This window comes from Lacerta agilis, chromosome 2, assembly GCF_009819535.1.
Source record: "Lacerta agilis isolate rLacAgi1 chromosome 2, rLacAgi1.pri, whole genome shotgun sequence".
In the NCBI taxonomy this organism is placed as follows: domain Eukaryota; kingdom Metazoa; phylum Chordata; class Lepidosauria; order Squamata; family Lacertidae; genus Lacerta; species Lacerta agilis.
Window position 1 is genome coordinate 6,935,231 of NC_046313.1, and position 122,722 is coordinate 7,057,952.

Here is a 122,722-nt window from a genome sequence, read left to right on the forward strand (position 1 = left end):
TCGGCAAGCCCTAGGCTCTGTGGTTTAGGCCACAGTTCCACCCACGTCCTGATATCACTCTACACCCAATTTATTTTGGCTCATATACTGTATACATTTTTTTACTGGACAAATGACTCCTGTTCATCTCCATCCAGGATGGTGGTTCTGCTTCTTGACTGAGCAATGGCTGTAAAGAGACTGCAGTACATCAATGTGCTAATCATGAACCAAACACAGCCAGACTTAGACAGCAGGTGGCACCAGATGTGGCTGCAGTGAATTGTGCCACTGCAGGAAGTCATTGCAGGTGCATTGTGATTCAGCGCACCAGACAATGCATCCAGAATCTTAGAGCAGGAGGCAATTTGAGAGGGCTTATTCTATTCTATTTTTTATTAAAAGTGCTTGGCAGTGGCAAGCTGGGAAACAAACGCCGCACTCTCGATCTCCCATTCTTTCTCCAATGAGCTCAGGGAAGGAACATGGTGTTCTCTTCCTATCTAATTTTCATTCAACCCTTCTTTCAAAAGGTTCAGGGCAGCACACATGGCTCCAGTCGTAAATCCTCACAATGACTCTGTGACTGGTGATTGACACAAGAAAACCTGGTGACTGAATGGGGATATGAATCCAAGTCTCCCTGGTTGAAGACCAACACGCTAACACAGGCATGGGCAACCTTCGGCCATAGCTGTCAAGTCTCCCTTTTTTAGCGGGGAAACTCCCATATTTCAAGCCGTTTACCAGAGCTATCCCTTATTGTTGATATCCCTTAAATTTCCCTTATTTCCGGGAAGGAGCGTTGGAGTCCGGGGACTCCTTGGGTCCCTGCCTTTCTCAGCCCTGCCTGCCTGCCTGCCTGCCTCACAGGACTGTTGTGGGGATTAAATGAGGACTAGGACCAGGGAGCTCCTTGGAGAAAAAGGTGGAATATAAATACCTAATAACAAACAGACAGACAGATATATAAAGAAGATAAAATAGGCGAATGTTTCTCGGCAACAAGTGCTCAGATTCAGCATTGCTGCCCCTAACTGGAAACAGAGCAGAGCCAACCTGGCCAGAAGCCACCTCCTCCTGCATGAATTTGCCTAATCATTTTCTAAAGCCATCCAAGTTGGTGGCCGTCGCTGCTCCCTGTGGCAGGGAGTTCCAGAGGTTAACCGTGTGCTGCGTGAATAAGTGCTTTCTTTTCTCTGCCCTGATTTCTCTTTCCTGGGAGCTCTTTCCTGGTGTAAATTAATTTGTAGCCTGGGGGGGGATTACCGTGGCGTGGACTGTCCCTGAGAACCGTAGACTGTCCCCGGTACGGGTGAGGGTGCTGATCCCTTATTTTCAAATCTGAAACTTGACAGCTATGCCTTCGGCCCTCCAGATGTTTTGGCCTACAACTCCCATGATCCCTAGCTAAGAGGACCAGTGGTCAGGGATAATGGGTATTGTAGTCCAAAACATCTGGAGGGCCGAAGGTTGCCTATGCCTGCTCTAACAAGTGCACTACACTGGCTTTCTAATGGCTGCTTGTTCTGGTTAAAGTGGGTTGTCCCACTTTATTCTCACAACAAGAGAGAGGCTCTTCTGAAGTCACCCTGTGGACTTCAGGGCTCCGTGGGGATTTAAACTGAGCTCTCCTCAGCCTTCGTCCAACATTCTGACAACTACATCTCCCTGATAATAGTCTCACATCCTGGTCCACGTAGTTAATCCAATGTAAGTCCCTTTAGCCATGGAAAAGTAGTCACCAGTATACCATTTCATCAGGCTGCTTCGGTGGGAGAGACAGGAAGCAGGGTTCATTGCCTCCGCTTTGCTGTAGGACCAGCTCCATCAGGGACCTCCTGCGTCTGAACTCTGCCAACTGTGCCCACAATAGAATTGTGGAGTTGGGAGGGACCGTGAAGGTCATCAAGTCCAACCCCCTGCAATGTAGGAATCAATTTAAGAACTGTCTAGAAATTGGTTCCTGAGTTTTGAGCTTTATTTTCACCTTCCCTCCTTGTCCCCTTTCCCTTAAGTGTATTATTATTATATTTATTTATTTATTTATTTATTTATTTATTTATTTATTTGATTATAAGCCTGCAGGTATGAAGTGCCTTGTTTTGATTTCATGTAAGCCACTCGTGAAGCCTCTTTGGCTAAAGAGCAGGGTAAGGTAAAGGTAAAGGGACCCCTGACCATTAGGTCCAGTTGCGGACGACTCTGTGGTTGCGGCGCTCATCTCACTTTATTGGCCGAGGGAGACGGCGTACAGCTTCTGGGTCATGTGGCCAGCATGACTAAGCCGCTTCTGGCGAACCAGGGCAGCACACGGAAACGCTGTTTACCTTCCCGCCGGAGCGGTACCTATTTATCTACTTGCACTTGGACGTGCTTTCGAACTGCTAGGTTGGCAGGAGCAGGGACCGAGCAACGGGAGCTCACCCCGTCGTGGGGATTCGAAATGCCGACCTTCTGATCAGCAAGCCCTAGGCTCTGTGGTTTAACCCACAACCAGGGGCGTAGCAAGGGGGCGGGGGAGGGCTGCCCCGAGTTCCAGGGGAGGGGGGTGACACTTTGGCCGGTCCCCCTCACCCTGCCCCGCTGGGCAGGCCCCGAACGGGGGCATGTCGCCTTTCCCCCCTTCCAGCGGCTATTTTTCAGCGCGAGGGGCGGGCCAGCGAGGAGGGGATGTGACACCCCCTCCTCGCTGACCCACCCCCCGCCAAAAAAAAAACGCTGGGAGGGGGGAAAGCGAAGCAGAGCAGGCACATTCAAGTGCCTGCTCTGCTTCTCTTTTCCCCCTTTCCGCCGCTTTTTTTTGGCGGGGGGGCAGGCCAGCGAGGAGGGGGCGTCATGCCAGCGACAAGCGTGATGCCCCCTCCTCGCTGGCCTGCCCCCCCGCCGAAAAAAGCCGCGGAAAGGGGGGAATTCGCCCTTTCAGCAGCATCCACATGCGTCGTGACGTCGCGACGACGTCACGACACACATGTTGTGCCCCTCCCCCAGGGGAGTGCCTCTGCACCCCCTCCGCCCCCAGCAGCGCAGAGACTTGCTACGCCCCTGCCCACAGCGCCACCCCTGTCCCTGAAGAGCAGGGTACAACTTCTCTAAATAAATAATAATACATCAATACTCCAAAATCCCAGGGTGGACCAACCAAAACATCAGAAAAGTGTAGCAAGCTTTAAAGTTCTCCAGATCTCTTCATCAGGCAAGAAGTCACACAAAGCAGGGGGTGAGGTGAAACATCTTGTGTAACAGCTTGCCTGATGAAGAGTTCAAGCTGGCACTCCTATACATACTTAGCTGAACAATGGTGCTCACTTACGAGTAGTCATGCATAGGATTCCACTCTTAACTTATTTATTTAATATAAATTGGATTTTTAAGATGCAGGTGGCCCATGATTCCTCAGTGACCACTGAATGATGTTCCATTCAAAACCAAGTAGTTATGTCTACTGCTGTATCAACAGTTTTGTACTTCGCAAACATAAAACCACAACCTCATTCTTGGCAATGTGCTATGTGCTAGGTAGCTGAGAGGCCAGTAAAACAGCCCGAGGAGTGTCCGTGATGCAGAAGCAGCATCTTCAGTTTTCAGTTGATGGATGGGAAAGATGAAAGTGGTACCAGAACCTATATCTTAGCAATACAAAATCAACAGAATAATAATAATATTATTTATTATTTATTATTTATTATTTATTATTTATTATTTATTATTTATTATTTATTATTTATTATTTATTATTTATTATTTATTATTTATTATTTATTATTTATTATTTATTATTTATTATTTATTATTTATTATTTATTATTTATTATTTATTATTTATTATTTCCCCAGCCACTCTGGGCGGCTTCCAACAAAAATCAAATACATTAAAATATCACACATTGAAAGCTGCCCTAAACAGGGCTGCCTTCAGATGTCCTCTAAATGTCTGGAAGTTGTCTATCTCTTTGACATCTGAAGGGAGGGAGTTCCAAAGGGCAGGCGCCACTACCGAGAAGGCCCTCTGCCTGGTTCCCTGTAGCTTTGCTTCTCGCAGTGAGGGAACCGCCAGAAGGCCCTCGGCGCTGGATCTCAGTGTCCGGGCTGAACGATGGGGGTGGAGACACTCCTTCAGGTATGCATTATATACAAGTATAATACTTCTAGCACAATAAAAAATTCTTTCCAGTAGCACCTTAGAGACCAACTAAGTTTGTTCTTGGTATGAGCTTTCGTGTGCATGCACACTTCTTCAGATACAGCCATTAAGAGTCGTCAACAGGTTTTCCACACCTATCAGCTGATCACCTATTCCCACCACCCTTCTGAGTAATACCCCTCCCCACTCCCTCACTATATTTAAGGATCTGGTGACTTCTGTTTCAGTGTATCTGAAGAAGTGTGCATGCACACGAAAGCTCATACCAAGAACAAACTTAGTTGGTCTCTAAGGTGCTACTGGAAAGAATTTTTTATTTTGTTTTGACTATGGCAGACCAACACGGCTACCCACCTGTAACTAATACTTCTAGCATTGTTGTTTAGGGACATGTGCCTCTGCCTTAGGCTCTATTGACATCGCATGACAACCAACCACAATGTGAAAACCTTGTATGAATGAAAGCAGGGGTTGGCCAGGATTTACCTGCCTGGGCCGGTCAAGTCCCGCAGAGATCTCTCCTTGGGCTGGATGGATCCCGCACCCGCATGAGCAATTTCTGGCATCTTGGGCGTGCGCAGACGCGATTTCCAGTGCCATGGAAGCGAGTCCCCATGCCGTGCTGGTTTAGCACAGCGTGCGGGGACTCGTCGAGCAGACGGCTCAGTTCAGGGGCAGCTCGTGGGCCGGTTAAACTGCCCCTGTGGGCCGCTTGTGGCCCATGGGCCACAGGTTGCCGACCACTGAATTAAAGCAAACCAAGTAAATACAAAGGACCCACGAAAGATGTCAGATGCTTATCACATCACATGGGTGCTCTCCTTCCAAATAAATTGAGACTTTTCAGTTCCACTGTGGTCCTTATCCACACATGTAGGGGGTATGGGGCCAGCCCCACCCCAAACAGTTATATATGTACTGGCCCCACCCTCTGAAGGAGCCTGTCTACCTGTATTCACTTGAATACAATCAGAGCCTTTCACAGAAATTGGGCCCTTGATAAAGGCTTCTATTTGCGTTCAAGCTAACATGGGAATAAATCCCCTTTAGAAATCGTTGAAAGCAGAACATAAGAAAGTTGTGGTCTGAGTCGTTAGTTACTGGGATGTTACAGGAACGTGAGTATGCATGGATTTTAATTACTGTTCTGGCATAACATCTGAACAGGGCCTGTTGGATCTCTGCAATGCACAAATAATGACCTCATATTTTTGGTCTGTGTGCAGTGCAGCAAGTTTCAAGATGGATACCTTGAAACATATGATCTGCAAGCGGGTACAACCCAGAGCCTCATAAATATGTATCTATGTATTCTCATAAACCAGACACTTTTCAGAGACCTATTCACTGTAATGTTAAGCAACTGTTCATAGTATCTGCTATAAGACCATGTCAGGAAAAAAAGCCACAATGAAGTATATCGTTAGCAAACAAGGTGATGTCATGTTGGCAAGATGAATCCCAAGTTCAGTTACATCACGTGAAACCGGCGGGTGTAGGAGAGTGTAGATGTTTTGAGGTTCGGCCAGATTCAATATAGGATTCTTCCAAGAGAGACACGGTGGGGGTAGGGAGGACTGTGATTCATTAGTCATGTTTAATTGCCTATGAGCAATGCAGGTTGGATGCTTGAGTAGCTTAAGAAAATGAAGTCAAACAGATTTAAAAGAAGCAACGCTTGATCCCGTGCATTATGATTTGGAAGCAAGTCACCCTGAATTCAATGGGACAAAGGCCAATAATAGGCATTACATGAACTTTGGGGCTGCTGATACAAGTAGCAGCCTCCCCACGCCTCTTTCTGGTAGCATATAGTAAAATGAATTATATGGCATGTGACATGATGACATCACCACATTTTGAGTTCCCCCACCTCCTCCGCAGCAACCAAGGAAGTGATGAAAGAGAAACTCGAACATGCAATGATGTCACCATTAATTATTATTATTATTATTATTATTATTATTATTATTATTATTATACATGTCAATTCTACGTTGTTGTTGTTGTTCAGTCGTTCAGTCATGTCCAACTCTTCGTGACCCCATGGACCAGAGCACACTAGGCACCCCTATCCTCCACTGCCTCCCGCAGTTTGGCCAAATCGCTTTGAGAACACTGTCCAACCATCTCGTCCTCTGTCGTCCCCTTTGAGAACACTGTCCAACCATCTCATCCTCTGTCGTCCCCTTCTCCTTGTGGCCTCCATCTTTCCCAACATCAGGGTCTTTTCCAGGGAGTCTTCTCTTCTCATGAGGTGGCCAAAGTATTGGAGCCTCAACTCTATACCACTTTATATTTTTAAGGAAAAAATCTCAACACAACACAATAAAACATCAAATAACGCAATCCAGAATAAAAGATTACCGAAGACAGCCAAATATAAAGTATACATTCAAAGCAACCTAATTAACAGGAAACTAAAATGGGTTAAACCACAGAGCCTAGGACTTGTTGATCAGAAGGTCGGTGGTTCGAATCCCCGCAACGGGGTGAGCTCAACTGGACCTAATGGTCAGGGGTCCCTTTACCTTTACTAAAATATTATCTTAAATATTTCAAAAGGAAACATTACAAAGGAGGTCAACCACAGAATGCACATTTAAAACTGCACCATTTAAACCATTAGTTGAGGTTGACGGAAGTCCTGGGCTGTGATAGCCGAAGGTTTGTTATATTGTATAAGATGGAATGTTATGTTTGGAAAACATGTGCAAAAAACAATAAAAATTATATATTAGAAAATCCTTATCACACATGCAGTCCACAAGGTAATTATTATTCACTTGCAACTGGCTTGTAAAGGTAAAGGGACCCCTGACCATTAGGTCCAGTTGTGTCCGACTCTGGGGTTGCGGCGCTCATCTCGCTTTACTGGCTGAGGGAGCCGGCATACAGCTTCCGGGTCATGTGGCCAGCATGACTAAGCCACTTCTGGTGAACCAGAGCAGCGCACGGAAACGCTGTTTACCTTTCCGCTGGAGCATCACCTATTTATCTACTTGCACTTTGACGTGCTTTCGAACTGCTAGGTGGGCAGGAGCTGGGACCGAGCAACGGGAGCAATTGGCTTGTAGCTGACTTTAAATCACCTTCTTTATTTTTGCTTGCAAACCTTTTAGGCTTGTGTTATTAAAGATCTCTATTAAACCATTATATATACTTCCAAGAGGATGTCTTAGTGGTTTCAAAGCATTGATCTGACTCTCCCATCTTATTTTGTTATGCCTAGGTCTGATACATCACGAGTTAGAATTTTCCAATGTTGAGTTGATGCCGATAAATAATTATTGATCTGTTAACCTAACTGAAGAAACTAGTTGCTTCCTCTGTGTGTTTTCCAGAAATATCTCCAAACAAGTTCAAATCCTCCCGGAATGTGAAACCTGCCACCAGCAATAGAATCCAATAATGGAGCACAACAATGTGAGAAAATTATCTTTAAACACAGATGGACTGCCTTTGGTGACAGGTTTCATATTCTGGGAGGATTTCAACTTGTTTGTGGTAGTTTAGCCCATATAATCTCCCAAAGAAATTGGAAAGCAATAATGACACTAATTAAACAGGGATGAAATATTTAATCTCATCAGTCTATTCACATTCATAATATATTGCATTTTTGCATGTTATTTCCACTGCAGTTTAATGCACATTTTCCTCACAATACCTGCATGTTTTGTTTTGGTTGAAGAACCACATTGCAGAAATCAGAGAAGGAAGGATTTTGAAGGACAGCTGCATTTTGGTTCATGTGGGTTAAACCACAGAGCCTCGGGCTTGCTGATCAGAAGGTCGGGGGTTCGAATCCCCGTGACGGGGCTAGCTCCCATTGCTCAGTCCCTGCTCCTGCCCACCTAGCAGTTCGAAAGCACGTCAAAGTGCAAGTAGATAAATAGGTACCGCTCCAGTGGGAAGGTAAATGGCGTTTCTGTGCACTGCTCTGGTTCACCAGAAGTGGCTTAGTCATGCTGGCCACATGACCCAGAAGCTGTATGCCAGCTCCCTCGGCCAGTAACGCGAGATGAGCGCCGCAACCCCAGAGTCGGACACGACTGAACCTAATGGTCAGGGGTCCCTTTGCCTTTACCTATTGATCTCAGGAGTGTGAATTAAAATATTTTTCTCTTTAAAATTCAAACAAAAATGAATTTCTTCCCCATTCTCATTAACCACGTTATCTCGGTTGCACCGAGGGGTATTTGAAGAATTTGATCTTTGTGAATTGCAATGCATTCCAGATCTGTTATTGAGAGGGAAATATGATCCAGCTATAAATATTATTGTGAACTGCTTTGAGAACCACTGTGGTTGAAAAGCAGTATATAAGCAAAATACCAATAAATTCCTTTAAAAAAAAGAAAAGAAAAGCAGTATATAAATCATATTGAGATACACACACACACACACACAAACACACATTGCACAATAGTTCTGAGACAGCTCCATTTCAGTCAGGGCACTTAGGTTCCCTGGTTGTTTTAGATGGTGGTTCCAGATTTCCACACACAATGACGCTATGCCAGTTTTCCTTCCTGGCTTCTGACTCTCCCATCCTTTTACCAAATGTTGCCAATTAGGGCTAGGACATTCATGCCTTTGCAAATTGCACTGAATATCTGACACAGATAGATAGGGGTGGCAGTGTAAACAGGAAAGGTGGGGGAAACACCCTTTTAAGAAGTTATCACTCCCAAAGCATCAGGGCTGAAAACAATTTAAAACAAAACAAAACAGGAAATTCCACGTCTCTAACATATTGCCCTGCCTTTCCCCCTACCACAAAACACCTTGATAAGTTATAGGACAGGCTAGGTTTGCCATAAGGTATGAGTCAATATCTTCCTGCCATAAAACATTTTCTGAAATTTGAAGTACAGCCCAGCCTTGGAGAGAGAATGGGAAGGCTTGAAGGGAACTCAAGGGAAACTGAAGACAGTAAGAGAAAATGTTGCAGAAAATCATGCATATATCTGGAGCAATTTGAATGAATGAATGAATGAATGAATTAAATTTTAAAAACAGAGACTTCATGGGAATTTGGACCTACATAGGATTGCTCCTACTTACCAAGGGTAGCCCCAATATTTTGATAATTGTGCTTGTAATCATTACAGTGTGTTTATGGTGGTGTTCACACATTATATCCGGTGAGTATACACTCTGCGTACCTGTGAACACAAATAGCTGAGGTGTATACTCAAAGTTGTCTTTGTCCATGGAGTTTTCTTGGCAAGGATACTGGAGTGGCTTGCCAGTTCCTTCTCCAGGAAGTTGGGAAAGATGCAGGGCACAAGGAGAAGGGGACAACAAAGTATAGAGTATAGAGTATTGGCAGCAACAATGAATCTTATGGAAATGGAGCAAGTTGAGAAAAGACCTATGGGAGCCATCTTGGTTACCCTACGTACAAGGATCCTAGAATGAAAAGCCTAACATCATTCCTATCTCAATATTATATGCTGAGGGTAACAAACCTCACCCTGATCATTATGACCAGGAATGAAATGAGAAGAGCACCATGAGAACATTTCAAAAGAACGAGAGAAATGACAAGTATTTTTAATGCCCCCATCCACAAAGCAAGAGACAAAGAGAAAACTCACATATGAGGTTCATGCATTGAAGAAGGATCAGGTCAGAGGCAAAGGAGCTAATGGAGACTTGAAAGATTTGTTGTAGAAGTTGGAAAGGAGTAAATTTACCCCATGTTGGTTCCCTACAGAAAGCCCCTTCTGCCCAGAGGAGAAGCTAAAAGAGAATGAGAATTTTGGAGTGTGGGAACTGATAAGAGAAACGGAGAGATTGAGACTAAGAAGAAAAATCCCAAAAGGTGCAGACAACGGAATGAAGCAGGTAACAGTGGCATTCTTACCCACCTCCAACCAGCCTAGCCTCCAGGGGTAGCTCATCCTGTTTTGCCACCTGAGGCGAAACAGGAACATGCTGCCTCCTGCCCCACCATGCCCCACCATCCCCTTCTGCTACTGCTGGAAGGCCCCGGTTCTTGCCCAAACGTGATGAGAGCCAGGGCATTCTGCAAGGCATTGCCGCTCGTTGGAATGCCTTCCTCTTGGAAGTAGTGGATCAGGCTGGGCCCCACCTCTTGCACTTCTACTGCCTCACCCCACCTCACCCCAGGTGCCTCACCCCACCTCATGGTTGGGCAGGCTCTGCTGGCATCTCAATACTGGTGACTCCCCACTTGCACGGGTGTTATGTTCCAGGAACCCACACAGATTAGTGAATGTCAGGATCCTTCCAGGGGTTGCTCATGAGTAACGACAGAGCCTTCAGTTGCTAAGACTATTTGTTGTGCATTCCTATTTACAGTGTAGAGCTAGTTCAAAACATGACCGCTCAGTCACTTGAAGAATCCGGAAGTGCCGCTCTTCTGTTTCCCGCCCACCACCAAAGTCTCGGCACCCTAAAACGACGTCTGCAAAAATGACAGCAGCAATTAGAAATATTTCGAAACAAAAAATGATAGGAGAATGGAAATATGTGGAGGAATATTTGAAGAAAGAAGGAGTGGAAACAAAATTGGTGATCTGCTTGGAATGACTGACATACAGGGAAAGGTCATTATGGATAACGAGGGATAAGTATATAAAGATATTTTGTAACAAACTTGATTTATTAACTAAAGCATGGACAAGAACTTTAGTAGGAGACACGAAGACCAACTTTAGGAAGTCATTTTATTTTAACTTTTTTTCTATTTTCCCTCTGTATTTTTTTGAGTTCTATTTTTACTTGATTGTGTAATTGTATGTAATGATGTGGTTGTGTAATTGTATTTTGTAATTGTGTAGACTGTGTTTGTATTATTATTTGTATTATCTTAAAGAAATTTCAATAAAAACTTGTTTTTAAAAAATTTTAAAAAGCAAAAAAAAATTAAAAATAAAAATAAAACGACATCCGCGTTGCCTCCTGACCCCCCGATGCTGTGCTGGCACCAGAAGCGGCATCTCTTCCTCAAATCCACTCTGGCTGGCGTTGCTGGGTCCTTGCCCAGTGTCTCCAACCCTCTGCACCTCCAACTCCCTTAGAGAGACCTCAGGGGAAATGCTGGAGGAGGAGGAGTCCATTGACCGAAGTGGCTGTGGTTTCCTGTAACTTAGTGAGACTTCCTCTCGCGGAGGGCTGCTCTCCCAGTCCTCCCCCTAAGGAGGACCTCTTTCCCTGCCTTCCTCGCGAGTAGGACCTCCTCCTAGCCCTTCCCCTCGAGTAGTCCTCCTGTTCCACTCCTCCTCGGGAGGAGGACCTCTCTCCCCTCGTTCCTCCCAAGGTATACCTCTGCCCCGGCTCTCCTCCCGAGTAGGACCTCCCCTCGCCCTCTCCTCACGAGGAGCCTGACAGTGAAATGGGCATAAGTGGGGAGTCCTCAGGCTCACAAAGAGACCCTTCCCAGAGCCCAAAGAGGACATCCTCTTCAGACTCCAGGAAAGGTCTCCTTGTGAGCTGGAGGGGCAGTGGGGCTTTCTTGAGGAAAAACCAAAAATCAATATTGTTTATTAACATATTGTTGGAGCTATCAGTTTGAAGGACCCATTATGGGACAAGAGGCCTCACCACTTTGGCCTACTGACCTTGTTTCATAAGTGCTGATGTGCAGGGCTTCTGCTGGTGCCAAGCCACAAATGGCTAACCATGCTTGCCTTTGGAAAGCTATTGGCCTGCCAAACTTAATTCAGATCTTTACAACGAGTATTAATTATAATTGGTTCAAGACAGCTTTGGGCCATAGTTTTGCAAAAAGAGAGATAATCCCCTCCTTTCTCTGCGAGTTCAAACTGGCAAGACAAAAAAACAACAACAATGTGCCCAGTTTTGCAGTTGAGAGAAACAGAGGGCGTTTTCACAGGGAAGAGTTTCTTTTCCTTCTCATTCTACTTTAATCAGAATCTGGGATAGGGGGACAGCTACCACGCTCTTCTGAATTTTATGGGAGGAATTCAATGTGGTTCTATGGTGGAATCATCAGCACAATAATTTCCACTTGCCAGAAGGAATGAAGAAGAAGAAGAGTTTGGATTTGATATCCTGTTTTATCACTACCCGAAGGAGTCTCAAAGCGGCTAACACTCTCCTTCCCCTTCCTCCCCCACAACAAACACTCTGTGAGGTGAGTGGGGCTGAGAGACTTCAGAGAAGTGTGACTAGCCCAAGGTCACCCAGCAGCTGCATGTGGAGGAGCGGAGATGCGAACCCGGTTCCCCAGATTACGAGTCTACCACTCTTAACCACTACACCACACTGAATGCCCCTCTCCTCTCCCTGCACACTGTTTTGTTGGTTCTCCAGACACAAACCCCAAGCCAGTTTGGGGAAATATGTGAAGGCCATGGGGGAAAGGGGGAGGAGCCTGGCTGTGCTATCGGAAGTCCTTGTGCTAGCTTCCACCACTATGACCCATTAGTTGAATTTGGCCCTAAGGATTAACATCCTCTGTATCTCATTCAGACCAGTGGGTGGTAAATAACTGAAATGTGCTTACTTTGTATAATCGAAGACCTTTCCATTTCTCCACCTGCTTCACCTCACTGAGCATGCACAGAAATCACAAAGTGTGACAGTTACAGGTAGGTAGCCGTGTTGGTCTGCCACAGTCAAAACAAAACAAAACAAAAATTCCTTCCAGTAGCACCTTAGAGACCAACTAAGTTTGTTCTTGGTATGAGCTTTCGTGTGCATGCACACTTCTTCAGATACCAGTGTGGCAGGACTTCTGGAATTGTACACCCACAGAAAATGTATGTGTCCGCATGTCTAATTCCTGCAGCACCTGTGGATGGTGGGATGACAGCACCTGAAATTTTGTTTTCATAGTGCAACAGGGCTTGTGCTCCTTAAAAAAAGCTGGTATACATCTATGTACAGATCTGCTGCACAAGAACTCGCGCAGAACTTCACTTGAGGGTTGTATTCAAAGTAGTGCAAGTACTGGACTGGATGGCCCTTGTGGTCTCTTCCAACTCTATGATTCTTTAATTCTACCCTGTTCTGTTAGTGCAAGGATTTCTGCTTGCCCAATGGAACTAACCCACCTCCCCCAATGTGCTCCCTAAATCTATTCTCAGGGTTCCCCCAAGCTTCCAGAGTCGATGTGGGGAGGGTGTGGGGCAGGTGTGGGGCGGGAGAAGAAAAGAGGGCACGTTCTGTTGTACAAATAGAAATCCTTGCACTGATAGGATGTGTTGGTGGTGGTGGTGGTGGTGGTTGTTATGTCATAGTAGAAAAGGCAATAATATTGAAAACTGGTAAGATTGGTTTTTCAGTTGTGTGGGAGACCTGGCTTGCTAGTAAGATTTTTTAAAAAGAAGCTTTGGTAACTGTGAGGCTTTGCCAACACAATAAACAAAGATTAGGGGAGCAACACTGAAATCTGAAAGGATCAGCTTTTCAGTCGTGCAGGAGACCTGCACACACACACACACACACACTGGTGTAGTGGTTAAGAGTGGTAGTCTCGTAATCTGGTTTGTGTCTCTGCTCCTCCACAGCCAGCTGCTGGGTGACCTTGGGCTTGTCACACTTCTTTGAAGTCTCTCAGCCCCACTCACCTCACAGAGTGTTTGTTGTGGGGGAGGAAGGGAAAGGAGAATGTTAACCGCTTTGAGACTCCTTCGGGTAGTGATAAAGCGGGATATCAAATCCAAACTCTTCTTCTTCTTCTTCTTCTTCTTCTTCTTCTTCTTCTTCTTCTTCTTCTTCTTCTTCCTCTCTCTCTCTATATATATACTGTGTGTGTGTGTGTGTGTGTGTGTGTGTGTGTAGTAGTAACTGAGGATCGAGCTGGACTGTGCCTGTCAGGGAAAGAGGGACTACTCAGGAGGAGCAGGGAGAGAGAGAGGAGCAAGCTAGAGCTGGGAGAGAAGATAGCGATGCATCCAGGGAAGGGGGGTCACTGGGTTATTTATAGAGAACAGGCACCCATAATCTCTACAGATTCATCCTCCTCCTCCAGTCCCCATCAGGAAATGTCTCCGGAAGAGAGGGAGATGCCAGGCTTGGGGATGACAGAACAGAGGCCCAGCACCCTCAGTCACAGACAGGAAGATGAGTCGGGGGGGAGGAGGAGACGCAGACGTCATTTTAGGGTGCCGAGCCGTTGGTTGTGTTGGCGGGCGAGAGGAAGCCCGCCACTCCGAGAAACTGAAACTGACTGAGCAGTCATGGCTGCACCGACTCTGTAATTCCATTATGGACAATAAATAGTTTTAGCTTACCTAAAGGCTTGTCGTTACTCATGAGCAACATCCAAGGGAAGGAGTAAATCCCTGACAGTGCCCTTCTGTAGACATCTCTTGATGCTCAAAAACAATCAAATACTTATGTGGCTACTTCAAAGCTGTTCATGAATTTTTCTGTCATTCCCCCCACCATGACCAAGAAATCAAAGATCTCTTATTGTTGCCATGATGCAGCAGTATTTTCAGTGCCCATTGGTCTAAAGTGAAAGCAAAAAAAGGCAACTTGCTATGGCTGCCCGTGAAAATAAAATGGCGATGAACCAAACTGGGGCAAAGGGAGGCATGATAGTAAACCACTCTGCCAAGAACCATCACATAAGATGTCAAAAAAAGAGAACCCCTTACTGATAAGTTTTGCTTTGAATCAGATTTGAAACAGCCAATTTTTGTGACCATACTGGTCATTACTATACTTTCCCCCGACTTTAGGGGAAACTCATATAATGCTAGGCATTGGGATATGTTCAATTCCAGCAGGATGTTGTGATGGTACAAAAAAAAAAAAAATCAATAGGAGTATAGCGTCTAGATCAAGGGAGGTAATAGTACCACTGTATTCTGCTCTGGTCAGACCTCACCTGGAATACTGTGTCCAGTTCTGGGCACTACAGTTCAAGGATACTGACAAGCTGGAACGTGTCCAGAGGAGGGCAACCAAAATGGTCAAAGGCCTGGAAACGATGCCTTATGAGGAACGGCTTAGGGAGCTGGGTATGTTTAGCCTGGAGAAGAGAAGGTTAAGGGGTGATATGATAGCCATGTTCAAATATATAAAAGGATGTCATATAGAGGAGGGTGAAAGGTTGTTTTCTGCTGCTCCAGAGAAGCGGACACGGGGCAATGGATTCAAACTACAAGAAAGAAGATTCCACCTAAACATTAGGAAGAACTTCCTGACAGTAAGAGCTGTCCGACAGTGGAATTTGCTGCCAAGGAGTGTGGTGGAGTCTCCTTCTTTGGAGGTCTTTAAGCAGAGGCTTGACAGCCATCTGTCAGGAATGCTTTGATGGTGTTTCCTGCTTGGCAGGGGGTTGGACTGGATGGCCCTTGTGGTCTCTTCCAATTCTATGATTCTATGATTCTATGAATGCCTAAAACACTGCAAATATGAAATAAATGGCTGGAATGGCAGTGCCCAGAGGAATAAGCAGTGCAAATAATATTTGTCCTATGTCATAAGAATTTACCAAACTAATTTGGAACATCCCAAACTGAGGCATCTGATACCAGTCCAACTGAGGAACCAGTTCACACTCCTCCTCAGCAATGTGCCTAATAGTTGTTTTCCTTTTAAATGTTTCCTAGCCACTTCATAAGTGTTGGCAGACATTTCCCCTTAAATACCACAGCAGTGAAGTGAATGCAAACAGATAATTACATATATTTCTTATACTACAAAGGGCTAGACGGAACGAGATTAGCTACTCCAACCAAGTGTAGCTCTGGTTCTGCCTACCCTACATGTAATTGACAGCCCCCCCTTAATTGTAATTGACCCTACATGTAATTGACAGCCCCTCCAAGCACTTAACAGACCATCCAAGTGTCTCTATTTTCCAGGGACAATGCTGGATTTACAGAATCTGTCCTGGTTTCTAGTTTAATCCCAGAATGTCCCACTTTCCCCCTATTCTCATCTGAGAAATGTTGGAGGGTGTGGAATAGGATTTCTCCAGGGCTCTTTTTTCCATCTGGAACTCACAGAAACTCATTTCTGGGACCTCTCAGGTGGGTGGCATTTCCATTGTAAAAGAACAAGGGAGGTGTTTGCGGTGAGTTCCAGCAGCTCTTTTTCTAGAAAAATAGCACTGGGTGCTCCTACTTTCTTTCGTTCTTTTTAAAGAATTTATTGATTTTCCACATTAAACAACAAATAAACCATACAAATACACATATAACAACACTACAATTACAATAACAAAAACAAAAGAAAAAGAAAAAAGAACTTATACATACCTAACACACGAACACTGCAATAATTATTATTTAAATCTAATTTCAAATCTTAGTTGGGGACTTCCCCCGTTCTCTCATCTGCGTTCAGTTCTAATTTACTTTAGTAACTTTGTAACTATTTTATCATTCATTCACCATTATTCTTAATCCAAATCAAATAACATCTTAACTTATCTCGATTAACTTATTACTAACCATAATAATATAAAAATTTCATATACAGTACTTCTATACTATTTTAATCTAACTTTGTATAACTAAAGCCACATATATTCACTGATTCTGCTTCAAATGTCCAATTTTTCACGATGTTTTAAATATTCTTTAAATTTCTTCCAATCTTCTTGCACCTTCTCCTCCCTGGGTGTTCCTACTTTCATTAAAGAAATGTTGGAGGCTACGACTTAATTGTTTATGGTCACAAACTCAGTGCAGAGTGAGACCCACTTAAACCACCTAATTTCAACAGGAAGAGATGTGGGCATAGACGTGCGCCAGATTGTGGCCACTGAAATCACATGCATGTGATTGAAACGGCATCTTCATCCAGAAAAAAATCAGAACCTTCTAACTGCGGCAAGTGCGCCACACAAGTCAAAGTATTACATAGTGCTGGGGTGCGTAGCTGTCAACTTTTCCCTTTTTTTAAAGGGAAATTCCCTTATTCCAAATAGGATTCCTCGCAAGAAAACGGAAAAGTTGACAGCTATGCAGTGGTGGGCTACACTACAATATGTACTCTTGGTTTGCCTTTCCATTTTGCTATGTGCATTTTATATCTATATCTATATCTAATCTATATTTCTCACAGTTAAAATGCCTTTTGACACTTTAATTGAACCAAAAATGCATCACAATATTTGGAAAAGTGCAAAATCTGCACATTAGTCCAAGAGGTTCGACTCAGGCCAGTTTGTACTGGCATTTGCAAAGAGTGAATTCCTCAAGCACCCCTCATGTATGTTGGCTAATAATAATAATAATAATAATAATAATAATAATAATAATAATAATAATAATTTATTTATACCCCACCCATCTGGCTGGGTTTCCCCAGCCACTCTGGGCGGCTTCCAAAAGAATATTAAAATGCCATAATCTATTAAACATTAAAAGCTTCCCTAAACAGGGCTGCCTTCAGATGTCTTCTAAAAGTCTGGTAGTTGTTTTTCTCTTTGACATCTGGTGGGAGGGCGTTCCACAGGGCGGGTGCCACTACCGAGAAGGCCCTCTGCCTGGTTCCCTGTAACTTGGCTTCTCGCAGCAAGGGAACCGACAGAAGGCCCTCGGCGCTGGACCTCAGTGTCCGGGCAGAACAATGGGGGTGGAGACGCTCCTTCAGGTATACTGGACCAAGGCCATTTAGGGCTTTAAAGGTCAACACCAACACTTTGAATTGTGCTCGGAAACGTACTGGGAGCCAATGTAGGCTTGTGGCTGTGTGCTAGTACCAGTGCTTTAAAAATATATATATATGGGGTACTCTCATTTTACTACTCATAATGAAATACTGCCCCTCAATGAAGACAAACTTAGATTCACAAAATGTTTAGGGGTATGTGTAACTCTGTGTCCCCCCCCCCTGGAAAAAAGAAGAAGCACTGGCTAGTACCCCTACCCTTGCATGGAATGATTCTGTACTTTTCCTTTGCTGCATTTAAAACGAACTCACAACCGCCTTGGTTTAACTACTAGACCAAAGGAGATACAAGGCCCTTGTGATATCTCTTAGCATTCAAACAGCCTGAAAAGGAATGAACTGGAAATGCTAAATCATTCCTTAATCAGTGTATGGTTTTGCCACATGTTTCTTTTGATTCACTTGGTTTGGCTCATTATTGAGAAAACACCCTGGCATGTCCTGCTCTCGGCCGGTTGCTCTTGTGTGATCTTTCACTCAACCTTTCCAAGCTCTCTTTTGCCATTTAAAGCTGACGGGAAGCCTCTCCACCCTCACTGTGTTTGCATCTAGATGGCTGTAAAGTGAGTAATTTTTGCTTTGAGTTGTTGGTTGTTTTTTTCCCCCCTTTTCAACTACAAGTGCCTGTGCATGTGCGCTCACCTCACAAACAAAACTACAAAAGGCAGGCGGGAAGGAGGAAGGGAGGGGGAGAGAGAAAGCCAACAGGTTGATCAGGATTACATCAACAGTCACACCCTCCTTACTTTATGAACATAGCAGAACAGGTGTTTGTAATTCATTAGCTAAACTGAGCTCGGCACAGACAGGAATTGAAATCTACTCTGCTCCCTGGTGTGCTTCTTCTCTTTCTCAGTGGTACCTACTGCTTCATCCGGCCTCCTCGTAGCCACAATGACTAGCCACTCGAGGGACTTCCGGAGCCGTAGCAACAGCAGCTCTTTCGCTTCGCCAGGAGGCTCTTTTAGCATGCGGAGAGAGCGTTCGTGCTCCCCTTCTTCAAGGTATGGGGCCTGCAGCAGCCCCACCATGGGTGTGAGCACCAGCAGGAACAACTTCAGCTCTTCCAGCTTCACCGGACACAGCCGCTGCTCTTACCCAAAGGTTTCGGTCAACAAACGGCTCCTGACTCCGCTAAACCTGGATATAGACCCCTCCTTGCAGGAGATAAAGACCAAGGAGAAAGATGAGATCAGGACACTCAATAACCAATTCGCCGCCTTAATCGGAAAGGTAAGATTGTATACCATTATTTGAATGGGAAGGTAAGGTGACACCTCTCTTTGTATTGACTAATGTGCAAAACAGTGTGAGAGAGCTGCTTTGGGTGGTTGATTCAGGTGGCTACTTCATGTGGCAGCTTTAGGGTACCACTGGAGGATGCAAGGTATCACCTGCGTATGTTGCTGTCAGTTGCTGTAATTTCAGTTCTCTGCTTCAGGTACCAGGACGGCTCTGGCGCAGTCCAAAGGCTATCAATATCTAATGCCACACAATATAAGTTCCAAGATTTTATTTCTAGTCTGACTAGTCCAAAGCCAACAGCAGTTGTGAAGTACTGTTGTCAGTCCTCAAGTGTAATAGGTGGGGTATAGCCTTGGTCTGTGTGTTTATGGGTGTGTGTGGATGCTGGCCATTTACAGGTTTTTTAATAAATGAAATAAGAACAAATAGGTTCTCTAGCTTAGGAGACTAAAAGCGTATAGCTTCAAAGGGATATAATTAGGTTTGCAATAATGGTAGCCATCAATAAGAGCCCTTGTTAGTAAATGCACCAATTAAAAACAGACCAAGAACTCAGGCCAATATAAGTTTCAATAGTGACAGTAATCCCTACTCACAAGTCAAATGTGAATTGCAGCAAGAATACATATAGTTATACAGAAATTGTATGAGTCTCAATCATTGATCAGAAGTCAGACTAAGATCTTTACATCAAACACGACACGAATATATTCCGATTATGGGCTAGCATGAATTTGACTCAATTTAAAGACTCTTATATCCAGTGCTGTAAGATTATTGTTTTGCATATACCCTTGTGACTTTGAGTTTACAATTTCTGCATAACTGTATGTGTTATTGTTGCGATTCACATTTGACTTGTGAGTAGGGATTACTCTCACTATTGAAACTTATATTGGCCTGAGTTCTTGGTCTGTTTTTTATTGGTGCATCAATAAGAGCCCGGCTGGTTCAGGCCAAAGGCCCATCTAGTCTAGCATCCTGTTCTCAAAGTAGCCAATCAGAGGCCTGTGGGAGACCCATAAGCAGAACATGAGTGCAATAGTACCCTGCTTGCTTGTGATGATCCCCGGCAACGTAGAACATAACCAACATAAGCAGCCACTGATAGCCTTTTTCTCCACGCCTTTGATTTCCTTACATTCCTCTTCCGAAGCTGTCAAAGTCGCTGGCCTTTGACACATCATGTGGCAGTGGGTTCCATCGTTTAACTGTAGACTCTGTGCATAAGTAATTCCCTTTTCCTCTGCTCCCACCATTGACCTTCACCGGATGGCTCTAATGTTATGAGAGAGGGGTGAAAGACTTCTCTCTATCCACTTCCTTCATAGCATGCATAATTTGTATGAAAACGTGCTCCTTGACCTACCTTTCCTCCACCCCACCCCCTGCCCCCCCAGAACTAAGGAAGCCCAAGCATCAAAACCTTTCCTCATAGGGGAGTTGCTCCAATCCCTCGATACCCTTAAAAGTTGCCCACAATTTTTAAAAGAGCTACATAAACACACCCACAGTGGGATGGTACAGAAGAGGAAGCATGGGGGGGGGGTATTTGCACACAGAACAGAAGGTCACAAACCTGCAGACACATGGGGAGAGTGGCCATGTCACTCACTATTCACAAGTAACACTGCAGGCGTTGTGTAATACGTGACCATAGTCACATGCACATTGAAAGCACATTTATACCATGGCTTTCCATCAAAGAATCCCGAGAGCTGTGTTTTCCCCTTTAAATATATGTTTTGGATATGATTCATGTTGCACAGGGTAAAGTTTCAGTCTGAGCGGAGGTGAAATGTGATGCAACCACCATTTTCCTTAAAAGGAGATGACTAGGTGTTGTGCGACGAATGATAACAATCTATTAGTGCATTCAAAATAGTCGCATGAAAGGCCCCCAGGGTGACAAAAAATGCACCTCTGAAGATCTCTGTTGAGAAGCTTCCCAGGGAATTATGGGGGTTGTAGTTTCAGGAGAATTCTGTTAAAGACCACAACCATCCCGCTCACAGAGCCGCAGCAATGACATACCCTTCAACATGCAGCTGTACAGCTATGGGATCTTGGGGAAGGTAATGTCTATTAAACAAGTTTTCAGTCAGCAGGATAGGTTCAGCCTCATAGTTTGTACCTTGTCATCTGCTCTATTAGCATCTGAACAATTTGAAGAGAAGAGCCAAGAGGACTCAAAAGTTGCCATTCAGTCATCCCTTCCTGCCCTCTAACTAGCCCTTCATTCCTTACTGTTGCCACTGAAAAATAAAAGAAGCATGAAGATAGAGGCATGAAGATATAGGATAGCAGAATTATGGACTGCACCACTTCAGAATGTGGTGGGGTGCCATAATCTCAAATGCGTTCCAAAGTTAAAAGTTCCAAACATGTAATAAACTAACACATCCTAGGGAATATTCCTGACGTCCTAGTTTACTTCTGTCTGAAGTGGATTTAAGGAAAGGTTTCATTCATTCATTCATTCATCATGCTTTTCTGCAGACGGTTCTAGGCGCCTTAAAAAATTGTCAGGGCTATAATAATTATAATACTACAAACATGATACAAACAGGAGAAGCAGAAAATTAATAAAGTCCATGCACTAATAATGCAAAAAAGGCAGTGGGTGAATAAAACCCATGAGCTCCCAAAAAACCATTCAGTCAAAACGCTTAATATTTATTTATTGCATGTACATTTCCATCTTCCCTCCAAGAAGCACAAGGGTGGCATACATAGGTCCCACCCCCCTCACAACAGCCAGTCTAACAGCTGATAGCTGGCCCAAGGTCACCTTAGAAGCTTCATGGCTGAATGCAGATCTAGTGCTGGAGAGATTGGAGCAGCCATTATCTGATGCCAAAATATAGTAAGTACCTAGGGAAGGAGTTCCACAATATTGGTGCGATCACCAAGAAGGCACCTCCTCTCTCTGTTAGCCATGAGTTGCCTAATGTCAAGAGGACAACAGCATCTGGAACAGAAGGGCCTGTGGCAATCTTTGTTGAGGAGCAGCTTCATGTAGGTGAAGACGGTATTTCAGATACTCAAACCTATGCCATTTCAGGCTTTAAAGGCCCAAACCAGGACCTTAGCTTGGGATGGAAATGAACTGGCAAGCGCAGAAGGTCTTTTGATGCAAACACCTCTGTCTTCCAGCACATTCTGCTCAATGTGTACAATAGGTATAAGGCCTTACCTCTGATGACAGGAAGGTCCTTTGCCAGGCACCACACATAGCCTTATGAAGTTAGACGAACACCAAGTGATTTTCCTTCGTACTTTAAGCAGGGGAAAGCACATGGATGCTTTTCATAGATCACTGGAGACGTCCTTTAGATTTGAACAGAATGAAAGCCTTCAGAAGTTTGAAGAAGAAATGTCACTGCATCAGCATACAGTTATCTCCCCACCGCCTCTCTCCTGTGGTGTACTAAGACCTCATAGGGAAGGCAGAAGGTTGTTTTCAAAGTGAAACAGTTGAACTACCCAAGGCAGGTTCCTGCAAAGCCCTCATGTTCTGTAAACAGATGGTAATCTCCTCAAGGATTGCTTCACTGAAGTGTCTAACGTAGGCAGCAAGTGCCAATCTCAAAACCAAAAAATACACACACACACACACACACACACACACTGGCACCACTGTGATTTAATTTTAAGAGACACTGTTTATTCCTCAGTTATGTGAATACTACACCCAGTGTTTATGACATGCAAATGGATAAATGTGCAGGCATGTTCTCTGTTGTGTGAGCTACTGGAGACAAATGCAACTGAACTTTGATCTGGCTTTTTGACCATATATGGATTTTTAAAATCATTCCTGAAGAAACGGGAGGCACACTGGGAGCCAAAGTGATCGTACTTAATGGTGTCAAACTGTATCGAGAAACACTCTGGTCCTTGGTTCCATGGAGATGTATCTGGGATTACTCCATGAAAAATGAACAATGGTTGACAGCTGTCCTTGAAAGGCAGCTTGCCCACCACTGCAGATCTTTCCCTGGAATATAAAGCTACAAGGGAGGGTGCTGGGAATGTTTTAGGGTACAATCGCAGCTCATCAGGGGCAGGTCTGGACACCGGCCTGCATGTACAACCCTCACCGGAACCCTCTGCAACACAGATTGTTTTTGCGTGTCGAGGTCCCCAAACACCCCTCAAGTAAAACACACTTCACACCATATATAAGTTTAAGGTTTTTGGCATTAATTTGGCCACAACTTTATTGAATACAAAATAAGTGAGTGGTTGCTTAGGCATTGGTTAAGACTATCTGTCCCGCTGGGGTCAGAACTGACATCCACCCGCCTGTGGAGTCAGTATAGGGGAAAACGCTTTGGGGAGAGAATGTGCGCCCGTTCTCCCCAAATGCTCCCAGGGGCTCTTGCGTGGGCCCTGTCCCCCGACCGGGGGGAAACGGACAAGCATGGTGAGCCCCTGGATTCCTTTAACGGAATTCCCCTTGCAGCAGCAGCATTGGAGGGGCAGACACAGCCAACCTGCCCCTCCTAAACCAATTTATAAACAATGCCTAACCGCCAACCTTACAACTTGTGACTAATTGCTACGCAGTAGGCGAAAACCAGATGGCACCAGCCAATCAGCCAAATGGAAAAATTCCTACCAGGCCCCTGCTGCAACGCAGACGACCCCATGACAGGCATAGCAAGGTCAATGCAGAGGCCTAATAACAGGGTGGGAGGGCGGGCGATCCGATGCACGAAGCCAGGAGGGCTCCGACACTGAGTGCAGGGTCATTTATAGGCTCTGGACTGTCCATCAACAAGTTGCAACATAGAAATCTCCCCAACGACAGCCAGAGCCCAATCGCAGTAGTGGCCATCCATACAAACCCGCCCAGCAGCAGAGGGGTGACTTGCTAGCCCCCACCGCAACACGTGCTCTCCATGAAGGAGAACACACTTTGTAGGTCTGGAAGTCAAAGTACATGTTAATAAGGACTGTAAGGCAGCTGCCAATCAAAGTCTTTCCTCCTGTGCCTCTCTACTACAGCTTTTGTTAACCTGGTGCCCTCCAGATGTTTTGGGCTAAGGCTGATGGGAGTTCTAACCCAAAATTTCTGGAGGGAAACCATGCTGGAAAAGGGTGATCTGCTGTAATCTTTAGAAAATGCATAACACAACAGATGATGCTCAGAGTTTCCATGCCATAGCATCCCTTCATCAGCTGCTGCCTTTTTTGCAGGGGGGTGGGGTGGATAGGAAAACTGAGCATGACATCATCGAGTCAGGCATCTTCTTTAAATGTTACGGGAAGTATAAGAGGAAAGAGATGTGTAGCTGCAGCTCTCACGGGCAAAAGATGCACATTCTGCCTAACATGTAGTTTGGGGTCCTTAAGTTCAGATTGTAGCAGCTGTTCCTATATTAATTTCTTGCGCACAAGTGCTCAAATGGAGAACAGAAACAAATCAACTGAACCAGCCAATCTCTGATTTAGTGGACAGCTATTTCTATGCTTGGAGAAGCCACCTTGCCCACCTTCCACCCCTTGTGATTAGGATATCTGAGATCAGCCAGTTCAAACGTCTATGCAAAAGTGCCTGGCTAGAATCCATTAAGTTTCGGGAAGTGGGAGGAATGAGCCCTGGGTTATTTTGGCAAGCCAGTCTTTCTCAATCTCTGTTCGCCATGTATAAAACAAGTATACCTGCCACCAGGAGATGCTGTAGGAGATAAAAGAATTGTAACACATTTTGCACATTTAAATAACCATAGAAACTATTCGCTCTTATATTGCCCCCCCCCTCGCCAAATGGGCATGATACAAATACTTTGTAATCCGACGCTCAGCACTGCTGCACCAGCAAAACTGTACATGATGCCCTCAGCTACATTGCAGTATCACAGTGCTAGGCAGAATCGGGAATTGGGGTTGGCACTTAAGCCCAGTCTCAGCATGTCAGTGTTGAAAAAATTCTCCTGTCTCCTGTGTGGCATCAAGCAACTTCACTTCTGCAGCCATACCAGGGCTGGGCACTAGCTATGCTATGAGATAGTCCAGCTTCATAGGAAAGAAATGGTTGGTGAAATTCTGCCAGCCTCATGTAACAGAGAGCCAGTGTGGTGTAGTGGTTAAGAGTGGCAGACTCGTAATCTGGGGAACCGGGTTCGTGTCTCTGCTCCTCCACATGCAGCTGCTGGGTGACCTTGGGCTAGTCACACTTCTCTGAAGTCTCTCAGCCCCACTCCCCTCACAGAGTGTTTGTTGTGGGGGAGGAAGGGAAAGGAGAATTTTAGCCGCTTTGAGACTCCTTCGGGTAGTGAAAAGCGGGATATCAAATCCAAACTCTTCTTCTTCTAGCAGGGTTGTAAGTATAGAGGCAAATTTACAAATAATTACTTTTCAGAAAAAGTAAGCCGATTACTATCCCAGCTAACTCTCCCCAAATAAATTCTCCCGTTAATTTCCTTTTCCAGATTACCCAAATCTCCTTTAATTAATTAAAATCCCAGTTAGTTCCCCGCCCTGCTCCTGCTCCAAAATCACTTTCCATTTTACTTTGTACACCTATCCATTGCCATTCATCTCACCGTTATCCCTTCTGCTGCTTTAAAAATTGAATTAAGAAGAAATAGGCTGCATGGTTCCTTTCAGGTGAAGGGAGGAATCGTACTATGAGACAAGTTGGCTGGTGGGTGTCTGTCTATCTTTTTAAACTTAATTAAGCTAAAGGAAAGCCTTCAGCCAGGGACCAGCCTACCATTAAACAGAGTGAAGGAGTTGTCTCAGGTAGCAGGTGCTGGAGAACAGGGAGCACCAGGGAACTGCTAAAGACCAGAAACATGTAGGTCAAGTAGTCTGTAAGATAAGCTGCTTCTCGCAGGAACAGACTGCCCTGCCCTGTTGCCAGTGTTGAAATGGGATTCAGGTGGTAGCCCTATTGGTTTTTGTATGTGGAGTAGAGAGTGTGTGGGGCTTCTTGTTCTTTTGCCAAGAGCATCAAAATGTATTGGGGCAGCACGACCACTGCCAGCTTGCCACTGCACCGTGTGAATTGCCGTAGAATTGTAGAGTTAGAAGACGACCCCGAGGGTCATCTGGTCCAACCCCCTGCAATGCGGGATTCTTAGCTAAAGGATCCATGACAGACGGCCATCCAACCTCTGCCTACAAACCTCCAATGAAAGGGAGCCCAGCACCTTCTGAGGGAGTCGGTTCCATTGTCTAGCAGCTCTTACCGATGGGAAATTCTTCCTTTCAGATTGAAACCTCAAAGGTGGAAACTCCTTTCTGATTGAAACCTCAAATGCTCCCCCAAAAACAAGGCTGCTTCCTTCCATTGACCCTGGAAATGAAACTGAAATGGGGCTGTTTCCCACCCAGTGCCCTTTGAGGCTTCATTTGTGGCTTGCCTTTAAATTAAGGTGACCACTTATCTGGTCCCCTTTTCTCATCCTGTATTTCCAGTATCTTCAAGATCAAGAAGAACAAGAAGATACTGGAAATACAGGATGAGAAAAGGGGACCAGATAAGTGGTCACCTTAATTTAAAGGCAAGCCACAAATGAAGCCTCAAAGGGCACTGGGTGGGAAACAGCCCCATTTCAGTTTCATTTCCAGGGTCAAGATCAAACCTATCCATTTCCAGAAGATCAAAACTATCCATTCTTAAAGAAATCAGCCCTGAGTGCTCACTAGAAGGACAGATCCTGAAGTTGAGGCTCCAGTACTTTGGCCACCTCATGAGAAGGGAAGACTCCCTGGAAAAGACCCTGATGTTGGGAAAGATGGAGGGCACAAGGAGAAGGGGACGGCAGAGGATGAGATGGTTGGACAGTGTTCTCGAAGCTACTAACATGAGTTTGGCCAATCTGCGAGAGGCAGTGAAGGATAGGCGTGCCTGGCGTGCTCTGGTCCATGGGGTCACGAAGAGTCGGACACGACTGAACGACTGAACAACAACAATTTCCAGTATTGGCCACATGGAAAGAGGGCATCTCCCTGGGTATCCCTCGAAATAGAGGGCTGTCTGGTATGAAAAGAGACTGCTTGGCCATACTGGGTGGCAACACTCAAAGCATCCTTCTCTGAAGTGCTGGAGAGCCTTGTAGATCTACTACCAGCAGGTTAGACAGACCAGCAGCCTGAGTCATACAAGGCAGCTATGTCTATTCAGAGAAGCATTTGGGGAGAGTTTTTCATGCCAGAATCAGGCATATATTAAGGCTGTTAAACCCAAAGCATAACAGATCAAAGATGCATCAAGTTTGGGCAAGGGTTAGAATGTCACACTGCCTAAGTAAGGGCATGTCACTTCTCAGTCATCACAGAATGCACTACTCTTTGGCTAGAAACTCCGAAAATCTGAATTTTATCTTCTATAAATCAGCTAGCTGTATGATAATGATCATAGGCTGGATTCACTAAAGCAGAGATTAATTAACTCTGGAATTGAAGGTGTCTCCTTTTTCTTTCTCTTGGTCTATGTGTGTACGCCATTTCCTTCCAAGTTTGTGTCTCTCTTTAACCGGAGCTGTTTTTGAACCTGTGCTCTTTTGTGCCTTTACAAGAAATTGCTCCATAGGACAACCATCTTCTTTGGAGCCTCTAGGTGCTGTATAATAATGCTATCAGACATCTCTCCTTGGTTGTTCATTGGCAGTTCCAAGCAAACATTGGAAGCAGGAACCGATGGTGGTAATTAAGTAAGGAAGAGGTTGCCAAAAGAGGGGGTGGATTCTCTATCGTGCAATCTTTGGATAAAGAGCAGGAGATGCTCTTTAGAAAGATAATGCTCTCTAAACACAGGTTGACAGGCTTGTTATCACAGCAGCTTGAGCTAAAGCCAATAATCAAGAAATGTGGACATGTTTTGATGAAAACTTAACATGCGAGGCTTGCACTGAAGTTTATAGGGGCTGCCATGTTTGTTCTTGACTCATTGTAAACTTTACAAATCATTGTAAAAGATCAAACTTATCCATCCTCAAAGAAATCAGGCCTGAGTGCTCACTGGAAGGACAGATCCTGAAGTTGAGGCTCCAGTACTTTGGCCACCTCATGAGAAGAGAAGACTCCCTGGAAAAGACCCTGATGCTGGGAAAGATGGAGGGGACAAGGAGAAGGGGACAACAGAGGATGAGATGGTTGGACAGTGTTCTCGAAGCGACTGGCATGAGTTTGGCCAAACTGCGGGAGGCAGTGGAGGATAGGGGTGCCTGGCATGCTCTGGTCCATGGGGTCACGAAGAGTCGGACACAACTGAACGACTGAACAACAACAACATTGTAAACTTGTTGAAATCTTCATCTGTTGAACTCAATGCAAGAACCGTCAGTGGGCTGTTATTTATAGAGGCTTGTTCAGCACATTTTTATTGTTTGCTGTGTAGCAATATGTTCACAAACTAGGGTCTTCGCTTTCTCCCTGGAGAAGAAAGGAGGGAACTAGGAGGAGGACGTTTGACGGAGTAGAACTGCAGCTCCTTTGAGGAGGCCCAGTGAATGGATTTTGATTTAGCTATGCACAGCCATGGCCACCTAAGCCCACGTCACCTCTGTTGATTTCCTTTCACTTCAGTTTGTGGAGAGGAGTCACTGATACAGATGGGGAGAAAATAGTTTGAGTTTGCATGTGAGTCCACCTAATTGAAACTTCCTGAACTGAAATAAAGCAAAATAGAAAATTCTTTCCAGTAGCACCTTAGAGACCAACTGAGTTTGTTCTTGGTATGAGCTTTCGTGTGCATGCACACTTCTTCAGATACCAGTGCACACGAAAGCTCATACCAAGAACAAACTCAGTTGGTCTCTAAGGTGCTACTGGAAAGAATTTTCTATTTTATTTCGACTATGGCAGACCAGCACAGCTACCCACCTGTAACTGAAATAAAGCAATCCTTTGAATTCTCACTTTTCTGAATTTTACGACTTAGTTCTCCAACTGAGAAATGTATACATTTTTTCTGGATTAGGTGAAAATGTGTATACAGAAATGGATTATATTGGGGGGAAATTACATGTAAAAATGTGTATATTAGAAGAAATGCACTCTAAAACGCTGACAAAATTTTCACGAAGATGTTTCATTTTTTAAAAAAATCAAATTGATGTGGAAATGTGGGGAACTGAACTGAAGACTGGATACATGAGAAACTGAGATAAACCAACATTGACAGATCCACCCACAGCTAGCCACTGTTCTATGCTGAAATCAGACTGGATTCTGGTTACCTAATGCTACCGAATGAACCCCATTTAGGTTGTTTTGCAGTGGTGGATTTCAAAATCTGAACCCAGACTAAGAAATACTATAGACTGAAGCAGCTGTAAAACATCAGCATGGGATTACTGAAAACCACAGTTGTGTGATAGTGGTAAGAAAACTTGCACAGCTGGAATGGAATTGTGCCCCCACCCCCAAGCACAGTGAATCTGGAAGAGAGGCATCTTATTTGGATAAGATAAGATGCAGAAAGTGAAGCTCCTGCTGTACCTTATCTGATACACGCAAGAGATAAACACTCTTACCTCTCCACCAAGCCCTTTGCACAGAGGTTTGGATGAGGAAGAAACAGCAAGTGTTCCTCAGCCTCGTGCCAATTCCTTATCTTATCCAAAGCTGGGTGTAAGACTCTTCTTCCTGCTCAAGCTTTGAGCAAGTACAGAGGGAACGCTAAGTTGTCCTTCCCTTAAAATGCAATTGGGAGAAAGGAAGAAAGAGCAAGACAAAAACCTGTATCGTTTTCTTCCCTTCAACAAGCAGTCTTTGGGAGGCTGCTGGGTGTTGTTCCTCCTCACCAGAGACCAAGGGGCACTCACCTCTGGTCAGGGGTAAATTGGAACCCGGGGGCAAAAAAAATTCTGTCAACCCCCTCCCCCAGGCATGGGAAGGTCAGGTGGTACCAGGTGCAGAAAATTTCTTGTCAACCCCCCCCCCCCCATTGATTCCCACCCCACCCACCCCCCGGCAAAAATGGTTTTACGTTATTTCATATTTTCTTACAAAGGAATAATAACAAGTAATAATAATTAAAAAAACTTTTTTTTATATCCCGCCCTCCCCGGCCGAAGTCGGGCTCAGGGTGGCTAACATCAGATACATAACATTGGTATAAAATCAAACAATAATTAAATTACCTCCTAAAAACATCTCAAAATCAAATTGAAGTCTAATTAGATGGCTTTCCACAGGGTTAGGGTTGGGAACAGTAAGTGTTCTCTGAACTGAAATTTCAGCCTTCATGACATAGGAAAACAGCCAAGTGAACAGCTATTTTGGTGGAGGAGGGTCAAGATATTAACCGATATGCATGAAATTTCACATATAGCTATATAATCCCTAGTATAGTAAGATAAGACCTTCCGGTCAGGCATTTTCAAAAAAAAATCAAAAACTTTTTTTCAAAAGGGTAAGAATCCAATGTCTTATCTCATTATATATGAGAAAGCTATCTTTAGCCATCTCACCCCTTGCCTTTTTCCTTTAAGACCAATTGCAGTCGTTAACAGTCATCAACAGGTTTTCCACACCCATCAGCCAATCACCCATTCCCACCTCCCTTCTGAGTAATACCCCTCCTCACTCTCTCACTATATATAAGGGTCTGTTTCAGTGTACCTGAAGAAGTGTGCATGCACACGAAAGCTCATACCAAGAACAAACTTAGTTGGTCTCCAAGGTGCTACTGGAAGGATTTTTTTTAAAAAAATTATTTTGTTTTGACTATGGCAGACCAACACGGCTACCTACCTGTATCCATTATTTTGTATTTCAGGATTCAAATCATTATCATTATGCATTTTGGAAGGGCCTAGGACACCTATTTGTGGTGTGGCAGTCACGTAAAAACTCATTGTAGGTTGTCTACAGTCACCTATAATACCCTGTTGTAACCATCACGGTTACTACACATTTCAGCTTGGTTGCAAGGTACAGTAAAGTTCAGGTGGCTGTGTGGCCAGAGGCCTGAAGTGACTGGCTCTCTCACACAAATGATCAACTGGATTGATCTTTGGTCTCTCCTCCTTTCTGGTTCCTTTCCGTTCTCTACAGTTCTAGAATGAGATGAGGTTAAAAAAACAAAACACAAGAGAAAGGGCTTTGGCTCTTGGCATAGTTCTTATACCTGTGGAGGAAAGTGTGCCCACAGCTTCAAAAGATATCGATCCAGAAACTTGCCCAGAGGCTTCTGCTACTACCCTCTTGGGTAAGATACTCGCTTATACCTTTTGAAACAAAACCTCAGTGATGGAGGCTTTGACAGTTCTCGGTTGCAGGATTTGTGCGGAGAGAGCTGTATTGCGGGTCGATGGCCCGCCACCCGCGTGGGGTAAATAAAACACACGGACGCAATATTTTAGGTTATTGGGCAAAATAAGGCCACAACTTTATCGGTTACGGCGTGTGAGTGGTATTGGCTTAGGCATTGGGCAAGAGGGTTAACAACCAGTGGGAGGGGCTTGTTGATGCAAATTCAACTGGAAGCTTCCCCTGACGTCACCGGGGGTCGTGCCATGGCCCTAGCCACTAGCAGGGCATCGGACAGGATCCACGACCGCCGGATCCCTTTAAAGGGATACCCCTAGGAGGTAGGTGATGGGCACAACCTGACCTCCAACACACAACACACATTACATCACCTATTGAATATTCAAATGCCTAACCGCCAATACCGTAAAGTTGTGACGGGTTGCTACGAGGTAGGCGAAAGACCAAGAGGCCGGTGCTAATTTGCCAAATGGATAAAAATTCCTACCAGGCCCCTGGGCAACCAAGGCGACCAACCGAAGTCCATAGCAAGGTCAGAAGTATAGCAAGACCTAAAGGGAGGGAGGGAGGGAGATCCAATGCATACTGGGGGCAGAATGAGTAGAAATGGCGCTTCCCTGGCTGTTTGAATCCAGACCCCGCCCCCCGGCCAGCCCTATTGGCAGGCTATGGGGCTTGGCGTGGCAGGAAGGAGGGGACAAGGCAGGGGGCCGAACACGCCCCCCTGCCAGCGTGGGAAACGGCCTCCGCCCGCAACTCCTCCCCTCTGGAATGAGGAGAGGTCCTATGGAAGGAGAAGCTGTTAATTAGTGCTTTTGAAAAATCTGAAAAATGCTCTGAAGGTTTTTGGAAGTGTTTCATGAAACACAAAGCCAAGCTGCCTTTATCTTTACTTCAAAGAGTATTTGGTGCAAACATTGAAGAGGCAAGTAACACTGTACCGAAACAGACAAATGGTCCTGGAAATATTCACAGTGTGGTGTGCTAGGCAGAGATCTAAGTAAATACACAAATGTTAATCAGTCTGAGTGTTCCGTATCTTGAATATTGTCAGGTGTGGGAGGGAGGGAGGGAGGTATCAGATCCTCGAGGCCTTGGAAGTGGCTGAAAGTGATTGGATCTGTAAGGGATTGGAGAGTGGAAAGCACACCTTGCAGTTCCTAAGCAACTCTGAAAGCTGCTATCTTCATTTCTCCTCATCTCTGCACCCCCGAAAGGGTTTCGAACAGATGGCTTTGCATTCAAGGGCAACTGCAGCCAATATGAAGGCACACAGTGGCAGCACATATAGCTCTATTTGCAGGTTAGGGCCATGCCTCCATTTTGTCTGACGGGTGAGCCATACCAAGATTGGGGCAAATAAAACAAAAAATGAAAATACCATGCTATTCTGTAATGGACATACATTACGTGTACGCAGTGGGGGGTTTTCTAGAAAAATCGGTGCCACACTTTTTAACAAATCGGGTCCTCCATTAAAAGAGGGCACATGTTGCGGTGTGACCTTCAATCCGACCCAGTGTTGTGGGTGTAATTGGAAATCAAGGCCACAACCCCTGATAGATCAGTCCCATGTTGCTGGGGTGAAATCTGGCCAATGGGGCATCGTAAAATGCAGCAACGCGGGACCTATTTAAGCCCATGCAAAGCTGCTGAGCTTCCTCTTTGGAGCCTAACGCATCGGAACACCCGCCCACCTCTCCCTATATTTAGCTTGACCTTGCTATGCCATTGTGTGTCATCTGCTGTTGGGACAGGGGCACGGCAGGAATTTTCCCCACTTGGCTGATTGGCTGGTGCCATTTGGGTTTCGCCTGCCGCGTAGCAATTAGCCACAACTTGTAACGTGGGCGGATAGGCTCTGGTTCAGGTGATAGGCGTGGCATGTGATGTGGCCACACCTATGCAAATGCAGGATATTCTGGTACAGGAATCCAGGGACTCAATGGTTGTCGGTCCCCACAAGGGGTCCGGCCAGTGCCCGAGTCCCGGGGACATCAGGACGGCTGATAGGTACCCCTACCAGCAGCTGTCCCTGGTGTTCATCCTTGTCTGTCCCACGAACGTGGCTCTGAGACAGGGCTGCCTGCAAGGGTGCAGGGAGATAGTCGAAACAGAACCTATGCAACCACTCACTTGGTTGTAATCAATAAAGTGGTGGCCTAAATTCTGCCAAAAACCAAACCAAATATCTGAGTCATGTGTGAATTTACTTTGCGGAAGGTTAAAGATATAAACACGCAACAACAACACACACACACATCAAAAAAGTGCCAGTGCTGCGTACCCTTGAGTACCCCCTGAAAAGAAAAGGGAAAAACCACTGCCTGTACAGTACAATGCAATATACTTAAATGAAATGACTATGTTACAAGTAGGAGACTATTTGGTCCAGGATGGCATCCAAAAGTTTACACATAAACAAACCCACACAATAAAAGGGTGTTAATTTCAGGTGTCTTCATATGTTTGTTACTGATATAATTTGGGGTAATGGTTTTGCAGTGTGCAACAAAACTTAGGTGTAATGTGGGTTGGGGGGGTTGCTGTTGCTGCTTTATCAAAAGGCTGGATAAGAATTTTGAGGACTTATTTTGGATGTAGTAACTCCTGTATTAGAGATGATAGGTAGACAAGTGGATCCCTGTAGTCTAATCTTTCTGTTTATTGACAACCTCACAGGTCCAGAGCCTAGAACAGCACAACCAAGTCCTTCTCACGAGGTGGAACTTTTTGAAAGAACAAGACAACTCCCTTTCTGAGTTGGATATCAAACTCCTCTACGACCAGTACATGAACAGGCTGAACCTAGAGGTTCGATCAATTGATGCAGAAAAAGAACAGCTGGATTCAGAACTTGATGAAGTGCTGGATGCCATGGATGCCTTCCGTAACAAGTAAGTCTTCTCTTCTTTCTCTGGTATCGGGAACTTGTGGCCCTCCAGATATTGCTGGACTACAACTCCCATCATCCCTGTCCATGGGCCACAATCAGTTTCCCACTCCTGTTCTAGGTCTTTCAGGTGTTCGGTGAACATATTTATAAAGCATTTCTCTACTCCTTGTCTCTTAATTCATATCTTTCTGCATATTCTGTGCACCCCTCAAAGATTGCACCTTCATACTTCATATCTGTATCCACGCCAGATATAATCTCAATACAGGACAATGTCATGAGAGAGAGAGAGAGAGAGAGAGAGAGAGAGATCGTTTCTAGAGGGCTTATAAAATGAAAGGTACCGGTAACTATTCTGTCCTGTGCTGGAGATACAAGGATTCTCCAACAGACCTTTGGTTGCCATACAGAAGACTGCTTCCACCACTGCCCCCTAATACATATTTTTATTTTCTAAAGTAAAACCATGCACTTGCATGGTTGCACAACATAGGAGTTTAGGAGAAATTGTGGTGAGAGTTCAGCACAGCCAGTGTTGCTGAAGCACTGCAGAAGACTTCTTCCTCCTCTTCTTCCTCTCCTTCTTCTTCTCCGATCCCTCCTAGCCAAGTAAGATTGTCTTCCATGAACATGGCCTTAAAAGTGAGTCTGTAAGTGACCATAGAGGCCAATTCTGGATCCACACGTCCTTACACAGTGGGGACATAGGTTTTCGAACAGGTGTTGATCATGCAGAGGGTTTGCCAAATGTGCCTTCCTCTTAGCACATTTCTCCCTTTCCTCCTGAGTTTGAGCGTCTTCAAAGTCCATGACACCTTTTCCAAAGGCTGTTCTCCAACTGGAGCGCTCGCAGGCCAGTGTTTCCCAATTGTTGGTGTTTATACTACATTTTTTTAGATTTGTCTTAAACCTATTTTGTTGATCACCATCTTTACGCTTTCCATTTTTAAGTTCAGATTAGAGTAGTTGCTTTGGAAGATGATAATCAGGCATCCAAACAACGTGACAAGTCCAACAAAGTGGATGTTGAAGTACCATTGCTTCAGCTCTGGTGATCTTTGCTTCTTCCAGTACACTGGCATGAGTTCACCTGTCTTCCCAAGTGATATGTTAACAGTTTTAGAGACACCATTGATGGAATCTTTTGAGGAGTTGGAGATGGTGTTTATAAGTGGTCCATGTTTCACAAGCATACAGTAAGGTTGGTAGTACAATAGCTTTGTAGACAAGGCATAGTAGGTTCCTAGCACCACAGCAATGGCCACAAGCGCATTGGACGAGCATTGAGCCTCCTCTTTTGTTGGGATCTGCTCAGCTGGGCACCGAGTATCAGATTGCCAATGCATGAAGGGATTTGTTCTCTTTTGAGAAACAAATAAAACCCCTAATTTTAGACTTGGTTTTGTGAACCGTATTTTAATGTCCTGTTCCAATTGTTGGCTTGATTGCTAGATAATGCATGTTGGCTGAATGTGCAAAGTTCAGCCAAATGGAAAGGAAACATGAGAAGCAAAGGGAGCTTAATGTGTAATTAATTATGTGTAAATGTAGTCTACTTACCCTTCAGTCTCACTCCTCCTACAACATTCAGCTATTCTTTCTCTCTGTTCCTTCCTGGAGTTTGCACTCTTCTAATACCTGATTAGCACTTGTATTTCCTGCCTACATTCCTTTTCCTTGGCAGCTTCCTGGTTCTCTGAAACCCCACCCCCACCCCACAGTCAGTTTTTCCTCTTCTATTAGTATATTCACAAGTGACTTAAGGACGCACTTATTTGGTCAGTCATTGTTTTACTTTCATTTCATTTTATTTTATTTCCCTCCTTATCTTGTCCTGTTATAATTAGATTGTAAGGCTTCAGGCAGGGTTTGAGATAGATGACAGACAGACAGACAGACAGACAGAGATAGATAGATAGATAGATAGATAGATAGATAGATAGATAGACAGACAGACAGACAGACAGACAGACAGACAGATATAGATAGATAGACAGACAGACAGATAGATATAGATAGATAGACAGATAGATATGAGAGAGAGAGAGAGAGAGAGAGAGAGAGAGAGAGAGAGACCAGCGTGGTGTAGTGGTTAAGAGTGGTAGACTCATAATCTGGGGAACCGGGTTCGTGTCTCCACTCCTCCACATGCAGCTGCTGGGTGACCTTGGGCCAGTCACACTTCTCTGAAGTCTCTCAGCCCCACTCACCTCACAGAGTGTTTGTTGTGGGGGAGGAAGAGAAAGGAGATTGTGAGCCGCTTTGAGACTCCTTCGGGTAGTGAAAAGCGGGATATCAAATCCAAACTCTTCTTCTTCTTCTTCTTCTTCTTCTTCTTCTTCTTCTTCCTCTGTTCTTCACCTAGCAGTTATAGGAGTTGTAAATAAAAATGGATAAATAATACTATACCTACCTGTGCATAGTCTTAAAAATAAAAAAAGATGCATAGATGCAGCCATATCTGTCATAAGCCCTATTTTCAAACACGGTAAGTATTCTCAAGGTCACACCAACCCAGATAAAAGAGGAATTGGATTGCCAGATGGAATAGTGGATGATCTGGTGCTGGAGAACGAGGCAGGTTGGATTTTTGACACCATATCTCTCACATCCATTTGACAGAGCAGACACAAACTGTGGAACAAAGATCTTGAGAATGGGGGGTGTAGATCTGGGAGATCATCCAGGTGACCCTATGATCCCAACAATCCAGATGTTCAGGGTCATTTAGGTTAAACCATTGGTATGAGAAGGCATTCCCAGTTCCTAAAAATAAAGCAATCTGGATGTTTCCCTAGATCTGCTTTCCCGCTCCTGAGAACTTTATTTTTATTACTCTTGAGTAGGTTTGAAGTTTTTTTTTTTATTTTTTTTTACTTTTATTTCTTTCACTGAAGCAAGAGAAACATGCCAGGATCCAGTTTGAGAACTTTGAAAAGATATCCCTTGACACCATCAGTCATTAAGCAAAGTAATGGGTCTGTCGTTATTACACAATGGCAAGGTTTTCCAAGGGAAACAACAACCGCTCACGTGCAAAAACAGAATTATGCCAGCAACATATTTTAACTGCCGAGTTAAAACCTGTGAAATTTCCTTTTAAAGATATTACGTTGTTCTTTTCATAACAGCATCTGAGAGTTAATTAAATGTTTCTGTCCAAGGGCCATGCATTTCAAATGGATTCTTAGGGCTTCTGATCACTTTTCCAATTGACTAAAGGTTTCTCCCAGTTTTGGACCAGCAAGTTTTATTTAGAGAAGTCATGAAATTCATGATTTTCTGCTCGGAAAATATTATAGGTAGAAAATATGTGGGTGCGGGCAGCGGGCTGGGACTAGATGTATAAAGTTTTGCACGATTAAACCAGTTGCCAATAATATGCATGCAAGAACCATTTTCAGGGAGTCCTCTCCTCTTTTCTGCTTCTTTTCTTCCTTTGTTCCTTGCATAATATTGATTCCGAGCTGCATTACATATAGGGCTGCACAAATTATGCTCCTGTATTGCTTTTTGGTCTAGAAATAGTGATTTCAGTAGAAATATCCCCCCCACCTAAACACTTTACTTGTAAGAAATATAGGTAAAGGTAAAGGGACCCCCTGACCATCAGGTCCAGTCGTGTCCGACTCTGGGGTTGTGGCACCCATCTCACTCTATAGTCTGAGGGAGCCAGTGTTTATCTGCAGACAGCTTCCGGGTCATGTGGCCAGCATGACTAAGCCACTTCTGGCCAACCAGAGCAGCGCACGGAAACGCCATTTACCTTCCCCCTGGAGCTGTCCCTATTTATCTACTTGCACTTTGATGTGCTTTCGAACTGCTAGGTGAGCAGGAGCTGGGACCGAGAAGAAGAGTTTGGATTTGATATCCCGCTTTATCACTACCCGAAGGAGTCTCAAAGCGGCTGACATTCTCCTTTCCCTTCCTCCCCCACAACAAACACTCTGAGGTGAGTGGGGCTGAGAGACTTCAGAGAAGTGTGACTAGCCCAAGGTCACCCAGCAGCTGCATGTGGAGGAGCGGAGACACGAACCTGGTTCCCCAGATTACGAGTCTACCACTCTTGACCACTACACCGCACTGGCTCTCTCCGAGCAACGGGAGCTCACCCTGTGGTAGGGATTCGAACCGCCAACCTTCTGATCAGCAAGCCCTATACTCTGTGGTTTAATCCACAGTGCCACCTGGGTCCCCTGTAAGAAATATACACCTATTCTAAACAGAATATACACCTATTCTAAACAGCGCTGAACCAGAACGGAGGGGTTTTGTGGAAAAAGACTTGGGAAATGTGCACTTTCCCATTTTGGCAATTGTTCAGCCCTGTGAAATGGATTTAAACTGTTCATCTCAGAGGGAGGGCAGGAAGCTTTCCTCTTGCTCTGATTTGGCTTCTTGCATGGAGCCAGATTTTGTTGGCTTTGGTATCATCTGGAAGCCTGTAAGTAACAAGAGATGCCACTGTAGGTAGATATCTGTTGGATCAGTCTCCAGCTATTGCAATTGGTGCCAACATATTCCAAGTGTACCAAACCCATATACAGTGGTACCTTGGTTCTCAAACTTAATCCGTTCCAGAAGTCCATTCCAAAAACCAAGGCGTTCCAAAACCAAGGCACGCTTTCCCATAGAAAGTAATGCAAAATGGGATCCATTCCAGACTTTTAAAAACAACCTCAAACAGCAATTTAACATGAATTTTACTATCTAACAAGACCATTGAAGCAGAAAATTAAACCACTAAACAATGTACTGCAGTCACTCTATCTATCTATCTATCTATCTATCTATCTATCTATCAGTAGCTGAACTGGGTTCCACAAAGTCACAAAAACAAAAAAGAGCCACAAAAACACAAAATAAATAGCAAAAACAGAAGACAGACCTCAGTGTAACACTCAAAACAGAAGTGTGTCACTCAAATCGGAAGCTTAACACTCAAAATGGAGCACATTCAGCTTCTGAAAAAAGTTTGCAAACCGGAACACTTACTTCCTGGTTTGCAGTGTTTGGGTTCCAAGTTGTTTGAGTACCAAGGCTTTTGGGAACCAAGGTACCGCTGTTTTCAAATATAACGTGTAAACTCTGAAAGCTGTGCTTTTGCTTTTACATATTTATTAATGTTGTTGTAAAAAATTAACTCAAAAACCCGAAGCCATGCTAAAGGGACTTTCTCCTAATATAGCACTGCACTTCAGCTCAAACCAGCTTAACTTGTTACTGGATTGTTCAAAAGCCCCAGTGTACTGTCACAAAAAAAGCATATCCTGAGTCTCCATTGTAAACTGGATACCATTTTAGATTTTAATAAAGTGGGTCCGATTTCTGTAGCAGAGCAATATTTTATCATGGTCTCCTTATTGCAGTCAAAGGTAGATTGCAACCAGTCATTGTGTAGGCCTATTTCAGGGTGGATTTGGTTTAAATCAAACTGATTTAAATCACGATTTAAATCACTAGTCAGTAAGGCTCAGGGCCGATTTAAATTTTTTTTAAAAATCCAATTTAATTTTTTTTAAAATCCGATTTTTTTATTTATTTAAATCGGCCCTGAGCCTTACTGACTAGTGATTTAAATCAGTTTGATTTAAATCAAATCCATCCTGGTGTATTGTAAGTACATTTGTTAAGATTCCCGCCACCCCCACCCCCCAATAACTAGCAGTGATATCAGTTCAGATGAAACTGCCCTGCTTTTTTGAAGCAAAGGATATTTCAGACCCTCCAAGAGTCCCTATTTTCCAGGGACAGTCCTGGATTTACAGAAGGTGTCCTGGTTTTTTATATAATCCCAGAATGTCCCGCTTTTCCTTAAGAAGCTCCTATTTTCATCAGGGAAATGCTGGAGGGTATGGAGTTATCCAACTCTCCAGCCATCTGAAAGTAGTCCTGTATAGGGAAGGTTTTTTTCAATATTTATTGTTTTGTTATGTTCAATAATAATAATAATAATTTATTTGTACCCCGCCCATCTGGGTGGGTTTCCCCAGCAACTCTGGGCGGCTTCCAACAAATATTAAAATACATTAAAATGTCACAGATTAAAAACTCCCCTAAACAGGGCTGCCTTCAGGTATTTTCTAAATGTCAGGTAGTTGATTATCTCTTTGAATTCTGATGGGAGGGCGTTCCACAGGGCGGGCGCCACTACCGAGAAGGCCCTCTGCCTGCTTCCCTGTAGCTTTGCTTCTTGCAGCGAGGGAACCGCCAGAAGGCCCTCAGCGCTGGATCTCAGTGTCTGGGCTGAACGATGGGGGTGGAGACACTCCTTCAAGTATACAGGACCGAGGCCGTTCAGGGCTTTAAAGGTCAGCACCAACACTTTTATTTGTGCTCGGAAACGTACTAGGAGCCAATGCAGATCTCTCAGGACCGGTGTTATGTGGTCCCGGCAGCCACTCCCAGTCACCAGTCTAGCTGCCGCGTTCTGGATTAATTGCAGTTTCTGGGTCACCTTCAAAGATAGCCCCACGTAGAGCGCATTGCAGTAGTCCATAGCAAGAGATAACTAGAGCATGCACCACTCTGGTGAGACAGTGTGCGGGCAGGTAGGGTCTCAGCCTGCATACCAGATGGAGCTGGTAGACAGCTGCCCTGGACACAGAATTAACCTGTGCCTCCATGGACAGTTGTGAGTCCAAAATGACTCCCAGGCTGCACACCTGGTCCTTCAGGGGCACAGTTATCCCATTCAGGACCAGGAAGTCCCCCCACCCACCCGCCCCCTGTCCCCCAAAAACAGTACTTCTGTTTTGTCAGGATTCAACCTCAATATGTTAGCCGCCATCCATCCTCCAACTGCCTCCAGGCACTCACACGGGACATTCACTGCCTTCACTGGTTCTGATTTAAAAGAGAGGTAGAGCTGGGTGTCATCCTCATACTGATGAACACCCAGCCCAAACCCCCTGATGATCTCTCCCAGCGGCTTCATATAGATATTAAAAAGCAGGTTCAAAACCCCACTCAGCCATAAAACTCACTCAGCGATCTTGGGCTGGTTACTGTCTCTAAGCCTAAGTTACCCCACAAAGTTGTTGTTAGCATGAAATGAGGTGCGGAAGAACCATATATGCTGCCGTGAATCCTTTGGATGAAAGATGGGATTGTTGTTGTTCAGTTGTGTCCGACTCTTCGTGACTCCATGGACCAGAGCACGCCAGGCACCCCTATCCTCCACTGCCTCTTGCAGTTTGGCCAAACTCATGCTAGTCGCTTCAAGAACACTGTCCAACCATCTCGTCCTCTGTCGTCCCCTTCTCCTTGTCCCCTCCATCTTTCCCAACATCAGGGTCTTTTCCAGGGAGTCTTCCCTTCTCATGAGGTGGCCAAAGTACTGGAGCCTCAACTTCAGGATCTGTCCTTCTAGTGAGCACTCAGGGCTGATTTCTTTAAGAATGGATAGGTTTGATCTTCTTGCAGTCCATGGGACTCTCAAGAGTCTCCTCCAGCACCATAATTCAAAAGCATCAATTCTTCGGCGATCAGCCTTCTTTATGGTCCAGCTCTCACTTCCATACATTACTACTGGGAAAACCATAGCTTTAACTATATGGACCTTTGTAGAAGGGATAGAAATGTAATAACAAATAAAATAAAATATTTTAAAATAAGGTATACAATATGGGTTTTTACCTTGTGGGCACTTTACAATTATTCCCCACCATCCTTGCCCTGCACTTGTGATTCTCGGTTAGGATCTCCAACTTTTGTAGTTGGGAAGGAAACTTCCACGTCCGTATGAGTCAAGTCCTTGATACTAGGGACTCCTACGCAATCAGCCCTGGTTAAAGGAACGTGGATGGTTTGGCAGGCTTTGTTTGATCAGGTTGCTCTGCAACCCCATCAAGACCGACGTGCTTCCTGTTTGCTCCTCTCCTACCTCCCACAGGTAAAGTATGTCAGGGCCTTGCAATACATGAAGCCTTCTCTCAGGGTGGGCTGAAGTCAGGAGGTATCAGAAGCGAGTTGCTAAAGAGAATGAAGAGGGACCAGGGTTGCATGCGTGAGGCAGGCTGTAATTAAGCGTAGCGTGTGTGCTCTGGCAACAAGTCAAGCATTCCAGCCAAAGGGCAGAAGAACCAGAAAAACCAACATTTCTGCCACTATCCTTGTAATGGGGCTTATGAAAGAGGTAGCTCCCAGGGTGGGGAGGAGGTTCTGTCATCACCCATTCTCAATTGGAAGAGCTCTCTTCCCTCAGCCTCGGGCTGTTTCTGTTCGTTGGGGCTTTTTCATGCAGAGTCATGGTGTCTGCCCTGCTGGTTCAGGGGCTTCAGGTTTGTCTTAGCCCAGCAGGTCACCTTGGTCTACGCATGTTCAGCTCCCACTTCAAGTACAGTAGAGTTGTGGAACTTGTGACCACCAAATGTTCTTGGACTCCAGCTCCCATCAACCCCAGCCTGCCTGGCCAGTGGTCAGTAATGAAGGGAGCTCTGGTCCAAGAACATCTGCAGGGCCACAGTTTCCCCATCTCTGGAACAGAGGTTTGCAAGACCAGCTTCTATTATGGCTAGCCGTATGAAGCTTCTGGAATGGCCAGGCCTGTTCTTCTGTCTTGCCTGGATTTCTGCTTGTTGAATTTGTTCCCTTGCCCCTGCTTGAAGGCTCCAATGCCAGATCTGAAAACTGGGCGAACAATTCCATGGCCCCAGCTTAATTCTGTCAAAGCACTTCATTGTGAAATACAGTGGTACCTTGGGTTACAAACACCTTGGGTTACAAACACTTCGGGTTACAGACTCCGCTAACCTGGAAGTAGTACCTCAGGTTAATAACTTTACCTCAGGATGAGAACAGAAATCGTGAACCTGAGGCGTGGCAGTAGCAAGAAGCCCCATTAGCTAAAGTGGTACCTCAGGTTAAGAACGGTTTCAGGTGAAGAACGGACCTCCAGAATGAATTAAGTTCGTAATCAGAGGTACCACTGTAATGAGTAGTGAAGATCGTTGTGAAATAGTAATTACTTCTGTGGTGATAGGCTCTGATATGTCACTGCCAGGGCTCCCCCCCCCCCCCGCCAGCCAGATTTCACTGGAGCTCAGCTCTGGCACCTCTTAGATGGGAGCACCATTGCCATTCTAAGAGAACAAGGGAGATGTTTGTACCAAGCTCCAGCACCTCTTCTAGAAAAATAGCACTGGTCACTGCACACGTTAGAAAAAACCCCTTTTAATGAAGGGCACGAAAGAACCGCTAAGGTGACTAACCCTGTGGAGATTGTTTCATTACCCTACCCAAATTTTCTGTTTTCTGCAAGAAATGAGAGGAGCATGAGGAAAACCGAAGAATGCAATAGTGTGACATTGATGGTGTCCTGCAAATGCCCTGGGAAAAGTCAGTGAACAAAGTGTGGCAATTACATAGTAAATGCCTAGTGTAGAAGTTATAGATTGCTTTAAAAGAGTATTAGAAAGTCTGGTGGAGAATAAAGCTATCAGTGGCTACTAGTCAAGAGCCTGCATGCCTCTGAATACCAGTTTCTGGGGAACAACAGCAGAAGAAAACTCTTGTCATTCTGTCCAACTTCTGGGTTTCCCCATAGGCATCTGGTTGGAAACAGGATGCAGAAGGGGACAGACCAGTCAATCTCAGCAGAGCTCTTCTTATTTGTGTTCATGTTCGGCCCCCACTTTGCCCCCAGTCTGGCACATTTAAAGAGAGAGACTTATTCTCCAGGTTGCAGCCTGGGAACCCTACTGTGAGGCACTGTGCAATGCTAAGGCACAAGGTGCAAACTGAAACCAACATCTTAAGGTAATTTAAAGAGCTTTCTACCTGGCAGAGTAAAGGGACGCAGGTGGCGCTGTGGTCTAAACCACAGAGCCTAGGGCTTGCTGATCAAAAGGTTGGTGGTTCGAATCCCTGTGATGGGGTGAGCTCGCGTTGTTCGGTCCCAGCTCCTGCCCACCTAGCAGTTCAAAAGCACATCAAAGTGCAAGTAGATAAATAGGTACTGCTCTGGCGGGAAGGTAAACGCCGTTTCTGTGTGCTGCTCTGGTTCACCAGAAGTGGCTTAGTCATGCTGGCCACATGACCCGGAAGCTGTCTGCAGACAAATGCCAGCTCCCTTGGCCTACAGAGCAAGATGAGTGCGCAACCCCAGAGTTGTCCGCGACTGAACCTAATGGTCAGGGGTACCTTTAGAAAAGAATTAAATGCAGTTTCCTGGTCCTGCCCAGAAACCTAAAGGCATGGGGCAGGAGTAAAATGTATGCCAGTCATATTGATAATACGCAACATCTGCAGCCCTCCAGCCATGCCTCAACAGCACTCTCATTTGATCTCAGGAAAGGCATGCTTTTTATTACTTAGACAATAACAAGTTATTGCATTACTGAAGAGAACGCATTCTAAGTTGTTTGGGGATATTAATGCAGTCCATTGTGTTCAACGCTTGCCTCAGGGGACGCTGTGGGACCTGCATGCCACCCAAGGCTACATCCCATTACTTCCTGTTGAGAAGAAAATGGATCACAATTGTCTTTATGACTGCAGGCTGCCAGCATCAGAAAATGGAGTTGCCTCACTCCCATCCCATCTTCTTTAGCTCCTTAACAAACCTGTTTAAAACACCTACAGTGATGGGGCCTCTTCTGGGAACTTAGATGCAAGGGGGCACCACCCTGCCCATCCAGTTCTGTTAAGCCTGGAGATGCTGGCATTGTCAGCCGTTGGCAAGGCTGTATGTAAGTTGAGCAGATGAAATTGAAGATATAGGGCTTTGAGACCTTAGTCATTGTAGTTCTAATGTTTGCTGCTGCACACTGTAGAAATGATGGAAGCAGCAAGGGGTGGCGAGCATCAGTCAACACAATGCAACTCTTCCAATCTCAGACATATACGGTAAAATGGCAGGAGCTGCCCTAGGTGTCTGCTCTGTATTTGGTCTTCTCTAGAAATGGTTCCATTAGCTGAGCACCTTGGTTCACATTTTGAGACACTATAATTATTGTTCCATGCGGGGGGGGGGCAGATGCTATTTCTAATACCATTATTGTTGTTGTTCAGTCGTTCAGTCGTGTCCGACTCTTCGTGACCCCATGGACCAGAGCATGCCAGGCACTCCTGTCTTTCACTGCCTCCCACAGTTTGGCCAAACTCATGCCAGTCGCTTCGAGAACACTGTCCAACCATCTCATCCTCTGTCGTCCCCTTCTCCTTGTGCCCTCCATCTTTCCCAACATCAGGGTCTTTTCCAGGGAGTCTTCTCTTCTCATGAGGTGGCCAAAGTACTGGAGCCTCAGCTTCAGGATCTGTCCTTCCAGTGAGCACTTAGGGATGATTTCTTTAAGGATGGATAAGTTTGATCTTTTTGCAGTCCATGGGACTCTCAAGAGTCTCCTCCAGCACCATAATTCAAAAGCACAAATTCTTTGGCGATCAGCCTTCTTTATGGTCCAGCTCTCACTTCCATACATCACTACTGGGAAAACCATAGCTTTAACTATATGGACCTTTGTCAGCAAGGTGATGTCTCTGCTTTTTAAGATGCTGTCTAGGTTTGTCATTGCTTTCCTCCCAAGAAGCAGGCGTTCTTATGCCATAGGATATAATATAAGCATTCTTGATGCAGATAAGGTAAGAGAGAAGCACTGTCATGGGAAGTAACCATATTAAATGGGCATTTGATTCAGAGTTCCCCAAACTTGGGTCTCCAGCTGTTTTTGGACTACAATTCCCATCCTCCTTGACCATTGGTCCTGCTAGCTTTGGATGATGGGAGTTGTAGTCCAGAAGCAGCTGAAGACCCAAGTTTGGGAAACCCTGATCTGATGTGATAAGGAACTGTGGTGTGGTGTTGGAGAGGACCACCATGCCACAATCGTTTTGCACTGTGCTTGGGAAGAAGGAAATGGGGTGGTGCAGATGAAGGAAATCTCTTTTGTTCTTTGAGGCAGTGGGATGATGTGATTAGCCACACACTAATTAGAGATTATTTTCCATATCTTCTGCACTTACCTAGTGCCCTTATTTCATCTGCTATTATTTCTCATGTTAGTTCTCCTCCCAAACATTTTCTAGTCATTCTACAAACTCTTTAGGGTAGGAGCAATCTCTTATTGCAGCATTATCTGTACAGGATCCAGCAGAATGGGCCCATAATTCAAAATTATGTCTCTAAGAGGTATGATAATTCACAAGTTAATGAGATGATAGCTCAGACGTGACTTTTTTGTGGCTTGTGAGTGGGATGGGATGGATGTGGGGAAAACACCGATTCTGTTTCCTAAACAGAAAATGGAAATAACTCTAGAGAAGCTAAATTATATGCACTGTTTAAATTATACCTTCTGCCATTCCGTTCATACCATTCATCCCTCTTTTCCTTTAGATATGAGGAAGTAACAAACAAACAGCTTGAGTGCCTAAATTATATACACTGCTTAAATTATACCTTTTGCCATTTCATTCATACCAGCCATCCTTCCTTTCCTTTAGATATGAGGAAGAAATAAACAAACGCACTGGGATGGAATTCACCTTCATGACACTCAAAAAGGTAAAGTAGACCCAAAACTCTTCAGTTTCACATCCATGCAGTGGTAGTGCTGGTCCCTATGCCCACCTCCCTCGATGACAGCTGCATCACTGGCAGGTTTACATAAAATCTCATATGAAAGAGAGAGAGAACTTTTAAAGGCTTTTTCATGGGGGGAGGCACTTCTTTTGTTTAAACCAGGAACCCCAAGATTGTCCCTTGATGGGATTGTCTGCTTTGGAATGGACACAGATAGGCATGGGAGAGAGACAAAAAGAGAGAAAATGGACTGGTTTTGAATGGGGTGGTTATGGTCTCAAAGAGGAAGAAAAATGGAAATAGTGTGGTTAGACCTGACTAATTTGTGTCGGTCCGAAAAGGATGATCATAGGTCCACTTGGACCACTAGGAATAAATGAAAAGCAAACAAAGTGCTTATTTAAACCAAAAGGGTTGAAGTTCGAAAAGGTGTCAACCCTCTCTTTTTTAATATAGTTTATACGCTGAAAAAAATATTACTGAAATGAATAAAGTGAACGAGGGGTTGAAAATTAATTGAGTTCTCAAAAGTAGACATTTTGGCTTTTTAATTTTTAAAATTGATTTACACTTGGGTGGCGCTGTGGGTTAAACCACAGAGCCTAGGGCTTGCTGATCAGAAGGTCGGTGGTTTGAATTCCCGTGACGGGGTGAGCTCCCGTTACTCGGTCCCAGCTGCTCCTGCCCACCTAGCAGTTCGAAAGCACATCAAAGTGCAAGTAGATAAATAGGTACCACTCTGGCGGGAAGGTAAACAGCGTTTCCGTGTACTGCTCTGATTCGCCAGAAGCGGCTTAGTCATGCTGGCCACATGACCCGGAAGCTGTACGCCGGCTCCCTCGGCCAATAAAGCGAGATGAGCACCGTAACCCCAGAGTCATCCACGACTGGACCTAATGGTCAGGGGTCCCTTAACTTGTTAGTTTTGTCAATGTCCTGGCTGCCCCTTACAGAAGCAAAATTTGGACTGTGATAATTGTCAAATCCTTACAGCATTTGTTATTTCTAGATACTGCTGCAAATGAATCATGATTTTGGTCAGCAGCCATATTATTGTATCGAATAATTTTGGCCTCTGATCTTGATTATAATTATTCTTCTGAAAAGGAGGTTTTAAAAACATTGGAACCAAGACAATCTGTAATTGTTCATTGTCATCTGGCACTCTGAGAAGCATGTATGGGACAAACCTGTATGATTATAAGAAACTTGTTCAAGATTTCAATGATGTTTTTAGTGCAAACAGAAATTTCCAGCCTTTCCTGTTCTTAAGGCATAATGACGCTCTTGTGTTACTTCTAACTTGCCTCACTCCACCTCTTGATGGACAGCCTTGAATCTGAAGGTGATTGCTGTGGGGACCTTCAAGTACGAAACAAAGTTGGGCGTCAAAAATATTCCCTGTGATATACTGCTGCTGCTGCTATGAATTACAAATTCCTTTTAAATGTGTTCATCCTGCATTGAAACCAGCTTGCAAGTGCCTTTCTGTTTACTCTGCTGGTGCTATTCAACACTATTTTTTTCTTCTAATTAAAAGAGTAATTTGTGGACCAGCCCAGCTTCCTTACCTCTGTGGTCCACCTAATTTCCAACTGAATGAAGAGTTATATACAACAGTGTCATACCATTTGGGCCACAGAACTTTCCCTCCCTCTCCTTCCCCCATCCCTCCCAAATCTGTTATGGGGTTTCCCCTAACCAGAGGCGCCATCTTTGCAAGTTGATTGAGGGGCCTGCCTGATCAACATCCTGATGTCACATGTGCAATGTCCTGAAGAGTCGGGGGCAGAGCCGAATGTCCTCTGAACATTGAGTGGGTCTGGTCCCATCAAAAAATACATTGAGGGGGAACTGCCTTAACCTCTAGGAGTTGTTGTGTATGCCTCTACCCTCCAGAGCAAATGGCAGCATGAGGAAAAGGGAGAGGGAAGGGAAGTTTGTTGCAGAAGCCCTTGCACAAATGGAACAACTTTGTTGCATGCAACCCTAAAGCAGTGATAAAATCTTACCTATATTGTGGGGCATGGAGCAAAAGGGAAGTGTATAACCCAAACCCTAAATGAGGGCAAGTGCACATACCAGAACTCCCTCAATGTGATTTTGGTTCCAAACAGAAAGTGACCATTCCCCACATCAAATGGGGTGCGCATTTTGCGTGGTCGCGCGCAGCCCCCTTAGATCCCACAGCAGCACCTGGCAGTTCGGACTGGCACCACCTTCCCGGGCAAGATACCTGTGGTCTCCGCCTACCCCAGTCAGCCGCCAATCCCGCCTGGGGAGGTGTTGCCAGGGGGATTGGCCAGGTGGGAGGAGGGACCACACAGTACACAATAGAGGGTGTAGCTTACCTGAGAAGCAGCAGTTGGCTCCAGAGCTTCCCCCACCCTCCACTCCCTCAATTAACGATGACTTTACAGGTTAACCTCTTTTCCACAGGCACACAAGCATGCAGGCGCTGCTATGTCAAGGCCGCTGTTGAAGGGCCGGAAAGGAATTTCCCTGCATAGGCAGGTTTCGCCTTTCCCGTAGCAATTCATCACAACTTGGGCGGTTTCAGGCCTTGGGAGGAATCCTTTAGTCATCTTCCTAAGGGGGGGGCATGGGGCGGTGACTCCATGGCCCCCATGCAGCGCCGATAACAGGGTTCCCGTTAAAGGGGCTTGGGGGGAGGCATTGGCCATACGCCCAGAGATTGTCATTGCCCTCCCCTTCCAGCGGTGGCAAATGGGGGGCGGGCTCTCTGCTTGAACACATGTTCTCCAGACTTAGCCCAATCCCCACACATGTTGGATAACCCTGAAGTTACCCAGACCCCCAGCTGGAGGGCTGGGAAGGATAAACGCCCAATGCCTGAGCCAAGGTCTTCCTACATCTGAATCTTAATAAAGTTGTGGCCAATTTTAATCCCATAGCACATTGTCTGGTGTCATTATTCCGCTCAGGGGCTACATGGGGTTTGGGGGGCTCCGCCTGGCCACACAATTTGGAGTTCCTCTGAAGTAGGGCTATGGAACCTGTGGCCCTCTGGATGCTGTTGGACTCCAACTCCCATCAGCCCCATTCAACATGGTTAATGGTCAGGGGTGGTGGGTGTTGTGGTCCAACAGCATCTGGGTGGCCTCCTCAAAAGCTTCCAAAAAGCTTCCCAACAAGAAGATAGGTGGAGGAGGAAAAGCAATCCTGGACTAGATTGTACACATGTTGTGATCTTTCATAGCAATGTGCAGCTTCAGAAGAGAGCTGGCTGAGTGTTGGATGCAGCTCAAATGTGGCAGCAGTGGGACTGAATATGCTTGCCATCACCTTATACAAATTGAGCATATACTAGCATGTCCCAGAATCATCTGTACTGCCTGGAGATGCAGTAGTAAATGTGTAAGAGAGTTAACTAACAAAGAAGTCAACATGGAAAGGGTTCCTGGAAAGCAGAAGGTTTTCTTAAAAAAAACAACCCACTGATCTTTGACATGGATGTATGTTTTTAAGCAGATTGCATTTTGAAACTGTGCATATGGAAGTAGGAGAATCAGGTATAATTATTCAAGCCCTGTGGTACTGAATGGGGAAGGTCAGAGTTATGGTGGGAATGTTTAGAGAGCATCTAAGCATCAGTCAGCAGAGGGTACTTCTCCTCCTCCCCAACAATATGTTGCGGCACTCTTAACTTTTGGTCAAAAGTTCCAACTCAAATGAAAAAAAAACACAAACTCTTCTTCTCTTGCTGTTCTACGCAGGATCTGGACAATGGCTTCCTGCACAAAACTGAACTTGAAGCAAAACTGAGTGGACTTCTTGCTGTAGCAGAGTTGATGAAAAATATCTATGAACAGGTAAGAGGAAGCATGAAAGAGCAAGGTGGGCTACAGGTGTGTTTTGATTGGACTGTTGGTCTACGGTAAATTTCCAGAGAGAATTCAGTTTTCTGTATGTTCCTAATTCAGTGAAGGTTCTCCTTAGTGCTTGTTCAGTTTTTTTTTTTTAACGAAACACAGAGACACCTGTGGGTTACAGCTCATTCTCCATACAAAATCAGTGCAAAGCAAACAATGTTGCCGCATAATAATTGCTGGGAACCATGCAATTTGATCTTACAGCAACACTGTCTGAGGCGTCAGAGCACACCATGTGACACTTTCTCAGCCAAGGCTGATCCCTTAAAAACAGCCTTGCAAGACAAGGCAAACTTTTTTTTCAAAACAACAACAGCACAGTACCTTCAATGATGGCCAGAGACAAATTAGGAAGACAACTGCAAATTATAATTTTTTTAAAAAACAAAACCAACAGGGTTTATTTACTTTGTCAAAATGAATACAGCATGTAGCTGTGATGTGTGCCCACCCTTCCAAAACATAGTACACCAGTTACGGCCCAAGCTGAGAAGCAAGAGGACAGGATCACACTTCAAAATGACCTTAAGAGATTAGAGAACTGGGGCAAAGCAAACAAGTTGAATTTTAACAGGGAGAAATGTAAAGTACTACACTTGGGCAAAAAAAATGAAAGGCACAAATACAGGATGGGTGACAACTGGCTTGAGAGCAGTACATGTGAAAAGGATCTAGGAGTCTTGGTAGACCATAAACTTGACATGAGTCAACAGTGTGATGCGGCGGCTAAAAAAAGCCAATGCAATTCTGGGCTGCATCAATAGGAGTATAGCATCTAGATCAAGAGAAGTAATAGTTCCACTGTATTCCGCTCTGGTCAGACCTCACCTGGAATACTGTGTCCAGTTCTGGGCACCACAGTTCAAGAAGGATACTGACAAGCTGGAACGTGTCCAGAGGAGGGCAACCAAAATGGTCAAAGGCCTGGAAACGATGCCTTATGAGGAACGGCTTAGGGAGCTGGGTATGTTTAGCCTGGAGAAGAGAAGGTTAAGGGGTGATATGATAGCTGAAAGATACTCGGAGTCGAGTGTGAATTTCATGCTCTTTATTCAGCTCATAGTAGTGAGGACTGTAGTTCCCCCAAAACGTTTGCTTTATATACACTATTTACACAATGGGCCCCACGTGATTGGCTAATTCCGGGATACTCCTGTATGCCAATCAGAGTGCAGATTCACTTCCACCTGGAGCTGGATTGGGTGGCTCCTGCGGACCAATCAGACTGCTGCAATCTCAATCCTATTGTTCTGGGACCAGTCAGACTGCTGCAATCTCAATCCTATTGTTCTGGGACCAGTCAGACTGCTGCAATCTCAATCCTATTGTTCTGGGACCAGTCAGACTGCTGCAATCTCAATCCTATTGTTCCAGGACCAATCAGCCTGCTGCAGTTTGGATCCTATTCAACTCAGTACATAACACCCCTCCCCTCTAAGTTCCAGTCCTGCCTGGGAGGTTGCATCCATAGTCCTCAAGGTACGCTGGTCGCCTACGTGTGCGTTGCGGCCTAGGCTGTTCCCTGGTCAGGGGTTCTGGTTCTGGCTCGTGTTCCGAGGCTGCTGGTTGTGATGGGGCTGTTTGGTCTGGTGCAACCAGCTCGCTCTGTCGTGGCTCTGGTTCCGGTGCCCTTTCGGCCTCTCGGGTCCTCTCAGTATTTACTGATTCTGCCTCCCCTGCCGGCCCCTCCTGCTCTACGGGTCTCAATGCCCCACTGTTCCCTTGGGACTCCTCTGACCTGTCCTCCTCCTGGTTTTCTCCTGGGAATCGTCGCCGTAGCTGGTCGCAGTGGCGGCGCCAGCATTGCCCCCCCTCTGTTAGCACCTCGTATGACACAGGGCCCGTCACCCTGTTGACTGTGGCGGATGGCATTCTGCGTTGTGAAGGTCAGGAATTCTTCTGACGTAAATGCGGTTCCGTTGTCTGAGACGAGAGTGTCAGGGAGTCCATGGGTTGCAAACAGCCTGCGTAGTACCTTGATGGCTGCGGACGTAGAAGTGGATGGTACCAGTGCGACTTCCAGCCATTTGGTGTAGGAGTCCACCACTATGAAGAATGTTTTCCCCTGGAAGGGGCCCGCGAAGTCCATGTGCAGCCGTGACCATGGTGCTCGGGCGGACTCCCAGGACTGCACTGGGGACCTTGGGGGATCTGGGCGGGATTCTTGGCAGGCCTGGCAGTGTTTGACCCAGGTCTCTATCTCTCCGTCAATCCCTGGCCACCATACATAACTCCTGGCGAGGGCCTTCATTCTCACTACCCCTGGGTGTGTCTCGTGAAGGGCTGCAAGGACCCTTTTGCGAAGGGGCTCAGGAACGACGACCCTGCTTCCCCATAACAGGCACCCCTTGTGGGCCGACAGTTCATGTTTACGGGTTGTGTAGCCAGCGAATTCTGGCCCGGGGCTGCTGCTGGGCCATCCCCTCCACACCCAGTCCAGGACCCGGGAGATGACCCTATCTTTCTTGGAATGGTGTGCAACTTCTTGTGCCTGAATAGGGCGGTCGGGAAGCAGCTCCAGGCTCATAACCTCTTGTGCGGGTGCTGGGTCGGGGCCTGTTTCTGGTAGTGGTAGCCTGCTGAGGGCGTCTGCGTGGCCCATCGCTTTCCCAGGGCGATGAATCAGTGCATACTGGTAGCCGGCAAGGAAAATTGACCACCTGAGGACGCGAGGAGACAGCACTTGGGGGTGTCATATAGAGGAGGGTGAAAGGTTGTTTTCTGCTGCTCCAGAGAAGCGGACACGGGGCAATGGATTCAAACTACAAGAAAGAAGATTCCACCTAAACATTAGGAAAAACTTCCTGACAGTGAGAGCTGTTCGGCAGTGGAATTTGCTGCCAAGGAGTGTGGTGGAGTCTCCTTCTTTGGAGGTCTTTAAGCAGAGGCTTGACAGCCATCTGTCAGGAATGCTTTGATGGTGTTTCCTGCTTGGCAGAGGGTTGGACTGGATGGCCCTTGTGGTCTCTTCCAACTCTATGATTCTATGACCTCTAATCTCCCCCAGGCATAGGATCTGCAACCAGGGTTCAATGACAGCCCTACTTGTTTGAGACACGAACATCTTCAGCTGCTTCAGGAAGGAATTCCCCAGCAGCACTCACCCTACTGCCCACATCGCCCTCATTGCATTTGGCCTAGATACATAATCAGACGGTGACTTTTCCTTAGGAATTCAAGATATGCTATCCGCAAGGAGCGTCTACTGAACTGCTTGCCTCAATCTAGCATGACGGTTCCTCTCAGTTGTGGAGACTGACCCAGCTATGGAAAGCCCATTCTGTTGAGGACAATCTTTCACACTCTTGTTTGTCACACCCATTTCTGTTTTGCTCTTGGAATCCTGCTCCAATACCTCTTTCTTAAACCAAGCTTTTCTGCAACCCCATCTACCACCTTCTACCTGTGCCAGATATAGCAACTTTCTCCTGCCCTCTCTTGAAATGCAGGATCACTTCAAGCCACTTGACCTTCCCTGCGTTGTCTGATGCCAAATAAATTAAGGAAGAGGTGTTTCCAAGCTTGCCTTTCGAGTACTTTTCCTGAGCTTTATCCTGCACACCGAGGTTTAGAACTCCCATTTATTGCTCCCATTTCACAGACAGTGCTCCAGCGATCAGCATAAAATGACTCCAAGGTTATTACATTAATGGAGTGGCCTGTTAATTAAAGTAGAGCTGGTTTGTCACCAAGGGACGCAGGTGGCGCTGTGGGTTAAACCATAGAGCCTAGGGCTTGCTGATCAGAAGGTTAGCGGTTCGAATCCCCACAATGGGGTGAGCTCCCGTTGCTCGGTCCCAGTTCCTGCCCACCTAGCAGTTCGAAAGCACGTCAAAAGTGCAAGTAGATAAATAGGTACCGCTCCGGCGGGAAGGTAAACGGCGTTTCCTTGCACTGCTCTGGTTCGCCAGAAGCGGCTTTGTCATGCTGGCCACATGACCCAGAAGCTGTACGCCGGCTCCCTTGGCCAGTAACGCGAGATGAGCGCCGCAACCCCAGAGTCGGACACAACTGGACCTAATGGTCAGGGACCCCTTTACCTTTACCTAGTTTGTCACCATGTCTCCTTTGCTTCCATTTTTCTTGTGCATTTGTTGCTTTGGCCAGAAGGTAGAGGCCGTAATGGTTGCTAGGACTGGCAGAGATTACTTTTCGTAGGCTTCCTTCTTTCCATAGATGTCTTATATCCTCCTGTGCCTTATGTCCTCTTCCTCCCCACTTTCTATTTCACAAGCAGTGTTAGGAGGCAGAGAGCCAGCAGAAGTTTCCATATACAAATGCAAATGTCACCAGCAGTAAGAGATCATAACAGCAGCAGTGGATTCCCCTACCCACTGCCCGCCTGCTTCTCCCTCACACTTTAGCACCCTCAGATCCTCAGCTTCATGATGCTTTATTTATTTCAAGCAGGTTACTAGACCTTAAGGTTACGAAATTAAGTTTGAAAATGTGTGGGCAGTGTCTAGGACAAAAAATTCAGAAGACAAAGCAGAGGCTGAATAGGATTTCCGGTGTCCAAGACGCATAACTGAATATTCTGGGTAAACACTGGGAGGGACAAATGGCTATCAGAAGCAATATGTGAGCTTCATTCATGACCGCTGTGAGATCTACAGATGGAGGGTGGTATACAAATTTGTAATGTCCAGCTTTACATGGCCAGTGGCGTAGGAAACCGCTCGGGCACCCGGAGCGGCAAACATGACGTGCACCCGGGGGTGAGGCATTGCTACGCTATGTAGCATGCATGCGCAGCATTGCTACGTACGATGAATGCATCGCATGTAGTGACACCGCACATGCGCTGTACATAGCAGGTTGCTGGCGGCACTACTCCAGCGCCGTACGGATGGTGTCGGGATCCTCTGCTCACTGCTGCAGCCACGAGCGGAAGATCCTCTACATGTGGCTGCAGCCGTGAACAGAGGATCCCGTCACCGTCCGTATGGCGCTGGAGCGGTGCCGCCAGCAACCCGCTATGTACAGCGCATGTGTGCCGTCGCTACATGCGATGCATTCATCGTACATAGCAACGCTTCGCATGCATGCTACGTAGCGTAGCAATGCCTCACCCCCGGGTGCATGTCTCAATCCACATTCCTCTAGTCGTTTCACAGTCCTTGGTTAATTTTGTACAAGCCTTTCTTCTGTTTCTCTGTCCAAAGTTATGGAAATAACTATTCTAAACATATCATAGCACTTGAGGTGGGAGAGAAATTGCATCCAGTTCATTCGAAAGGCAAATCTACCAAATCCGCACTTCCCAGACCGATATGCAAATCGGTGGCCTGCGGTTAAATTTTTCCTAGGGGAACAGTTAGGGCCAAAGGCAGGGCCAGCGCGTCCATTAAGGTGGACTAGGCAATTGCCTAGGGCGCCAAAATGGAGGGGGTGTTGGCCAGGCTTGGGCGGGGGGGGGGGCTAGCAGCAGCTTCTCCGCTGTAGCGGAGAGGTGCTGCTTGCCCCCTACACCACCCCCCGGCTCCCGCTAAAGCAGGCTTTGGCGGGGGGTGGGCGGCGGGACGGGTGAGCAGCAGCTTCTCCTAGTCCATTGACCACACCCCACTGATGCAAACCAAAATACAGCTATCTTTCAGCATTTGCAGTTATCCAAATTTTGTGATGCAGTTATCTAACCAAACAATGTCTACAAAAAAAATGCATATATTAAGGGAAATTCTATCAAGGTGGCATTGTTTGTGCTTCAGGTATCTAGATTAAAGATTCTGGGCCATGAAAAACAGGGTATGAATGAAAAGGGCCAAGCAAATGCAATTGTTTAAAATTTTGTTGAGTAGCCAGTGATTTTAATTATTGTTATCTGCTGTTTTAATAGGGTTTAAAAGAGTATACACTGCCCTGATATTTTATCAGAGGGCGGTGTATTAATACTTCTATAAATGAAAATGTGCACACATGTCTATCTGATTTGCTCATATATGTTTATACAGTATATTGTTTTCTGATAGCCATTTGCCCCTCCCAATCTTTAAACAGAGCCTTCAGCTATGTGTCTTGAAAACTGAATATTCTGTTCAGCCTTCACTGTGTCAGAGTTCACGAATTTACACAGGGGGAGCCCTGTTGGTCTTTAGCAGCAAAATCAACTGCCTTAAAGATAAATTAATGAAGTGGCTAACGGCTCATCACAAAGCCATCTGCCTGGCTCCGCCTTCTGCCATGACTCTGCCTCTTGGCCCAGTTGCCAATCTTAATTGCTATAGAGTTAACATATCCTGGGGGACACGGGTGGCACTGTGGGTTAAACCACAGAGCCTAGGGCTTGCCAATCAGAAGGTTGGCGGTTCGAACCCCCGCAACGGGGTAAGCTCCCATTGCTTGGTCCCTGTTCCTGCCAACCTAGAAGTTCAAAAGCATGCAGAGCAAATAGATCAAAAGGTACAGCTCTGGCGGGAAGGTAAACGGCGTTTCCATGCGCTGCTCTGGTTCGCCAGAAGCGGCTTAGTCATGCTGGCCACATGACCCGGAAGTTGTATGCCGGCTCCCTTTACCTTTTTAACATATCCAGTAGCCATTCTTCTGTGAATCCTTCAAAACTGTGCATACATACTTCTCTCTGCATCTATACCTCTAGGCTTTATTTCCTTTTAAAATGAGGGTGAGGGGTGTGCAAAAATTCTTGTTTACTTTACTCAGGAAATAGGTATATGTGGAAGAGACAGTAATTTGAGAACTCTGCTTGGTGGCAAGCAGTTTTTTTGCTATAGGTGGGCAAACCATGGATTCTGTTTTTGTTCCTTCCCAGTGAGGCAAGAGTCAGGGCAAGCAAAACTGCAACCCTCCATGTGGAAACAGTTTTAAACTTCCCATAAAAGTGAGGAAAAACAAAAGCGCTGGGAATGGTGGAGTTAATCCATTTGCCCAATGGAGATTGGCTGTCACAAACCAAGGTTGTTTGGAGAAAGGCATAGGTTGGAGGAGGAGGAAGCTGGACAAAAACATCCAAGGTGTCCTGGCTTCGGAATCCTTCAAGTTAGATCTTGCCTGCCCTTCAGCCATGCAGGCATGTGTGTGTGTGTGTGTGTGTGTGTGTGTGTGTGTGGTTTGCTAGCTGGGATTATGATGCCTTTGAGTGTTACTGAGCTGAATCCTGTCTTTATTAGGTGCAGTCTGGGCACAATTCCTATGTATCATGACAGCATCAGTCATCCTGTGGGTGTGTGCCAGAGGTCAAGGAGCTGCTGCATGGGGGGGGGGGGAGGAAGGAAGGAAGGAAGGAAGGAAGGAAGGAAGGAAGGAAGGAAGGAAGGAAGGTTTCAGATTTAAAGTGAATATAGAGCGAGATGAGCGCCGCAACCCCAGAGTCGGACACGACTGGACCTGATGGTCAGGGGTCCCTTTACCTTTACTTTAGGTGTAAATAGAGCTCATGGGCAGAGCTCATGTTTTCATGCAAAAGGTCTCAGGTTCCTTTCCAGATGGGGTGGGAAACACCCCTTCTAGAGACCTCAGTGTGCTGCTGTTGGTTAGTGTTATGTACTGAGCTTGGATCCTAGGCCTAGAACAATAGGCAGGTAGGATCCTAGAAGGCAGCAACCTAGAACAATAGGCAGGTAGGATCCTAGAAGGCAGCAACCTGATTGGTCTGCAGGAACAGTCCAATCAGGCTCCAGGAGGGGAATTGAATCAGCCAATCACACGGGACCCATTGGGTAAATAATGTATATATAGCCAGAGGTTTTGGAGGAAAGCACTCACTCACTGTTTACCATGAGCTGAAATAAAGAGCATGAAATCAACACTCAACTCCGAGTATATTTCAGTTAGCATAAACATTTCTGAGCAAGATGGACCAAGGGCGGGGTGGTATGATACTGTACTAACCTGCCTTGCAGAGTTGATGTAGGGATTACTGAGGTGTAGGGACAAATTTTCCACCTTACACAGGATGGTCCTCTAGTCACCATCTTCCCCACTTTGGTAAGATGTATCATATTTCTGTTTAAATTACAGTCATTATTTCTAAACTTGCTTCTGCACATATAATGTGTGTGTGCACATTTTATGCAAAGCTATGACCTCCTTTGCCCTCTCTCTGGGCATTGTGCTATTACCTTATGCTAAGCTAATGTCGGTGAAAAGTTTTGAATATCAAAAAGTGCTAAGTAATGTTAACGAATATTATATCCATGCACGGCAGAGCTCCCAGTTCTTTGTTGCAGCTTAGGACCCTCGTACCTAAGGGACCGCCTCTCCTGGTATGTCCCGTGTAGGACCTTAAGATCCTCAAATAATAATCTTTTGGAGGACCAAGCAACAAAGATGTTAGGTTGGCCTCAACTAGGGCCAGGGCTTTCTCAGTATTGGCCCCGACTTGGTGGAACAGTCTATCACAAGAGACCAGGGCCCTGCGGGATTTGGCATCTTTCCGCAGGGCCTGCAAGACGGAGCTGTTCCACCTGGCCTTTGGGTTGGTTTCTGTTTGATACTTATGCTTCATTCTTTTATTAGTGGGCTATTTGAAAATGAGACTGCAGTTTTAATTTTGAATTTTTAAATTTGTATTTTAATCTGTATTTTAAATTGATTGTTTTTATGTTTTTGCTGTGATTTTAATTAGTGTTAGCCGCCCTGAGCCCGGTTTTTGGCTGGGAAGGGCGGGGTATAAATAAATTATTATTATTATTATTATTATTATTATTATTATTATTATTATTATTACCATGACCTTGCATATGTATGGCAACAACTCAAGCCCAGTCTTCTTTCTGCTGTACCTAGGAACTTGATGAGGTGATGTCACAAATCAAGGACATCTCTGTCGTAGTGGGAATTGATAACAACAGATACAACCCTGACCCTCACCGGATCGTGGAGGATGTGAGAGCTCAGTATGAAGACCTGGCTATCAGGAGCTGGGAAGAACTAGAGGCACTCACACGAAGCAAGGTACACACCTGCTTGTCAATTAGTGTTGGAGATCCATTCCCTGTGTGTGGTCATGGGTTTGTTGTCTATCACATGACTGGGTATGTGTTTTGATTCCACAGGAATGGGATGTGACGTAGACAGGATGTTTGTCTTACTGTGTTCCCTGAAGTGGGACTATTGTCCTTTGTTCTTTCTCTTTGCTGTCTGATGCTAGAGAGAGAGGGAGCCATGTTGCAGTGCTCCGTGTGTATTTATTTGTTAAAAAAAGTAGATTAGCCTAAATGCTGAGTTGCTGAGTTCTGTCAAGCAAGCTGAGCAAACTGCGGATCCGTGAGTGTGCTGATGTCTTCTGGCATCAGTCGCTGTGATGTTCGGGCAGAAGAATGCTTGAGAAGCTCCCGAACGATCACCCAGGAGGGAGGGAACATGCCAGTCGGCCATATGTCCCTGCCAGGGTTCTACTTGTGAGTAGGACATCTCCTGACAATGAGAACTGTCCCCAAGCCCCTGATGGTGACACCAAGTCCTAATGGAAAGACACAGCAAAGGTGGAGGGCTTATAATACCAGAGCTGCTTAAAGAGAGAACACAGAAATGGATGGGTGAAGAACTTAATATGAACCAACCTGATCTGCACCTCCCAGACTAATGTGTGGAGATGGGATAGTCTACTAATACATACATATCTGATGTAGACCAGAGAGTGGGGGATTTTTGTCTAATTCCCACAGAATAATTACCTGTTCTGAAATATTAGCCCATAGAGGAGTTTGCTAGATGTTTCACAGCTGGCCTGACTATATTTCTCCCAATATTTTTCTCTTCATATATAGCAGTGTTTTTCAACCTTTTTTGGGCAAAGGCACACTTGTTTCATGAAAAAAATCACGAGGCACACCACCATTAGAAAATGTTAAAAAATTTAACTCTGTGCCTATATTGACTATATATAAAGTAATTCTCTTGAATAGGAATCAAATAAACACAAAGAAAGTATTTTATAATTACTTTATTATGAAATAGTAAGTAAACAGAAATATGAAAAATTATAAAATACTTTATTCAGTGCGCAACCAGGGCCTGTTTGGCTGAACACAAAGCTGATATTCTGGCTGGAATTTTTCCCACGGCACACCAGGCAACATCTTGCGGCACACTAGTGTGCCACGGAACAGTGGTTGAAAAACACTGATATATAGTTTGTTTCTTAAAAGCCTGGAAAAGTAGCATGAATTTAGGCAGTGTTGAATCACAACCCGAATAGCCCATGGACGGGGCCATTCTTTTAGTATATGCCCCGCACCTAGGAAAACGACAGCTGCTTGGTTCCACCATGGCACTGCATACCCTGCAAAAATATACAGATAGGACAAGTAGCAACAACAGATAAATGGAAAGGGGTAGACCTGATTCGTCCTTGGTGGGCAGAATAGATTGTCATCTCCCAGTGATGGAAAAGGAAGTAACAGACCTCAGGAATTTGGCATGAATGGCGATACCCAGATCAAACATGCTGAAGCGGCAAGGAAAGTCCCAGCAGTAATGAGTACAATCATTGTTGCAGGTTTTGCCAGGAATGTGTCTTGTTTATGGCCCTTCCATCAGTGGCAGAGCTACGTACCCTGGCACCGGGAGCGGTGAACATCGGGGGGGGGCACACACGCGTCTCCGGGAGCATGTTGTGCGTCCTAGGGTGTGCGCTGTGAGCGCCGAGCGTCCCGGGGGGCAAGGGCGGCCGTGATGGCACCCCCCGGGATGGCACCCGGGGCGACCCGCTCCCCCCGCCCCCACATTCGTCCGCCAGTGCCCTCCATTCCTTGATTCTCTTACTTGGTGCCCATGCATCGCTTTGTTAACAGGAGGGTAATATATTTTCATTTTCTCCTCCAGCTGAATGAAAGAGAGGTGCTGTCTGCTAAGTATGGTGACCATCTCCTTAAAGACCGGAGGGTGATTGCTGAGTTAAACATACAGATCCAGAAAATGAGGTCCTGCATCGTGTCCTTGAAAAGCCAAGTAAGATGTGGCAGGTGGGAGGGGGAAGCATGGGGGGGGGGGGAATCAAGACATATGCCAAATCAAGATTTCACACAGATGTTGTACTACACACACACACACACACACACACACACACACACACACAATGTAAAAGTACATGCTTTTTGCTGTTCTAATATTATATTCTAATTAGGTGTATATATGGCTGCAGTGCTTGACCTGTCCACATTCATGATGAAATTGATGCAATATGAACAGCTGGATGTTACAGCAACTATGTAGAAAGACGGCAGGCAAAAGAGGGTTGTGGTCTTGGCAGTATTTGTGCTAGAGGGGCCATAGCTTAGAGCACATTTTTTTACATACAGAATGCTCTTGGTTCAATCCAAGGCTTCTCAAAAACTGAGCCAAGGATGAGGAACTGTGGTCCTCCTGGTGTTATTCGTCAAGAACTCCCACAATCCCTTGACCATTGGCCTTGATGGCTAGGGCTGATGGGAGTTGAAATCGACAGTGCTGTATCTGGATTCCCTGGCTTAAACATTATCCCCCATTTCTGGTGTACACCAGTGTGGTGTAGTGGTTAAGAGTGGCAAACTCGTAATCTGGGGAACTGGGTTCGTGTCTCCACTCCTCCACATGCAGCTGCCGGGTGACCTTGGGCTAGTCACACTTCTCTGAAGTCTGTCAGCCTCACTCACCTCACAGAGTGTTTGTTGTGGGGGAGGAAGGGAAAGGAGAATGTTAGCCGCTTTGAGACTCATTCGGGTAGTGGAAAGCGGGATATCAAATCCAAACTCCTCTTCTTCTGGCCTTAACAAATGTACACACTACAGCAGGACTGTCCTGCCCCTGAGGTAGACCAAGGCAGTTTCCTTGGGCTATGGAATCCAAAGGAGGGGGGCACCCCTGCAAGCACCCCAACCATCCCTGTCACTGACAGAGAAGCAATGAGAAGAACTGCTGCTTCTCCTTACGTCTCCTGAGGTGGGGGACACCTCCAGCCCCAACTGCCTCAAGGGGAAGCAGCTGCGGCTTCCAGATTCCAAGATCTCGATGAAAGCCACAGCTGTGTGACCCCCAGTAAGTGAAGCTTTGGTGGGAGAGGGGATAGTGGCAGTGGTGCCTTCCCCTTCCTGGTTGCCTCAGGTGGCGAAACAGGATGGGCCACCCCTGCACTACAGGAATGTGGGGATTTTGTCTCATAGGGCAGGGAAAGTGTGTGGTGTGGAGGAACATTAGTAAAATTAGTTACAATAGGATCAAAGGACAGCATTTTGCCTGCTATGTTTTGTTAACCTACTTGGCATATCTGATTTATTGCAAGCAGGCTTTTCCTGATGATCCATTTATTCAGCATTCTGACCTGCATGCACCAAGTTTACACAGTGGTTAGACTACATTTGGTCTTCATTAAGCATTCCTTCTAATTAGTTTGCAGGGCTTATGAGGTTTCATCCTGCATTTGCCTTAATTTTCTTGTTTACACTTCTCCCTGTTAGTCATTCCTTCATCTCGCACATTTCAGTGCATCTCTCCATTACTTTCCACCCCAACCTTATTAAACTCTGAAGTTTTTCCAAAGTGGGTTTGTTGTGACAGAGACCTTTAATCCGCTTTAAATTCATAAACCCAAAGTTCTGGTATGCACTTGAATCCCTCCTGCAAAATACTGGCAGTCTGGAGGGACCCAGAGCCTGACAAATTTGTTATTGTTCATACATGAAATTATATATGGGTGTCTCCAGACTGTCTCTCTATTGCTGGAGGGATTCAAGTGCATACTTGAAATTTAGGTATGTGCAATTAAGGTAGATTCAAGCGCTCTGTCACCCTGGTGCAACAAATTCACTAAAAAGAACCGGGAATGTTTTTGCAGTTAGGAAAGCAGCAGGAGAAATACATTGAAAAGTGTGGCATGAATTCATCATTAACAGGATGGGATGCAAACAAACCTTCATGCAAATGTCTAGATATAGTCTAACCTCCACAGAAGCTCTGGGCAAGCAAACCAGGATGAATGCTGAATGAACAGTTTATCTGGAACTCAATATTGTTGCTTTTCCAGCATGGTTTGGAAGTGGTTGTTCTCAAATTTCACAGCATGATTTGTTACTGACAGCATACTTCAAGTGGTAGAGCAGACTGGCAAGTCCATCTCTTTCCACCCTCCTCTATCTCTCCATCCCTCTCATGGGAAGTGTTGTAACTTCAGACCCTAGTCTTGCAAGGGACCTAACATCCCCAGGGGGTGCCCATCTCCAGAGAGAACATACCTGTGAGTGACCCATTCAGCATTTTACTTGGGTCAAATGGAAGGCAGTGAGCAAGAGGAGAGCATGGAGAACTCCCAAGCCATGTTCCCTCATTCACCACCTTCCATGTTGCCTTCTGTCCATTCTAGTGCCTACGTCTTGAGGAAAACATCAAAGAGGTTGGAGTGCAAGGTGAATCTGCACTCAATGATGCCAAAGCCAAACTGGCTAAGTTGGAGGATGCTCTTCACAATGCCAGGCAGGACTTGGCTCAGCTTGTCAAGGAGTATCAAGAGCTGATGAATATCAAGCTGGCCCTGGACATAGAGATTCTTACCTACCAGAAGCTGATGGAAGGGGAAGAAATCAGGTGTGTATACTGACTGGAAGCCGCTATGTGTGTGATTTGAACAGAGGCCAGAGCTGAAAATCATTTCTGTTCAAAATTCTCCTCTGGGAACTTTGAAACTGAATGTCCTGCAAATAGTATTTGTATATTTAGATATAGCAAGGTCAAGCGCAAGCCCTAAATATAGGGAGAGGTGGGTGGGTGTTCCGATGCACTGGTCCAAAGAGGAAGCTCAGGGACACATGCATGGGTTGATGCAGGTCCCTCGATTCCTTTTGCTAGCGTCCCATTGGTCTGATTACACCCAGCATCGAGGGACCTACCAATAGGGTGTTGTGGGTGTCCAAACGTTCCCACCCACAACACAAGGGTTTGGTTGCCAGGCTACACTGCAACACGTGCCCTCTTTGAGGGAGGACCCGATTTAGCAGTGATGACTCCTATTCAGATCCCAGACTTTTTAACCAAACTGTTGAACTCTACTTCCTTAGATGCATTTCTTCTTCTGTAGCTTAGCTCATTTGGTTGTTTTCCCTTCACAGCATGGAGTCCTCACAGCCTGCTGTCATTAGCAGAATCTACTCCATGCCAAAGCTCTGTAAGTTTATTTTTGTTTGTTTGATTGATTGATTATCAGCTATGCTCATTATTCTGAAGAGCATCCTACATTTGACGCAAGTCTTTCTAAAAGCTGAAAAGGAGATTGAGTTGAGAAGCAGCAGCAAGAAGGCCTTTGGGCACCTGCCAAGGTCCAGGTCCTTGCAGGAGACCCACTATCAACACCTAAGGCATTCAGGCCCTGTTGCTCCTCCCGCTCGCTGTCATTGCTTGTTTACCTTCCCTCTGTATGCATGCAATTATTGACAAGACAGAGCAGATAGCACCCTTCAGTTGCCTTGCTCTCACCATCTGAGTGGGTGATTAGACTAGACCCAAATGGGAAAAGAACAGCAGTTAGGACAGTAACAACAAGGTGGTGAGCCCACTCAGGGAGGTCCCACTAAGGTCATCTTGCCCAAACGCCCCCCCCCCAGAAAAACCCTGAAGCCAGCACTGGAGAGATGCTTTAGATTCAAATACTTAAGTGGAATGCCCTTCAAAATGAAAAACACTACAGTAAACGTATAAGAGAAACCTCCCAAAACTGCAACCATCCTCTCTGTTTTTCCTTCACAGCTTCATCAAACACCAACGTCACAACCACCTCCAATGCGGCAAGCATAGCAAAAGAAGTTTCAACAGATAACATGAACCGTAGCAGAAGCAGTTTGGAAAGTGGACTTTCTAGAAGTCACAGTGGTGGAAGCAGAGGGTTTTCCAATGATGATTTATCTAGAAGCCATAGCAATAGAAGTGGAGGTCCTTCAGAGGGTATCTCAGAGGCTTCAAGAAGTCACAGCAGTATCCGCAAAGGTACCTTGGAGAGTCGTACTTCTCGAAGCAGCAGCAGAAGTGGAAATTTTGCTGACATTGAAGACACCATGGATAGCAATGTTTCTAGAAGTCAGGGTCATGGAAGTGGGAGTTATAGAAGCCACAGTAACAGGAGTGGAGATAACCTAGAAGGCAGCCTCTCTAGAAGCCAAAGCAACAGAAGTGCTGGTTTGACTGACAGTGTATTTGCTAGAACCAACAGTGGCGCAAGTGAAGGTGTCCAAGAGGGCAACTATTCTAGAAGCCAAAGCGCCAGAAGTGGAGACTTAGCAGATAAAGTGTTTGCTAGAACTCATAGTGGTGAGAGTGAAGGTGTCTCAGGGGGCAGCTTTTCTAGAAGCGATAGTGGTACCAGTGCATCCTATGTGGAAGGTGGCCTTTCTAGAAGCCAAAGTAATGAAAATGAAATCCATGGAAACTGTGGAAGTGAAGCATGTGTTGAGCCTAGTGTTTACAGAACCAACAGTGCTGAAGATGGTGGAGTCCCAGTGGGTGGCATATCTAGAAGCAATAGCAGGGCAAGCAGCTATGTCTCTGGTGGTAGCCTTCCTAGAAACAATAGTGATGCTAGCCATGGAAGTGATGGGTATGCTGAACCTATTGTTTCTAGAACCAACAGTGCTGAAGATGGTGGGGTCCCAGTGGGTGGCATTTCTAGGAGCAATAGTAGGGCAAGCAGCTATGTCTCTGGTGGTAGCCTTTCTAGAAACAATAGTGATGTTAGCCATGGAAGTGAAGGGTATGCTGAGCCTATTGTTTCTAGAACCAACAGTGCTGAAGATGGTGGAGTCCCAGTGGGTGGCATTTATAGGAGCAATAGTGGGGCAAGCAGCTATGTCTCTAGTGGTAGCCTTTCTAGAAACGAGAGTGATGTTAGCCATGGATGTGAAGGGTATGCGGAGCCTAATGTTTCTAGAACCAATAGTGCTGAAGATAGCGGAGTCCCAGTGGGTAGCATATCTAGAAGTCATAGTGGGGCAAGCAGCTACATCTCAGTTAACAACCCTTCTAGAAGCTACAGTGATGAAAAGGAAGCCCATGACAGCCATGGAAGCGAAGGTTATGCTGAGTCTGCGGTTTCCAGAACCAACAGCGCTGAAGATGGTGGAGTTCCAGTTGGTGGAGTTTCTAGAAGCAGCAGCAAGGCCAGCAGAGATGGCTCACAGGGTGGTTCTTTTAGAAGCAGAAGTGGAGGCTTTGCAGACACTGTCTTTACTAGAGCCCGCACTGAAGAGGGCAACCTTTCTAGATGCTCCAGTGGTACTAATGCAACCTTTATAGAAAGTAGTGCTTCTAGAAGTCATAGTAGTGGAGGCAGAGGCATCTTGGAGGGTAGTCTTTCCAGAAGCCAAAGCAGCAACAGTGGAAGATTTGTAGGTGGTGGCCTTTCAAGAGACCGCAGCAGTGAAAGCAAAGAAAGTCATAGTGATACAAGTGGAAGGTTGGTAGATGATCACAGTTATAGTGAGGCCCATGAAATTGTCTTAGAGTCCGGTCTTTGTAGAAGTACAGAAGCCAAAGGCGATAGTTTTGCTAGAAGTCCCAGCGGTGAGAGTGGAGGCCCTGTGGAGACATCTACTCCTATTTGGATTCACAGAAGAAGTGAAGATGTTATAGAGCCAAGCTTTTCTAGAAGCCACAGTGGAGAAAGTGGGAGCTTTAAACCAGCTGATTTTTATAGAAGCTCCAGTGAAGTAAGCAGAGGTGCCTCAGAGGCTAGTCTATCTAGAAGCAGCAGCAAAGAAACTGAATATATCCCAGAGGGCACAGTTTCTAGAAGCTACAGCTATAGATGTGCAGTTATTTCACCCCCTAATTTGTCTAGAACTGAAAGTGAAGATGCTCCAGAAAGCAGTCTGTCTCGAAGCCACAGCTCTGAAAAAGAAAATGTGCTAGAAGTTGGTCTCTCTAGAAGCTACAGCGGCAGAAGTGAAGAGGCCCCAGTGGATAACCTGTGTATAAGCCACAGTGGTGGACATGAAGGCTTCCCAGAGAGTGGACCTTGGGTGGAGGGAGGCCTTTCCAGATCCCAGAGTGATGAGCCAGCAATTGCAATCCCTGTCTGTATGGTCTATGAATTTAGCTCTGATGAGCACCACCACCTTCCAGCTGGTGAAGTATGCTACTATGTTGAGTCTGGCTCTATGGAGTAAGTGTCCCCCAGAGCACATGACTGGGATCCAGATACCTTCTTCTAGAAGCCTCATTCCATCCGTTGACTCATGGTCCACACATGGAAATCCACATTAAGCCTTACATTCCTGAGGTTAACAGTTGGAAATCGGACTCCTACAGGTGGCAACGAAACCTTCCTTGTCTCTTAGGGTTTGTGGGGGTCAAGTTCACAGAGTAGCATTCTCTGTGGTGAGGGAAAACTAGTATTGGAGTTATAATACCAGCATTACCTATTGGAAGAACCTAGAAGCCAACAGAATAGTCTTTTGACTTGTACTGTATTATAAACAGTGCCCTTTCCACCTTCTTTCTTTTACTTATACTCAAAAAAAATGAATATGTAGATTAAATTATTTCTGGGCTTTTTGAAATACAAGTGGTGCTCAGCAAGGGATTTATTATTATTATTATTATTATTATTATTATTATTATTATTATTTGTATGTGGAATGCAACCAGTGGGGACATTTCACTGCTCCTCTTGTGGCTGCTTTTAGGGACACCATTTTGAGTTTATCTGCTGGGTTCTTAAAGGCAGAGCATTTTTTCCCCTCAGTTCCTCAGAAGACTCTGTCAAACTAAAATATGTATAAGTCAGGTCGTGGTGGGGCCTCATCTTGCTAAAACTGTGTCAAACACTTGTTTGTTTTTTAGTAGGCACTTCATATACGGTACTTCAGCTGTCTACAGTTTTTTGCTTGTGAGCTATTCCACGACTCTTGCGTACAGATAAGCACACGTCACATGGGGTCTTAACTTGTCCCCAACTCGACAAAACCTGGTCTATAATGGATGGAGAATTTCGTTCTTCCATCCCAGTTCTTCAGAGTGCCTGCCAGTTGCATGAGACAATACCACAAACTCTTGTTCCCTTATGCTCCTGAAGCAGACTGTGAGCATATACAATCTCCAGCAGGTTAGATGCCACGAAACTCCTGGTGCAAAATAGATGCAAAATGAGTGTTTGTAACCATGCTACCATTAGGAATACAGCGGCACCTCTGGTTACGAACTTAATTCGTTCCAGAGTTCCCTTCTTAACCTGAAACCGTTCTTAACCTGAGGTACCGCTTTAGCTAATGGGGCCTCCCGCTGCCGTTGTGCAATTTTTGTTCTCATCCTGGGGCAAAGTTCTTAACCCGAGGTACTATTTCCGGGTTAGCGGAGTCTGTAACCCGAAGTGTTTGTAACCGGAGGTGTTTGTAACCTGAGGTACCACTGTAGCTGGTATGGAATTGTCCATTTGTATTTGCTTTGAGAGAGCACCATAAGAACCAGACAAAAAGAAAGTGAAGTAAAGCGAAGTAGGTGCACCTCAGTGATTTTTAGCATAAATTCGGGGCTAACTGCCTACCCAAACATAGTCATATGCTAGCATGTTGTAGATTCAGGGAACAATGGAGTACGTAGGGCATGTCTATATGAGCTTAGATAGGTGTTGGTGTAATGACTATATGAGCTTAGATAGGTGTTGGTGTAGTGTTTCTTTTCTGTATCAGCAAGTTGTAAAGCTGAACATGTGTGCATCCAGGGACTGTGGAGTCCAGTGATTAGAGACTGAGCAATTAACTTAAGCCTCATTGTTTACTTCAGCTGCACTGCTGCTGCAATGGCCCCATTCCATTGCCCCTCTATTTCTGCTTATGGATTGGACTAGACAAAGTGACAGAAGCTGATCATAACTAAGCCTGGAATCCTGTGCACCCTTACCTGGCAATAAGACTTACTCACGAGTAGGCACACCTAGGATTGCACTTGCAAATATAGATGAACATATTCTTTTTAAAAGAAAAAAACCCAAACAAACTAAAAACAATATGCACATGGTAGTTAAGCCTAGTTGGTCAAGGAGGAAAATATTTAGGCAGTGATTACTAACTCAGAAGAGGTCCTGTAAAAGTAATGCCAAGAAAACTGAGAACAATGTGGAAAGTTACAAGGGGGTGGGGAGAGAGAGAGAGAGAGAGAGAGAGAGAGAGAGAGAGAGAGAGAGAGAGAGAGAGAGAAGGCAGGGGACTGACTGTGGAATGTGAAGTGAGGATTGTCTCCAAAGAAACAGAAAATGGGACCTTTCAAGTTTGCCTTGATCACAGGTCAAGAACATGAGCACTGAATTGTATTGGCCCATTTCTCAGGTGAGGGTTTTGCTGTAGGTGTACACGTTGCATATGAAAGTCAGCTGTTAAAGTAAAAGACAAATAGCAGATCTGAGGTTAGGTGCTATTCTCGTAGGATATTTATTAGTATTTGCTGAGATGATACCATTAGCATTACTCATGTATTTGTATAACTTATTTTGGTTCTTCTTAACTTAATGCTTAGCTTTTCCTTTGTTAATTGCAACTAAATATATAATCTATAGGGGAGCATTTCTGCACATTGGGGTCAAACTTTGCCATCAACCTGCACTCCTGCAACCTTATTGGTATTGGATCTTGATAGGTTTTGTGCCACAGCCCATAATGGGCATATATAGGTGAACAGGCCAATGAGACCACAATTGATTTTTCCCAATGGAAAACTTCTAGGTCAGTGAAGACACCAATCTTAACGCCATGTTGCGGAAGGGAAACATAGTTAATACAGATGTTGCATATTTTTTGCTCTGAGGAGTTGGATAGATGCAACAGCTTACTAAAAAGAGGGTGTTGACCTCCAGTGCTTGGCAATTTTTTAAAGCACACTGGGCTGGAGACTGGGGAGTTCAGATTTCACAGCCAGTGAGTGAAATCTGTTCATCTAAAGGTAACACAGCCAGATTTGCGTTTATCAAAAATTTAAACTGGGTCTCTCTTCATCACCACAAAGTTCGACAACCATCACAATAACCGGATGGCAACTTAAAGCAGATGAGATTTCTGATTCTTTGCCCATTGTTCTCACTTGCGTAAATTTCTGTGGGCAAGGTATTAGTTTCTGGTACTTGGGAAGCCTGGCCCATAAGGTTGCAAGATGCTGTTGAAGGAAATATCCTCTTTGTTTATTTCTGTTGCATTGTATTAAAACATGGCTATGTTAATAAAAGTACTGAGCTATTTAAAAACAAAAGTATGAGAAGTGTCATTCATTCCCCGAAAAGTAGCTGATTGCTATACCAAACATCTGCTCTTACATTTCAGCAGCGAAATTCCAGGCCCACTGACTGCTCCATAGAACCCACACTTTGGATATCTAAAGCGAGTTATCATTAAGCTTTTATGTTCTGCTCACAAAGTACTTCAGCACTACCTAATACAAAAGATCCTTGTGTGTTGAGTTTGCCAGATGTCCCCTTTTTAAGTTTTTAAAGAAAAAAAGTAGATACTTTAAAATTAGGGAGGGTCATATAAAGTGTGTGTGTTCCAGACAATATACAATGTTTTTGCATAAGACTCTGAAAAGATCACATGCCTACTTCTCTGGAAGGAACTAATATCAGTTACCGAGGCTCGTGACCCTCACCGACTTGAATTATATTTATTACTCTATTTATTGCAATCAAATATCTAGACACCATATGAAGTCCACATAAAAGTCCTAGCTTCCTAGCCTGTTGATGAAGGGCGAAACCAAGGTTAAGAAGCATGGGCAAGGCAGCACAATATCACCACTCGGTATTTTTGCTAAAATGCACCAAATTCAAAATGTATGTTCAATATTCTCCTCCTCCTCCTCCTCCTCCTCCTCCTCCTCCTCCTCCTTCCTTGGTGATTACTTGTAGCCGAGTAAGATTGTTTTCCATAAACACAGTTTTAACAGTGAGTCCGTAAGTGACTGTGGAGGCCAATTCTGGATCCACACATCCTTCCACAGTGGAGACATAGGTTTCCGGGCGGGAGTTGATCATACAGAGGGTTTGCCAATTGTGCCTTCCTCTTAGCACGTTTCTCCCTTTCGTCCTGAGTTCAAGCGTCTTGAAAGCCCATGACACTTTTGGTAAAGGCTGTTCTCCCATTGGAGCACTCGCAGGCCAGTGTTTCCCAGTTGTCAGTGTTTATACTACATTTTTTTTTTTTAGATTTGCCTTGAGAGAGTCTTTAAACCTCTTTTGTTGACTACCAGCATTACGCTTTCCATGTTTAAGTTCGGAATAGAGTAGTTGCTTTGGAAGACGATCATCAGGCATCCGCACAACATGACAACATGACACCCAATAGAGAGCCAGTGTGGTGTAGTGGTTAAGAGCGGTAGACTCGTAATCTGGGGAACCGGGTTCGCGTCTCCGCTCCTCCACATGCAGCTGCTGGGTGACCTTGGGCTAGTGACACTTCTCTGAAGTCTCTCAGCCCCACTCACCTCACAGAGTGTTTGTTGTGGGGGAGGAAGGGAAAGGAGAATGTTAGCCGCTTGGAGACTCCTTCGGGTAGTGAAAAGCGGGATATCAAATCCAAACTCTTCTTCTTCTTCTTCTGTCCGTGGCACTGCCCCTCTACCTTTTTATTGTATTTAGGATATAATTTACCCCCTGGCAGTTCAATCCACTGAGGTGGGGGGGGGGAATGTTACTACTTCCCATATACAATTCTATTCACTCCTATGGAGTGCACTTGGGGGCCAAAGGGGTGCTGCCATCCTCTTGGGAACATAGGAAGATTCCTTACGCTGAATTGGGAGTCAACCCATTGGTCCATGTACTGTCTACAGTTAACAGGCAGGGTTTCAGGCCAGGAACACTCCCAGCCATACTTGGAGGTGCTGAGGATTGAAAAAGAAGAAGAAGAAGAAGAAGAAGAAGAAGAAGAAGAAGAAGAAGAAGAAGAAGAGGAGGAGGAGGAGTTTGGATTTGATATCCCGCTTTTCACTACCCAAAGGAGTCTCAAAGTGGCTAACATTCTCCTTTCCCTTCCTCCCCCACAACAAACACTCTGTGAGGTGAGTGGGGCTGAGAGACTCCAGAGAAGTGTGACTAGCCCAAGGTCACCCAGCAGCTGCATGTGGAGGAGCGGAGACGCGAACCCGGTTCCCCAGATTACGAGTCTACCACTCTTAAGCACTACACCACACTGACTTTCTGCATTCAAAGGAGAGGCTCTGCTATTTGGGCTACAGCCCTTCCACCCATTCTTGACACAGGGTGGACTCTCTGGCAGTGATGTTGCTGGGATGCAGAATGAATACCCACACAGAACACTATAAACTCCCAGGAGCCCTTGCTAAACGGAAACCCTTCCGTTGTGCGTATTAAACCACCCTGCATAATAATGGCCATTTTGCCTGTTCAATAGTTTCTCCAAGCAGGTAGCAAGCAAAACATCCCGTTTCCTTGCTTTCCTAGTTCATCCCACGTAAACTGAGGAAAGTCAAAATGTCAAGTTTTTGGCTGTCTTTAGAAAACAAAACATCATCATCCAGGGTTCAGGCTTTAGTTATTCAACCGCAATGTGTATTCTTAGTCACCATAAAAGGCAGATACTCGTCTGCAGGGCAAACAACTTTTGACAGATGTAACATTGTGATAGGAGTATTTCCAAATGGAAATGGCGAGGCAAATAAGGTGCGTCAAAACAGCAATAAGAGGCTCTCCAGAAGTGACTCACCAGAGAATTGCCTTCATGCTTGTAGACACTATGGGGAAAGTTTTGAGCCAGCCCTGGATGGTTTGCATTCTGTTCAGGGAAGGTAAGTGAGTCTGAGCTGCTGCCTTGAAGCATTCTGGGAAGAGATCTTGAAGCCCCTTTTGGAAGAGAGCCATACAGTAGTTCACATACATAGAAAGAAGGACACCTGGACCTTTAATTATTTTTTTGTTTGAGATTTGGGCTATCTGCTTGCAGGAAAGGGCCACAAGATGAATGAAGGGGTGGTGAGGCCCAGCTGAGAATGTCTCCCTCAACACACTTTTCATTCATTTGTTCGTTATGCAAGAGCAGGCAGATCAAACAAAGAAAGGGGGAACCCTATGGGCTCATATTTTCCTTGAGGAATATTGCAAGGAAGAAGACCACCCTACCCCTTCATAAAATTAATAAAATGTGGATGTCTGGACCAGGGCCGTCTTAAAGGAAGCGGCCGCCGTGCTGCAACGATCCCTCGGTGCCCCCGGCGTGCTGCCTATCCGCCCGCCTCCCTCCTGCGCTGGCCGCCCCTTGGGAGGGGGGGGTGGGCGAGCGGGGGGTGAGGGGCATGGCACTGGAGCGGCGCAGGGCTTTGTGCGCCCTTCCCAGCACTCCAGCTGGGGCTCCGGAGGGCGGCTGACTTGCAGCCCACCCGCCCGCCCGCCTGCCCGTGGGGTTGGGGGTGGGTTGGGGAGGGGGCGCCCGGTATGCCGGCGGGCTCACGGGGGCGCCGCGCCACCCAGGCCCTATGATGAGACGGCCCTGGTCTGGACACTCAGAAGCATCAGTCAGCAGAAGGAATTTCTCCTGGGCTCCCTCTGCCTGGCTTATTTCACCCCCTGCTGCGCACAACTAAGTCCAGAGGGGTGCACAGTAGGGAATGCCAGGTACAAAAGAGGTTGTAGAGTTGGGGGAGATTTGCCGTGCTAGTGTTATAAGAAATAAGATGGCTTGCCATCTGTTATAAGAAAAAATATGCCCTTATTCCCTTATGGGGGTACACAAGAGCCCTTGTAAAGTCCTTTGCAGTTTCTCCATCGGTAGGAGTAAAAAAACAGAGGCCAACCAGAGAAGATTGAGAAGCAAAGCAGCTAGTAAGCTTGTTCTTTATTGTTCTGTTGCAAAAGGGTACCTTCCTCACACACAGCTGAGCAGGGAAGAACCCCAAACAAAGGGCTGCCTGTCCTTAAAAAGACATTTCAAAAAATCCCCCCTTGGAGTCCACCCCACCCCCAGAAACCTCACACATACATCACTGAAGAGCTGCAGCCCAAAGCCCACCCCCCCCCAGATGTTGTTGTTGTTGTTGTTCAGTCGTTCAGTCGTGTCCGACTCTTCGTGACCCCATGGATCAGAGCACGCCAGGCACATCAAACAAGATACATCAGATACATCACACAAAAAGGCGTTATCTGATTGCCTTTTCTCAGTAGCCTGGCCCTTCCTTTGAGATGGAAATCTTCTTTAATTCCCGGGACAATGGAAAAACTCCCTCATCCCTCCTTCCTTGCAGAGACCCATTTGGTAAACATTTGGTCAGTTTTGAGAGTCAAAATGGTGTCAAACCTGTCCTCCTGTGCTGCTTCAGACATGTGGCCCTGTTTGCTGGGAACACTTATGAACATTTATTTTATATATATATATAAAAGACCGTAATTTCTTACAACATTAGCATACACAGAAAATATTAGAAGGGAGCCCAGAGGAGGAGTCTGTGCTCATCGAAGGAACTGCTTGCTGCTCCCTTTACCACAGGTCCACACACAACGCACGTTATATAGTGTGCCAGTTTTCTCCTCACCCACTCTGCCATACGCCTCAGCCTATGGGAATGAAAATTCCCACGTATCTACAGTGCCCTCTAGCCTTGAGAAGTGGCCATTCACTCCCTTCCAACAGCGAACAATGCAGGGCTTGTCTTGTTGAGACACTTCCTGAAATGGAAAAGGGGCATGAAAGCAAGAGGATTAGAGGCTAAGCCCTGAATGGCATCTCTGTAGACTGAGAGGTGGGGCCGAGGAACTGGAGTGAGAGAGACGGAGGGGTGGTTGTGCTTCCACAAATCAAACAGTGAATTATTTGGAAGCTGGGAAGGGCAGGGGGAGGGGAGGAGAGGAGCAGGGGACAAGTTTTAATTCGGCATGAGATAGACAAGCTAAATATTTGAACTAGTTTAGCAGAGCAGGACTGGGGCCAATATTGAAATGAAAAATAGCAGTTGGCTGTAGACAAGGAGGACAGGTTGCTAGCAAGGCACGCAGGGCTGCTTCTCATAGCATTGCTGTGAGCTGTCCAGGTATGTTCTCCTCATTCCAGCTCCCAGCAGTCCTTGAGGCCTGTATGAGTCACTGTTTACCTCCAAGCTGTTACCACACAGAGAAGCTGGACCGCCCATAGCAACCTGGCGGCTAGGATGGAACTGAGGTGCGAGCATGTGCTGTATTCACTCGTCGCCCTGCATGAGATTAAAATGGTGTGGGGCAAAGAGGTGCCATTGCTCCTACCCTATTCCTTGCTGGCTCAGCATGTGCATGAGGAACGACCAAAGCGAAGAGCTTGTTCTGCATCTGTAGTGCTTCCCGTGCAACGTGAGGGGGTTTAAATCATAGGGGGAACCTACACATAGAGAGCAGGGCTGCAGGGCTGCATTTGCATGGGTGGCGCTGTGGGTTAAACCACAGAGCCTAGGACTTGCTGATCAGAAGGTCGGCAGTTTGAATCCCCGCGACGGGGTGAGCTCCCGTTGCTTGGTCCCAGCTCCTGCCCACCTAGCAGTTCGAAAGCATGTCAAAGTGCAAGTAGATAAATAGGTACCACTCCGGCGGAAAGGTAAACGGCATTTCTGTGCGCTGCTCTGGTTCGCCAGAAGCGGCTTAGTCATGCTGGCCACATGACCCGGAAGCTGTACGCCGGCTCCCTTGGCCAGTAACGCGAGATGAGCGCCGCAACCCCAGAGTCGGACACGACTGGACCTAGAACGAATTAAGTTCTTAACTCGAGGTACCACATTATTATTATTATTATTATTATTATTATTATTATTAGGCTAATGAAGGAGAGAAAGGGTCCATTGGCAAGGAGAAATTGGTGGCCAAATTGAACGCTTAAGCTTTTCTCTGCCAGCCAAGTCCCATTAAACACACACACACACACACACACACACACTCACACACTTCCCAATCTACTCCCCCCCCCATGCTCCAAGACCAGAAATAAACCCAGCCGGGGAGGCAAAAAATCCTTCTGCTCACCAAGTCTGCCTTAAAATTGCCCTCCAGCTCATTACTGTTAAGAAGCACCAGAGGGGGGGGGGGGACTGACTTCTACCAGGTCCCACTTATTTCTCCATCTATCCCTGTATTGTCAGCTCTGACAGGCTCAGAGGCCTATCTCATCAGCTGAACCCTTATTCTTTTACATGGAGATGCCATGGATTAAACCTAGGGGTTTGGGCATGCAGGCATGCACTCCACCACTTAGCTAGAAAATAATAATATTTTGGCAAAACTGACTTCCGTGGGAGAAGTGAAGGCAGCAGTGCTCAAATTGCCCCCATCAGGACAGGAGGGTGCGGAAGAAGAAGATATGAAATAGGGAAGCTGGAGAATTCTGTCAGGAGCAGGAATTCCTGCAATTTGCAGGTTTGTCTGAGGTCAGAAGCAGCAATCATGCAAGCATTTTTATTATTATTATTAGTCCACAAACATTATAATTATGTTGTGCGCATTGTTTTCTTTTTTATGTCTCCCTTCGATTGGAATGCATTGCAATTAATTACACAATTAATTATGTGCGTTTTGGCCATCCCAGAAAGCAAGCTGAACAAAGTAGGTTTTAGAGGAAGACAAGGGAGGGAATTGGTTCCTCCTTACATTCCTAGTATGAAGCTATGAATTTTGCTCCCAGCGCTGTGAGAAGAATGAGGCCAAGAGAGGAATCATTAAGGGAAATGCTCATTACTGATCACCACCTACTAGAGAATCATCTGGAAGGGATGCCGTGTTGTTGTGAAGAGCTCAGAAGAGGCCCACAATTCCAGCTATGTTGCTGGGGGAGTCAACACTCCAGTTTAACTCATCATACCTGAATTCCATGGCCCAAGAGCTGTTTGCTTTTTCTTCCTTCCCTGCCCCCTCCTTGTGCCTCTAAGCATGCACACATGGTGCCACCTAGAGCTTTCCTAGGTTACTGTCATGCATCGACGTTTGGCCTTTGCATTGCTTGCACTGGGGATATAGACATTTCCAAGCTGCCTTAACAAGTCTGTCTATCATCTCAAGTTGCCAAACGTACATGCTGAAAAATGTAGCAGGATTATGCTAGGGTATGGGGGGGGGGGGAGAGAGAGCTCTGCCATCTCCCCTTCCCCATGGAGCTGGTTAAAGGATCCAGGAAGCATTTCCTCCTCTATAACCCATCTTGTCTCCCAGTCCATAACACAGGACCCATATTCTTCTTTACATATTGTTTGCCTTTCTTACTGTACCTTGGAAGCAAAGCTTTGCTGAGGAGCCAAGCCAAGCCAAGCTGAGAGATGAGATTTAATGTGTGGGAAGAGAGAAGGTTGAGGTTGAGGCCAAGCCTTGAGAAGAGAGATTCTAGTTCTTCTACCGTCCTGTAATATTGTTGCTGTTGTTTATTAAATCGGTATACAGGCCTTCATCCAAAGATCCCAGAACGGTTCCCAACAGGAAAAATATATAAAAGGAGAGCACAAAATACATAAGAAATCGTGTCCTCCCTCAAAGAGGGCACGTGTTGCAGTGTAGCCTGGCAACCAAACCCTTATGCTGTGGGTGGGAATGTTTGGACAGCCACAACACCCAATTGGTAGGTCTCTCGATGCTGAGTGTAATCAGACCAATGGGACCTACATCAGCCCATGCACGTGTCCCTGAGCTTCCTCTTTGGGTCAGTGCATCGGAACACCCGCCCACCTCTCCCTATATTTAGGGCTTGCGCTTGACCTTGCTATGCCGTCGTGTGTCGTCTGTCGTTGGGACAGGGGCACGGCAGGAATTTTCCCCACTTGGCTGATTGGCTGTTGCCATTTAGGTTTCGCCTGCCGCTTAGCAAATCCTCACAACTTGTAAGGTTGCGGATATGCTCTTGTTGATAGGGGTGGCAGAAAGCTCTCGCTATCCCTATGCAAAGGGTATTCCGTTAAAGGAGTCCAGGGACTCAACACGGTTTGGTCAACCCTGAGAGGGGTTGTGCCCATGCCTGAATCCAGGGGGACATCAGGGTGGTGGACTAGCATGATCCGGCTTTCCACTGTTCCAGGTGTTTACCCTAGGCCGACCTATGCTGGAGCCCTGGGTTAGCACTACCTGCCCTGGTGCAAGGAGCTAGTCGAACCAGAGCCTATGCAACCACTCACTTGCTGTAATCAATAAAGTTGTGGCCTAAATTCTGCCAAAAACCAAACCAGAATTGGAGTCTTGTCTGAATTTATTTAAGGGGGAGGTTAAAGGTCTACACACACAAAACAAAAGCAAGGCAATAAACCCCACACAATATTCATGGCCAGTGTCTCTTTTTTTTTTTTTTGGTACTAGCTGGGATCCCTTTTGAATTAATTTTCAGATTTAATATTGGACTCCCTTGACCTCACCCCAATCCCCCACCTTCAAAACACATTATCATTAACCTGCAATGGTTACTTCCACACCACACGTTTAAAGCACATTTATGGCACTTGGATAGTCATGGGGTGGGGAACCTGAGACCCTCTGCAAGTTGTTGGGCCACATGACCTCTGTCATCCCAGTCCATTGGCCATGGTGGCTGGGCCTGACTGGAGCTGGAGCTGGAGTCCAACAAGATCTGCAGGGCTAAAGATTCCCAACCTTGGAATAAAATATGTTCTACATGTTACGCACTGAATAATGTGGTAGAATCCTGGAATGCTCTACTTCAGATTGGGGATGGCAAGGGGTCATACTTTGAAGATAAGGATCATGCCATGGAGATGGGTTCTAACCCTAATTTTCTCCCAGACACACTAATGTTCTAAATGTCTAGGAATGCAAAAAATTTATCCTTGAAGGAATATTCACATGTGCAATATTATTTATTATTGTTAATTCATTTATTATTGTTATTCATTCATTCATTCATTCATTAACTTCTATACCGCTTTATCATAGAATCATAAAACTGAAGTGTTGGAAAGTAACCCAAGTGTCATCTAGTCCAATCTCATTTTTAAAACATCAAATAAAACATTATAGAAGAAAGTCAAATATAAAGTCTACGTTCAAGGCATTCAATGCAATACTACCCCCCGCCCCACCCCACCCCATTGCCCTTCAAGGAGGTTGTAAAGTCTGAGAAAATCTTTGCCACCTAATTCTAGTAATGATAAATTAGTCCTTCGTAAATGGAGGAGATGTGGTTTGCATTTGACCTGTTGGCAGAAGGAATGAGTCAATTAAGGAGCTTTCCCCATCTATTGGGTTTGGTTGGTAATCTAAACAATCCTAGCTCTTCCCAGGAATCCACTCCAGTCACACCACTCCGTTCACACCAGTCTGAACACAAAGACGGGTGTCTGGAGCTGACTCTGAATGATTCATTTCTGGAGAAACTGTCTTGCATTCTGTGGATTCCAATCAGGAGGACGTGTTGCCTTCTCAGTGACATGGGAAGCTGCTGCACTTTAGTGGCAAAGAGGGCGATCTGATTTCAAATCACACCTCAGCCATAAGCTATCTAGGTGGCCCTAGATAAGTCACTTCCTTCCAGCCTCAGCATCTCATCTGCAAAATGGGGAGAATAACACTGGCCTTCCTTAGGAGGTTGATGGCTGATAGATGATTGGAAGACTGTCTGTAAAATGCTTTGAAGGCCAATAATGCTATTGATTTATTTGATTAAAAGATTGGCTCTGCAGGGCTTGGGAGAACCCCCAACATCACTACAACATTCTCTTAAAAATTACTAGATTTTAAAAACCTAGATGAACAAGCGGTAAAAACAAAACACCACAAATAAAACAATTTTAATGGAGAGTCATAAAAGTTCTTGGTGGTCCAGATCAAAAGACAGAATGTGTGCCAAGGAGAAAGCTAATTCAATTTCAGTTTCCAACAATCAGAAACAATTTGACAGCATCTCAGTGACTTCAGAATAAGTGCAATCCCATTCTCATGTAAGTGAAGGGGTAGTAAAGGTCAGGCTATGTGGATTTTTCTTGCAGTGAATGCTAAAGTCTTAACTTGATGTGCCTTTAAACTCCCCATGTAGATGTATCTCCTGGCCCAATCAGATAAACCGACGTACATTAATTTCACACTTCACATGGTTGCTGCAGGAAACAACAGGGTAATGTTAGGAGTGGGTGACAATGGCAATTCTGGTTTCTCTCTTTCTCACTTTTCTACTCCTAAGTTCAATTCTCCACATCCCTACATCAGTTTGCAATTTAAGAAAAATCTTCATGGAAATTCACCCGCATTTCATTGCAAATTACTCCTAATAGAGACACTCCAGTGATTTTTCTCCTAGTATGCAAAGTTTGCAAAGCTAATATAATGCATTTTTGTATGTTATTGTTGCTAATATATGCAATTATAGCCACACTTTCACCTAATATATGCATTTTTGGTACATACTATTTGGCTGGCGAACCGCACTGCAAAATTCAGAGATGTGTGAATTTTGAAGGCTGTCTATATTTCACTTTGTGGATTGGTTCAGAAAGCATGAATTGGATATGTTTGCCTTTAAATTAGAACTGGATCAAATTTCTCTTTCCCCCCCCCCAATATTTATTTTGCTAATATTGATGTATCCCTGCAGAAATCAGAACAGGAGAAGAGGTGGGATTCCTGCAGTGTGAAGGGGTTCTGTAGATGTGTTGTCTTTTTTTTTTTTAAAAAAAAAGAAATATTGCCACCTTTTTATATCTCTGTAAATGTTTGTTCTCCTTTATATTTATACATATTATATATTTTACATCGGGGAGATGTCAAGTGTTAAAAGGATCATGCATGCCTTCTGTCATGGCTTTGCAGATATACTCTGTATGTAGTAAGATCTGGGAAAAGGGGACTTGAGTAGAGGGCATTCTGTATAAAACAAAAGAATAACTAGATTACACCCGGAATGACTTGAGTCTGTAAAGCATAAATGTTTCATATAAGATTTCTCTGGCAGGTAAGGTGTGCTGCGATTTCCCCTACATGCACACGATCTTTTTCCCCTGCTAAGAAAGAAAGAAAGAAAGAAAGAAAGAAAGAAAGAAAGAAAGAAAGGTCTTTTTAGAAGAGACGGAGAAAGCAGCTCCACCCAACTGAGGAAATGATCACCATTTTCCCAGACAAGTCCAGTCTCTTACATAGGTGTGGCAAAGTACGGCAAGTGTTCTTGTTCGCCTTATAAGGCCATCTCTTGCTCTTCTCGCTGATTGGCTGGCCAATCAGGAGAGGAATGCCAGCATTCCAACCTCAACCGAGTCTTGCAACATCTGCCAGGACTTAAAAGAAGAAGAAAAAATATTATTTGAGCTCACCAGGTGCATTGGCAGCGGTGCACACAGGCTTGGAAGTGGTGATGTAGGCAGAGCCACTCCCAGGAGCTCAGTCCGTGGCTTTTGAGAAAGGCTGGAATTCAGCACTCAAGGCCTAGTGCCCCCTTTTTTTCTTTTTCTTTTTCGAATCCCACCGAAACCAATTGCTTGAGTAACAGATTGCCCAGGCATTTTGCAATGTTACCGGGCAGTGTGAGAACTGAAATGTCCTATTCAGGTGTGTGGAATACATGATATCCTGAGTGCCTATGAACTGGTGCTCATAATCACAGCCACAACGTGGAGACTGCTTCAATTTCTTCCATGTATCAAAGGATGAGAGCCAGTGTGGTGTAGTGCTTAGGAGTGGTAGACTTGTAATCTGGTGAACTGGGTTGGCGTCTCCGCTCCTCCGCATGCAGCTGCTGGGTGACCTTGGGCTAGTCACACTTCTCTGAAGTCTCTCAGCCCCACTCACCTCACAGAGTGTTTGTTGTGGGGGAGGAAGGGAAAGGAGAATGTTAGCCGCTTTGAGACTCCTTCGGGTAGTGATAAAGCAGGATATCAAATCCAAACTGGGGAAACCCAGCCAGATGAGCGGGGTATAAATAAATTATTATTATTATTATTATTATTATTATTATTATTATTATTATATCTTCTTTTCTTCTTCTTCTTAAGAAATGACTTCCCATGATCACCACACCAATCAGGCAATTCCCCACCACCACCACTCTAAAAAGGTAAAGGTAAAGGACCCCTGACAGTTAAGTCTAGTCGCGGACGACTCTGGGGTTGCAGTGCTCATCTTGCTTTACTGGCCGAGGGAGCTGACGTTTCTCCACAAAGAGTTTTTCAGGGTCATGTGGCCAGCATGACTAAGCCGCTTCTGGCGAACCAGAGCAGCGCACGGAAAAGCCGTTTACCTTCCCGCCTGAGCGGTAGCTATTGATCTACTCGCACTTTGACGTGCTTTCGAACTGCTAGGTGGGCAGGAGCAGGGACCGAGCAACGGGAGCTCACCCCGTCGCGGGGATTTGAACCGCCGACCTTCTGATCGGCAAGCCCTAGGCTCAGTGGTTTAGACCACAGTGCCACCCGTGCTATGCCACACCAATTTTGTGTTTTGTGTGATGGTGTGCAGAAAGTTCATTTAATCCATGTGTGAGCCTAATGCACAATCATAAAATAACATAGTTGAGCATTCTGCTCTTTTTTTAAACACCTCAGTGCATATTTTAGTGCCCTGAGTGTTTTGAAGGTCATCTTTGTGGTGTTCTTAGCTACTACCCATGAAAGCTGTGTCTTTACATATGAATATTAGAAGAGTCTGCTGGATCAGGCCAATGGCTTGTCTAATCCAACATCTCGGTTCTCACAGTGGCCAACCAGATGCCTATGGGAAATCCACAAGCAGGACATATCAAATGGACATACCACCCCTTTCAAAAGTTCCATGCACTGGCTGTGGCTGATGGGAATTGAAGTACAAAAACCTATGCAGAGCCACAAATTCCTCACCCCTACACTAGAGGCAGGGACGAGGGGAAAAGCAATGCTATAACATTGCTCAGTGAGAGGGTTCAGAAAGGTAGGCGTCCCCTAGATGAAATCTGCAGGCCCTACCTTTCTCCTAATGCATGGCCTCCTATAGCTTTCCGGAAACAGTAGCTCTGGGAGACTGCACAAAAGGTAAGGGGTCTCTCACACACCAAATTAGAGCACGGTATCAATAATTGTACATCCCTTTTAAAGCTCCAAAATATTGCAATTTCCTGGTGGCTGTTTCCACTTCCTGCAGAATCCGCAAATCAGCTGGGCGGCTCTCTGGGAAAATGAGCTGGCAGCTGTTCTATTTCCATTCCATTTCCACGCAACCCTTCGCACACAGGAAACTGAGGCTGACCTATAGCGACTTGCCCAAGCCCATCCAATGAGTCTGTGGCAGAAATGAGTTTTGAAACCAGGTCTGCAAAATCCAACTCCAGCTCTACCCACTTCTATCACGGAGTCTTGCTTTTTTGTGTATACTCTGGCCTTCCATTTGGGAAATGTATGCGTGCACATGCACAGCTGAAAGGCATGTGCCTGAACGAACATGACCGGGAATTTCCAGGCAGCTAATAACTTACCTGCTGAACATCCAAGTTACATAGCTATCTAGCCTTGGTTAGATCAGAAGGAACGTGTGTCTGCCAACCTAGGAAGGATGGAAGGAAGGAGAGGTTCTTAAATGCTGCTTTTAGTTTGTGAATCTGTGGGCAGGGACTTGTGTGTTGTATATAAAATGCCTAGTGCATATTATGCCGTGTAATATCACTTTCTGGACAGAAATCTGCCTGCTTGCCCCACCCCTCTCTCTCTCTCTCACACACACACACACACACAGCACATGTCTCAATTCATACAGAAAGGCATTCTGCAAGGCCCCAAAGAACTTTGCGCCAAATGTAAGATGGTAACAGGCCCTTCTAGGGTGGCCAAATGAAAAAGAGGGCTTTCACCTTATAAGAATTGTGTAGAAAAGGGAATTCCAGCACATCCAACTTGTTATGCGGGAGGTGGGGGGCTCTTATTTGCCTTCGGTACTACTGGCAAAAGTCTACTGATCCTACCAAGGATCGCCACCAGCGTCTTCGCAAAAGTGCTTGTGTGGGTGGCTAAGTTTCGTTTCTCTCTATGCAATAATAAAAAAAGATTGGACAACCTGTTCTCACAAGGGTGGAGTCCTTTTAATTGCATACTTCACGCCCTCCTCCAAGCTTCAAATGAACTAGAACAACAGTGCCCCCAAGTGGCCTCCTGAAATTTGTGGACAGGCAGCGAAGGAACACTCAGGTAAGTTAAGGTACAGCTGTTGCTTTGGGACACTAGGCTCCAAGGACAGATGTGCAGCCATCTTGCCTTTCCCCTTTCCCCCCCACTGCCACCGATTCACGAGAACCTGATTTTAATTTCTTTTTGGTTTTAAAGATTCAGGCCCCCATGATGTTGTTGGCAATGCACTGAGAAACACGAGGGCAGTAACGGGAAGAAGAACGGGGGGGGGGAACCTCACATGTAGATGGTAAGGTGAGGTCATATGGTGCTCCTTTGCTCCTCCCTCATGTTCCCCTGAAGACATGGAATGATTCTGTCCCTCCTACAGCCACACAATGTCTTTGCAGGATGTGGGAGGACCCCAGCCTATACAAACACAAAAATCAAGCAATGTGTGTGCAAAATAAGCAGTTTAGCACATAGTGCTGTGGCTTGCATGCGTCATTCTGCATGCAAATGTAGAGGTTTCTTGGTACAAAGTATGGATTTCTTAGACACTGACTTTAAGTTTAGTTTGATGCTGCACATACAATGGAATGAAAGCCTTCTTGGGTTCCCAGTATGAATCTGGGAAACTGGCAAATAGGTTTGATATTGAACTCAACAGGGGGGATCTGAGGAAGTCAACCGATAATGAAATTGAGAGAAGTAAGAATGTCTGGCCTAGGAAAAGGGCCGGACTTAAGCAATGATTTTTTTTATATGTTAATTTGTTAAATCTGAAATGTATTAATATGTGCTCCAGTGAGAGGGGGCGGGGCTTGGATAATTGCTCCCCTCGGTGGGAAAGGGGGGAGCATGGAAAATTTTACAGTAATGTAATGTGCATAAAATTGTAAAAATTTATAAATTTTTGGTAAAAAGAAAGAAAGAAAGAAAGAAAGAAAGAAAGAAAGAAAGAAAGCCTTCTCGGGTTCCTAAGCAGGCCAGTTTCTTAGGCCCCATCTGCACTATACATTTAAAGCGGTATGATGCCACTTTAGACAGCAATTTGTTTTTGTTCAGTCGTTCAGTTGTGTCCAACTCTTCGTGACCCCATGGACCAGAGCACGCCAGGCACGCCTATCCTTCACTGCCTCCCGCAGTTTGGCCAAACTCATGTTAGTAGCTTCGAGAACACTGTCCAACCATCTCATCCTCTGTCGTCCCCTTCTCCTTGTGCCCTCCATCTTTCCCAACACCAGGGTCTTTTCTAGGGAGTCTTCTCTTCTCATGAGGTGGCCAAAGTACTGGAGCCTCAACTTCAGGATCTGTCCTTCTAGTGAGCACTCAGGGCCGATTTCCTTGAGAATGGATAGGTTTGATCTTCTTGCAGTCCATGGGACTCTCAAGAGTCTCCTCCAGCACCATAATTCAAAAGCATCAATTCTTCAGCGATCAGCCCTCTTGATGGTCCAGCTCTCACTTCCGTACATTACTACTGGGAAAACCATGGTTTCCCCCAAAGAATCATGGGAAGTGTAGTCCATTAAGGGAGCTGAGAGTTGTTGTGAGACCATTTTTGCCCTCACAGAGCTACGGTTCCTGGAGTTCCCTGGGAAGAGGGATTGACCACTCTAAAAATTGTAGCTCTATGAGGGAAATAAGGGTCTCCTGGCAATTCTCAGAAGCCTTAACAAATTCCTAGGATTCTTTAAGTGCAGGTGGGGCCTAGATGCTTCATTTTTATTATTTTTGAAGCATGCTGAAGTTCCCCCCTGGTGAGTGGCAGCCTCACAGGTATCAGAGAGTGGGACTATTTCTTTCTTTAAGTGACTTTAGGCCTTCAAACCAATGGTGCCTCTCACCTCTCGCTATTTTACAGAGGGATCTAATCCATAGCTGTCAACTTTTCCCTTTTTTAAAGGGAAATTCCCTTATTCCGAATAGGATTCCACGCAAGAAAAGGGAAACGTTGGCAGCTATGATCCAATCACATACTGGCAGATTCAAACCTGTTCCCCAACCGCCTGCCCACTGGACTTCTTGTGGTAAGGAAAGTGACAGGAAAGTACGGAACTGTTAGAGATTTCAGAGTTGCCTACGTGCAGAAATTCAGCTGTCTATCTCCAAGCAATTAGTAGTTGGCAGAAAGCCCAGATCTGCTCTCTCTCAGACCCTTAGCAACGACCTGTGATTGGTCAATGAGTTCCTAAAGACTGAGCTCTGTGTGAGAGCTTGTGTGGTTAGTGTGTGGTGCAGGTGTTGGTGTGGAGAAAGTGGTCAGTGTAGAGAGAGAGAGAGACAGAGAGGAAAAGATTTTATGTTTTGTTTCTTTTATTTTGTAAAGTCTGTAAATAGTAACTTATGGATACTAGTTGCTTCAATAAATACTGCATATAGTTATCCAGTGAGTTGCTGAGTTCCTGCGTTGTGCTGTCCAGTCAATTACACAACAGCCAGAAGCTTCCAGAAAAGTCTGCGTCTAACTCTGCGGTGTCCAGGAATACGTTATACTCCTGACACTAAATCTTAAGAAGAACAACACTTACTTGATCCAACTTTGTCTAAACCACCCACAAACAAATCTGAATGAACGCTCATTAATTAGCCGATTCTGTCCAACCTCGCTGCAAACGAATCAGGATGAACGCTCAGTAAACAGCTTGCCTAGAAGCAGACTGAGCTGGAGGAAAGGAGAAAGCATTGTTTCATTGTTTGCATTTCACGCCAAAGGAGGTGCACACAGCCAGCTAAAGGCTTCCGTGATGATTTTGAGAATGCCTGTAATTACCGGAGACTTTGCATTTAAGTTTCTTACATGGATTTATATGTGATGACTGTATCTGGTTGTTTTAATCCTTGTTGTACAACGCCCTGAGCTCAGGTTAGGTGTAAGAATGCAGCTGGTAGATAAATAAAGTTTAAAAATACCACCAAGCAGCTATTTTGTAGGGTGAGCTGGGAGCTGAGTCTAGTCTCCAGTTCCCTGTCCCACACAGCTGGTGTGCAGGATATTAACCTTTCGTAAGTGGCTCTGTGGGTTTGACAGCGAACGGTAGAAGTTCTGGGAATAGGAAATGCAGCCCTATCAATGTTGAATCGTGCTTGTGTTGAGGTTGAGGGGATTGTCAACGGCCCCATGGACCACTCCTCTCACCATGGGCATCTACGGTGCTTTGCCAGTCTATGCCTGAGAGGCTGGTTCTGCAACTGTGCTGAAATGTGGAAAAATCACTGCAAACCAGTTATTTGAGAAGGCAGAAGGGCAAGAGGGGGGGAATGAATAGAATGCACTGGTTTGGTAGCTTCGTAGCTTGGCTTCCCTGTAGTAAGTTTGAGGGGGGATAAATCGTGTCCTCCCTCAAAGAGTGTTGCAGTGCGGCCTGGCAAACCAAACCCTATGTTGTGAGTGGGTCCAATTGGATAGCCACAACACCCAATTGGCAGGTCCCTCAATGCTGGGTGTAATCAGACCAATGGGATGCTAGCCAAATGGTTCGAGCGACCTACATAAGCCCATGCACGTGTCCCTGAGCTTCCTCTTTGGGCCAGTGCATCGGAACACCCGCCCACCTCTCCCTATATTTAGGGCTTGTGCTTGACCTTGCTATGCTGCCATGTGTCGTCTGTCATTGGGACAGCGGCACGGCAGGAATTTTCCCCACTTGGCTGACTGGCTGTTGCCATTTGGGTTTAGCCTGCCGCGTAGCAAATCGCCACAACTTGTAAGGTTGCGGATAGGCTCTGGTTCAGGTGATAGGGATGGGGGAACGCTCTCGCCATCCCTGTGCGAAGGGTATTCCATTAAAGGAATCCAGGGACTCAGTGGTTTGGTCAACCCTGAGAGGGGTTATGCCCATTCCTGAGTCCAGGGGGACATCTGGGTGGTGGACTAGCCTGACCCTGGTTTTCCACAGTTCCAGGTGTTCACCCTCGGCTGACCTATGATAGAGCTCTGGGTCAGCACTGCCTGCAAGGGTGCAGGGAGCTAGTCGAACCAGAGCCTATGCTACCATTCACTTGCTGTAATCAATAAAGTTGTGGCCTAAATTCTGCCAAAATTATGAGTCTTGTCTGAATTTATTTAAGGGGGAGGTTAAAGCTCTAAACACGCAACTGAGCTCACTGCCAGAGCACCCACAGAGTACAAAATCCAGTCTGTGATGGCCTGGTTCACTTAACATAAAACCAGTGAGCCTCCTGCCACCAGCAGCCCCACTAGGAATGGGCAAATCTGTCCATTTAGGTTTCTCATTTTTCCAGTCTCAAGTTCAGCTCTCACTACTTCCACATCAGTTTGCAATGTTGTTTTTTTTAAGTCCTCATAAAAATCCATCTTCATTTCTCCTAATTACTCATTTCTGCAAAGCAATTTCCCCTAACATAATGGTTTTTTTTTGTCTCTTTCAGGTATATGCACATTTTAAAAATGCATGCTTAACCCTAGAATATGCATTTCGGGACACGTTACTTGGCTGGAGAAACACACTGCAAAATTCTGAGAACTGTGAACTTTGGAGGATAATTCATAGAATCATAGAATCCTAGAGTTGGAAGAGACCACAAGGGCCATCCAGTCCAACCCCCTGCCAAGCAGGAAACACCATCAAAGCATTCCTGACAGATGGCTGTCAAGCCTCTGCTTAAAGACCTCCAAAGAAGGAGACTCCACCACACTCCTTGGTAGCAAATTCCACTGCCGAACAGCTCTCACTGTCAGGAAGTTCTTCCTAATTGCTGTGTTTTGGATGGCATGTTGTTAAAGAAAGGGTGAAGTAGATAAATTCACCTTTTAAATATGAACTGAATCAAACTTCCTACCCCCCCTACCCCCTCTCCCCACTTTGTTAAATACTAGGCCTTGTGTGAGCAATTGTGCATGGCTGTGGTATTTCATAGTCCAGGGTGGAGGAGCACTGATGAGGGCCGAAGGACAGGTAAAAAGGTGAGTCACTTTCAAGGGCAGGGCAGGCGAGCCGGAAGGAGAGAAAAATGGCACGCTCAAAAGCTTTCTGCCCCATTCCCCCCCCCCCGCCCGGCTTCTGCAGCTGGTTGTGGGAAATAAGGCTGCAATTGTGAGACTCTAAGAAGGGGATTAAAAGGAACTCTGCTATCAAAATGGGTGGAACAAAGAACCAGTTGGCTGCTTGATCTGGCAAGGACCAAGGTGGGCAGTAGGCCAAGTATAGACTCTCCCCTCTTCCTGCTGGAGCCTGCGAGTATTTGTGAGCCCAAGAGACACACCCTCTGATTCAGGGATTTGGAAGAGAGAGAAAACATATCCGAAAAGAGCCACCTCATTGCTGAGGAATCCCAGGGTGGGGAACTGCCCGCAGGAGCTGGGATGGGGGGGGGGGAGAGAGTTGGGGTGCGGGAAGGCCCATGGAGAAAATCGGCCTAGGCAGCTCTAGATCAAAAAGGGCAGTTTCTCCTCTCCAACCAGGGCAAAGAGAATGTGCAACAGGAAAGGGAATCAGGTCCCTTAGCTCATGTGCCCATCCAGATCTTATGCAAGACAACTGGCGGGCAAGCGTTGTATGCATACGCGTAGGATAGCAACAGGCATTGCAAAGAAGGGTCCGGACAAGTGTGCCAGCATGTTCAGGGAACACAGAAGCTCATGCGGTAAAGAGCTCAAAATGGCTCATGCAAGCAAGCCAAGCCGCAGGAAATTCCTTCCACTGCCAAGTGCAGGGAGGCCCAGAGTTCAGTGCAGGCCATGTGCTTTCACGTGCTAATGGTTTGATCTCTGGCAGCCACAATTTAAAGGCTCTGAGGTCCCATAGCTTCGGTGGTTTAGAATGGAGCACATTTTTAAAAATCATGTGCTCCTTGTCTAGCTCAACCCTCAGTATAGGGCATGCCTTCCCACCCCAACTAAGAGTCCCTTCCCACCCCAACTAAGGTGATCAGCCAAACCATGAACACCTCTAGCACATCATGTTCAAGAAAATGTGCTGGAGAAAGTAGTCATCTTTTAGTGCAGAGGTGGGGAACCTCAGGACCCGGGGATGGCCCCCCAAGCCTCTCTATCTGCCCAGGGGACTCCCAACTGGTGCAGCTTCAAACCAAGTGTTTTTGTCTGCCTGGGATGTGTCCTTCAGTGATGATAATGCCTCTTGCTTGCCTCGCTGGAAGACAGAGAGGGGTGTACAAGCATGTGTGGAAGCGAACCTACTACAAAAAGGTGGGTCATATGGGGTGTTAGGTAGCACCTCTGGTGTGGGATATGTCATGCTTCTTCTAGAGTAGTTGTCCACCTTTGGTCCTCAGCATGCGACAGCTGCCACACACCAGAAATGGCTTCGACTGGCCAATAAACCGCCACCCTCACCTCTTGATTTGCTTAACCCAGTGCAAGAAAAACCAGTTTTTAAAGAGTGAAATGGGCCTCTTTTGATATTAAAAGAGGGAAGCCCCCATCCTAGGGCTTGCATGTGCGCACACACCTATTCAGAGGAGCTTGCTCAAGACCTTTGGGTATCTAAGGTGAAAAATCCCCAAAGCTGCGCCTTGGTTCTCCCTACACGAGTGCCCCATATATTACTGCAAGTTGACAGTGCTCACTGTGCAAGTTATTTGCTGATGCAGATCTGATGGGTTGAACAAGCTTAGGCAGACAAACTACACCCCCACGCAGTCACACACATATACAGGAGGACATCTGTTCCTCACATTGCACAGGGCTTTCAAATTCCCCTGCGCACGTGGACAGGCCAAAGCACTCATCCAGCTGCATCCGGACAGCGGAGCCTGCAGTGCAAATTCTCACGATGGCCAACCCAGTATGCTGAGGTAGCCAGCTTGCTGCCCTGCAGGCGTGGTTGCTTTTGATCTGCAGTAGTGATTGTGAGTATGGAAAGAAGAAGTGGCACCAAATTGAGTAAGCACCAGTCAGATTTGTCTTGGCCACCCCTGCAATCCTACGTACTTGCTCCCTGGCCAGCAAAGTGGATAGGATTTCCTTCTTGGATGGAGAGAGAGATGAAGCTGGGAAGCTCTTCATGTATGCGTCTATGTATGTATGTATGTATATACATAATTTTCTATGCATGCCTCACACTCATTAGTGGCATCAAACAACTATGGAGCATGTCTAAACCTGAAGAGAAGGTTCCATGGTTTCACCAGCGCCTTTACTCACGTGGAGCCGCACTCCCGGTTATTATACAACCTGTCTTGCTATGCGGGACACTGGCATGCACTCGGCATCCAAATTGTAGCCTACCAGGAAAAGGCACTTGGTAGTCCAAGAATCTGAGAGACAACCGTGGGTTTCCATGGAAGAGCTCAGAGTCTCCCCAGAAACTTTTTGCTGTGTAGGCACTGGCGTAGGAAGGGCGGGGCGCCCCAGGCAGCAGAATCCCGATAGGGTTCCATCTCGGCACGCCCCGCCCCTGCAGGCAGCATGCCCCGCCCCCAGAACACGTGCCACACCCCTGCGGGCAGCGCGCCCCGCCCCCAGAACACGCACCAGCCCCGCCCCCGCCTGCTTCCCGCCCCCGGTGCTGGAGCATGAAGCTCCGCCATGGTGTGTAGGTTCGAAGGCTGGAAGATTATAGCTGCATTTCCCGCAGCCCAGGTCTTAACAAATGTGTGGTCTTTATTTAAATGTTGGACCCATTTGGGGCCCTTAGGCACATTGGGGTTTGTAAAAAATTGTCATGGGTGCAACCTCAACACGGCTGCCACGAGGACACGTCTGGTCACAAAATGGCTGCTGTGGGGTGTGGCCAGTCTCAAAATATTGGGAGCACCCCCAGTCTTCCAGCGTCTGTTTGTGTTTTTTCTCTCTCTGTTCTTCCCCATGCAACTCAGTGGGGACATTGCTCCACTGACTTGCATAGTGAGAGGCAGGTAAAACCTAGAAGGTGCCTCTGTATGGCCTGACATCCATGATGCCCAGGGCAGGGTGTGTGTGTGTGTGTAAATGTGTGTGTAGTTGTATAGTGTGACATCCACCCATGCCCAATATCCCTGCCATTGAGAGCCCAGCCACCCAGTGCCAGGGATGCTGGGCAATTTTTTTCACATTGGTTTCAATAGAAGTGAATGACAGCCATTCACTAATGGGGGGGGAGTAAAGGGGTACATTTGGAGACAAGACTGGTCTCGTGATATCTGGTGAGTCAAAACATGTATCTTCCCCGAGATCCCAAACTGTTCAAAATCGAATCTGTTGCCATTGCATAGTCCCACATCTTCATCTGCAGAGCCTCAAACAGGGATCTGTTTCTTGGTCACACTAGTGTGTGACATAATGTTGGAGACTTGTTTGTTTACATATCTAGGTAAACTCTAGATGGCTTACAAGTAAAGTGGATCCCGCCCCCAATTCTAATTAAAACTATAAACAATCTTGAAAAAAGTAATAACTCTTAAGTATCGTTGCAGCTGGGCCGTGGCAAATCTGAACTCAGTTTCCCCCTGACCTCTGTACCACAAAATGGTGAGGCCAATTATTTGCCCTATGTGAGTTGATCACTCATGTACTTCAGTGCCATGTAATTTTTTAAAATATATATTTACAAAATCTTAATGTACTTTACACCCAAATAATTTAGGGATACAGAGCCTTTTGTGAATATTAAGAGTCATGCGTCATTTTCTTTTTCTTTTTTGTCACGTACAGTTTAGTGTTTCTAGGTGGACTGCTTTTCAACAGCTACTAAGATTACCTGAGAATACAGATAATAACTAGCATAAATAATACATATAAAAGAACTGCTGATTAATCAGTTGTTACTTTATTAAATATTGGTCTCAATCCCATTTCGTTTCAAGAAGAAAATATAATTGATGATAAAAAATAAATGCAATCTCTTCCATCTCCTGAAACTGCTAGATCTTTTTTCAGACACATTGCATTGCTAGCTTACACCCATTTGTAACTTCTCTAAATTTTTTTCATTTCTAATCGTGGCAGTTAATTTTACAGTATTTAGTTGTTCCCACCACTAAAAGAGAACACTGGCGTCATGTACTTAGGAGTCGCCATGCTTCGTCCTTGACCTGACAGCTGTATGAGAGGCAGTGATTCAACAGGTGCTACTAGAAAGAATTTTCGATTTTGTTTTGACTATGGCAGACCAACACGGCTACCCACCTGTAACAGGTGTAGCCTTGATACCTTATCTGCCTAAGTGAAACAGCCACTGCAGGTCCAGACATATTTTTCCAAACACCTCTTATCATCTCACATCACACACAATTATTTTCCACAGAGACAGTTCACTTTCACACTCAGCTATGAGTCAGCTCTGGCCGATGCATGCATGCCCATAATTAATTCTCACACAATGATACTGGGTCTACTCCCAAGTAAGCACACTAGGGAATGCAGAATGATTATTCTGTTGTTTAGTGTTGAGACATAGCAATATACCTGTATGTGTGGATCCTGCACCTAGACATTTTTATTCTGTTGCAACCTTCCCCATCCTGGTGCTCTCCAGATGTTCTATTTATTTACAATTATATTCCACCTTTCCTCCAAGGAACTCAAGGTGGTGAACATACTTCTCTGCCTCACAACAACCCTGCGAAATAGCTTACACCGAGAGACCAGCTCAAGTACAGCTCATAGCTGAGTGGGGATTTGTTTTTGTTTGTTTGTTATTTTGAAAGAAGAAGAAGAAGAAGAAGAAGAAGAAGAAGAAGAAGAAGAAGAAGAAGAAGAAGAAGAAGAAGAAGAAGAAGAAGAAGAAGAAGAAGTTTGGATTTGATATCCCGCTTTATCACTACCCAAGGGAGTCTCAAAGCAGCTCACATTCTCCTTTCCCTTCCTCCCCCACAACAAACACTCTGTGAGGTGAGTGGGGCTGAGAGACTTCAAAGAAGCGTGACTAGCCCAAGGTCACCCAGCAGCTGCATGTGGAGGAGCGGAGACGTGAACCCGGTTCACCAGATTACGAGCCTATTGAGGTGCATCTTACTTTTTTAAAAAATGAATAAATACATTTGGTTTCATAGATTAGGACATGAGACTCTAAGCCTCAGCTGAGTGCTGGTAGAAGGTGGAAGCAATTTCAGGTAAAACTGCACACAAGTTCTGAGAGAGGTCAAACAGGTCACAGCCACATTAAATGGAACCACCATATGACAAAATGAACCGATGTGAAACTGACGTGAACTAGAAATAGGCTTCTCTCTCTCTCTCTCTCTCTCTCTCTCTCTCTCTCTCTCTCTCTCTCTGCCTTTGTGTGTCATTGTTTGTAGCCTTTGCATGGATCACTGAGATGTGCAAAGACATCAGCATTTCTAAGCTACGCCAAGCCATGCAAGGAATGAGGTGGAGAAACTTGTGGCACATCAGAGCAGGCAATGTATGGGCTCCCGCCCCACCATCTCTCACAAAGCAATGCTTTCCTAAACACTTTTTCTTTCATGATAGCATCAGGGAGTGTGTGATTCCAACAGCCCCATACCAGTAATTAAAACAGAGCCAGTGCTTAAGAAATACAAAAAAAAAAGTGAAGGGAGAGAATGAGAGATTAAGAGATGCTGAGTAAGACACTTTGGTATTGCAAACATCCTGTCTCCCTTGTGTGGTAGGGAAGGAGTGTGCTTCTGTCCTCTCCTCCTACCAGTAAGGAAATAATTTTAAGTTTTGAGCTGAAGTTTCTCTACTTTGCAGCTTTAAATCACTAGTTCTCTCCTGTGGAGTTTTCAGCAAATATTCAGATACCTCCAAGGCAGGAAAGGGACGTGGGTGGCGCTGTGGTCTAAACCACTGAGCCTCTTGGGCTTGCCGATCAGAAGGCCGGCGGTTCAAATCCCTGTGACGGGGTGAGCTCCCGTTGCTCAGTCCCAGCTCCTGCCAACCTAGCAGTTTGAAAGCACGTCAAAGTGCAAGTAGATAAATAGCTACCACTCTGGCGGGAAGGTAAACGGCGTTTCCATGCGCTGTTCTGGTTTGCCAGAAGCAGCTTAGTCATGCTGGCCACATGACCCGGAAGCTGTATGCCGGCTCCCTTGGCCAATAAAGCAAGATGAGCGCCTCAACCCCAGGGTCGTCCACATCTGAACCTAACAGTCAGGGGTCCCTTTACCTTTACTTTTTAAGGCAGGAAAACGTAATGAAATTGGAGAACTTGTGACAGTTTGGAAAGAACTATTATTGCTTTCAGTGATCATTAGAGGTTTTGCAGGGACTGGGGAGGAATTTGATCTGGTACGCATTTTCAACTACACCTATCTAATCTGCACTTCTGGGAAGATTATGCACATCAGAACATCCATATCTTTCGAAATTTGCCCATCTCTGAATTTTGTGATGCAGTTCTCCAGCTTGGAAATGTGAACAAAACTGAATGTGTTGGAGCAAAATGTACATAAAAACACATACTGTATATAAGTAAAAATAACATGCAGACATCCATTATATTAAGGAAGCATCCATACAAAAATGTCAATAATAATAATAAATAGGAGGAGGAGGAGGAGGAAGAGGAGGAGGATTTTCCACTAAAATGTTTATGAATTTTCATGAGGACTTAAAAACAAAAACTATGTTGAAGGTAGGGTTATAGTCCATATTACCTCTGCTCAGAGTAGACCCATGGGAAATAATGGCCATGACTAATATAGGTTTATTATTTTCAGAGGATCTACTCTAAATATAATTTATTTGGATAGAACCACTAATATTAGCTGGTAGAGATAAGGTGGAGGAACTAAATTCAGTTCCCATTTAAAAACATACACACCTAATTTTCTGAAACAATAGACAAATCAAAACATAACCCCCCCTTCAAAATTCACACTTCTCTGAATTTTGCAGGGCAAAATTGTACGAACAAGTAGTTTGTACAAAAATGCATCTACTACTGTAAAGTGTGCATATACATATAGTGAAAACAGCATACAAAAATGCATTCTATTATGGGAAATGGCTTTGCAAGTATATGTATATTAGGCACACACAAAAACCAGCACACTGTTGTGGAAATGTGGAGGACTGAACTTATGTCTGGAAAAATTAGAAATGGAGAGAAACTGCAAATGACAGACTCACCCATCCCTATTGACTGGTGGCCGTTGGATACTACAAAAAGGCCTACCCTGACTTGGGCCTGGTCTGCTATGCATGCAGCAGAATGAAGTGGTACTGAGGTAAAGACATCCAGGGAAGGCAGAATGGACTGTATGATTCCAGACAGCAGGAAAGGCAGCACATCTTAACACAATTCCCTAGGTGAAAATGCTCCACAATCAGAAAATTAACCCAGAAAGGAATGGGCTCGAATAGACACTCTCCTCAAAGTGATTTGTTGTTGTTCAGTCGTGTCCGACTCTTCGTGACCCCATGAACCAGAGCACGCCAGGCACGCCTATCCTCCACTGCCTCCTGCAGTTTGGCCAAACTCATGCCAGTCGCTCCGAGAACACTGTCCAACCATCTCATCCTCTGTCGCCCCCTTCTCCTTGTGCCCTCCATCTTTCCCAACATCAGGGTCTTTTCCAAAGTGATAAGCTCCCCCAACTCCCAACAAGCCAACTTGGTACATGGGAGAGTGATACAGGAATGGGCATCGGCCACCTTCACCACCTTAGGACTCTTCCACAGCATTCTGCTGCTTGGGTAGACCTTACTACTCAACTTGTGTTAATGTGAACTGCTTTGAGGGGAAAGAGTCACATTTCGGGTGAACTGAGGTGGTGATGTGGAGGCTCTTCCAGGCAATTCTTATCACTTCATGTTGCAGTCACGCAACAAACATTTGTGTCCCAGTCATTGGCTTTTGACTAGCCATTTAGGGAAGGGCAAACTCACAGCTGCTGAAAAATCCTGCTGGGAAAACAGTGGCTGAGTGAATATCCATCAAGCTGTGACAGGTTCGCCCTCCGTTCCCTGAGGGGAAAACATGTGAAACACACATCAAAAGGCCAAGGCAGACCTTCAGTGTTTTCCTCATAAATGAAAAGGGAAAAAGGGTGTCACTTGCTTTGGCTCACAGAAGGAAACAGCCTAACTCTACTCTTTCTCCCTGAGTGCATTCCCCACAATGTTGGATTCCATTCCCAGTGTTGACTCTCTGTCCTCCTTGAGTACCACAGGCTAAAGTCCTCTTCACCGCTCTCCTGCATGGTAGGCACCAGCAGCTTCAGATGATGTGAGGTCATATTTCAAATGTTCTTGACCTAAAGTTACACGAGGTGTCAAGCCTTCACTAATTTAAATCAGTAGTAAACAATATGGTGTTTTCAAGATGCTGATGGACTACAGATCCTATGTTCCCTGCCTTTTGGCTGTGCTGATGTAAGTTGGAGCCCAGCATCATCTGTGGGGGGGGGGGATGGGGACACACACACCACATTGCCTCCCCATGATTTAAATAGTCTCAAAGTAGAGCCTGCATCTATGGAAGATGCCCTTTGGTATCCTCCAGATTGAATATGAAGAAAGGGAAATGGTTCCATGGAAGAAGGGAGGGGAGAGAAGGTGTTCTCCATAGTGCTCAGTGTCTGGGATGCTTCTGGCAAGGTCAGTTCAAGAGTTCCACATAAGTCTGGCCAATTGGCAGCTCAAGAACCAGACACAACTCAATTTTCACCTCTGGTGACCCTGCGACTTTTTAATCAAGGTGTGGTTAAAAAAATAAATAAAGCTTGTTCAGTTTCACTCATGAGGGGGGGAAAAACTGTTCTCATCAGTTGTGGAAGCCAGAAATATTTCATGCATGAATGTTGACACCAGTCTCTGGGGTTTGTACATAATGTCCCACCTGGAGTTGTTCTCTCAGGATTTTGGAATTGCAAATTAAGTGGAACTATTTCAGCGGGAATCCTTTGCTGCTGTTGCTTTTGTTGTTCTGTTTGTTTGGTTTCTTTTACAGGGCATGGGCAGTTTGATGCAGCTTTCAACCCCTTTAGCTCATTCATGTCTTCCTCTCTGGCGTACCTCAACTGAGGTCAGGAGATACGGTACATAAGGTTCAAAGGCAGTAGAGCAGGAGTGGGGGATTTTTTTCGGCCTAAAGGCTGCATACCCTCTGTCCAGAGTTCCTCACTTCTGTACCAGAAGGTTAGTGTAGAAGAGACACATTTTCCCAACTGAGGCTGAACCCAGCAGTTCAGGGAGGTGGTTAAGGCAGGCTCCTTGCTGCTCCGTGTTCTCTCTTGCTTGGAATTTCTGAGCCATGGTGTCACTGGGAAAGGTTGTGCTTTCCATGCCAAGGTGACAGGCCCTGGCTGGTAGCTGCTCAGCTTTGTGTGTGTGTGTGTGTTTGCATTTTTTTCCCTCCAAGGACTTGCCTTGGCTGGTTTTGTAAGATGTGCTGACTTCAGCTGCCCTAGGAAGATAGGTGGGGGGGATGCGAGAAAGCAATTCTGAAGAGCATTACTAGAGGTTACCATAGGAAATATTTGCAAAAGTTTCTTAGTTTGTGCGCTTAAAGAAAACGAACAAATGGGCTTTCAAGGGGAAACCCAAGAAAGGACAGAAAACATTGGTGCTGGGAGTGTGAAATATTTCAGAAATGCTTCATTGAGGGCCAGCGCGTCTTCCAACAATTCTTAGTGTTGACTTTCAATCACAATCTGCAACACAGGCCCCACTTAAAGTAAATTTCCAGCTTCCTGCTCTCTCTCTCTCTCTCTCTCTCTTTCTCTCTCTCTCTCTCTCTCTTTCATTCATTTGCCATCTATTCATAGAATCATAGAATCCTAGAGTTGGAAGAGACAACAAGGGCCATCCAGTCCAACCCCCTGCCAAGCAGGAAACACCATCAAAGCATTCCTGACAGATGGCTGTCAAGCCTCCGCTTACCTCCAAAGAAGGAATAGAATCATAGAATAGAGGAATATTCACCTTCCTCAAAAAGAAAAGAAAAGAAAAAAAGAACAGTAAATGTGGTGATCTCCCTGGTGTGGTGCAATTTTAATTCAAGAATAGTACCCAGCTGTACACCATGGCCCACCAGCTGAAAAACCAACGATTGATAACATAGGCATTTTGTGTGTGCACAAGTGCATGCGAAATCTTTGCGTGAAAATCTGTGTGGCACTGCCTAGTGTGCTGGGCACATGTGTGTATGTTGTTGAAGAATATAGGAAATCAGGGTGGGACATAATATTGCAGAGTAAATGAGTATTTCTTCATTATTTATTTATCGAAATCATTTCTATGGCAACACTGAACTTAAAGTTACCAAGGCAGCGTACTCCTCAGTTACTTTAAGACAATCCACTGAAACATAGCCAACATCATTAAGAGTATCTAAATTTATATCTGTCTATCTAAGGAACAATAAAAACTGGCATAGAACTGGTACAGTACAATATAATACATTGCAAACAAAGAGCCTTCAGCAATGCAGAGTTGCAGGGGAGATCCTTGGGGTGAGGATAGGGGTGTTACAAATTCACAGCGATGCCCTTATTTTTTTATGTTGCAGAAATGCAAAATGGCAACCTCAGTTCATATCCACTCACTTGACATTTCAGCCCATTTTCAAGGTAATTCTGATTTGGTGCCTGGTTGTGGCAATACATTGAAAACGTCTGGATTCCGGCAAAGAATCGTGGGAACTGTAGTTTGTTAATGGTGCTGCGAATTGCAGCTGCGTGAGGAGTAAATTCCAGTTTCCCATGATTCCTTGGGGGAAGCCACGGCTGATAAAAGTGTTTGGGCGTATAGTTTGGTTGTGATCTTAGGGTGACTCTACTTTATCTAGGTAGAGTCTGTACAGTAGGGTGAAAGGACTTTGGATTTATCCAATCTGAATAGATTAAGGGTCCCACTTGCTGATAGAGCCCTGTTTCTTCTTGAAAGCCCCAAAGAGACTTTGGCCTGTGTACATAAAGTAGGGGAGGGATGGAGTGGAGTACAGAAGCAGGTTGGAGCCACCACTGCCCCCTCGTTTTCATAATTCCTCATCCCGAGACACTGTGGATGCTGCAAGCACAAAAGAGACGCATAGGGCGGTGCCTTTTTCAGGGAACAATGCTGACATCAAAAAGGCCCCAGGCCAGGGCAGATCTGTCAGCATCAACCAAGGGCAATTTTTCTCTTCCCAGTGAGGTGGAAAAAATTAACCAAAGGACTGTTTCATCCTGGAGGAGAACCCTAGAGATTTTAACAATGGAATCCAACACTGGATTCTGCCACATGCCTTCCTTGGCTTTGCAACTCTGGTGCCTAGATGGGCAAGTTCAACCGTGCGCCTTTCAGTCCTTCCCCATATTTAGATACCTAGCATTGCATGTGGCCCTAAGCATTATGGGTAATTAGAATGCTTGCCCACAAGAATGCTGTCACTGACAATTCCCACCTCTTCCTCAGATGTGCCCACCCACTTTAACCCGATATCCAGCAGGGATAAATAGGAGGGAAGAGACTGTCCATGGATGGGGAGGCAGTCATGTCCCATTCCAAGCGCCCTTTCAGGCTTGGAGCTGGCCCTGAGGAAAGCCCTTCCCATTTGTGGTGTCCCTGATAAAATGTCCCTCCAAGCTCAGAGGTGGCCACCAGCTCAACCACAAAACAGAAAGGAAGAGTTGTGGCTCGGTGATAGAGCACATGTTCTACATGTAGAAGATCTCAGGTTCAATCCCTGGCATCTTCTGTCAGAAAACCTGGAGAGCCATTGCCAGCCAGCATTTAGACAATATTGTGAGATGAACCAATGGTTTGACTTTCAGTTTCCTATACTGAAGTGAAGCAGCTGCCTCTGCTGCCAAATTTGGGACGCTGTGAATGGTGGCATTGTGGCAGATGGGCATATCTAAGCCACGAGACACAAGCCATTAGGATGTTCTCCTGTTCTAACCTCAGTGAAAAGGAGCTGTTGTTTTGGGGTTTGCCGTGAACGGAGTGGTGCTTTTATGTAGATCTTGGCTTCCAAAGGAAGACTACCCAGTTTATCCAGGAAGGTGTTCCACCCAGATATCCTACCTCAGGCACCAAAATGCAATAGGCGTGTTTAAATGGCTTTTGCTAGTTGATGTTAGGTGAAAATAGTATATAAGAAGTAATGTTATGAATGGTTTAGAATATTAAAAAAAATACTTAAGGATATGTTGTTTAAGTAATGAATAATATATGATTAGTTAGTATTTTAAAGATTATTAAGAATAATGTTGAATGTTAAGAAAATAGTTACAAAGTTACCAAAGTATATTAATATTGAACGCAGTTGAGGGGGAAGTCCCCCCAAAGAAGATTGAAATTAGAATTAAACAATGATTATGTATAGTTCCAGTGTTTGTGTGTAGGTATGTATAAGTTTTCTTTTTTATTTGTTGTTGTTTTTTAATGTGTTTGTTGTGTTTTTTAAATTGTATTTGTGTGATGTATTGTGTATTTGTTGTTTAATGTGGAAATTAATAAAATATTAAAAAAAAAAATGCAATAGGCCAGCCAAGCTAAGGCTGACATAGCATCATGTGTTCTGAGGAGGAATGAACTGCTGGTATATAAGTGGGTGACTTCTGCATTTGATTTCTCATACAAAGAGAAACATGATGGGGCACTGGGAATGTTGGGATTTGTGGTGCTCATGGGCATAAGCTGTTGCAAAGGCCAGCTGCACAAGCAGGACAGTCTAGGGAGCTACACAGTTGTCGTGAAAGCACCACAAACTGTGGTGTGTAGCCTGTCCTTGTACACCTATGTTCTGCTAGGACTGTTGGGCAGATAGGACTTGTAGTGACTGCAGTAAGTTGTAGACATTTCCTTACAAAGAAACATTGGGGTGGGAGTCAGGAGATGATCCCTGGGGAATGGTGTGAGGGGGTGGAGTCTGGCTTGCTAATAGAGCCCCAGCAGAAAACTATTGTTTGTTGTAAATCCTTCTTAATAAAACCACCACGTTATCAATTGTCTCAATATATTGAACCCCGACTTATTACAGGACTTGTGTGCCCACACACTGCCAAATGTCAGCCCTGGCTAGCCAGCCACCTTGTAGTTTGAATTTGGAGTAGGAATCTTTTGGAACACCATAGTATGTTTCCTGGTTCTAGAACAATCAGCCCCACAGAAACGTGTGCCTCCAGCTCGACAGGAAGGGCAAATGATGCCACACGAGGCCCCATCATGTACTTGGTAATGTGGTTCATGATCCAAGAATGTTTAGGAGGGAACATACCTGAGGAACTAGGGCAGAAATGGGGAACCTGTGAATGTTGCTGGACTACAACTCCCATCACCCCCTATTGGCCATATTGGCCGGGGCTTATGGAAGTTGGAGTCCGACACCATCTGGTGGACCACAGGTTCCCTGGATTAGGAGAAAGCCCAGCGATCCCCAACTGGCCTTGAGGGCAGTTGGTTGCCTCAACCATCCTCTGCCTTGGTTTTTTTTCCATTTCTTAAAAGAAAACGGGGGGGGGGAGCAAGCTGATAATTACTTGCCACACAGTGGGTGGTGTGAGGCTTAATTACCTTAAATGCATGGTAGGTGCAAATAGTATTTAACCCAAATGACCGCCAATGTCAATAGCTAAGCACTTAATGAAACTCCCTGTGCCTTTCATCTGAATTCCCCCCCAAAGGGCTTTGCAACGATCCTGGGGTCAATCTGCCAAACTGCACTCCCTGTGGGAGAGGAGGGCTGAGTCACAACTCTGTCATCAATGCTAAGAGGCACTCAGAGATGATTGCTGGTGTTTATAAACCTTGCTATACCTTGGCAAAAGTGCATACTTGAGAAGGACTACACCCATGGCTAGGGCGGAATCGGATTGTAGCAACACCACAGGACAGTTTTGATTAAGCAAGCTGGCCATCTCTTATACCGTGGTTTCCACTGAAGAAAGAGAGGAGCAAGACTATCTGGGGAGATGTGCTGCTGTTCTAGGAACATAGGAAACCACCTTATACCAAATCAGACTGTGGGCCCATTTGGCTGAGTATAGTCTACACCAGGCATGTCCAACAGGTAGATCATGATCTACCGGTAGATCACTGGACGTCTGTGGTAGATCACCAGTAGATCAGTGGCTCCCCCCAAAGAAGCTAAAAAAACATTGGCTCCCCTAAAAAAATCTCAACATCTTTGCCCTGCACCCCTAAAATGACCTGAACCACCAAAAACAGGGCTTTCCTCCCTAAAAAAAAGCTCAATGTCACTTTCCTCTTCCCTAAAGAAGCTCAACAACTTTGACCAGAACCCCCCCCCCCAAAAGGGGGTAGATCACTGCCACTTTTAAACTCTGTGAGTAGATCACAGTCTCTTGGAAGTTGGCCACCCCTGGTCTACACCAACTGGCCATGGCTCTCCAGGATTTTTTCAAAGTTCCCTTTTGTGAAAGCCATTTGCTGATTAGGGTGCAGTAATTGCACGAGAGGGAAAGATTACAGCTTGGGAGGTCCAAAAGCTTGCTGCTCCATGCCCATGATAATTTAATTCCACTGGGCTCAGTGCTTGTTCTGGACTCAGCAGAGGCCCTGTATGTTATCCTCCTACTGCCCAGGTCAGCCACCATTTCTCAGGAGGCTGCCTATATGAACGGAGTCATGGGTGGAAGGTCTTCTTGTTTGCTATTGTTGAATGAGATATTTATATCCCACGTTTTCCTCCAAGGAGCTACATGCATACGTACAAAGACAGACAGGAAGTACTCTCCACATGTTATCCTCACAACAACCCTGTGAGGTGGTCTATATTGAGGGAAGGAGAGAGTCACTGGCCTAAGCTGTCTCCATGAGGGAGCATGAACCTGGATCTCCCCACTCCTCGTCTGACATGCTAGCCATGTCACCAAACTGGTTCTTGGTTGCCACAGATGCTCCTCCTCTCACTCCCTTCACACACCTCTCACATCTCAGGGTTGGCCATAGGAAGCACCTTCAGCGGGCTTGATTTGGCTCAGATTTACTTACTCTTCCCCTTCCCACCCCAGTTCCACATCTCCTGCACCACTGTTCTTCAGCCTTGGGTCCCCACCAAGGATGTTGAATGACAAGCTTCCCTTACCTGGCCCAGAGGGCATTAGGAGCGTAACAAAAGGTGGTGGCTAGAGAGCAGCTGAGGTCTGGTGTACTGGACAGCATTGCTGTGCTTGGACAGGGGAAACCTCAGTTCAGATACTCCCTCAGCCATGAAATACAATGAGTGATCTTGCGCCAGTCAACATTTCTAACCCTAACATAACAAACGCACAAAACAGGGTTGCTGTGAAGATCAAAGGGGACAACTCCACCTATATTGATATTGCCCCAAGGAAGGGATGTGATAATGAATAAAATAATGCACTTGGATCTTGACCAGGTTTGGATATGAGAATCTATTCCATCTGATTTTGTATTTTTCCAGCCTTAGAAAATGAATCGACACGTCCCTCACCAACGCCTCTCCCACTGCGGAATATTCCTTGCATTTTCTACCTCTTTTCCCCTGCAGTTTATATTGACCACACAGGCAGCTTTCCTGGCTTCCATGAATGTGTTGAGGGGTACCTGGGCATGGCTGATCCTCCCCCTGAATAAAGGTTGCATTTTTAGTGCTTATAACTTCTAGGATTTGGCAGCAGCCAGGAGAGAGTATGGAGAGAGAGTTCTGCAGTACTGAGCAAGTGCCGTATCCTTTGCCTGGACCTCTGCCCTAACCTTGCACAGTGCATTCAAGAAAGCGGGGCTTGTTTGACACTTTTTGCCATTTGGGTACACGTTACTTGGCTGAAAGGCTGCATTGCAAAATCCAGAGAAGCGCAAATTTCAAAGGATGACTGCATTTTGCTTGACGTATTGGAAAGTGCGAAATACATACAAATCATAGAAGCATACAATTGTAGAGTTGGAAGGAACCACTAGGGTCATCTAGTCCAACCCCCTGCAATGCAGGAATCTTTTGCCCATTGTGGGGCTCGAACCCACAATCCTGAGATTAAGAATTTCAATAGGTAGGTCGGTGAACTGATTCAAATCCCCTGCTGCTTCCAGTGCCTTATTCTCTGCTCCACCTGGCACCCGAGCACTGTCCGGCCAGACAAGTGCTGATGTGGAACAGTGGCGGTGGCAGCCTATGTCATGGATACAGGTAGTGGCTGCTGGAGTGTGTGATCTGGGCTGGCTGCCCCTCTGCCTGCTTGCTCAGTACAGGGCTTTCTCTAGTGGTGCTGTCTGTGACTTGTCGGGAGCAGGCAACAAGGCAAAACAGAATGACAGCCCAAGCTAGCAACAATCAAACAACATTGCAGGGGAAGATTCTGCCTCCATCTGCCTAATGGTGGGGGTAGCCCTGCAGGCACCAATTTTTACAAATCCCAGGGCCCTAGTATCTACAAGCGCCCAAATCCTGAAACCGGTGAGACCGTGAGTTTGCGGTCTCAGGTGGCGGTTTCAGGCCTTGGGCAGAATCCTTTAGTCATCTTCCTAAATGGGGGGGCGTGGGGCGGTGATTCCACGCCCCCAGTGAGGCGGCGATAACAGGGTTCCCCGTTAAAGGGGTATTGGGGGGAGGCATTGTCCATACGCCGAGAGGTTGTCATTGCTCTCCCTCCACCAGTGGCGGCAAACTGGGGGCGGGCTCTCTGCTTGAACATACGTTCTCCAGAGCTAGCCCAATCCCTGCACATTCTGGATAACCCTGCAGTTTCCCAGATCCCCGGCTGGGGGCTGGGAAGGATAAACGCCCAATGCCTGAGCCAAGTTCTCCCTACACCTGAATCTTAATAAAGTTGTGGTCAATTTTAATCCCATAGCACGTTGTCTTGTGTCATCATTCCGCTCGGGGGTTGCCTAGGGTTTGGGGGACTCCGCCTGTCCGCGCAAAGGAATCTTGATGCTTCAGAAAGTTCTTGCATCAAGAGTTAAACCAGCCACCTCACTGCAAAACTCTCTGGGTGATTCCCAGAAAGCGAAGTGCGTGCATGTGAAATGGCTTCTCTCCTCTCCTTTGATATTTTTCTTAGATGAAATACTTAGGAGAGATATACAGGCATCTTCCAAGTGAAATAGTGAAGAACTTCTTTGAGCACCTTTCTTCTGTAGTGTGCTACTGCCACCATCTGGAAATTCGAGTAGGAAAGGAAAATAAGAAGAGAGATATATATCGTGCTTTATCCAATACCATAAATCCATTAGATGCTAGGACTGATATGGAATGGAAAGGCAAAATTCAGATAACATCAATTCTGGCAGGTTAGATAACAAAAAGGGGGAGATTATAGAAGTGTATGAAATTATTCATGGTGTTGAGCAGTGCCAGATTTACGTATAAGCTAAACAAGCTATAGCTTAGGGCCCCACTCTCTTGGGGCCCCAAAAAAATTTAAAGGGGAAAAAACTGGATGTATATTTCCAAAAGAGTCGTCAACAGGTTTTCCACACCTATCAGCTGATCACCCATTCCCACCACCCTTCTGAGTAATACCCCTCCCCACTCCCTCACTATATTTAAGGATCTGGTGACTTCTGTTTCAGTGTATCTGAAGAAGTGTGCATGCACACGAAAGCTCATACCAAGAACAAACTTAGTTGGTCTCTAAGGTGCTACTGGAAATAATTTTTTATTTTGTTTTGACTATGGCAGACCAACATGGCTACCCACCTGTATCCAAAATATAAGATAAAAAACAAATAAAATAAACATCCATTAGTATTCATCTCTTATACCTATTTTTGACTTCCATTAACCATTTCTCAAGATCTTCAAATTTCCTAATTTCTTCCTGTATTTCCAACTTCACTATTACTTTTTATCACAACAATTAATTATTACCTTCCAAAACTGTCTCTGTAATATTTCCTAAAATTAACCTTACAAAACTTCTTGCAAGCCTACTAACGTGGTTTGTTGTTAATGGATGTTTAAAAGAATGTATGTAAAATTTAAAAAAAAAATGTATTAAAAACAACAACAACAAATAAAATAAAACCTACATACAGCAACAGTGTTTTGTATTGTGTAGGCTCCTATGATGTAAGTAATGGGCCCCGCCTGCTAGCCTGCTCCCTAAAATATCACTGGTTTGCTCATTTTTATATATAGGGTGCCTACATTCTGCATGTGCAAATGGCTTTAGATACCTATGAGGTCCATAAATTACCATATAGCATATATTCAACACAAAAAACAGCGACAATTTGTTGTTGACAAAGGACAGCTGGACATATAAAGGGCCCCATTACCTTCCGTAGCTTAGGGCCTCATCAAACCTAAATTCAGCCCTGGTGTTGAGAAAAACAAATGGAGAGAAGTCCATTCCCGACTCACACAATAATAATATTACAACGTAGGGGCATCCAATGGGGCTGAAGATTCAGGACAGATAAAAGAAGGTACTTTTTCAGGCAGTGCAGCACATAGTTAAATTCTGGAATTTACTATTATAAGATGCACTGATGCCTGTCAATTTGGGCATTTTTCCAAGTGTTGTTGGAAATTCAGGGAGATAAAGGCCATTAATGGCTACTAGTCATGGTGGCTAGTATCTAATGCCACCTTCAGTAGATCTCTCAGTACCAGAACAGATCCCAGAGATCTCGCTAAAGTGCCCCAAACTGAAGCAGGGACCTCTCAAGTGGTTTGGGTTGCATCAGAAATCTAGATGTTTAAGAAGCAATGTGCAGGCAATGCGTCTGCAAAAAGTGAAACTCTTCCCCTGAAGAAAAATGCCAGGGCAGAACAGGGGGTAGGGAGAGCCAGTGTAGTGTAGTGATTAAGAGTGGTAGACTCGTAATCTGGGGAACCGGGTTCGCGTCTCCGCTCTTCCACATGCAGCTGCTGGGTGACCTTGGGCTAGTCACACTTCCCTGAAGTCTCTCAGCCCCACTCACCTCACAGAGTGTTTGCTGTGGGGGAGGAAGGGAAAGGAGAATGTGAGCCGCTTTGAGACTCCTTCAGGTAGTGATAAAGCGGGATATCAAATCCAAACTCCTCCTCCTCCTCCTCCTCCTCCTCCTCCTCCTCCTCCTCCTCCTCCTCCTCTTCTTCTTCTTCTTCTTCTTCTTCTTCTTCTTCTTCTTCTTCTTCTTGTGATTGATAGGACCAGCTTCTAATCAGAAGGGCTAATTTTACCAGGGCTTTCCAATTAATGCAGTCTACAAATGCTACCTGTTTTCAGAACTTTGGGACCTGTGAAAGGCAACCTACGTGCTGGACTCTGGACAGCAACACACTAGGGGATGAGTGTAAGTGAAATGTGGGAAGGTTTCATATTATTAGGAGCAACCAGTAAAGATGCTGCAGATGTGGCAGCAGGGCAGCTTGTCTGACCAAGGGATTCAGTGGAAGTCTAAGAGGATCTATTCTACACAGGTGGTATGGGAAGGATCATGCCTTTGCTGCTGCTGCTTTTTAAGGAAAACTAAGATTATTTAAGCGACGCGGGTGGCACTGTGGGTTAAAGCACAGAGCCTAGGGCTTGCTGATCAGAAGGTCAGCGGTTCGAATCCCCATGATGGTGTGAGCTCCCGTTGCTCAGTCCCAGCTCCTGCTCACCTAGCAGTTCGAAAGCACGTCAAAGTGCAAGTAGATAAATAGGTACCGCTCCGGCGGGAAGGTAAATGGCATTTCCGTGCGCTGCTGTGGTTCGCCAGAAGTGGTTTTGTCATGCTGGCCACATGACTCGGAAGCTGTATGCCAGCTCCCTCGGCCAGTAACGCGAGATGAGCGCCGCAACCCCAGTCAGACACAACTGGACCTAATGGTCAGGGGTCCCTTTACCTTTACCTTTTTAAGATTATTTAAGGACACGGGTGGTGCAGTGGTCTAAACCACTGAGCCTCTTGGGCTTGCTGGTCAGAAAGTCGGCGGTTCGAATCCCTGTGATGGGGTAAGCTCCCGTTGCTCGGTCCCTGCTCCTACCAACCTAGCAGTTTGAAAGCATGCCATAAAAAGTGCAAATAGAAGAAGAAGAAGAAGAAGAAGAAGAAGATATCTTTATTCGGCCATAAGCCCGCAACAGGAGTAAAATAAATAAAATAAAATAAAATACATTCAGATTACAAAAGCAAACACATCATGAACATCGACACAGCAATTAAAAGACTAATACACCCAGTCACCTCAATTTTACAGGTAAAATGATGACAATAATATTACAAGGCCATTTAAGCTGGAATTATTGAATAATATATAAAAAGTGCAAATAGATAAATAGGTACTGCTCCGGCGGGAAGGTAAACGGTGTTTCCATGCACTGCTCCGGTTTCGCTGTTCCGTTGTGCCAGAAGCGGCTTAGTCATGCTGGCCACATGACCTGGAAGAGCGCCACAACCCCAGAGTCGGCTGCGACTGGACTTAACTGTCAGGAGTCCTTTACCTTTTAAGATTATTTAGTGGCTTGCTTCTGCAACAGTAATAATTATATGCATTCCTTCCAGTAGCCCTTAGGTAAAGGTAGAGGACCCCTGACAGGTAAGTCCAGTCGCGAACGACTCTGGGGTTGCGGCACTCATCTTGCTTTACTGGCCTAGAGAGCTGGCGTTTATCCGCAGAGAGTTTTTCTGGGTCATGTGGCCAGCATGACTAAGCCGCTTCTGTCGATACCAGAGCAGCACACGGAAACGTGTTTACCTTCCCACCGGTGTGGTACCTATTTATCTACTTGCACTTTGACATGCTTTCACTAGGTTGGCAGGAGCTGGGAACGAACAACGGGAGCTCACCCTGTCGCGGGGATTCGAACCGCCGACCTTCCAATCGGCAAGCCCTAGGCTCAGTGGTTTAGACCACATTGCCACCCACGTCCCAATAGCTCCTTGGAGACCAACTAAGTTTGTTACTGGTATGAGCTTTCATGTGCATACACACTTCTTCAGGTACTCTGAAACAGAAGTCACAGACCCTTATATATAGTGGGAGGGTGGGGAGGGGTATTACTCAGAAGGGTGGTGGGAATGGGTGATTGGCTGATAGGTGTGGTAAACCTGTTGACGACTGTTAACGACTGCAATTGGTCTTACAGGGAAAGGCAAGGTGTGAGATGGCTAAAGATAGCTTTGTCATGTATAATGAGATAAGAATAAAATGTCTCTATTCAGACCAGGTCTCTCCATGGTTTTAAGTTTGGTTTTAAGTTTCTCTTTCCAGTCTATTTCTGAAATTCCTTTTTATTAAGACAGCTACTTTCAGATCTTGTGTAGAATGTCCTGGGAGATTGAAGTGTTCTCCTACTGGCTTCTCTGTCTTGTGATTCCTGATATCAGATTTATATGCATGTTTTAATTGTGATGTAGGTTGACCAAGAGGCTAGGCCAGTGCTTCATGTGAACTTTGTCTGTCTTAGAACATGCCCCAGAATTACCTGCAATGGGCAGAGGTTCCTTGGCAGATGCCCAGAGGTTCTCTTGTAGATGAGTCAAAGGCTGAAAGTGCAATTATCACTACTTCCACATCACTTGATATGATTGTGCAAAAGGTAATACAAGACAGCCTCCTGGTGGAGAAATGAATTGCTGCAATTTCCTTGATAAGATCCTGAGCACTGATAGTTATCCCCAGTGCTTTTTTTCCTTTAAAAAAAATGTTTAGGGGTGCTCTCATTTTGACTCAAGAAAATCACCATTTTATAGTTCAAATCATGGGAAATAAATACAGTAAATGGACAAAAGTACAAAGATTCACAAAATGTTTAGGGGTATGCGCCCCCCTGTGTCCCCACCCCCAGAAAAAAAGCACTAGTATCCCGCTTGGTGCAAATCAAACACCAAACTGTTCCAGTTTATTCATTTCAAATGTTTAGTCGAAGATGCTGAATATTCATTGAGATGGATGGAAGAAGAAGAAGAAGAAGAAGAAGAAGAAGAAGAAGAAGAAGAAGAAGAAGAAGAAGAGTTTGGATTTGATATCCCACTTTTCACTACCCGAAGGAATCGTGGCACAAGATAAATTTTCTCCAAGGATATAAAGTTCTGCATTGCCACATTATGCATTTTGCAAGTCTATGCAAGGACATAATTTGCCATTTAATATAATGGAGAGGAGGATGCTGGAGCCAGTTTCTCTTCCTCAGATTCAAAAGAATTTTTATTTTTTTTTGAAGTTGTCTAAGAGTATGAGTGGGGAAACAATATAGACAGGCAGAACCTAAATGTAAGCAGCTTTGTATCATTGTCTTTTTTAAAATATTATTAATAATAGTAATCATAATTAATTAATTTTTAAAAAGCATGCTTAGTAGTTGTCGGTTATCCCAATATATGCAATGCATTAAAAATGTACAGGATACTGATGAAGAAGGTCGAAGTGGCTCTGCATGGGAAGAACCCCACAGAAGAGCGTGGGGGTCTGGGAGAGGAAAGGTTGTTCGGTCTTACCAACAGAAATTATTGTGCTGATGAAATGATCACCTTGATGCAGTGCTGAATTCCATCCACGCATTTCATTTTCTTTGAAGTCCACAATTTGCCGCATCATCTTAGTGTATCGAAAGACTGGAGAAAGTGGCAAATTTTTACTTTAGGCTGGCTGAAGATGCCAGTAATGTTAGCCTCTTTCTGCTCCGTTTCTGTCTCTTTCCCCGCTCCCTGCGATACTTGTCTCTTTTATTCATTCAAGGATTTAAATGAAAGAACGGACAGTCACAAACACCCCTCAACCGCCTGAAAAGTCATGGAAGCACAACAAAATCCCTCTACTCCTGTCCTGATATTGTCACCAATCCTCATTAACTGGTGAAGAATGTTCTGAAGAAAACACAAGGGAAATGTTTGGTACAGCAGTAATTCAAATTAGCTGTATGGGGTGGAACTACAGTTCCCAGGATTTGTCGGGGGTGGGGGGAGTCATGTGCATTAAACTGACTGTGCTATAAATGTCACTGGCATCACTGCAGATTACCTTAATGAGGCTGGGGTAGGGCAGTTGCGAGGCTGAGACTGTGCAGAGGTACCAGAGGAGCTAACACAAAAAGGCCTTCTGTCCCACCCTACTTTGTCTGATGACTGGGGAACTTGGAGCAGGAACCCAGAGGTACATCAGAAGATGTTGCTTGTGGTCCGTCCAACCCAGCAAGCCTGTTCTCACAGTGACCAGCCCAGATGCCCATGAAGTCACCGAGAAGTAGATCTCAGTTTCTTCGCTGGCAGAAGACACCTACAAGATTGGACTGCGCCTCGCTGTAGGGATTTCTTTGTTTTAACACCATACATTGAGAAGATCATGGCCTCAGACCACAGTCCATCTAGATTATGAATTTCATAAACAGGAAGCAACCATTCTGTGTATCTGCAGGGTACATGACGGTCTGTTGAAGATCTATTTTGTTTGCTTCGTACGTTAGTCACACAAGCAGTGAAGATGCAGATAGACTGCAAGTCACTACCTGAGAATTGGCTGGCAGGTGGACCGGAAATATAAACAGTTAATTTCCATCAGTGTGGAATTATTATATTAGTCATGAACGCAGAGAAGGAGGTAGGAGCCAAAATACAGTGTTGACTACACCTTTAGGCAATGTCACATTTCCTCCAGCGTGGAAAGGGGGCTTTGTGGTGGTGATGGAGTAGTTGCGTGTCGGGGTCCCCAAGCCACCCCCCAATAAATTCACAATTCGGACATAACCTTTGTTTGGGTTTTTGGCAATAATTTAGGCCACAACTTTATTAAAATACAAATTATGTGAGTGGTTGCGCAGGCATTGGTTCTGACTAGCTGTCCGACGGGACAGAGCTGACCACCGGTCAGCGGTGGGGAGATCCCATCCGGGGAGAGATATGGAGGCTGGGGACAGAGCCCTCCCCCTCCCCGGAGGTTCCCAGGGGCTCCTGCGTTGCCCTGTCCCCTGACCGGGGTTCGGACAAAAGCAATGTCGAGCCCCTGGCTTCCTTTAATGGAATTCCCTACACCATCATCATTTGGAGGGGCGACCACCCCTCCAATCACAATCACAATGAACCAATGCCTAACCGCCAACCTTACAAGTTGTGACTAGTTGCTACTGCAGTAGGCGAAAACCAGGTGGCCACAGCCAATCAGCCAAATGGGAAAAATTCCTACTGGGCCCCTGCCCCAAAAGCAGACGACCCCATGACAGGCAGTTGCAAGGTCAACCAGCATCCCAAGAAAACCAAGGGAGGGAAGGGTGGGTGATCCGAAGCACGCAGCCAAGAGGAAGATCACCCTGTGTGCCAGAGTATAAAAGGACGCTGGGCTGTCCATCACAAAATGGCAACATTTAATTCTCCTCAGCAACATAGCAGAGACCTATTGAAGCTGTGGCCAGCCAACCATCCTGCCCAGCTGCAAGGGAGGTGGCTTGCCAGCCCCCACCGCAACGCGTGATCTCCCTGAGGAGAACCCGATAAAATGGAATGTACAGTAAACTCTTTTTTATAATAATGTTTATTAAGTTTCTTATTTAAATTAAAAAATATTCCTTTAAAAATCTTAACTGGTGACTTCCCTTTTTCTCCTTCCGTGGTTCAGCAGCCTAATGTAGGTGAGGAAGGTCGCTTTGTGTTGCTACAATTATACAGTTGGGAGTCAGAAACCCTTGATCAGGCTTCCTCAAACTCGGCCCTCCAGATGTTTTGAGACTACAGTTCCCATAATCCCTTACCACTGGTCCTGCTAGCTAGGGATCGATCATGGGAGTTGTAGGCCAAAAACATCTGGAGGGCAGAGTTTGAGGAAGCCTGCCCTTCATGATCTACTGCAAGTCACACAGAGATCTACTTAAAGATCCAAATCTGCTGCTTCTTCTTTGTTGTTCAGTCGTTCAGTCATGTCCGATTCTTTGTGACCCCATGGACCAGAGCACACCAGGCACACCTATCCTCCACTGCCTCCCGCAGTTTGGCCAAACTCATGCCAGTTGCTTCGAGAACACTGTCCAACCATCTCATCCTCTGTTGCCCCCTTCTCCTTGTGCCCTCCATCTTTCACAACATCAGCGTCTTTTCCGGGGAGTCTTCTCTTCTCATGAGGTGGCCAAAGTACTGGAGCTTCAACTTCAGGATCTGTCCTTCCAGTGAGCACTCAGGGCTGATTTCTTTAAGGATGGATAGGTTTGATCTTCTTGTAGTCCATGGGACTCTCAAGAGTCTCCTCCAGCACCATAATTCAAAAGCATCAATTCTTCAGCGATCAGTCTTCTTTATGGTCCAGCTCTCACTCCATACATTACTACTGGGAAAACCATAGCTTTAACTATAGGGACCTTTGTCGGCAAGGTCTTCCTACCCCTCAGTTAAACCATCCCCACTTTCTCTTCTCAACACAGTGCTAGCTGAGCACTTGGACCTTTTACTACTGACTCCACTGAAAACAACATCAAGACCCTGGCCAGCCACCAGACCAATACTAGCTAATGCAGATGCAGCAAATAAGGAAACAATCAAAGGATGGATGCAGACAAAAGCATAATGATGCCCTGCAGTTTCGTGAAAAAAACACAAGGGGGCAATGAATTATCATATACCTTTAGCTAACTGGATTTTTTACACACATACACACACACACACACACACACACACACACCTGCTTCATGAAGAAATAAGAGCCAGTGATAAATGTTGAAATACCCCCGCTCCATTTCTGCTCTCCAATTCAGAAGAGGGTTCGTTATGGCCAGGATTTCAGACACTAGAGAGAAAAATGAGTAGGGAAAAGAGAGGATGCTGGAGGGGACCAAATGATGCTCCTCCTCCTTGAATCTCTGGTTCCTTCTGCCCCCTCCCCATTTGCTCATTACAGAAGCCAAAAAGTAGAAGTAACTGTTTGATTCACACCTGCCTACTGTCCACTAGGCTCCTCTCCCACCCAAACCTCTGCAGCACACCAGATGCTGCAATCTCCTTAAACCAGCCGTTGCACAAGGAATGAGCATGATATTAGACAAGGGAAAGAATGGGCACTGAACACAAGCGTGAGTCAACGGGACACTGGCTACCATAGTCACTTAAGTGATTTACTGTTGAATGGTGACTTTCAGGAGTGCTGAGGCAAGAGTCCCGAGCAGTAGATAGCTCTTGCTCTCGGTTACCAGGCTCAACGTCACAGGCTAGTGAGGGGAGGCATTTCTTTTGACTTCTAGACCTATAGGCCGTGCAGGTCCCCTGGGGAAAGGCCCCAATCCCTAAAACGAATGCTGGACTAATATATAACAAGAACTCCGGTCATAGTCTTCTGGGCCACTACAGGGTGACCATTTATTTGATACATTTATATCCACTATTGGCTTCAAGGACCTCAAAGTGCACACAGTTCTCCTACCCTACCTGTCAAGTCCGGGAGTTCCTCTCCCCCTTCTGGTAGCTCACTGATAAGAATTAATGAGCACAGATCGGCAACTCTCTGCAAGGGTAGCAGTTGCTCACCCTGATTCCTCCCCCACCCACGCCATTTCTGCAGCAAGAGTGTGCCAACAGGATGTGCCCCCCCCCGCATCTCCTTTGTTCTCTGACATGCTCAGACCTCTGAGTTTGAGGGTGAGGGACACACTCTCGATTGATGTATTGCCCTGCTGCTCCCTCCCTTCTGATTGCTTAGCTACTATCTCAAAGCTGGGTAGCTCCCCTCTCAACTGTGCAGCTTCTGCCTGTCTCCCTGCTTCTGGAGACTCTGGAAGCAAGGAGGCGTGCGGATATCCCCCTCCCTCTTCAGTTAGGATCTGATCTTCCTGAGATTGCATCCAGTATCTTCCGATCCAGACCAGCCCCTGACACCAGAGCCGTCTTTTCCATAGGGCTTAGTGGTGCGTCGCGCCAGGGCGCCGGCCTCTTGGGGGCGCCCCAGCAAGTGAGGGAACTGCGTGGCTTTGTCGGCGGCCTCCCCTTTCCCTGCACGCCCACCAGTTGCGCCCCAACCATATGGCTGGCGGGCGTGCAGCTTGCCTCTCAAGCCCCTGCGGGGATCGCTCTCCTCCCGCGGAGGCTTGGGAGGGAAGCTGCGTACCTGCCAGCCATATGGTTGGCGGGGCGCAGCTTCCCTCCCAAGGCTCCACAGGGATTGCTCTCCCGCAGCGGCATGGGGGAGAATTGCGCACCCCCCCAATGGCTGGCAGTGTGCAGCTTTGCCCCCCCACTATCCGTGGTAATTTGGGGGTGCTGGGCGGATATTTACACCCCGGCACCACATCTGCTAAAGACGGCCCTGCCTGACACTATCCATTTCATCACCCCAACAATCCTGTGAGTTTGTGAGAGGGCTGTCTCTCAGTGGCAGAACATCTGCTTTGCACACAGAAGGTCCCAGGTTCATTCCTCAGCATTTTGCCGGAAACCCTGGAGAGCCACCGACAGTCACTGTAGAAAATGCTGAGCTAGAGGAACCAATGCTAGAGGAACCACTCAGTAGAAGGCAGCTTCCCATCTTAGACTGAGACCCAGTGAGTGGACCAAAGTCACTCAGCACACTTCCTTGTCTCCCAATGCCTAGTCAGACATTCTAACCCAATGCTTCCCAAACATGGGTTTCCAGCTGTTTTTGGACTACAGTTCCCATCATCCCTGACCACTGGTCCTGCTACCAAAGGGATGATGGGAGTTGTAGTCGAAAAACAGCTGAAGACCCAAGTTTGGGAAACACTGTTCTAACCACTACACTGCACTGGCTCTCTAACATCTGTATAACTCTGAGAACAGCCTTCATGGGAAGAAGAAATATCTGTCTCACACACATGTAGACTGGCTCAATATGGTTCCTACTCCTAAGGCATCCACCTCGCTGGCCAGTGAATACCAGTACCAAGCAAAGAATTTGCTCGGGCAAAAGTTTCCATAATCGTGAAGAAAACTCATTTGGGCTGCCTTTAAACCAGCTGCAAATCTGAATGTTGATAAATGTAGCCTGTGTCCATTTGATTGAAAGCTTTCTTGCTGAGCCATGCTACCATTGTGCTCAATGCTGTAGTAATGACCGCTCCCCACATCAAATGGAGGGCGACGTTTGCGTGAAATTCCTGGGCGACACCTGGTAGTTCAGACTGGCTTTGCCTTCCCCCAGAAGGGATACCTGGGGTCTCCGCCTACCCAGTTAACCGTCCAATCCCGCCTGGGGGAGGCATTCCAAGGGATTGGCCAGGTAAGGGGAGGGACTACCCAGCCCATCACAATAGAGTGTGTAGCTTACCTGAGAAGCAGCAGTCGTTAAAGGGGCATTGGGGGGAGGCATTGTCCACACACCGAGAGGTTGTCATTGCTCTCCCCCACCAGTGGCAGCAAAACAGGGGGCGGGCTCTCTGCTTGAACATATGTTCTCCAGAGCTAGCCCAATCCCCACACATTCTGGATACTCTGACATTTCCCAGACCCCGGCTGGGGGCTGGGAAGGATAACGGCCAATGCCTGAGCAAAGGTCTCCCTACATCTGAATCTTAATAAAGTTGTGGCCAATTTTAATCCCATAGCACGTTGTCTTGTGTCATTATTCCGCTCAGGGGTCGCCTGGGGTTTGGGGGACTCCGCCTTGTCCACGCAATATGTTCCACCTTTATAATCCCTGCAAAAGAGCCCTCTATGCCCCACTCCCCTAGATGAATAGACCGACATCCATCATGACCATCAACAGGCAAGATAATTTTCTAGAGTGGCATTTCTATGGTGCCAACTATCATTCTCCACTCGGGTTATTGGAAAGTGAGATTGATGGCCTCTCTGGTCTTGGAATAGAAGTTGTCAAGGCTTTAGGAGAGATTTGTGTAGAACCTTCATCTTTTGGCAAGACAGCAGCATCCTTCATAATCTTCGTTAGGTGAGAACTCATGGTCGTCCAGAACTTGGAATCCAGATCTTATATTCTCACTCATAAAAGGTAGGTCTTGTCACCCCATGCATCAAATGTTCCAGAATTTCAAGTGTTTTGCTTATCATGACTGCAAACACTCTGCTCCTTTGGGGGGCGGAGAGAAGCAGCAGAGAGCTCCTGCCTTTGAAATGCTAAATGAGCCACAAGCACCCTGGGCACCCCTGTAAACACTCTGTTGTCAGAAATGCCTCCTGGCACAAGCAAAACAACGCTGATTCCAGCATGTTGGGTGAGTTGACAGTGCTAGATAATGCTTCAGGGAGATCTAGAAACTCTGTGTGGGCTGCTGGCTGCTGCCATGGGAACGAACATTCCAATTCCAAAATGTCATTTCCACATTCTCCCAGTTGAAGCATTTCACATCTAAATTTATTTGCACGTTCCCAATCATCTTGGTGCTGTAAAGCCAAAGTTTGGTAAACCCTAGAGCAGGGTGAGGTTCCAGAGAAATCTGGTTTGATGGCCCCTATCTCCAACAGAAGTGTGATGGCTGAGGAGATAAAGGTGTGCTTAGAGGGGCATTTGACTTTTCTTGATTCTCAGGTCTGCTCCCGGAGGACATCCTCAAACTCCAGAGGCATCTTCCTCTGGGGGTTGTCTCCAACACCCACTTTGGTTTCTCCCTGTTCCTATCCATACAGTGCAGCGATCTGACATGGGGTCACACATAACTGTTTTTTCCGTCTACATCCCCCAATAGAAGGGATGTTGTTTGTTAGAGTGTGCTCTTTCTGATGGACTTGAGAATTACCCTTTGGGGTTGGAGCTCTTGAGTACTGTCTTAATCTTTTTTGTGGCTTCAACCCACCCAGTTATCCTGTTTGGGTATATGCGCTCCTTCTCTTGGTAGATACTCCTCTTTCCCTCCAGGCACAGCCTTCTTTTCTCGTGAGAAGGAAGAGCGACTGGACACAGCAGGGCACACCTGTTGCAACAGGCCTTCCAGCATGGTGTCATATTCCATATTGGAATGGGCAAGATGGTGGTGGGGTGCGTGGGCTGGGCTGGTGCCAATTCAGTGGCCCCTGCTTCTGTCCCCTTATAGTATACAATTCACTCTTCCTGTTGCCGTGTCTCTACAATAAGTGGCAGTGACTAGGGATGAGCAAATCTGTCAGTTTTTTTATTATTTTCCAATCTTAAACCCAGTGCTCCACATTTCCGCGCCGTGAGTTTTTTTTTACATAAAAACCTGAAAATTTATTTGCACTTATTGTGAATTTCTCCCATTATGCACATACTCGTAGAATCATAGAATTGTAGAGTTGGAAGGGGCCACAAGGGTCCGGTTCCCTGCAATACAAGAATCCTTTCCCCCCAATGTGGGGCTCAAACTCGCACCCTTGAGATTAAGAGTCTCATGCTCTACCCACTGAATTTCACCTAATATATACATTTTTGCAAAGCAACTTCCCCTAATACACCACATTTGTAATGATTTTGCTGATGGGCTAATTTTTAAGGGCACCGCATGTGTTTTTTTCCCTACACATTACTTGGCTGAGGAACTCTGTTGCAAAATTCGGGAAAATGCCAATTTTGATGGATGGCTGTGTTTCAGGTTCATTTATTGTTTGGAAAAGCGTGAATTTAAATGTTTGCCTTTAAATTGTGAAGTGGGAGAATTTCTCCTTCATCCTTAGCAGTGATGCCCCGATGGGAGGCTATGGCCATGACTCTGCACCACCAGGTTGAGCACTCCTACTGAAACGGCATGCCAGGAGTCAACCCCCCCAAAAAAAAAAATAGAACCTGTGAATGAAAGTGTGGCTGAAAGGATTGGGAACATGGGGGCCACTTCCCCATGCAATGTCCCCCTGATACATGGAAGAAAATGGTGCAAAGTTCAGGGGGAAATGCTGTAGGTAACGTTTTGTGTGGGTGGGGGCTGTTAATTGATAAATTGCCCCTGAACTTCTTCCTGGTGACATGGTTTGGGTCACAGAGTGGGCGATCATGGAAAAGGGAGGGGTGAGCAAAGTATGGGAAACCAAAAGCTGACCGCTGGCTCCTCTTGTACTCAGAAGGGAATAGCGGTCAAAAACCATATCTATTAAAAGGTAGTCCCTAAGATGATGTTAAAATTAAAAGACGCCTGCTTCTTGGGAGGAAAGCAATGACAAACCTAGACAGCATCTTAAAAAGCAAGAGACATCACCTTGCCGACAAAAGTCCATATAGTTAAAGCTATGGTTTTCCCAGTAGTAATGTACGGAAGTGAGAGCTGGACCATAAAGAAGACTGATTGCCCAAGAATTGATGCTTTTGAATTATGGTGCTGGAGGAGACTCTTGAGAGTCCCATGGACTGCAAGAAGATCAAACTTATCCATCCTTAAAGAAATCAGCCCCGAGTGCTCACTGGAAGGACAGATCCTGAGAGTTGAGGCTCCAGTACTTTGGCCACCTCATGAGAAGGGAAGACTCCCTAGAAAAGACCCTGATGTTGGGAAAGATGGAGGGCACAGGAGAAGGGGACGACAGAGGATGAGATAGTTGGACAGTGTCTCGAATGCGACTAGCATGAGTTTGGCCAAACTGCGGGAGGCAGTGAAAGATAGGTGTGCCTGTCGTGCTCTGGTCCATGGGGTCACGAAGAGTCGGACACGACTGAACGACTGAACAACAACAACCTTTGCTGTGTCTTTCCATTAGGATTGAACAACAACAAAAAGATGATGTTGGAAAGAGGAAGGGAAATCCCCCACGTTGTTCTTTCGGCACCTTTATGAAGTGGCATCGCTGCTAATCGAAGAGGCTTAAGGAGATTTCATCTGCAAAGGACCCCGACTTGCAGACAAGGGGAGGAGCTCTTCCATGAGTCAAGACAGCCTGACCCTCGCATGGAGTCTTAAAGATGTGTGAGGAAGAAAGGATTCCCTTCTTACTTTTCTTTCCCTTCCTGGCCTTCCCCAAAGCACTAATGTTTCTTTCCTCATCCTCCCCCACACAAATATATATCATTGCCCTGGGCAAAGCAGCACGCAGGTCATTGTAGTACCAGGAAGGGAAACCTTTTCCACCTTCTGTGGCAACACCATATAACACCAATAACGCTGCCTGAGTCAGCCATGTAGATTCACTTGCTTGTGTTCCTTCTAGGGTTGTCAGATTTCCAGGTCTGGCCTGAAGTCTCCAGGTTTGCCTGACCCTCTCCAGGTGGGTGAGAGTATTATTATTATTATTATTATTATTATTATTATTCCTATGTATGCTGCTTGCAAGCTTCAACCCACTAGGAGCTAGCTGCAAATTTTAGCATAGACACTTGGTGGGGGGGGGGGGGTCTGTTCTCCTTCACTCCCCTCTCCCAATTGTCAGGTTTAGCGCTTCTCCCACACGGAATGCTGGCAGTTTAAGTTAGCTGAGGTTTATTTCTCAATAACAGGCTTACAGCAGTCCACCAAGCTTCCACAACTCATCCTTTGCCATTGGAGTCCGTTGACTCGACTGTCTTCTGACCCTTCCCAAGGCCAGATATACGCCATGTCCTGCGCCGCCTCTACTCTAATCGCTGGCTCCGCCTCCTACTTCTTAGCAACTCAGGTGCATCCAATTCCTCTTCCTCTGGAGATTCCTCTCTGCTGGGCATGTCCCTGACATCAATTGTCCTCGGACTCCAGGACCTGCCCCCATGCTATCACCAGCCCCCTCATGCCTCAGGTCTGGGCCCTGAAATCTCAGGGACTGGGATGTTCCTGACCTGGCAACTCTAGTTCCTTCATGTGGAAGTAGCATTCCCTTCTGTTACTATTCCAGTGTGTCCCTGTGAGGTTCCTCCTGCTCACTAAACACCCGTTGATTCTTAGAGTTGTCCCATCTCATGCAAGGACACTCTCTCAGTTTATGGCTACACAGATATGCAACCTTCCTGCTTGCTGTGGACTGCAAAGGCCTATGCATCCACTGGTGTTATAAATAAAAAGAATCTGCTGCACAGGGATGGGAAACTTGCAGTCATCCAGATGCTGTTGGAAAGGGGTAGCCAATGTGGTGCTCTCCATGTACTGTTGAACTACAACCCCCATCAGCCCCAGCCAGCATGACCAATGGTCAGGATGGTGGGATTTTGAGTCTCAACATCTGGAAGGTTTTGGATATCTTCTTTGGCAAGTACTGCTGGTCTTGTAGCCTCCTCTCACCACATCCACTTTCAACGTCACCCATTAAGTAGGTTTGTGCCATTCATTGGAACCCCAGGGAAACTTGATGTACCTGTGGCACTTGGAACTGGGTATGGAGAGTGCAACTGAACGGGACACAGCTGTGGGAAGCCCAAGGAAGTACTTTGGGCCTGCCCATAACAAGCAAAGCTAAAGTGAGAGACTAGGGTTTCCAGGAACTCTTCTCGTTGTGAGACTTTTGTGCGTGAACTGAGAGTTTGTTGGGACCCTGCGTGAGAACCTGGAGGCTGAGGGAGAAGGTGTAGGTCAGAAGGAAAATGAATTTATATTAGTACCTTTGTATTAATGTAACGTTTTTATATGTAACTGTGTATTTTTGTAGTATCTTGTTTATGTGTTTGTTGCGTCTGTCTTTTGTACACCACTTAGAGATTATTTTTAATACATTAAGCAGTAAAGAAATTAAATAATCAATCAAATACCAATTCATTCAGTGAGCATATGCTGTGATCACACTACAT

The 122,722-nt window shown here is 45.7% G+C and overlaps 1 protein-coding gene across 1 annotated transcript; it reads left to right on the top strand.

Annotated features, from left to right (window-relative positions):
- The first annotated feature begins 18,459 nt into the window (after positions 1 to 18,459).
- LOC117043018 lies at positions 18,460 to 68,043 on the top strand. The gene is made up of 9 exons (XM_033142642.1): positions 18,460 to 18,991; positions 33,920 to 34,134; positions 46,578 to 46,638; positions 50,394 to 50,489; positions 59,292 to 59,459; positions 61,332 to 61,457; positions 63,844 to 64,064; positions 64,586 to 64,641; positions 65,220 to 68,043. Exons 1-9 carry the CDS (start codon positions 18,653 to 18,655, stop codon positions 67,628 to 67,630), a joined length of 3,693 nt encoding a protein of 1,230 aa, XP_032998533.1. The 5' UTR covers positions 18,460 to 18,652; the 3' UTR covers positions 67,631 to 68,043.
- Positions 68,044 to 122,722: the final 54,679 nt, after the last annotated feature.

What these genes read in the sequence shown, in the direction of transcription:
- LOC117043018 (XM_033142642.1), top strand. Translation starts at nt 18,653, where the DNA reads ATGACTAGCCACTCGAGGGACTTCCGGAGCCGTAGCAACAGCAGCTCT. An exon ending in TCGCCGCCTTAATCGGAAAG is followed by an intron (nt 18,992 to 33,919) that starts GTAAGATTGTAT and finishes ACAACCTCACAG; the next exon opens with GTCCAGAGCCTAGAACAGCA. An exon ending in AGGCACTCACACGAAGCAAG is followed by an intron (nt 59,460 to 61,331) that starts GTACACACCTGC and finishes TTTCTCCTCCAG; the next exon opens with CTGAATGAAAGAGAGGTGCT.